This window comes from Pelecanus crispus, chromosome 2, assembly GCF_030463565.1.
Source record: "Pelecanus crispus isolate bPelCri1 chromosome 2, bPelCri1.pri, whole genome shotgun sequence".
Classification (NCBI taxonomy): domain Eukaryota; kingdom Metazoa; phylum Chordata; class Aves; order Pelecaniformes; family Pelecanidae; genus Pelecanus; species Pelecanus crispus.
The window spans coordinates 153,238,637-153,348,928 of NC_134644.1; the positions used below are offsets into that span (position 1 = coordinate 153,238,637).

The following is a 110,292-nucleotide window of genomic DNA, read 5'->3' on the forward strand; positions in this document are numbered from 1 at the left end:
ATACAGGTGAGGGAGAGTCAATAACCAAGCTACACACTGTGGACACTGGAGGGAAGGGAAGGGGAGACACCAGCTGTTTTTCCTCTGTTAGCAGCACTGAGCCTTACAGCAGCTCATCCATCCATTAGACCACTGCTGGCATTGACTGCAGCACCTCTATTGCGTGAAGACAGCTGCTGTCCTAGCAAAACAGATCTATCAGCTTAACCCAAACAGCACAACTGGTGGAGAATTATTGTCTGTAACACAGGGGTACTGGGGAATTTAATTTTTCACATCAAGCTGTTTTGGGTTTTTTTTTCTGTAAATTTGCAAGCCAAGTGTTTATGCCTTGTTTGTATTCCTGGTACTAACTGAACTTCTATGGGCCTTCATACTCATGTCTCAGTCTAGCAGTTAAACTCTATTTGATTCTCTCAGCTGAACTTTTTAAATGAGGCTCCAATCAGAAAAAGGTCCTCCATATGTGGGCTGCTACAGGTTTTCATCAAATTTAAAGATACCAAGACAAATCCTCTTCTGAGAGGCCTTATTTCAGACAAGCCTATCACAAGCTAGATGGCCTGCTGCACTTTTGTTTTCTTGAAATTTCAAAGAAGCATTAAGTAAAGTAGTTTTCACTAATCAAAAGAGACAGTTACCTGCAAGAGCCAAAACTCGGGAATGAGCCTATTATTTTGGTGTGATGGGTGTTCCTGAGACCACGTCTGTATATGGTGCTCTCTTAACAGGAACAGGCTGACAGACCTGTAATAAAGTATTTCAAATCTTTCACTATTATTTGTCTTCCCCTTGCAATTGCTAATTGTACACAATGAAAATAGCAGTCCTATGATAACCCAGCTTTGTATGTTATACATCCCAACAACTTCATCAAACCTGTCTCTTGAAAAGAGGGAGACACTGGGATTAAAATGTTGGAAAGGTGAATAGAATATAGAAAAATTGTGGACAGATTTAAATGAGAAATCTGTTTTCAAAATACAAAGCAAAGTAGAAACAGCATAGTTAGATGCTAACATAATGCAAGTACAAATATCTGTAGTTTATCTAATTTACATTGACTTGTACTGGTATGAAAAAACAAATTACGTTCCTTTATGTTTGGAAAACCCCCAAATTAAATACTCTGTTTTCCGTTCTTAGTTCCCAAGGAAAAACTGTGTGGTCATGAGGGGAATTCCCTGCCTGTTCACTGTATTGTGTGTATCAACGTGCAGACAGCCCACCAGCTCCTGTGAAAGTGTGGTCTTTGGAGGAAAGCCTCACTTAGCCACTTTTACATGCCCTTCTCAGTCCATCAAGACAAAAGCAGAAAGAAATATACAGAATTATCTTGGAGGCATTTCAATGGGCCATATATCACATGGATGCTAGTCTGATTCAACTTTTAGATCCTGCAGTGAATCCCACTGATTCAGGTTGTGATTTTCAAATACAATTAGTCTGGGTGCTTTTGAAAATCCTACCCACAATAACTAACACTAAGGACTCAAAAGCATTCTTTATAAATGCTTGCATGGTAAGTAGGCATTGAAAATTCAGCCTTCGTGTATTTTGCAATATTTATCTATCTTTAAAAAAAATACAGAACAAGAGTGTGAACAAAGCTATCCTGCTTGGTCCAGCAGTGCACTTAGCACATGTTCAGCTTTAACATATTCCTGCTGGACCAGAGCCAAGTGTTCAGTATTCTACAGGGTTTAGCTCCAAACATCTGATCCGTGAAAGAGTTAGAAAATTATTCATCTCTTCTTTAGTATAAGATTTCTTCATGCATATGATGTTAAGCCTCTCTGATTTTCAGTTAAATAAGTGATGAAATCTAGCAGTTAGTCAGATTACCCATGAGCAAAACTTTGTCCACTTTTATTGCAGGTGGGAAATGTTTATTCTAAAAAGTACCCAGGCTTAGTCTATGAGCTGTACAGACTACCCTACAAGCAGGAACTAGTTTATGATATTTTTCTGTAAGATAAAAAACAATAAAAATTGAGTCCTTAGTTCCATTTCCTCCCACCTTGGCAGATTTTGATTAGTAAGGGAAATTAGCATTAAATCCCCAAACCTCTCTTCCCAAGAGCTAGTTATCCTCATGTTGTACAAAGCATTACAGAGATTTATTAGTTTAATTAACCTGCTCCCGCTGCCTGACTCGTTTGTAGACATATGGAGGGAATGGTGGACGGGAGACATATTTGCCTTCTCCTGCTGTGACATTGAAAGCTCCTCCTTCATAAACCACTTTGCCTCTTGAAACTGTTGCAACTGGTACTCCATGGCAGATCATTCCTTCAAATATATTGAAGTTGTTGGCCTGGTGATGTGTCTTTGCAGATATTGTCCTGTGTTTACAAAACAAAACAACACCCAAAATTACTATGATCCTTGCATTTTACTTCATTATGAAATTTTGAGAAATTGATGAAGGAAGAAAATTTAGCAGCATTATTAAACTATGACATTGTACAGTACATCATGGAACAGCTGTAAAAATAGGGTAGAGCATTAACATTTCATTGAACAGTAATTGCATTTCAAAAGAATGAAGAGGGAGTCAAAAGGACAGAACTTTGCAGCCTTGAAATGCAAAATTTTCCACTAGAAAGAGATTAGGGGGACAAAAATCAGGTTGTAATATTTTATTTGGATAACATGATTTCATTCTGCCTTGTCAAGCAAATATCTATGCACGATAAGGTCAGAAAAAGCTCTGACCTTTTAGCTAGAATGACTTGCAATTTCAAGTTTCAAGAGCATGGCTGCAATGTTTCAAAGATTGAGACTCACGAATAAGACAAAGACTATTTCACTGGAAAGTCAGTAGATGGTAATGGATTTTGGTAACTCTTACTGTGAGCTGGATTGATCCAGTGACTGACAGCCCAAATATCTTGATGCTGCTAAATAACAACAACATCACACTTCTACATATCTTTCCTCTAAGGGTATTAGCAAATTATCATTTTAGACCTCAAGAGCACTAATTTGAACTATGGTATTATTGCTTTCTTTATGCATAGACCTCATTCTTTATGATCACCATTTTTCTAGCCAATTTTCCAACCCTAACTGGCTACATTAAAGGCAGAGCCAATGCTAGAGCTGACATTAGCATCTGGAAGTGCAGCTTGTGTATACTTCCTTTACTATCTAGTTTCCCTACTGAGCTACTTACTATCTACTGTATCTACTCTGGGTCACAAGATTTTGAATTTTAGTTAATTATTTATTAACTTCCTTTTTCCAAATGACAGGGTTTTTTTTTAATAATTTGGAGATTTTATAATTTTATTGTTATCTGTAATTTCTGAAAGGAAGGAAGCTTTATGCTTTTGGCTAGCAGTCAGAATCTTCCAGAATGGGTGCTCACAGAATCAAAAACTTATCATGCCTATATAGCATTAACATCATTCCAGAGACTACACCTTTTGCAAAAGAATTATCAAAGTCAAAACTAATATGAAATAGTAATAGATTAAAATATTGATCTATTTGGAGAAGAATTTTTTAAAACTTTAGTTAACATCCTTTTCAAAATGAGAAAACCACTACAAAATCTGTATCTTTCTTGAAGTATGACCATTATCAAAAGTAATCATTTATCAAATATTTCAAATGATTGCTTATATAGAGGAAAAAAGAATTTGTGTAAGGATACTTTTTTCGAGTTTTACTTTCATATCATTCTGCTGAACTGAGAGAGATTGGTTCTACTAAGGGCTATATTTAAATCTTGTTGGCAAATGATTTTTCAAAGGCTGTATATATAGAAATACACTCTATGGTGAATCTGCCCACAGGAATAGAAACTTTTCCTGATTCAGCACACCTTGGACAGAAAACTTACACATGCCTGCTCACCAGTATCAGCATCATCTTCTAGATTCACAGTGGAAAGAGCAAGCAATAGAAGTCAGACCTCTCTTGTATTCACCAGTCCTATGAATACTGTCGAACAAGTTTATCCATGGGTGTTATAATAGCCCTACAAAGAGTTTGTGAACATATTCCTCTAGCTTATTTCATTACCCTTATGGGTCCAATTGCTATAACAGTAAGTAAGAACAACTGCAATATAATTATCTTCAGCATTCTCTGGGTATACATCATATCTATTTGCACAAGAGCACTGGGACACAAAAAGAAAAATGGAAAAGGTAATTTGAGCAAACGAACAGAAAAATAAGCAAGATCCTTCAACTCAATATGTGAGCCGTTTAAATGTGCCAGAGCAGGATCACTAGAGGTAAACATGCCTCAGAGGTAAGCATGTCCTTCATAAAAAGATACAAAATGAATGGAAGTTAGCACATTTAAAAGAAATACCCATTTATACAGAAAAACCTTACAACATGACAAAACACATTTCCCAGAGCTTGTCTCAACAACAAACTTGTATAGAACTCATTTATAACTCTTCTGTTGAAACAAGCCTTAGATCACACTGCCCTTTCTGAAGGTGAAGCACATTCTCCCTGATGGAGATCACCAAAATTCGTCTGTGTTTTGATTTAACCCTTTGACATTATCAATGGCAATGAAAGTTTCAGGTAACAAGTTAGCAAGCAATTAAAACAGAACTAGACAGTATGCTTGGGTTTGAAGCTCACAACTCAGCAACTTTATGCAACAGACTTCTGCTGCTTTATCAGCCATTTCAGTAGCAGGCAGCTTGCTGGGAATCTTAGCAAAATTCCAATGTTTGCTCTGAATGTCCAAAAACTGTTGACCAGTTGGCTGATGGCAAGAATGGCTGTAACACACTTACAATCCAAGGAACCAAGACTGCCATGGTAGTGAATTATGACATAACAGCTGTCTCCAGCATTGTAAGTGATATCTGACATAAGGGGTTACTCAACATGAGAAAGCAGATTCTGACTCCAGGCTTCAAAAGCCTGAATTGGAATTTTTTTATAAAATTTGTAAAATTCTCTAATTCTGGTTATAAATTACAGTGGCTTTTGTTTCAGACAACCCTTTCTCAAATGGAGACTGAGATCAGAATTATTACTTCAACATTTAAAAGAACATTCTCCTCTACAAAGAGGATACTGCAAAGACATCAGGCCCTGTTTTGTTCCTCTTACATCACTGTTTCCATGTAGTTCACTTCAGCAGCTTTTGATACACCCGTCTTGCAAAGATGTTTTAGGCTATCAGTATGAAAATTGATATTCCTCTAGTACTAAAGAGGAACACTGCTTCTGAAAGTGTCTTTTTTTCAATCCAGTGGTTCTGCCCAACTAATGTACAATCAAATAGCAATTATTTTAGTCTAAGAGCAATTATCAGATTTTCTCTGACTGTGTGAGGATTCAGTGACTAGTAACCCTGTATTTATTTATGCCCTATGTGAGAAAGGGTTTTACTGCCACTCCTAGAATATTATATCTAAATAAACTACAAACTGAAGTTTGAAATTTAGAAAAGAACATCAGATTAGACTAATGCAGCAAGCTGCAGGGTGAAATTCAAGACTGTACAGGTGGTCAGCTCAAAAGTTATGCCCTGAAGTTTTGTTAAGGAGTTAGAGGTACCAGTTTTCATTTCAAGTCAAACACAACCCAGGAGCATGTCTACATCTCAGTCAGAGCTTGAAATACTAAATAGCGAGTTGCAGTCAGGCAGGAGGGAGAACTGGATGAATGGAAACTATTAGATAGTAATCTTCTACCCCTCATAATGCATAGGACATGAAGCTACATTAGCCCAGTGAAGGTGGATGTCAGAGTAAAATGAGCTCTAGAACATAAACTTTGACTGCTGTGAGGATTTTCACTTTAATTTTCAAGAGGGGCATAAGAAAATGAAGAATTTAATTACTTTCAATGGAAATTGGATGCATACCTCACACAGTTTTCTTAAAAAATTCCAAGCACAGGAATATGAAGGAATTCTGTAGTAGACAGCCCTTAGGCAAGAATAGCTGTTCAACATGTCAGTAAAGGGAGGACACCTATTTTATAATTAATTAATTAATTATTTTAAAACATAGTAATAAAGGCAGCTAAAATGACCTGAGTCCATTGTTGAAGTAAAAACAACTGCTTTGTTGACAGCTGCCATAGAAAAGCAACTTATGTAAGAGTGAGTATCTGGGCTGTAAGCAACTTCTCTCAGTGATTACAGTGCAGTATCTTTAAGCTTTTTGGAGCTGGGGGTGGGTGAGAAATGCCAGTTTGTTGAGGATAGTATCAGCCTTTGTGAGTTGTCTCTTCACATCACTTTCAGATGCTTTTGAACTCTCTATATTGCTAACCTACTTTTCTAAAATCTAGAAAAAAATAAAACATGGTTCACCTTTCTGTGCTGTCCTGAGCCACCACTCTTTTATAATGATAATCAAATTGAACTTTGTTAATGTTAAAGAGTCAGTTTTATTAAAAGGAAAAGCAAAGGAGGGGGAAAAAAGAAAAGAAAAAGAAGAAAGTCTTAAAATCTATGTGCAAAAATGCTAGCTATAAGCCTATAACATGGATTAAAACCCCCATGGCCTATTTGGTATTAAGGAATTGCAATAACTGCACATGCAAATATATGCAAGCAACTATTCGTAAAGTTGTATTCCTAGCCTCTTTAAAAATATCTTTAAATGAGCATTGCCTTTGAGTAGCCATATGAAGTGAGGAGATTTGTGGATAAAATAACGATGAAAGAAAAGGTAGGAAGTTATGTTTGTGAGCTCCAATCTTAAAGGTCTTTTCCAACATAAACAATTCTATGATTCTATGATTCTATGATCTGAGGGATGGGATCTTTATTTCACGCAATTATATCTCCTAAAATTTGTCATTTTCAGATGGGCACAGAATGACAACAGAATTATTTTTCTGATTATGAAAAGTAACTGATTTGTCAACAATACCATAAAAAGCGAGGAAAATACAAATGAGTCTATTCGATGACTAAAGAAGATCTGGAAGTGATTACTGGGGAGAAAAAGGTAAGGTTATATAAGGAGAAAATAAGAATGATCTTTTTTTTTTTTTTTGATAACATTTCTAAAATTCAGTTATCTAAAGAGATCAGCTGACATTTTGCAAGATAGCAAGTTACTAGGGAAACGTACATCATGCTTTCTCAGAGAGGCTTATTTTGTTACAGTTCACAGAACCACAGAGTCACTGAGGTTGGAAACCATCTCTGGAGATCATCTATTCCAAGCCCTCTACTCTGACTGGGGTAAGCCAAAGTAGGTTTCCCAGGCCTGTGTCCAGTTGGGTTTTAAGTACCTCCAAAGATGGAAGCTCCATATTCTCTTTGGGCAACCTGTGCCAGTGTCTGATCATCCTCACAGCAAAAAAAAAGTTCGTTCTTATGTTTAAATGGAATTTCCTGTATTGTAATTTGTGCCTATTGTTTCTTTTTCTGTGTCCCCTTAATTTGAGATAACAGGCCTTTGACAGGAACTCTGATTCTAGTGAATTAGTGTACATTCATGCATGCATAGGCTTGTGCTTGTGCAAAAGAATATGAGGCTATTGAAAATGCCATACTTCTCCTATGCATACATATTTGTATGCCAAGTTATTTCATTTTGCCTCATTGTGTCTAGATGCAGTTATCTATATACTCAGTATTCAAAATTATGCTCATTCATCAAAAGAGTAAGACAGTTGCAGCATTATTTATTCCAATCATTTGCTAACATCTTAGTTTCTTCCTCTTTCATGTTATGAAAAATTACAAGCAGTTGTTTGGCAAAGAGTGCTTAAACATTGTAACTTGTCCCCACTTAAGCCTCTGAGGCTGAAAACTTGACTACAAACGAGACAGACACAGGCTGCAGATTTTGGTTCTAACGGATGCAAAAGATTTATCCATGAACATATCTACACGCAAGCAAAGGCATTGAGGGAACATATGCTAGCAGACTGGGGCACTCTGACTTCTCACTGATGTCCATCCAGTGACTGTTTCCCCTAAAATGCATAAACACCACCAGAAACAGGGGCTAGAAACCACGTCTTCCCTAGTCATGTCACAGCAGGTAGATTACAGAGCAACATGCCCTTTTCCTCCCTCTCCTCCTCATCTCAGGACTCCTGCCTCCCCTGCTACTCAGGGACCCCACTCCAGCAGCTGTGCGCTTGGGGCTGCAGCCATCACTGCTGTGCTCAGGGTTGAGCCCAGCTCCACTGGCACACAGGGGGCTCACGCTGGGCCTGCCAAAGAGGGCCACTCCACTGGAGCCCAAGAAGGATGGGGTGAGAGACTACTACCTGCACAGCCAGCTCTACCTCTGCATTCAAAAGTAGCTAACTTTTAGGCTATATTTGGTGAGTGGAAAAAAACTGGCAGGTGAGGCTTCCCAGACTGCATGTTGTTATAATGAAGTGGCTGGACTTTGAAAGTTCAACTCCATTTGAGATGGGTTTTTTATCCCTACACATGTTTGATCTTGCCTTTGGGGCCTGATCCAGGGCTTATTTGCAAGGCTCCGACATGCTACAGTGAGTTTATTGAGCCCTAATATCTGCCAGGAGCTGAATGTCTCTTATGAGACCTTTAGCACCTCCTGCCCCTACTTTACAAGGGATGCTCAGTGCTTTCCATGGTCTGAATTGGGTACTGCAGCATTTAGATTCCTTGCTGAACATTTCTGAAACAAGCCCTAGAGATTTTGTATTCTTGCTTGCTTTCAAATAGCTAAAGGCATCAGCTATGGAGGACACTGACTTGCTGACAGGTGACATTCCCTCTTCCTTGCTTACTCTGCCCTCTTCTTCTGGAACAGTCTTTACAGTTGCTTTTGTTTCACAGACTTGGGGCTGTTATATTATTTGTGTGCAGCTGAAAGAAGTCAGTGAACATACTTCATCAGAGCACAGATTAAAAGAAGACAGTGTAGTGAGTACACATTTGCTGCCTACATGCTTTTTTCCAAGGAGTTCTCACAAAGCAGTCCTGTGCACAAAGGCTGTACTTGGGATGCTGAGGGTGTTGAGGTCTGCAAGATGATGTTTGATAGCACATGGCTGCAATAAAGCAACAGGTCCCTTTGGTATTTGTGTGTTCTTTAATGAATGTGCAATAAGTACAAGGAAGCTAAGAAATAGACTTAACCGGACAGAACTCACAACCCATCTTTTCTAATGCCGTTTCAAACGAATTTATACATTTAATGTGTTTCTTCCCAATACTGCTTGCTTTCATGCAGACCCACTAAAACTGTTATTGAGAAGCCTTTAAATACAGCAGCAAATCTGATAACTGTTCATATAATATTTTCTGCAGAAATTACCAGAAAATGCTTCAGAAATAGGCCAGTCAATGAAGCTGACCCATAGTAGGAAAGCCTCAGCTAAAATGGCAGAGTGCTGGAAGTGGAACCTTGAATTGCAATTGCTCCCAGCTTGCAGAGCTGTCATGTTGAATTCACTAGGTTTTTGCAACCTAGAAAGAGAAAATCCCGAATGCCCAGATAGCATGCAACATGTTGATATTGTACAATGATGTGGGAGGGGAAATGCAGCTATTTTTGTAGGGATGTAAGTTTCTGTATTTTGAAGAGCTTCACTACCTTTCAGAATTACTTCAGAATCTTCCCTATAGACTTTCTCTGACATATTGTGATAATACGTGTTCCTCACAGCAATACTTCAGCAATTGTCTAACTCTTTAGACTAGTATCAGCCCGTATTTTAAGACTACAGCAACACAGCATCAAATCAGAACTGGAAAATTGCATTTTCCTCTTACAAGATTTAGATTACAAACAAGAAAAAAAGTCATGCTCAAAAGAGGAAGGACTTTGCAAGAAAGAGGAACAAGCCTGTTGTGAAATTGAAAATCACTCCCCAGAGTCAACAAAAGCACAGGAGGCTGCACCTTGTGTAATATCTTAAATGGTTGAAGTCCATTAGCTAGATCCTTTTTTTCTACTGGGCTGTTTGTGCCCTCTTCAGGATTTGTAGTGAAATGAATAGATGAGCACTAGTGAGATTTATTTATACTTACTCATGTAGTTCTCAAAATTGTACCTGCACAGAGGCTTGTTCCCAGCAAAGCCAAAGGGATAAACAATGGGAACAGTACCAGATCAGAAAATAAGTATTGGCTGAACTTAAAATCTGCTTGCTCAGTAAGAAAATACAGTTTAATGTCTGAAAAACATATTTGAAGAAAAAATGCACCTTCACAGCTGCAGTGGGCAAAAAGGCAGTTAGAGCACTTAGGAGAGAGTGAAGGGAGTCAGAAGGAATGTTTGGGAGGCAAAAGGATAAATAGGTTCAGGAGCTGACAAAACACCTTGAGGACAATGTCAGAACTCTGCTGTCCTCCTAGATTCGTTTGTCCCCAGGCAGAGCAGAAGTTAGCTCAGAAAAGAATCCTTCCTTTTTTTCAATCAGAGTTCATAGCTCCACTGTCCTGAAATGGCTCATTGCAAGTGTCTCAAGATATGCTTGCTCAGCATGCCAGAAGGCATAATGCACATGAAAATCTCTCTGACCCAACGCTGGGCAGGCCTCTATGTTTATTGGGGTTGACACTCCTAAAACTTCTTTTGCTGGTGCTGTCAGTTTTTTGTAGGACTTCTGAATAGCAACCTCCATGCCCTCAAGCTTTGCAGCTTAAAACACAGAATGCTTTTCCTCTCACTCTCACGTTTTTTGTAATCATGAATATACTGAAATGAGTGAGAACTGCATTATCAAAAATTCAAAACCCAGAAGACTGGTCAAGCAAATTTTGTTTGTGTAAGGTAAATCTAGGATTATGGCTTTTTTTCCTCCATTTGGCTTCCAAAATCAGATTGGCCCAGTTATGTTTCAAAACTTTCCTCTACCATGAGGGGAGTCTTCAACTCTTTTTTTAATAAACAAAGGCTGGAAATCTAATGCCATCTGAGTTACAACAGTTCAGGCTTTAGGAATACCAAACACAGTGATACCTTGATGAAAGCTGGCCATACTGTCTTCATGTCCAACACGCCACAAAGCTCGTCTAGGGTTAGTGATCGCTATCTTCTATGGATTTAACGTTTGGATGGCACTGATGAAGGAGGGTCAATGTGTGCCTTCAGGGCAGCTGTATGCTCACTAGAGGGGAGCCCAAGAAGACACAAGCAACTTCCCAGCACACCTCCTGACATGCTGCTGCTGCTTATGTGCAGGGCTGGATGTGGTCAGATGCAAGGCTTGGCTGTTAAGTGCTTGCAGATTTAAGCTAAACCTGCTCAGCACTTCAACAGTGGGCATGAGCTTGCACAGCCCATAGGCAACTCAGCTAGGAAAGTCAACCCCCCAGGTGAGCTGGCTCTGTGACAGTCAGCTGCCAGACCATTTCCAGGCAGTTTAAACCAGACCAGGATGGGCACAAGAGCCAGAGCAAGACTCAAGACGTATAATTCTTGAGATGTTTATAGTGGCCTGAGTATGGAGCTGGCTGATTGTGTGAATATACCTGAAGACAGCAATCAGCTGTGATGCACAGTATGCTGTGTAAGTTGAGGCTCCCAGAGAGACACTGCATGCCCTTTCTAGCCAAAATGTAGCATGGCATCAAGTCATGCATGTTGAGACATGGGCACACCTTTTGTGCATCTGTTGTTGGTGTGACAAGCTCTATTCTAGCAGACTTACTGAGCACAAAACCAGAAAAGTCCTTAAATAAAATCATAAGCATGCACAGCTTGAGCTTCAGAACTAAGTTCACTCCTGGCTCTACCACTATATTTGATGTATCAGCCAGGGAGAAGACATTAGGAGGGCAAGACCCCACGCTTTCACCACCCATCCTGACCACCTTTGAATATGCTTGAAGTAGCTGTAAGTTCAAAACATGAGCTTGCAATGGGTTATTCTGCAGCAACACAGGCTCCTCACCCTTCTCTTTGCAGTGGGAGGAAGCTAAACATACTCTAGCACTTAACAGAGTTACTCTAAGATCCCAAAGTGGTTATTTTTACACTGAGGATACCAAGCCCTGGTAGCATAATGTACAGAGCTTGTTATTTTTGCACTTGGTCAGCAATCTAGCAGAATGTTTTTAAGTCCACCTAGAGATCAAAGATCCCTGCTTACGTACACTACTGTAGGAGAGAAATAACCTGTAAATAATCCATGTGAAGTGCTGTTGAAAAACACCAAAACCTCACCCCAAAGGCTTACTGCTGTGCAGAGGCTTTGAGATACTATTTCCTGCAGAGAGGCTGGATGGGGGGAAATAACTACCCATACTTGTAGCTACTACATACCTTGTAGCTTTGGGATCCCAAATGACAATGTCAGCATCAGAACCTACAGCGATTCTCCCCTTCTTCGGGTAAAGGTTAAAGATTTTTGCTGCATTTGTGCTGGTCACAGCTACAAATCTGTTTTCATCCATTTTTCCACTGTACTGCAGAAGAGTGTACAAAAGCAAACTCATTACTTTTTTAAACAAGGAATAAAAAAATGTTCCTGTTTAAAAGGCTATGATGAGCGACAGCTCTCTGCCAACATCACATCAATATATTTTTAATGTTATACTGAAGAGTTTAAAAGACATAAAAATAACTATTTGACTCAGATGTGCATAGTGCAATGTACATTCACTGAATACGATAACTTTATCTTACTCGATCCCACAGCAAACGGAAAAAAAAAGACAACTTTAAAGCCAAATGAAGCCAAATGCTCTGTGGATCCAGTCCCAAGTCAACTGAAATAAAATTTTTTAGCTGGCTTTGAATCTGTAGTCCTGCTCAGCAGTTTCCTCAGGAGACATAACATCTCTCAAGTATCCAGGTTTTGAGAAATGGTGAGACAGTATCAAGGAGAGCCTAGAAAATGATAAAGGAGAGGCAAGGCACAATGTATAATATAGGAAAGGTGATTTGCAAATCTCTTCAGCAATAACACAGAGGATAGTTCTGTTCAGTAAGTATTTGAGATCAAGTAGTATAAAACCCAGATTTGCTGATGTCACACATCAGCAAAACAACAAACAACAATGGGTACACATGTGTCTTGGGACTGTCCACTGCTACATGACAAATTTCATCCAGCCTCTGTGACTGTTGCTTGCTCAGAAAACCAGCTACACTGGCAGTAATATTGTGCATAGGTCAGTCTAGGAATCAGAATGTCATAAAACATGTTTGTATGGTGGCCTGTGAGCAGTCATCTGAGAAGAAAAGCATAACAAAAGTGGTGAACACTGCTCTTCTAAATAACGGTGCGTGGGAAGGGAGGGAAGCTTTCCAGACAAACTCTCACAGTTGTGTAATATTTTACAAGTAAGAAAAGGAAGAATACAACAGATTGAAGAACGTTTTGAAAACACTTTGAATGTTTGCCAAACCGGATACACTGTTCAAAAGCAGCACTGATGCACATATTCATGTTTCTCTCTCATACTAACCACAAGCTAGATTATATTCCAGTTTACACCATCAATAATCACACTAGAGCTATGCCACTGGTGAATATAGGCAGAAGTCTGCTTTGTACACACCAGGTGGAGCTGAATCCCAAATACAGATAAACAAGAGAGATTCAGAGCCACATCCTTACCAAGTGTGTAAGGTAGATAATTCTACTGTGGCGAATAAATATGCTTCACAGTGCATTATCAACAAGACTTCACTACTGCAAGAGAACTTAATATTAATTAGAAAGTTGAACTAGAGCCTCTGGAAATTAATAGTATTGTATTAGCCAGAGCAATTGTAACATCCAATAAGCAGCAGATCCCTCACCAGACTGCCTCACCTTCCCCCTCATCAGACCACCCCATATCCAAAAATCCTGGCCACTAGCTTTCGTATTTATATTTGTTCAGAGCCTGAAGGGCGTTGTCCTGAGAAGCACTGAGCATTCTTGTGATGGCACTGAGAATCTGAAGTCAGTGGGACTTGAAGGTGCTCATCTCATTGTATCACAGGACTGAGTCACACATTAGAGAAGCATTTCTTAACTCTAGCTTGTTTCCTCTGGCTGAAAACACAAATTAGAAGTTGACAGGCACACACCCCGTGTAGAAGCTCCTTTAACAGCTACATTTGAGACAGATCAAAGAGGAAAAAATACAGAACTGACAAAGTTGAAACTGTGGGCACCTCTTTCCTTTTACTTTCCTTTCATCTGTTGAAAAAAATGCTGCAAGTAAATGTACTGTGCACTACCACTGAAACAATATCAGTCCTTGTTGCTAAATGATGGAAATTATTTGCTAGTGCTATTTTTTAAGGACTAAGAATCTTCTTCTATCTCCTAGGACCATAAAGTGGGAGTTAGTAAGGACTCTGTTATGCTATTTGATCAAAGGAGTTAACCTATGATAAATACACTTGATAAAACTGGAGAGTTGATACTGCTGAGAGATTATATTTTCTTGGAGAAATCAATTACCTGCATGTTCAGACATCTTGATATACTTACAACGCCTTTTTCCCATATGACTGACATCCTGTCTTCCACACCATTCACTCCATTAGGGATTTTTGTGAAGTCATCCTTCCCCAGAGCTTTCTGGCATATGTCAAAGGTGCAGTTGTCCGTCCCTGTCACAGATAGGTCATCACTATGGAGAAACAAAGTTCATTATGAATCAGAGCATGTAGCAGACAGCGCCACATAGGAAAATCTGTTGCAAGGCTGGGTAGATCCAGACATCTCTTCTGCAAGGAAAAACTGATATGCCCTGCCAGCCTGTCTTCAGTCCCATCCTCCAAGAGTAGCTCCTCAGTAACAGCCAGTTCCCCTATGAAGCAGCTTCCTCTTCAGAAATGCCTCAGAAGAAACCAAGCACCAAAAATGACACATTTACTTTGGATATATCAAAGGTGTCCCACAAGTGGAGGACTGTCCCACTTTGCTCATAGCAAATGGCTTGGTTCTATCCTCATTTAAGAGAAATTTTAGACTGTGTCACTCTATATACCATGTGAAATTACTATGGATCTGCACAACCGTCAGTCAGTGTTAAGACATACCTTCACAGACTCTTCGGTCAAATTCAACCCTTTTGTGGAGTTAAGCTTTACTGGTAATGAAATACCAGTAAACAACACATTTTGTTAACTCCATGTATCTGAAGGATACTTCTGTTCCTACTTTCTTCTGAAGAAGATGTTATAAAGTCGACAACTTATATCTACCTTCAGAAGTCAGCAAGCTTGGTTTTTATGCAGCATCCAAATTTCAAGTGAAAAAGGCAGCTGAGAAGAAAACCCAGAACTCTTAGCTGTGACCCCACTTTTTACACATTTCCGACCAACTTACAGCTTTACTGTCCCCCTGGTCATATTTCAATTTTTGCTGCAGCATTCGTAAGGCACGGCTTATTGATTAAAATCAAATGGGGACAGAAGGCCACAAGAGTTCAGAGAAACAAAATCTGAACACTTTGTAATTTCTGTAACAAAAAATGTTTTTCATCTATGGTTTCGCCTTCTATTTCTCCTTCCTGATAATGTAACATTCTGTACTTAGAAAATCTCCAGAGCATCAACCTGTTATTATATACTCCATACAGAATTTGCTGTGTATTTGGGCATCAGCTGTCACTGTTTGCTCATCTGCTTACTTGGCCAGTAAGTTCATGAGGAAACCAGGAGTAGATGGATCTGGTCTCAGTGGAGGTCCCATGACATATGCTGCAGCATGAGCCCAGTCTTTATTCCAATAGTTGGTGCCATCGGTGCCAAGACTAGCAGCAATAGGTTCCCCATAAACCACCTTTCCTGAAAAATGTAAAGCAAAAGTATCATCATCAAACAACATAAAAATGCATATCTTGTATTTTCTCTGTTCTGGATCGTTTTGGTGGCAATGGATTTAAATTTGAATGAGTGTTTCAAATTAAACACCAACATATGGAAGGATATAATAAACTAAGCTATAACACAGCATCTCTGTTCTGAATATTCTGCTGGTGATCTCCCAATATATTTCCTCATAAGAACATTGCTTAGGCAAGTTTTTTAATTAAATTGTTGACAGATATATTATAATGGGGTTTACATATTGTTTACCAGGCATGTGATTGAGATTTCAAAGGGAACACAGTCCTCAGTTGCATTAATTATGTTCAAGATCCATATATTTCTTGGTAGCACCTGTTTGGTGCTCTGAAATTATGGAATGTGTAACAATGTAAGTTAACATATACAGCATACAGACTTTGTGAGGTTGTACTTTTAGTTGTCAGGCTGTAATTGTTCTAGGAAGAAAAATATGGCACCAGACATAAATTTAAAGATTGTAAAAACATTTCCCAAATAAAAAACTATAAATAATTTAATTGTAAAAGTTATTTACCGAATTTTAATCTTTGATTCTTTGCTGCACAGTATGCCAGATTCCTCAGAAGAGGATGTCAACCCAGACTGGCTGTTAGCCTTTGGATAGAGCTTTTAACTATTTTTCCCTCCTAGGAAACATAGGTTTGAAACATCAGAACAAAATGGGAGATGAAACAAGATGTTTCACTCCCTGAGGAGGTGGTCCAGCCACTTTAGAGTTCTGCAGGTGACAGGTGGTAATGCCCGTGACTGTGATGGTCACCAAAGAAACAGAGTGAGCTGGGACCTCACACACCCACTCAAAGGATGCTTGATGCTGGTTAAAGGCAGCCTCTGCTGGATCCCAGTGTCCTGGTTTCAGCTGGGATAGAGTTAATTTTCTTCCTAGTAGCAGGCATAGTGCTGTGTTTTGGATTTAGTAGGAGAAGAATGCTGATAACACACTGATGTTTTAGTTGTTGCTAAGTACTGCTTATGCCAGTCAAGGACTTTTCAGCTTCCCATGCTCTGCCAGGTGCACAAGAAACTGGGAGGGGGCACAGCCAGAAGAGTTGATCCAAACTGACCAAAGGGCTATTCCATACCATATAACGTCATGCTCAGTATATAAACTGGGGGGGGGAGGGGGTTGGCTGGGGAGCAGCAATCGTTGCTCGGAAACTGTCTGGGTATCAGTCGGCAGGTGGTGAGCAATTGCATTGTGCATCACTTGCTTTGTATATTATTATTATTGTCATCATCATTATTACATTGTTATTATTATCATTACAATTTTACTTTATTTCAATTATTAAACTGTTCTTATCTGAACCCAGGAGTGTTTCTCACTCTTACTCCTCCAATTCTCTCCCCCATCCCATCGGGGTAGGGGGAGTGAGTGAACGGCTGCATGGTGCTTAGTTGCTGGCTGGGGCTAAACCACGACACACCCTACAGACAGTGGGTGTATTTTTAGGGATCCCAGATTTCACTCCAGGGACAATTTTTATTAGAACTATCACTGCATTACCCCAGCAAGGGCTCAGTTGTTAATTGCTCAGTGATACAAGACAGTGACCTTTCTCTGGCTTTCTGCATCTAAGTCAGGCATTTACTGAACTGTTGGAAAACAGCAAGGCAAACCTTTGCAGATTTCTCCCTGTACATTAGATTCTGTGAGCTACTGGATTATAATGGCTACACAAGCATAGGTAGCTACTGAGGAGCTCAGTTCTTTTCAAAATATGTTTCCCACTGCAGTAGTGCCATTTCTTAAATTTTCTGTGCTAGACTTGCAAAAAAGCCTCATACCGTTTAAAACCCATAGTTCTACAGTTATTTCTACAAGGTTTCAAGACCTGCTCTGACATTACTATACTGTACCTTTATTGCAAGTACTACGTAACTTCTGCCACAACCTAAAGACTCACTATTAACATTATTAATTTGCTACAACCATCTCAGCATGCTCTGACATGCTGTACATGCTTGTCTTGTACTGACACTTTGGCTTGGAGCATTCTAAGCTCCCAGTCCCACTTCTCTACATATTTATAGGTTTATACTTGGGCTCAGAGGGAGACCACCACCATTTTTTGGACTGGAAATCATGACTTAAGCAGTTATTTGCTGTTTTTTTCATCTTATTTTCAAAATGTAAAGCACTGGATATGAAGCCATCCATGTAAGTGATATATCCACTCAGTGAATGAGGAGATTTGCATCAGATTAGTGTTTTCATAATTCAGAGCTACTGCAGGAGACCTTGGCCTTCCTTGGGCAACTCCAAACACAGTATTTGAGGGCAGGTTGCCACAAACCTAGATATATACAGAAAAAGTCCTGCATATATGACCCATCTCCTCTATTTACCTATTAGCTTTTTGACAGATTTTTCATTAACAAAGTCAGTGGAAACTGGGGGAGGAGGAAGCGTGGTGTGGTATGTGTCTTTCCTACTGCATCTAAACATGCTAAAGAAACTTCCATCTAAACCTAAACTATGAATCATTAGCACATAGCTATAAATGATAAAAGTTAAAATGGTAGGAAAGGAGTAAATGTTTAGCTTCCATAAATAATTTTCTTATCTCAGTTTCACAACATAAAAATGAAGTCTCCAAGCTCACAGTCATATATGCTGAGTTGATTGTAACTCATGTACCACAGCTGATGACAGTATTTCTGCAACCAGAATTTGACCTGAGCAGCTCCCCTCGTTCCCATGAGTGGGAAGGAGTACAAGCCATTTCCTCAAGTGATTTTGCAACTGAACACTGCAGCTTCAACGGACTACATCTGGACACCTCTGCTGACTGCAATTTCTTGTATTTCATTTGGACCATGACTAGCCAGACTGAAGGGTGCAATAATATCAAGAATCTGTTTTAATTTAAATAACAAGGAAATTCTGCACTAAGGCTCTTTTAGCTCAATTGACAACAAGGAAATTCTGCATTAAGGTTCTTTTAGCTCTATTGGCTTCTGCCTATAGGCAGAAAAGCTGGAGTAATGCAGTCATAAGTCAAGTCTTTCCATTTGTTATGTTTTCCTGCATTTGATAAAAATAGTAAGCAGAAGTGTTCTGTTGCTTGGTCTTTCTGACATCTCTGAGCTGCTGGAAAATAGTTGTGGATTTTGTGACTTCTTCATCAGATGCCCAAACAGGCTGGCAAGAGTTATTTTCACATATATTACTTTATAATAAAGAAGAATACGCAACTGCAATTTATTTTACCACTTATCAGAATTCAAAGAGAGTTATAATCTTGAGAAACACCAACTAACTTTTACAGGCTTGAAAAACTGGTCCCTGTGTGCTTATTCTAGTAAAAAAACACTTAAGATAAGGACATATGGGGCAAAGATACGCACTGACCAGCTATGATCTGAAAGAAGGCAGGCTTTATTGAATCAGGCATAGCATTGCATAATTAGGCTATCTACAGTCTGGACCTGAGCTGTCCTACATAAGCCAGCTAAAAAGTTGGCATTTTTAGTTGCACTCCTGTGCTCAGAATCAGCTTGACAGTCTGTATATCCACAGCTATGGACATGCCCTTCCCTCTCACTAAGAGCAGACCTAACCTGTGACTGGTGGTAGGAGGTACTGACTTTATAAGTCTAAGCAAGCTTCTTGTAATCTGACCAAGTACGTATTTTTGTATACATTTTTTTAAAGGGGAGAAACCTTTTAAAAACTGACTTTTTAGTAAGATGCTGCTCTCCAGTTCTAATCTGCACTAGAAAGTCTTATTTCCTTAGCTATAACAGCACAGATAAATGGGCAAAGGGACATGATCTCTAGTCTTTTGTACACTTAGAATGAAAACATTTTTAAGTGGGAGGCAGTATAAGTCATATAACCCTACATCACGTTTTATTAGCCTTGCTTCCCCATAGGTGTTACTGGCCAAAGGAATGGGTGACAGGCCCACATTAGTTTTCTCCAGTAAGTTCACATCAGTCAGTCCTAATAAGGAGAGGGAGCTGCACTGCTTGACAACAGTGCTCTACAGCCTTGTCTTCTCATTGTAGGGAAGACACACAATAGCAGAAAGAGGATCCTTTTTGACTTCTCACTCAAGGGAATGAGACTGAGCACAGAGAGATATCAGACTGCCCTTCTGTGGAAGCAGACAGTTCCTCTACCTATTCTAGCAAGATTCAAGATCATGTTCTGCCCAGAGATGAAGAAACAGCCCACTGAGACAAGCAAGAACAGTTCTCACAGAGGGGTGCTGTCTTTGACCCCCTCGAATGGAGGAATGGTGAACCATTGCTTTTCGGCAAACAGGCTGGTAGGGCCCAAAAAGAACAGAATTGGGGTATGAGTTAACCTCTCCCTCTTCAACACAGTTACAATGTGGAAATCTTGGATTTCCTGTTGAATATTCAGAAACACTGTAGCTGTTGCTGATGTACATGAAAAACGTGCTGTTACAATCTGGAGATTTCCTTCAGTAACCAGTGTTGCTGGAGGTCAGAGCAGACATAGATGGTGGACTTGGGCATGGAGGGGAGAAGGAAAGATGGTCACTCATGTGATTCCCTAAAGTTTGCTTATTCTAGTATAAGAACCTATAGTATTCCTTTACATTCTGTATGATTGATTTTAGCCTTTAAAGTCTGAGCCATAGCTCACTGAAGACAACAGAATTATGCCTATTGTCTTCAGCAAACTGGATCAGGTTTTCAGTCTCTAGCTCTAATATTATTGTTCACCTTGTATAGCTAAATGAGGGACAAAGAAGAACTGGGCTCTGACTTACATTTTTGAGTAGGAAAATCACCACCCCACAGAATTTGAGAAGCAATGCCTCAACTCTGGTATCACACTGTCACCCAGAAAATAGATTACGCTCACTGAAGATCAGCCTCTCCCCTTTTGAGGTCAGTGATGGAATAAGAAGGCTTATCAATCTTCCCCCGACATGGAAAGGGAGGAAAGGCAGGGAGAAATATGCACCCACACACTGTATTTCATGCTAAGGGACATAAAAATTTTCACAATTGTAAATAGCAGGAAGCTATCATCAAGAGATGGAGAAATAATCTTGAAAAGATGAATAAACTGCCTTAGATTGAATATTTCAAATGCTTGAGAGCCTTCCTGTATTTAAGAGTTTACACAACTTTCACATCAAAATGGTTTTAACCTGTCCAAGTTGAATATCTTTCAGCAAAATATTTGGGTTTTATTTATGTCATTCATACAATACTTGGAGGGTTTTTTTGGGTTTGTGTGGTTTGTTTTTTGGGTTTTTTTTGTTGTTTTTTTTTTTTTTTTTTTTTTTTTTGTCTGGAACTCCTTGTTTTGTATTACCACTTTTAACTGAAGAATGGAAAATAACTTTTACTGAAACTAACAACAATGAAGTTCTAATTGCCAGAATTTATACAGCTCAGTCTCATTAAAAACTATAATTGTACCTATCTTTGTGCTACGCTAGCTATCTTTTGAAATTTCTTAATCAATCCTAGATTTCCATTTCCTAAACAGTATACTTCCATGCAAATAGAAATTAATTATGAAGAGATGTTATATGTTGCTGTGCACAAAGGCAAGCATTGATGATTCTGACTGCATGAACACAGGAAGCTATAAAATCCAATTTACACCACAATAAGGATAAGTTGTATCAATTTCTTTTTACACATTGAAGAAGCATACTGTTATCAAGTCAGTTATCATACTGGTACTGCAGACTATTCTTACAACACATGCCTAACAATATTTTACAGTGTTTACTATCAGCATAGAATTCTGTACTTGAATACTGTGTTATAAAAGAACACCTCCCATCTTAGCCCTTTTATGTTCACAGCCAGTGTTTCATCTTTAATCTGGGTATTTTAACTGTTGTTACAGATTCTTGTAGTTACGGTTGACACCACACCTGTGAATGTACAAATAACTGTGCACTGACGGATATAATCCACATTACCAGCAGCACTGTCATCTAGTGGAGAAATCTAATATAGCACAGTACCAAAAGATGTGCTAGTTAAAAATATTCTGATAGATTCTTTTACAAACTTGAATTACTGATGAGTCTTACTAGAAGTCATAATCAATACATACTCCACATAAACATATCCATCTATATTAGCACAATGATATCATGCTGGTTTTGATCGCCCTTTCCTCAAGCTTTCATACTCTGCATTTTGATATTAATAATCTATGTCCCCAGTGTAAGCATTATCTAAAGTCAAGAAAGAAGGAAACTGAGGTCTGTATGCAATTCATGTTAGGTCAGATGAACGCAAGCTGAGATATAAGAAGATAACAAGGACAGATATTCCATAAAACTTTAGGCCTTCCAAATCACGGGCCTCTCTCCTGCTCCTTGCACTCATATAATGTATCCTCACAGTGCTGTGGTTCCACAGGCTGCTCTGGATGAACTTAACATATAGGAGGTAAAACATCCTAAATCCCTACAGCCTTCAGGCTGCTACTAGCCTACCCAACAGGTGGTCAAGAGAGTCAGGATCCCTTGGCTGACCAGAACTACCTATGAACCTTGCAGTGTATGACCTGAGAAACCCTTCCCTGAGGGGAATTGAGGCTTGCAGACACTGTTAACATCACCATGATTTCTAAGTGTCCAGTGAATAGGAGTCCTCATCATGCCATGGCACTGTCTGTAAAAACATGATGTGGTCTGTTGTAGAATTTCTCATCTCAATAGGTGGTAACAATAGCTTGCAGACTATAACTCAAGAGAGGGGAATAGCAGAGCATCTATTGTCTTGGACTGGTCACATAATTCTTAATGCAATAATGCTGTCCCGGCCATCACTTTGACCTTGGAGGTACAGTACGAAGGAGAAAAAGGTTTGCACTGGGGAGAAGGGAAAGTCTCAATCCCAGTCGCTGTTCTTCCATACTGCTTAGCTCCCCTTGGGCCCCACAACACACACACACACACAGTTTAGACATCCAACTCCAAGAAATTCACTCATGTTCTGAGGGCTACAGCCACACCCAACATGACAAGTTGGACACTGATGCTATGTTTGGTTTTCCATGACCCTTCCTCCAATGCCATTGCCCAAGCATAAAAGAATTAGGACTTTTACCTTCTCTTCGTGCATTACTTATCACCCTTGCTGCAGATTTACTCATTACATGGACTACAAAAAGAGGGCAGTTTACAGCATTTGCTATGGTAATTGCTCTCTGCGTAGCTTCAGCTTCTACTTCTTCAGGACGACACAGCTCATGCCCCTCAGGGCCAGTTATTCCCATTGCCAGGATCTTCTTTGCACCCTGAACACCACAGAAAAATATGTAAGAGTCAGTTAAAGTGCAACTGCGGTGTCATGAACACGCTGTCAGCCAGATGGATCCTAAACCAGCCTCTGCAGCTAGTTTCAGACAAAAAACCCAAGGCAGTTATGATATTTTTCAAGAGCACAACACAAGATTGTTGTGTTATCTGGAATCAAATATATCTCTCAATAAACACAGGTCTCAGAATACCTAGTGACTTCAGAGAATGCACTCCACTGGCTTGCAGGGATAAATCCCCACTTTTGAAAATCCTACCTCTCTCTCAATATGTACTCTTAAATGATCACAGCCAGTAACTGAGATGACAGTACTAACCCCGCATTGAAAAAAAAAAAATTGAAAGATCCTTACTAAGCACAAAGATAGACATCCAGAGCCTCTGAATGAGGCTCCAAGGTTTTGAGAGGCATAAGATTTTGCCCCCACTATATTCCAGGAATTTATGCTTTGCTGATTTGAGATTAGTTAGCAATAAATTCATTTCCATTACAGGACCTGGGGCAGAGTCAGAGCACTATTGTCTAGAATAGTTGAAGAAACTCAAAGATTTCAGTGTAGTTATACTCCCAGTGCCTCCACACAGCACTAAGATGGCAGTAGCAAGTGTGAAGTGAGGCTAGCATACATAGAGGGGCGTTGAGACTTTTGTGCCCAGTCAGTGAAGCTTTCTCTGTACTTTTTGATTTGCTCCTGTTAGATGAGCTGACTATGTTTGGAGACACCTACTGTTAGGCATCACACAGCCGACATCTAAATACTTGGCCAAGTGCTCCCCCTTTGACCTGGTTGATGGTCAGGCTCTGACTGATGCTTTCTTTGTCAGTCAAGTATACATATTATATTGCAAGTATACATATTATACTGCAAGTATAACTCTCATTATAACAAGATCATTTGTCTCCTGTCTACCCTCAACCCAGGACTCCAGGTTACAATTTCTTAGCCTAGCACGAGCATCCTTTAGGATCTTGGACAAGATGTTTGGCTTCAGTTCCATGGAAGTAAAACATGGTAGAAAAGCCTTTCCCTATGATACAATGATGGTACTAATACACCTACTGAAGTGCTTAGATAACAGGACCATTTATATTCCTGAATTTGATGGACAAAGTGTCAAATGCCTACCTGTGCAATTAGCTCCCCATTCTCTGCATGGACTTGAGCAACTGCTCCAAGTTCCTTACAGCAGGAAAAGGCCGCATATAACTCCTCATCATTGACCATGTATAGATCTTTATAGGCCATAAACATCTTGAAGGAGTTGACGCCTTTGTTTTGAACAAGACTTTTCATTTCTTCCTTCACCTGAAAGACAGTCAGCAATTTTCAAAAACCAACAATATTATATTTTACCTGTTAATAATTTTGTATAAAGAAATTGTAAGTATGAAGGGTGAGACTTTACTCATCCATCAAACACACGTTCAGTTCAAACAGCCTAAGTCACATATTTAAAGACTGACTTATACTATTCTTCTTGTATCAAATTGATTCTCAAAGCATATAAAGCAGTACCACTGCAGTGCAGATATTGGAGGCACAAGCTAATTGCAGGAAGGGAATGCCTTTTTACAAAAGATAGTGAAGCAGAATTTTATTCCAAATGAACCTTCTGATGTTGAAAATACCCAGTCCAACCTTACAATCAATGTATCCAAATTATAGAGTATGGAGATTTGTGCAAAATTTATTTTCAAAATTGGATCATAATAGGCTTCAGTTTCTGGCAAATAACAGAGTGACAGAAAAGATCTTATCTCCTAGAGCTTTGTCCTGACTCTAAACAACACACAGCCTTTTGAAATATTTTGTCATCAAACAAAATGGCTCTAAAACTACATGCAAGACTGCTTTTTTTCTTATGTGCACTCCTTGATAGGATTACCTGCTTCTGCTAGAGTCTGTGAAACCCAGAAAAACATTATGTCCCAAAGAAAGAAAGAAAGATGCAGATTTTAGCCCAAAGGTTTCTTGTGCAGCTGGTTAGCTAGAACGATCCATTACCTAACTTTGGCTTTCCCTTCCCAGTAAAATGATGGTGACAGTAATTGACATGTATCTGTGATGCTATTACAATGTCCATGGGTTGATTTATTTTCAAAAAGTAAAACATTATTTTTCATCTTCTCTCTAATAATCTGGTTAGATCTACTCACGAAAGGTGAGAGATTAATATAAAACTCAAGGAAATTTTCTGGACTTATCCAGAGGAGGGATGGGAGCATATCTTGAGTGGGAATTCTCAAACAAATAAATACCTGACATAAGGCCCTGCTCTGGCACAAATATACAGGCATGTCATTTATTTTCTTCTTCACTAATTGCTATGACTAAGAGCAGGCATTGTAAAGAATGTATGTTTTTAATAAATAATTTAAATCCTGAGGAGATGATAGCTAATTAGAAGGGCATGAATATCAAAGTCGTCTTTACCCAGGTCTTTTACAGCTACAAAACATCAGACCTTTTTATTTCTTTCCATCTTGGCCTTTAAAAACAGTTAACTTCTTAACATAAACAAGAACATTTCACTGATTTACACCTCCCTCATTTTATTGGATTTTTCAGTACAATTCCACTGTTCTCTACTAAGCCTGTTTCAAATGCATGTTCCTCAAACTTCACCAGAGAATTTATTTTACGTCTTTGCTTTGAGCTACAAGTTGGGGTCAGTCTATTTAGTGCTCAGTGCACAAAATACGAAAGATGGGGTGTTTACAGAGTGAAGGCTTTGGTTTATATATTTTAAATGTTAAAAATTAGAGGAAGTACTCATATTTAAAAATGGAATTTACTTAACATATCTATGTACTGATGCATGTTCTCTGAGGATCCAAAGTTGTCTTGTAAAAGCTGGGTCAGGTTCAGATAGATGTCAAGCACATTAACAGTTAATTTATTCAGTAAAGCTTTCAGGCTATCAGCAAACATTCACGCAACAAGGACGATTCTCACATATGTAAATTCTAAAAAGGTTTTTTAGATACTTTCAAATTCAAGTAACTATTGGCTCCAATCCTGTTTTACTTTAAGGAGATATTACTGCAGTCACTCAGGAATAGAAATCTTCCTTTACAAATAAAGTTAAGTACCATATGTTTCATGTATACCCTTATTAAAAAAAAAAAAAAAACCAACAAAACAACCCAACAACAAACCACCAAGACTCAACAGGAGCATAGATTATCAAGTGTTCAAGTAACAAAAGCCAAAATTTATGCAAACACCTCTTGCCCTCCCTGGTCTGCCTGGTCTTGTCTTGCACAACTGCTTCCTTTTCCTTTAAATTTGTGCAGTATTATCCAAAGATGTAAGCTATCTGCAGACTTTCTTTATTTTTTTCAAATACATGTACTTTTAGAAGGATGTGGACTATTTCAAATGTAGTTTTTATACACAAAAATACACTATTACACTGCCAGCAAGCTGTATTTAGCACATGAGGATTAATTCAAAGCAGGTGCAGTAGCAGTTAATGGAATTGAACATCAGCTATTGTGCCTACCTTGTCACTCCACCACGTAACTGCCACATGCAGTGAATAATCACAGCAGACTTTAGGGTCTGCCCAGCTTTTCCATGTGTCAAAGGCTTCAATAAGAGAACAACCTTTCTGAGGGATGGCAAAGTCGATGATCATAGTGGTTCCTCCTGCTATAGCAGCCTGAAAGCAAGAAAGTTAATATTTAGCAATCAGAGAGAATGCAAATTTCCTCCTACCCTCTCCAATTCCCTGTGCAACAATTAATCTTGATACATTAAAAAGCCAAAAGCCACTGAAGAGTTTCCCCAAGTAAAGTCTAAATTTGCAAAATGATTGTGGAGACTAATTTCACCTCCTTTGAGAAGGATGTTCTCAAACAGGTATTCAGGAGAATCATGGGGAAATTCTCAGACTGAAGGAGAAGTTTTCACACATGTACAAAATCTTATCAAATATTTGGAGATGCGTCTGCAGCATTCATGCATCAGTCAGCTTCCTTAAGTGGGTGGGATCACTGAGAAAGAAGAGCACCAGAAGACTATAGTCAACTCGAGAAATGCTTCCTCAGAGTCTGCATAGTTGAAAAAACAAACCTGTGTGACAGGAAACTATTAAGGGGCAGATACAGAACAAAAAAAAAAAAAACCCCAACAGTTTCAGTTTGAAAATCCAGTGTGAAAACCCTCAAACTCTTGCCTAACACTAAAAGGATTTTTAAAGTGTTTTAAAATAATTTTTTGTTACTGACAGGGTATCATTTAACAAAACTGCATAGCAGGTTTTGAAATAGAATGAGGTATTTATACCCTCCATATATGTATTTACAAGTAAATAAATAAACAAAAATTTTACTTTATGTATGTTATGAGGATCAAAAATTGCTTTTTAACCAATAATTCTCACCCTCCTTTATGGACAATTGAATTACTACTTTTTTTTTAATCCTTTGAAAGGTCTTTGTTAATCACTCCCAGAAACCAGATCCTCAACTAACAGAAACTGATCCAATATAGAAGTCCGTTTGCTGTAGTTGTTGCAATCTTCCAAATTAGCCAGAGAAATCCTCTCTATTGCTCTGAGCAACATCCCTTCGCACAACAGGTATGACCAATTCAGATCAAAATATACACAGTTCAGATTCATGCTAAATTACTCATACTATTTCCAGATCAACCAGTCGCTTCCTTCCTTCTCTCCACTTAGCAATCAGAAGCAAAATTGTAAATGTGTCAGTGTATTTTGCTAAAAAAGAAGTTTGGAGAGTGACATAAACATTTGTGAATCTGCAGTGAACTGAGCAGAACATTCTCTCCAAGAGAAGTTGTTCAAACTCTCAAAATTTTTTTTCAACAAAATAGATGGACTTCATATTTGTTAAATAGGATTTAGAATTAAAGAATATTGATAAACTTCAAGAAAAAAAGTCATTGGTTCCATAGCTCTACTCAAAGTCTCTTTTTTCCCCTAACATCTTTTTTCCCCTTTCTTTGTAAAGAGAGGTATTCTGTGCCTTTATTTATTCAGCTGAGTGGGTAAATATTAGTTAATCATTGTAGCATATTTTGCAATGGTTGGAACACAACTTTGTCTCTCTGATTCTCTTGCCAAAATATTTGTCAGATGATGACCCCGAGTAAATAGCTCTGAACAGTTTACACAATTTGACCTGGGTTAAGAAGGTCTACAGTATCTAACTTCTTGTCATCTGATCACTAGGCTGGATCTAGAGTCTTCTTTTAGGCACCAAAGTAACTAGCTGGACATTCTGTTTTGCGTACGCAGTCTGTGATTTGCAGCTTCCCCGTCCAATGCCTCAAAAAGCTATTCAAAAAACCTATATGCAAACTGAGACTAGTACTTTTTTTTTTGTAAGCTAGCACATGATTTATCTCCTTTAATTTGGGATTTACAGTGTAGGCACCTACACCTGAGTTGGTCTGTATCTTCAGTTCCCTTTGAAGTCAATGGAGGCACTTGAAGAATGAGATCACTTACACCTCAAGCAGACATCTTAAGAGAAAGCCACAGTCATTGTTGTTTCTTTTATATGTTTCCTCCTGTCAACCAAAATAATCTTCTGACTTCAAGTCACATTTGTCTGATTTCTCTTGCAACATCAAATTTCTAAAGACATTGTTGATAATTAGTTTACAAAAACGGTCTTCACAGAGAAATAAAGTATTTTTGCAGAAAATGACAAAACATCAATGTATATTTTTGTGTACTGTAAATCATGTAAATTAAGTATTCCAGATATCAATTTCTGCACTTCATTCAGCCAGGAAACGCACTTTGTGATGTGTGTAGACAAGCAGAACAGACATTGTGTACTTGATTTTTTTCTCTCTATTTATCACAAAAAGCAGTGTGAAGTCCAAAAACTGCTTGTGGAAGCCATTTTGGTAACTACAATTTAAAAAAAAAAAAAAAATTATTGTCTATGGACATCTGAAAAAGACAGCGTTGTGAGGCCCATATAATAATAGATTCCCTCATTTCTACCAGACAGCTATGGAAGAGACTTAGTTTAGGGGGAAAAAAAATCCCATGATCAAATTTATAGTCCCTTTCCAGCTAAAGGTTCTGGAGGTGGAAATTCAGTGCTGCAGCTTTCCTTTTATATCTTATCTTACATCTGACTTGGAGAGACATGTTATATTTGACATAGCAGCCATTTCAGTATGGCAGGAAAGATCTGCTGTGATGGACAAAATAATTTTTTGTCAAATTTTTGCAGAATAATTACAGTCTATTATAATGAGCCACTATAGAATCATAGAATCACAGAATATCTCAAGTTGGAAGGGACCTATAAGGATCATCAAGTCCAACTCCTTGCTCCTCACAGGACTACCTAAAACTAAACCACATGGCTAAGAGTGTCATCCAGATACTCTTTGAACTCTGACAAGCAATAACATCTGTGCTCATTGAGAAGAACAATTCTAGTGCTTAAAACTATCCAGTGCAAAATATTTACATTCCAAATAACAGCAGAAACACCAGCAAATCTATCTTGAGTTGGAATAAATATTGTTATTGAAAGAAATATGCCAGTAATTTAAGGGTAGCATACAGGTCCTTTGTAGTCCTCCTTTCAATACTCTGGGCTCAACATTAAAAAAAGCCAAATCCTTGTTAGAGTATGGAAATGTACAATTACACCACTCAATCAATCAAACTCACACTCTCATGACATGATGGGGCAAGCAAGAAATGAAATTTCCTCTTAAAGAATAGGGTTGATCTAAGCAGGACCGCAAACTTTAAAAGTTCTTAATAGTTGTGTGGTTACTGCACCACACCTTTTGTTAAAAGGAATTGAATTTAACTTATTTCAACTATTTCAAAGAGGCAAATTAGTATTTTGCACATAAGAAAAAAATGCACATCAGTGAAATCCATTTCTTTAGAAGGGATGCACTATCGCTTTCTGCTTTTTAGAAAACCCCAGTTCTGCCGTGAAAGGGACAGGATATAACAGGCTTTCTGAGGATGCTGGCTAACAGACAAGCCAAGCAGGGAAATGTGATCCCTTCTGTGGGCAAAGGATTTCAGCCTGCACAGCAAAGCTCTTAGAAAAGTAACTTGCAAATTTTAGGGAGCTCTGTATGAGTATTTTTGCTATATGGAGATGATGCATAATACTGTTAACACTAGTAATTGATACACTGCTAATGCAAGGAATGTAATGAGATCAGCTAAAAAGCTGAAAAAAAACCCACTCCAGGTGTAAATCTGTGAGAAATGAGATACTTTTAGAAAGTGTATTTGAACTGGACTTTCACTGAGAGACCCAGTAAGGACAGAAGTGAATGACAGAAGAAAAGCTTGCATTCCCCCATGCTAACGGAGGAGAAAGATCAGATTACCACAGAAGTCCTCCCAATGCACTGTTGCTTTAGTAAACCTTTTCTCGGAAAAGTATGAAGCTTGTTGCATGTACCAATGCAAGTTGTAGTCTGCATGGCGACAGCCAGGGTAAATAATGGCACTTAACACTTGCCACCCGCCAACAGAAAAGTCTCTGAAGGAACCCAAATAACATACTGCTTGAAGGTGAACCTCTGAGTACCCCAACTGCTTATTACAACATCCCAGCCAAGGGACGGTAACATTTGCCCATGCTTGATTCACACTCTGTTCTCTCTTTTAGAAGTAATATTGAATAACCAGCAGACACCCCTTTCTAAGAAAGCTCAGATGGACACACAGACACGCATATGTGTACCCACCTTTGTTCCTGTATAGAAGTCATCTTTTGACCTGCTACCCATAAAAGGGAACTGCATGTGTGTATGAGTATCGATGCCCCCAGGGATCACCAGCTTGTTGGTTGCATCCAGCACAACAAGTCCAGTGGGTGGTTCAGGGTTTAGGTTCGGTCCCACCTGCTGCACCACTCCATCTTCCACGTACACATCAGCCACCACAGAGCAATCATCATTCACGACTTTTCCCCCCTTGATCAAAAGTCTCTGCTGAGCCAGGGTTTTGGGTGCCATGGGAGCCTAGAAGGTGAAAGTCAGGTCTCAGCTCAGACAGTTGCTCTTGCCTGAGAGTATTTCACCGCCCACCCTTCTCCCAGAGCAGCAGGTTATCTCCAAATGGCCCTAACCACGCACCACACAGTGCTATTTAAGCAGACTGCCCTTGGCAGCTCCACCTACTGCCTCCAGTGGAGCCCCAGTGCCAGCGAGTGCAGCGAGCCAGCGCACAGGCTGGTGTCAGAGAGCTGGCTTCAGGCCCTTTCTGCTCGAGTTCTCTTTGCCTGGAGAAAGTGGCGCCAGGCTTTCAGGAGGGTCCGGCTGCGTTCTCATGGCGCTCACTCCAGCCTGCCCTGTACACCCCACAGTTTGAAACATGCTGGGCTGTTTTGAAAATGTGGCCATTCATCAGCTTGTTATGCCCAAAGGTGACCCAAACTCTTTGCAATAGGGTTTGAGGAAATCAAGGGTAACCCAAGCTCTCTACAGAGGTGTCTGGGGAGCCCAAGGGTGACCTGAACTTTCCACAGCAGCGGCTGGGGAGCCCAAGAGTGACATGAGGTCTCTGCAGCCATGTCTGGGGAACTTGTGGGTCCTGCCCATGCAGACGGTCCCAGAGAGTGCGGGGCAGCAGCGGTCCAAGTGTCACGCTCATCTCAGCTGAGCACCCGCAGGCTGATAAGGCAGGGGCCCCTCTGCTGCCATGGGAGTGAGCCACCACTGGAGGACACCGGCCATCAGGAACTGCTCCCGTGCCATTTCTCAGAAGATGATTTGGGACACACAACCCTCAGGGCCCAAACACAGCCCCCCCTCCCCAGCCAACGCCACTACTTGGACAACACACCGGGCCAAGGGAGGAAGCCCCTCGGGGATTTCCAGAGCCTGCCAAGGCCTCTCCTCACCCTGTCTGCAGGAGGCTCAAGCGCCAGGGGCGCATGGCCCTCGTTGAAGGACCATGTGAAAACCACCTTCCGGTAGCTGTGCCCGTGTGCCATCCGTGCCGCCCCCCGCACTGCCGCCCGCTGCCCCCCGCGTCCCCGCACTGCTGCCCGCACAACCGGCGGCGGCCGCGCCCGGCCACACCCGGCGCCGGCAGCAACCGCCGGCCCCCTCAGCGCCGGCCCCCACCGGCCCCCACCGGCCCCTCGCGCCCGAGAGAGGCCCTTCCTGAGGCCCAGGGCATCGAGGTCCACGGAAAGGGAGAGTTGGGGTTTCACACAGGGCTGGCGTGACCGCAGCTGGGAGAGGCAGCTTGTGCGTTTCAGGCTATAGACCTAGAAAAGGAGGAGGGAAAGTAAAGTTAAGATGGCTAGAAAATGAGCTAAAAGCTTGGAGCAGAACAAGAGGAAAGACCCACTCTACACCATCCCAGAGGCACCCTGCTCTATGGGCTTTTCCTGCTTCTCTCCTCCAGTGACCTGGGCTTTGCGTACTCAGCAGTGACACTGCTCGAGCCTGTCCCTGAATCTGCTGAGCACCAGCCTCTTCATCCCCTCGACCTCTTCCAGTTCAGCGACGATGGCTTCAGAAGACAGAATACTGTCTCTGAGGGCCGTGACAGGGTGCATGCATACGTTACCAAAAAGACACTTAGACAAATGACACTAGATTTGGAAAATGCTCACCTTCCCATCAGCATACCCTTTGTTCCTTCTCTCCCAGCAGGTAGGAGAGCAGTACCAGAAGTTTGCCTTTGTATCTGCTCATCCCAAATTGTCTTGTCTTATGCCTCACCTCTGTGTGGTAGGACAGAGACCCACCAGGATGCATCACACCACACAGCAACAGAAAAGGACTGTCATGGTTTAGCCCCAGCCAGCAACTAAGCACCACGCAGCCGCTCGCTCACTCCCCCTACCCCGATGGGATGGGGGAGAGAATCGGAGAAGTAAGAGTGAGAAACACTCCTGGGTTGAGATAAGAACAGTTTAATAATTGAAATAAAATAAAGTAAAATAATAATAATAACAATATAATAATAATAGTAATAATAATATACAAAGGAAGTGATGCACAATGCAATTGCTCACCACCCAACGACCGATACCCAGACAGTTCCCGAGCAGTGATCGCGGCTCCCCAGCTAGCCAACCCCCCCCCCCCCCCCCAGTTTATATACTGAGCATGACGTCATATGGTATGGAATAGCCCTTTGGTCAGTTTGGATCAACTCTTCTGGCTGTGCCCCCTCCCAGTTTCTTGTGCACCTGGCAGAGCATGGGAAGCTGAAAAGTCCTTGACTAGCAGAAGCAGTACTCAGCAACAACTAAAAACATCAGTGTGTTATCAACATTCTTCTCCTATTAAATCCAAACCACAGCACTATGCCTGCTACTAGGAAGAAAATTAACTCTATCCCAGCCGAAACCAGGACAAGGTCAAAACTCTTTTGGAAGGCAGAGCAAAGAATGAGAACAACAAAGTGAAATGCCCCAAGGCTCCTGGGGCAGCTCTGTGGTGCTGAACAGGAAGCAAAGGGCAACCTGCACCTACCACGACTGCTGCATTTAAAGCCAGTAAAAGGACAAGGGTCAAGGGAATTCAGGCAGGAACTCCAGCTCACTAATTGCAATGGTATTGATGAACTAGGAACAGTTGAGTTTCAGCAATATGATTATTCAGATGAAGAGCTGGGGAATAAAGACACTGGGGGAAAGTCAGACTACAGTGCTCTAAGACAGGAATTGTGAACACTAGACTGAGGATGGAAGAGGTCCAGGTGGGCACTGAAATGGGGTAGCAGGGCTATACTTTGAATCTCTGCTGCTGCTGAGGCGGTGAACCCACTTCTCCCACCACGCAGATGGGAACCTGAATAGCTGGACTGCCAGGAATGTGAGATGAGTGTGTGTCAGCTGCAAAATTTTCACTTTGTATAAATGAAGTGACATTTGTTAAGTGAGGAGAGGGGGTGGCAAAGACAGAGGCTCATTTGATCATGTGCAGTCAGGTGGGGTGCAGCAGTCAAGTTCATATGCCTACCCCAATGGGTATTTAATGATTTCATGTGGAACAGCATCAACAAATTATTCAGTATTTATTGACAAAGAGACTTCACCCTGAATCTCCCAGCTCAGTGCCAAAACTGCCAATTTAAAATAGTCACTTTCTTACTTTTTCTCCCTGGCCAATGAATATTTAGTTTTTCTACAAAATGAGTTTCTACATGACAGACCTAGATAATCACCTCCAAGTATGCTCTTGGGCTAGTGGCAGTGGTAAACTGTTCCTGCTCAAATCCTTCCCCCAAACTGGGCAGAGGGAGATTTGAAGGCAGGCCTGCCACATCACAGAAGACTATGGTAAGCACCAGGGTATTCAGTTCTCTTTTTTTTTGTGTTGCACAGGGAAGAGCTGACATGACTTTGACACCTAAATACCTGAAGAGTATCATGGCTCAAAATCCTATTTACCTCTGTTTCTGAATGGCATCGGGTTTGAGCTCTGTTTCTCCTTCTCTGATTTCCTCCTGGCTAATTTAGACTTTCTGGATCCTACTTTTAAGTGCCTAAACCTTCTTACTTGTAACTTCGTGCCCAACTCAAGAGCTGCAGGTCCCACAAACCATCAAGGTAATTGAGTGTCAGGTGCTGTGCCTAGGAAAACTGAATTTATCCCATAGGTGGTTTTGAACACATCAAATAGGTTATTGGTAGATAATGACATTCTGTCTAAGCAGTCCTTTTATTTAGTCCATTTGGACCAACAAGATAATCTCACATCGGCTGCATTTACGTACATTTGGTAAATATTTGATATTTCACAGCTCAGCCGCCCCTGGAAAGAATGGCCTGAAATACCACCTGTGGGACAGAAATAATCCTTATAATACTGTGAGAAGACAACTGGCCCCATATTCTTAGTGATCGCCAAATATGTGTTACTGCTGCAACAAGGCTTCTGGCTCCTAATTGGCTTTGTAACCTTCACTCACCCACAAAACATTTTACTCTCTTTATCCTTCTATTTGCACAGTCTAAAACAAATATTTGCTCCGTAATCAGTGGCTGACTCTGCAGTCTTGTACTGATTTGGGCTGGGAGACAGTTAAGTTTCTTCACAGCGACTAGTATGGGGCTGTGCTTTGGATTTGTGCTGACAACAGTGTTGATAATACAGGGATGTTTTCGTTACTGCTGAGCAGTGCTTACACAGAGTCAAGGCCTTTTCTGCTTCTCACACCACCCCACCAGCGAGCAGGCTGGGGGTGCACGAGAAGTTGGGAGGGGACACAGCTGGGACAGCTGACCCCCACTGACCAAAGGGATATACCACACCACATGACATCATGCTCAGCATATAAAGCTGGGAGAAGGAGGAGGAAGCGGGAGCCATTCAGAGTGATGACGTTTGTCTTCCCAAGTAACTGTTATGTGTGATGGAGCCCTACTTTCCTGGAGATGGCTGAACACCTGCCTGCTGATGGGAAGTAGCGAATGGATTCCTTGTTTTGCTTTGCTTGTGCATGCAGCTTTTGCTTTACCTATTAAACTGTCATCTTCTCAAACTCATGAGTTTTCATGCTTTTACCCTTCTGATTCTCTCTCCCATCCTGCTGGGGGGTTGTGGGCAAGCGGCTGTGTGGTGCTTAGTTGTCAGCTGGGCTTAAACCACAACTGTGCAGAGGAGTTTCCTGTTAAGAAACATTTACTCATCCTAAAATATTACATAGTAGTTCAATGATTTGAGAGACATTGCAGAAAGTCACCAATTGCAACCGTGAAGTTGAATCTTACGCTAATGCTTTTGTGGTCTGCAGCAAAGCAAATAGTCCTGGAAATCTAAACATTGGAATGTCTTATTTAGTGTAGCTATCACAGAAGTATGACCAAAGAGATTTCTCAGTAACCTAATGATTAACTTAACTGATTTAATTTTAAGATGAAGAACCCTGAAGAAAACCCAATCCACATCTATTATTTACCAAAATAAAATAATTCAGCAAATTAAGGAATACGTTAGCAAGGAATGGATGACTGAAGTTTGGAACAATCAGAAGACCTTGAGGATATCTTCTAAAAGCCATTATAATGAAGATACAGTTTAAAGTCTTCCAAGACACACACGATCACCCACCTCCCCCTGGAACCTTTAACTACTACCTCCCAACATAAGATGTTATTAATTTCTATCTTCTGCTGTAATTATCCCATCTTACTCTTATCCTCCCTTTGCTTCCATTTTCACATCCTTCCTACCATATCCTATTTCTGAAAAGCCCTTCTATCATCACTCCATCCTCACCTTTTTCTTAACCCAAAGATTCTTACTGGCATTAAGCTTCAAATAAAAGTTGGTGAAGCAGAGATGTATCTCAAAATGCAGGAGATAGAGACAAATAGGCTTTTGGACAAACAATAAAGGTGTTTTGTGAAGGAAATTAGAGACTAATGATGAGCGTTGGGGAGAAAGCTCAGCTAATGAAGATTCATTATTAATCATATTTTCCATTTTTGACAACTTTCCTCCAAGGAAGAAAGACTGGATCACAAACCAGATTTTCAGTGCAAGAAAATTAACAGAAAGGATACCACCAACTTTCAGTAATGCTGGATAAAGCACTTGGTTTGGGAGAATCGCTGTAAAGATGTGTCAGTTTGAGGTGAACTCTAGATTTGCAGATGGAAACAGATGGTTATCTTTTCCCATACTCAGAAGGATTTTGAATACTTAGTAGGCATTTCTCTGCAATTCCTATAAAGAATCCGTAAGGCCTGCTCACCTGGGATCTACTTTCACACCCCTCTTTTCTGCAGTGGGAATTTAATACTTATTCAATAAAATCAGATGGTCTACATGTAACTGCACCTGGAAAATCTTCATAATTGTGAGAAGTCAGGCGCCCCTTGTCAAAACTTCACAAGTTTTCTGAACAATCTGGTGCTGACTACTTTCATGAGATGGATTTGCAGACACAAGTGGTGATGTTTTAAAATCTAATCTCTAAAGGCTTCTTCAGTTGTAAATGCTTTCCAGAACTAGCAAGTACACCCTATTGGTTTCCTATAATAACACAAGGGTAAAAAAAGATTATAAAAGGAGTTGAATCCTGTAGTTCCACATCATCTGTACAATTATAAATATGCTCTCCTCAGTGTAAGTGCTGGGCCACATCCAAGCTCCTAGTGCCAGTCTTTCCCCAAACACATTGGAAGTAATGCTGCAGCCCATCAGCACCCAGCCTGGGGCCCCACATCTGAGACACAAAGGCAGGCAGCCAAAGCTGTTGCATGTGCTGAATACCATCCTACCTTTTAAAGCAACAAGAGGTAGTGACTGTTCGCTCTCATTTTCATAAGCCTAAGTGCCTCTTGCTCCTTGAACTTGCTCAACACAAATAACGGATCACAGCACAACCAAGGAAAAGACAGACCAGGAACCCAGCAGAGGAGCATCTAAGAAACCCCAATACTGTGCTCTCTTCACTATTCATTTCCCATAGTGGCTTAATAAGTGTCCAATAAAATGTCCACCTTCTAAAAATCTGTGAGACCACAATGGCAGTTCAACTCAGGCATTGAAGTTCTAGGTCTCAACACTCTCTGGGGAAAAAAAAGATTCATCAGATCTGTTGGTTGCTTCCTGGTGGATAATCTTAGCCAAAGCAAGCCAGTTCATAGGTGGGATTTTTTCCAAACTCCAAGGAACATAACCACAAAAGCACAGAGACTAGCTTCCTTTGGAAACTGTTATTTTTACTAACGCATTATCTAGAAAAACACTGCAAAATATTATGTTGTTTTGGCCAATTCTCAAACTCAGCATCCCTCTTTTGAAGGAGTGTGAAATCAGAATTATAACTGCTACCCAACACACCAGACAAGGGAATGTGAAAGTGAACACCTCTGTTCCTTGCCATATCACTGCAGAAATAAGATGCCTGTTTACAACCTTCCTCACTATCCTGTATATTGCTCCTGCCTTTGTTTCTCATCTGGCACACCAGAACCACTTCCTCTAGCTGTGGCTGTCAAATGTCTTCTTAATTGACTATAGGAAAGATGACAGGATTAAACCAATAAATTTTACCAGTTGTTCTTGCTCAGTTTTCTTCCACACCTCGAGAAGCAGCTAAAAATTATTTCTGCATTTCTGTTGGCATACTTTTAGATGCATGACTGGTTGCAAAGGTATGAATGCAATTCTACTAATTACTTTGCCTTACCTCTGTAACACCACAGGTCAATGATGCTGTGACAAAATCTGAGATTCTTGCTCTAGATTCAGATACCTGCCCCTATTAGGTAATATCTACAACATATCCTTATTTCAGGGATCTTTTCCTTATTCCTTAAAACAAGCTTATTCCTTTGTCCTTTACATTTTGCATTAGAAATCATTATTACTTGTTAGGGAGTGCACCCTGAACCATAATCCCTCCTTTCTTTCTGTCATACATTCCTGACTTGACATACCCTACTCACTCTGACTTACTTTTTTTTGGGGGGGGTGGGGTGGTGTCTCCTACCATTGTTTATGTTAAAAAAAAAAAAAAATCCTTTGTGAAATGTAATAGATTATATTCCTTTAGAGTTTCTAGTCCATTTTATTACAACTATCCCATCATTCAAATTCAAAATAGTGACTCATCTTTTCATCTTAATTTTTTTGCCTCCTGTGTTCCATCCCTCTCCTTCCTGCACAAGCAGCATACAGCATGACTGTAATGTGGAATAATCTTTCAAATTGAATGCAAGTTAAGTATTTCAAACAGTATCTTTTCTTTGGTACTTTGATAATATGATGCAACTTGGTCACAAGGAGGAACTAATGCTGAAATAGCTTTCAGCAACTCTTCTGCTAGATTTTGGGGGGGGGGGGGGGGTGGGTGTGTGGAAATATTACAAACATTAATTTGTGCCTGGATATTCATAAAAATTAGCTACCTTTTGTTAATGCTGGCTTTCCTCAAATGCCCTTTCTCCAAGTGCAATTAGGAATCACTAACCTAGATTGCTTATAGAGCTACTTCTCTCATTTCCTCCATCAGTGATGGAGGAAGTCTTGTCTATCAGAATTGTTAGATAATACTTCAATTTAGTGAATACCTCATTCTCTTCCAAGTTACTATTCTCCAGATAGACCATAGTGTGGTACTGGATGTGAATGGAAGCCTCAACTGGACAAATATATTGACATGAAAGGAATGTTGTGCTATAAAACTTCTCTTTATCAAGTCTAATCATTATGGACTTCAGTTTACTTTGACGAGGGAAACCTAACTACAGTAGTCAAATCCCAAAAGAGGATAGAAGGGAAAGAGTTTTAACTACTGAGCTGCTTACCTCTCCGTACTTTCAGTGGCTTGGCAAAGGGACACTCCCTTGTCCTTTCAGAACATACCTCATTTTGGGCAACTGAATTGTAGCTGATGTCCTGGAAGAGTTTAGTTACCAACTGCTTATTTTCAGAAACCCACAGGTGAGGAAGAAAAGAGATACAGCCAAAAGAAACCCCACAAACAACAGAACATGCCCCACAAAAAGCCTCATCACGACTACAGGAAAATTAAAGCTATCAACTTAAGACAAGATTTCCTCAGGACAACTGCAGCAGTCAAATAGCTGCAGGACAATGAAACAGGCCAGTAAACATTCACTTTTCAGAAAAGCAGCAAAAACTCATCCCAACAGGAAAAGCTGTGATTAAATATTCACTGCAGATCAAAGTTAATGTAAAGACTCACTGAAAAAGTATTTGTGTCCCAAACTTGGACTGTGTTTTCCCTAGACTGAATCCAAGCTTTGCCACAAGTTCTTGCTTTGGCATTTGGATAGGAAGTGGAACACAAGATACTGTAACTAATTCCAGCATCTGCTCTGTGAATGTGTTTTGAAAGAAGAATTATCAGCAATACTTGCTGTACTTGTACTGAAAATGGACTTTACTTTGGAAACAAAACAAGCCCTTGCAGCATCGGAAGCTCAGTCAGCCCCCTAATGTTTCAATGCAAATCAAATGACAAGAAAAGTGTGATATGTGAAAAGGTACAATGACAAACTCCTTTAGAAAGCTTTACATGAGGAGAAAACTCGCCTCACAATAACCTACATTCTTCAAAGCTTTCAGATGAAAGTGATTTATGACAGAAAATAAGATAGTTTCACAGTGAATCATTCTGACTTTTGTTCAAAATGCCCTAGTGTAGTAGCACAGCTAAATCAAGAATCATTTAAACAAAACACTAATTCAAGCTCTGCAGCATAAAAAGAAATGGAATAATATGACTTAATGGAAGTCTCAGTAAAACCAAACCAAACAAAAAACCCCACCCCAATTGCCAATACATTAATCAAAAGAAAAATTGATCACTCCCTTTAAAATCACTATGAAAAAAATCACTGCAACAAATTAGCCTCATACAAATATGAATTTTATTTACAATTTTCCAAATTCTCAATCAAATGCAACTTCTCAGTTAAATGTGTAGCATTTCTTCTTTAAAACAAATTAAACATTGTGTTCTTTTTACATCTGCAATATGGAGTCCATAGGTACATGCTATTTAGGGCATCTAATGGAACAAATTTATATCACTGTGTGTGTTTAACACCGAAGGTATTCTGTGAAGACTCTTTCTTCAAAATGTATCTGCTTCGGGGACAAACATTTCCATAACCACTTTCTAATGACAATTAGTTAGGAAGGTTTAAAAGCCCAGTATTTTATACCAGGACGTACTGTTCACATATATTTCAGGGTGTGTTACCATGTTCATATTGCAAAGTTGCCTGCTCTATAAGCAATGCCACTGAAATCAGACTGAAGATTACCCACAGATTTAGATATTATTCAATGTGAATAAAAATGGCCATTGATGACTTTTACTCAAGTATGTGTAATTATGGGCCAATCTGTACCTGGATCTGGTACCAGTGTGATGTGATCCATTCTGAAACTTGAAACCACATGGGTCATTATAATAAAATCTTTTACAACTGTATTGCACATAAGGTTCCTCAAAAGCACAAATCTACATAACCGTGTCCTGAACTCAGAATTTACCTGCTAACGCTCATGAATAAAATCAACCAGACGGTAAAATTGTTTATTTTTCTCATCCCAGTGTCTGTGAATGAAGAGAAGAGGGAGAAGATACATACACTTTGAAATCCATTCAATTATTTGTTTCTTCTGCATGTGATTTGTACTTCAGAGATGAGGATTTAAAAAAAAAAAAAAAAAAGCCAGACAGACCTTGGATTTATCTTTAAAAGTACCTCAAAAACATAGCAAAAATTCAATTTAATTTTGATACATATTAAAACATTTTAGTCAGTTCTGCCCGACAGCATAACACGACAGAAATGCACAAGACTTTAAACATGCTTTAAAATGACATTCAACAAAGTATTTAAAATTTAATAAATAGCATACAATCACACACAAATACATTTCATACTGGATCTTTAAGCCTACTGAAAACAGACTGGCAAAGAATAAATAAAACAGTAGTTGACATTTTTGTTTTTAAAAGGTGTAGATTCTTGTTGTCACGCTAGTAGCCACATATTAACCTGCTTATCACGAAATTGGAAGTTATGAGCCTTTTTTCCACTGATCTGTTTTGCTCCAACATGTAATACCATAAAAAAAACGCTAAAAGGGATTTTTTTTTTTTTTTTAACAACCAGCCTGCAACCAAGTAAACCAGTTTTTAAATACAACGAATAAATAGGGAATTAGTAAAGAAAATTCAATTGCAACAAAAATGCAACACCCCAAGAAAAGAGCCATGGAAATATATAGCCATTGCAATATTAGACAATAATAGTACTTAAAGTGATAGTGCTTGTGCACTAAGCTCATTAGAGACCTTAATATGATTTTAGTGCAAATCCCTTGAGTCCAAACAAGCTTTATACCCTACAGTATTAGGGAAAGATCTATTACCAGTTGGAACTTATTCTGTAGTGTATTTGTACATATCAGATATTTAAAGAACTAACACATACTGTAATATCTTCGGCCCTTTTTTACTTCAAATCAAAAAGACTAATGACTGGGGATTTTACATACTATTTGGCTGTACCATATTAGAATGCAGTTTAGGAAAGTCAGTGCTATCAAAGCTTTTGCCATCAGTTTATCTACTGTATCTAAATTTCACAAATCATTGCATTTTGTACTTTGAAAGAAAATGAATGGTCCTGGAGAAAGTTTCTCCTCCCTTTAAGTAAGTTCACATTATGATGAAATTCAAGAATATTTAGACAAAGTCTTGTATAAACTCAAAGAAAAGTATATATTTTACATTAACAATCCTTACCAGTATTTAGTATAGTAAGTTACAAGTATGTTGGCAATAATACAACAGAGTCAATTCCTAAAGGAAAATAATTCTGTACAAATTCACCTGTTAATATGGGGTTAAACAGGCAGCCAAGTAAGTCTTGAGCAGCCATGTTTCTGGTTTGAACTACAGTACCAGGATGAACTAAATTTGAAACTAACTGGGATAACTTCAGTTTAAAGAGTAATCAGATTATACTGGATACACACATCGTGTATTCAGAGCCATTAAAATGTTCACTCTAATAGTTCCATAACGTCATCCAGTATAAGAAATGTTTAATCAACCACACAGGCTAAAATAGTTTTAACATAACGTTGTCCTGGATTTTTTAAAACTAAAAACTAGTTTTAACTGTGAAGTACAAAACAATGACAGATACTGCTCCAACTTGTACACAATCTTTCCTAAACAATCCGTACCTAGCAGAGTAATAACGCCTCATCGTCACTAGTTTCATTTTTCACTGTTGCTTCTAAGCAAGTGTCAGGTATCTGGGCAGTGTGTACGATGCCACAGCTCTCACAGGGGCCATCTCGACTGCACGACCTTACACCGTGATGTGTTGCACTGTAAGGCTGTCTAAGCCCTGGTCCTTGATCTGAGCTGAGATCAAGTAGAGGTCTTGAACAGTCATTCATGTCAAAGTCTGATGCTACATCAGAGACTGGAATTAACATTTCAACATCATCATCCTCTTCTCTTCCACTTACCCCATTATCAAGCTGTCTCAAAGGACTTTGGTTCTGATTCACTGAGCTTGATCTCCCTAAAGTAAAGCGTACCCAGCGTAAGCCTTGAGTCATACGACTTAGCGCGCTGGTGAGCTGGTGACGTGCGGGACTTGTGCTTGGGGGCTCTACACTCGTCACTTCTCTTCCACTATCCGTGTTACTGCTACTGCCGCTCTGAGCAGAGGAACTCCCACATGCTCCCACTGTTGCTTCTATTGCTGTTGCAGGTGGGACTTTCTGAGGCAAGGTGGCAGCAACACCACCAACTGCTCCTGCTGTGTCTCTTCTTTCATTTTCTGTGTCTGTATCATCAGATTCAACTGAAAACAGACTTCTGTGAGTATTATTTCTTTCAGCTTCTCTACTAGTACTTTGGCTGGCAACATCATCTCCATCCGCTGAGACCAATGCCAATGATCCGGAATGACGTGACCTTGCAAAATTAAAGATTCGATTCCAAATGTTACTTGATCTGCCAGCAATAGGAAGTCTGATTGAGGTAAATCCAAGCTGAGATCGTACTGCCAGTCTCAGGTTTTCCAGAACTGAGGCCTAAATGAGAAGACAAGCAACAGTCAAGTGTTGACAGTATGCTGACACTGTTCTAACAAAAGAATGACAACTATTGCGCAAAACAGCATATGACCACAAAGCTAAATGTAGGATCTTAAATATTAAAAAATGTCGTATCTTTAATATTAAGGATCTGGTGTATGTAGCAATAGGCTATTTTAAAAACAAAGTAGGCATGAAAAAAGTCTAGATTCTCTTGAGGAAAAAAACATTATGAACAGGGAAATTAAGCAGAAATACATATGGAATAAAAAGGGGAATAGAAGAGCAATGATGTATATAAGGTACGTTTCTGCCCAAATCAAGGACTTCTGAATAAAGGTGAAGTAAAAACCAAGGCACTATAAGCTCGATATGGAACACTGATTACAGAAAAATACATGTACAGACCCAGTGAAGACCTAGTACAGCAGGTATGCAAGATCTTACCAAGAAGATAAAGTAGTCACTGTGGATTTTAGAGTACATGTATGTATACAGAAACATGCCTCAAAAAGTTTAGGATTTAAAAATGAAATCTTCCAGAAAGATTTAACAGAGGTGACCTTTCCTTATCCACTACCATGGGGCTGCCTAGAATAGAGACTAAATTAAATAACCTCTCTAGCAGAGGCTTGTAGTTTGATTTTTTCCCCTCATTCTGGCATAATCAGTGAATTCCAGTTTCAAAATGCTTTAATGCTTCTGTTTAATTAAAATTATCTTATACATTCTAAACCACACATTTCCCAAATTCAGTATACATTTTCTAGTCATTCAGCTATAGAACAATGTATGCCTGAAATTTTCTGCTTAAAACCTTGTATAACTTTTAAATTGTAAGGTAACACAAACATGTTAACACCATTGACTTGTGGTTCCCTTACTCAAACTTACAGAAAACAGTGCCTCGGCTAAGTAGCTCAGTTCTCAAATACTAGGGTAGAAGATGTGCCAGATGCCCATGATTCTGAAAATATTCACTGATGTGTTTAATTACAGGATAAAGTCCATATTCACATCTTTTAATGAAGATTATGACAAAAATATAGACTATTCTTCAGAACAGCCTCCCTCCCCCCCAATTAAACACTTAACATGTATGCATGTTTTTCACTTTATTTACAAACACTGAACTTCAGTGTTCTCATGCTGTCACCTTCAGCTCCCTTTCACAATCCTGCAGATGCCACAGGGCATACGCAGCATAGCATCTGAACAATACTTCATGCACAACCTACCTCTTCCCTTCCAATAGTTCACACAATGATATTTGAATTCAAGCATGTAAATATGTGTGTTCAGTAGCCTTACTTTCAAAACCTTCTGGAGAGACTGCTACCCATCCTTGAAAATCCAGCTCTGAAGGCACGTACCAGTTTTAGGTGGAAAGCATTACATACAAATCAGAACAACCAAAATTCCTCTAGCTTGAGACTACTAACTTCGAGGAAACCTCGACTAGGTATCTTCAGCCCTGCACAGATTTGCAATCTTAAGAGATATATATTGCTTGAAACAACGCAAGCGGAACACATCCTGACATAATACTGACTCCCCCCACCCAACACTTAACCATATCAAAAATTTGAGCATTATAATTTATAGAATTCAATTTAGATTGCCTCTTCAGCTTTTACTCTTACTGATGTTCTCTCCTCTGAAAATCAAGTTTTTTAAACAATGCAACTTCATTGATTAAATAAGAATAAAATTTTAATCATAGAAGCATCAATGCTCTAGAATCACTTTTTCATTATTTTTGAAGGTGACAGCCTGCTCCCTACTATTCCTTATTTTTATGCTAGTTAATTTCCCAGTACAGCTACTTCAGTTTTCAAGGCCACAAGTCTTATCTGAAACACTGCTCTTCATAATGTGAATTCACTAACACTCTTTCATTGTTCGAAACTATTGTACATGCATCAGTATTTTTATGGACTGTGAAATCATGGTTACATAGAAAGACTATGAAGCAACGACATTTTGTTATGTGTCATTACAAAAGATTGCCACTTTCAGTAATTCTTTCAAATTCCATTATATTTTAGTTCTGAAAAATAATGTAAAATATATCCAAAGCAACAGTGTTTAATTCAATTTAAGCCAAACTAAAGATAAAAGAAAGTGTCAGTAATTGCACAGCTTTTTAAAAGCTCCAGTACCAACCTCTGACTGCAGCTACTACATGTCTGGGTTTTCCAGAATTGTCCTCTCTATCAGGAGATTTCATTTTAGTAAAACCCAAGATCTTCAGGCCACCTTTGTGGGGTTTCATGACGAAAAACAGGTCTGAGCAAGCTAAGTTTGTCTGAAAATCGTAATCGTTCCTAAACATGTTCATGTGCACCAAACCTGAAGCATCCCATACATGGTAAGGATGTGCAGGAAACATTGGTTTGTTCCAAGTTACCTGTACTAGAGGACTTACACATCTGGGCATGACAACTGCACTGTCTTAACAGACTTTCTTGAGCTAACCCTATCCCAAGAGACTTGTGAGCATAGCTGCATCACAAACAGGTGAAGCTTAGTTTTGGAAGAGGACAGCAAGCCAAATTTATAAGAGTACAGAATTGTTTTTAAACAGAAACATACTGATCTTTATTATAACCACCATAAGCCACCCAACAAGAACAAGGGATTCTACAGTGTTCATTATAGGCATTCATTAATAAGCTCATTAATGAAGTTCAGTGCTACTTTAGCTACTGAAAAATCTTCACAATGTCTTCTTTCTGATATGTTTTCAAAGTCTCTCATACAAATTGCAACTTATTTTCCCCTTTTACTCTGCAAAATCCTTTGTGATGGATCACAGCTGCTACTTGTGAACACGTATGCATGAAAGAACAACTGAAATCTATGGCAGAGTAATGAAAATCAGTAATGAAATCAGTTCTGTTCAAAATAAAAAAAACAAATTCCCCTTCTTATGGTCATGTAACTTTTTCTTACAGGGTCAGCAACATTAGCTAACAGTAAACTTTGCTGTATTAAGTGCAACACATAATACAAGCTAATGCCAACTCTAATACAACACCACAGCAGGATTCTTTGACTGAGACTTTTCTTGTTTCACAGAAGAGCATTATAACTGAAAACCGATTTTTTTTTTTTTAAATGAAAAAGTTGTTTTGATAGAAATTCATTCATCAACCAAATAAGAATTGGGTTAATGATCCAGCTGAGAATCAAGATGGCTAGACACTATTAACTGCCATTTACTACCTTTCACTTCGTTACTCACTCCTATTAATTTTACCTGACATTACAGCCTTAGCTTTGTCATCATCTTTTCTATGCATAGTGGGCATGATCACACCTAAACACATATGCACAGTGGATCTGAACTACCTCTTTGCATTAGAAGTCTCAATTCTTCTTTCGCAAATTTCAAAGTGCTATCTTGCAATCTTAACTTACACAACATCAATACAGAACATACAACTTGATTTACCAATCTATTACTTTTCATGCAAGAGGGATTCTATAGTGTGCACTACTGGCATTCATTAACAAGAAAAAAAGCCTGCAAAGAAAACTGTGTGGTGCTACCGTGTCATAATTTTGTCCAATGGCTAATCCTTAGTAAAACAGTATTGGCCTGAAAGGAAGAAAAGGAAATGCTATTGAACAAAAAAAAAATGCGGATGAAAATTAAAATATCTTTATTTCAGTCTCCTTAAAATTTAAGTGGTCTGCCTAGTACTGTGGAATCTTACCTGATTTGGTGAACAAACAGGAAAATCTTCAACTGGTGGAATTAAGCCCTGGGCAATTAACTGTCCATAGGATGGAGGAGCTTCTCTTCTTAACAGTTCAGCCTCAACCCTTGACAAATGAGTTTCAAATGATCTTTGAAAGAGAAAAGAAATTTCACAGTACATAAGACTTTGATATGTATATATGTAAAATTACATGACACTATTATAATCTGAAGTAACAAATTTCAGCAGATGAAATTTTATTAATTGAATTGAAATTTAATTGACAAAGAATATACAGTAAGTCCTTCCAATCATTCCTATGGGTCTGTCCAGCTGAGACAAGAACAAAACCAACCCAACAATAAATTCCTAAAAAAAAAAAAAAAAAAAAAGAGGCTAAAACAGTTAAAGGCACCATGAGAGATGCTTATATTATTCTATAAAAATTGAAGAAAATTTAATCCTGATATGAGATAGTCTACAATATAAGAAACATGCTGTTAAATACAGAATTGAGGTATTTAATTGCAGAAACGCAGCTTATCATAGGATCATAGAATGCTTTGGGTTGGAAGGGACCTTTAGAGGTCATCTAGCCCAACCCCCCCTGCAGTGAGCAGGGACATCTCTAACTACATCAGGTTGCTCAGAGCCCCGTCCAACCTGACCTGGAATGTTTCTATGGATGGGGCCTCCACTACCTCTCTGGGCAACCTGTTCCAGTGCTTCACCACCCTCATTGTAAAAAATTTCTTCCAGTGTAAATCTATTCTTCTTTAGTTTAAAACCATTACTCCTTGTCCTGTCACAACAGGCCTTGCTAAAAAGATTCTCCCCATCCTTCCTAAAGGCCCCCTTTAAGTACTGGAAGGCTGCAATAAGGTCTCCTCACAGCCTTCTCTTCTCTAGGCTGAACAACCCCAACTCTCTCAGCCTGCCTTGTAGGAGGACACACTTTCTCTTTGGTAACAACATCTGAAAGCTTAACTCTCAATACTTAAGTGATCGGAATACTTCTATCCCCTTTTCTTCACTGAAAGGGTGGTCGGTCACTGGAACAGGCTCCCCAGGGAAGTGGTCCCAGCACCAAGCCTGTCAAAGTTCAAGGAGCATCTGGATGACACTCTTAGCCATGTGGTTTAGTTTTAGGTAGTCCTGCATGGAGCAGGGAGTTGGATTTGATGATGCATATGGGCCCCTTTCAACTTGAGATATTCTATGATTCTGTGATTAACTAACCTCTTTTTACTGTCGAAGAAGAAGGAACAATGCCTTTAGAAATCACATGCAACAATAATTGTATGTCAATAAAAATGTTTCAAGTATAACAATAACGTATATGAAAATATTTTAAAAATTTAGGTTCTTGAGGCCATCTGTTCTACTTACCTTCGCTCAAACATCCTGAGTGAGTACAATTTACAAGTACATCCCAGTGCAATGACAAGCAGCAATCCACAAATAAGACTCCCAATGACAGCTGCAGTTATTACTCTAGTGGGCACAATGACTGGGCAATTCTCTTCATCACTGCCATCACCACAGTCATCTTGAGAATCACAAACCCAGCTCTCAAACACACAGCGGTTATTTTTACAATGAAAATTTCCTGGCTGACAGAAGAAACAATTTTTTTCATCTGAACCATTAGGGCAATGGTTCTGGTAGTTGCAGCGATCTGAACGAGGGTAGCAAACACCATTTCGAGAGCAGGGAAACTCGTCTCTTTGGCACATGGTACAGTTGGTTTCATCCCTTCCATTTGGACAGTGCCAGTAGCCATCACAGCGTTGCTGCTCTGTGTAGCAACCCCAATTTCCACCACATGGAATCTCCCATGGCAAACAGAAGCCGTCTACTTGATAGGTGGCATTGAATCCTCTTGCAGCATTCACTTTGTCAGCACAAAAATGCACTCTTATCTGTCCTGAGGATGAAACAACCGTGAGGGGAGCATGAGAGTCAAATGCTGTTAGCACACGCAACAGCCTCCGTGGATTCTCCTCTAATCCGTCATATATTTTGACATAGTCTCCATAACCTGTACCATCAAGTTTAAAATCAGTGAATCTCAAAATTACTTTGCGATGGTCACCAGTGTCTATCAGCCAGGTGCAGTTGCTTCCAGGTGGATAGAAGTCAGGATAGTTGGGAGAACTGAAAGTACCATAAAAGTATCTCAACCACTGCCCACATGTTGGCACATCACAGTCTATTTCGTCTCCTAGGTCAAGACAATCAATGTTACCATCACATTTCAAAGACTCTGGAAGGCAAGTGTAAAGCTTGGTGAAGCGAGAAAGACATTGGAACTGATTGCAGGCACAAGGCTGAAAGGAAGAAGCTGTCGGAGGATTAGCTTTGGCACAGATTTCTTCATCCGAATTGTCTCCACACTCATCCATATTATTACATTTCCAACTTTCTGGAATACACTTCCCATTTGCGCAATGAAACTGGTCACAATCACAATTTGGCTCATCAGATTTCCCTGAAAGAAAAACAAACGCCAAATTATAAAAATACTATCTTTTTAGAATTTAGCACGTTATGGCTTGTGTCACATATTTATTTGCTGCTTTCAGTCAAATAACTTTAACCCAAGCAAGAAAACAGTGCTCATTTATAGTGACTGAAAAATCTGGCTTCTAAGGTGCTAAAAATAAGTCAGAAAAATACTGTTTCTCTCCTCCTGTATCACTTGAAATACAGAAATATCTTGTCCTGCAGTACTGGTTGCCTCAAATTCTTTCTTGTAAAAGCAGGCAGACTTCTCTCCTGTTTTTGTAGGTTCCTACTTTGTACCAAAGGATCTATGGCAAGAGAGAAGCTGAGAGTTGAAGATTACCTATTACCAACCAAAGAGAGAAACCTCTCTCACCTCTCCCCACTGTTTGCTCCTGCGTCTTCTCCAGAACTAAGAGGAGAGTGCAGCAAATGCAGAAACACATACAAAAACATAGAAAATTATGCTTTAAAAGTTAAGGATCCAAGCAGTGGTCCAGAAAACATCGAAGTGTGGGTATTTTTGGTTGGGTTGTTTTCTTTATTTTTTTTAATTCTGAAAAAAGTCAAGACACACCTTCATTTAAGACAATGTGGTCTACTGGCTACTACCACACTTGTAACATCAAGAATATTTTTTTCAGGGATTCATTTATTAAAGTTCCAACCATGTTAAACACTGAAACGTACCTGGGAAGCAAGCTATTTCAGCTCTGCAACAACTTAGCTGAGTCAAATACCACTGTATCATTTAAAATCAGTGCAATTTCTAAAACCCACAGTACAGACTATAAAGTTGGCTATAAAACAAACTGCTGTGGTCAATCCTTAAAAAAAATTTCGGAAATATTTGCAATGCAGATGGTCCTACACAGCAGTAATTCAGGAGGTAAATTAGACAAATATACAGTGAATCTAAATAACACCATACTTCGGGTTTTAAAAAAGAAACAGGAAAGACAGTATGATGAACTTACTGAAATACAGACTTTCCCAGAAGAAGCAGGTTCTAGCTTGCCTTACAACAGAACAATTCAGATTAGAAGGGAGCTCTGGAGGTCACCTAATCAAATCATCTGCTCAAAGCAAGGCTACCTGAAATTTGACTGGGTTGTTTGGGGCCTTGTCCAATCAAGTATTTTCAAAGTTCTACCTTTACCACAAAGTGGTAGAAATGCTCATATCTAGCCTGAATTTCCCTTGCTGCAACTAATCTGCTGTGATAGGTCAAGTCATATCACACCTCTGTTCTCCTTTTTGCTATTTTATTATCTTGGAAAGCGTTAAAAAGAAATACTCTACCTTGAAATAATAGTTTTTCTAAAAAAAAGTGCAACATCAGCATTTTAAGAATTTCACAAATGCTAAGGTTTTTAAAAAAATGAATTCAGGAAAAAATGAAACCAACAAAAGTGATAAATGTTATAAGGACTCCTTAAGAGTGTTTAAGCCAACAAATTTGCTGACAGGTAGTGACAGGAGAGCAAAATGTATGTGCTGCCAGTGATTAAATTTCACTAAAAACAAAGAACAGATCTAGTTTAAACGATATGATCTCCTTGTTGTGTTACATATATATATTTTTATATGTATATTATACACTCATACACATACACATCGTTCATAATATTAGTATGGCAAATACTTAGTATGAACCTTGGCCTTGAATTTGAAACTTGTAGAAGTGAACTACTAGACTTGTTCTGCCTAAATTGAATGACTGTGCCCCACAGATGGCAGGCAATATAGTAGAATATGTATAAGAAGAGTCAGTGAACTTGCTCAAGTACTGATTGTACTCTAGCTCAATGCTTCTACCTTGCAGAACCTGGAAAAAGGTTGAGTAGAAAGCTATAACATGGAGCTGTAAATATTAATGGCAATACTGCAGTAGCAAAATAGGATACGATTTCAAGCTAAGCTCTTCCTCCTGCAGGCTTTTAAACATCCCAGAAAAGAGCTGCCTACTCGATCCTGATTTAGCACCTTTAATCACAGATCCTGAAGTAATTACATCAGGGAAGTTTACATATGAATCAAAAATCAGAGTTGTAAAATAGCAAGACACATACAAAATAAGACTATCCTTGGAAGCTGTACCACAAAAGACTTCAGGATAGTACAAGATAACTAGCAGAACCCATGTGCAGTTGTAGCCAAAGGACTAACACAATCCTTCCATGCATTTACAGTGAACATAAACCTCTGCACTTTTATTAACTCCATTCTCCACTCTACATCACCATTAGTAAACTCCATCCCATTCCGATACCCATAGTTAAAGAGCCTGGTAAGTTAAAAGGGGTGGGAAGAAGACAGGGGAAAGAAAAACAATGACAAAAATTACCTTCACGTACCCTTCCTAACTGTAATACTTCTTGTTGTTGTTTTTTGGTGGTTTGTTTAAAATGAAATAGGAATATTTACCTGGAAGATATTACTTACTTTAAACAAGAATTCATTCAAACAACTCACATGGCCTATCTTCCAGATCAGATTTTAAACATGACCCTCCCTAATGGTGCCTTTTACACCTGTAATCTATGTTGTTTCTAACATTCTAGCACAAGTAGGCCTAACCTGCATCTACATAACTGAAGTACACTGTTTTTTCCCCTTTTTCTAAGATCACGTGCCACCTTTGAGAGTAGCCTGGATTAAATAGTCTATTGGGGAGTTACACTGAGCACTACTGCATTATTCTAATGAGAAGAAATCAAACAACATAATGGCACAGTTGAATGTACAGCAAAAATATTAGTATTGCAGGAGTCTCCTATTCACACTGGAAAGCAGAAATGATCAGATGATTATTAAAGCAGATCTGTCAACTCTTCTCATATACACAGGTCAGTTTACAATATTAGAAGACCACACTGATCACTGAAATACTACACTTTCACCTCAGTCATGAAATACTTCCTAAGTATTGTATCAAGCATAGAGACCAAACTCAATCCAAAGTTTCACCAAGGCTCATTTAAAAAAAAAAAAAAAAACAAAACACCACACAAAAAAACCCCAAAACCAATTTTGTTTTTTTAAAGACATGTAAAAATATTGGATTAAAGTCTTAAGTCTCTAAACTGAATACCACTGCATGATGCTAACAAGAAGAAACCATGTAACAGTAAAAACTGCTTATTGTTGAGAATGTTAGAGCTTCTTCCAAAAGGGGTTACATACTGAAATTGTTTGGAAAAGAGAGGAAACGATTTTCAGAAAAACTCTGTTAAGCCTGTGGCTTGCCTCCTCTGCCCATTCCACACCCTTATCCAAAATGTCCTTCCTTCTCAAAGCCCCTCAGGCAGGAATGCTGCCTTCCCTCTGTGCCTAGCAGGAGAGGGAGATAAGCAGGGCAGAAGCCAATGCCTCACCCAGGATAATAGCATATGCATGGGAAGCAAGCAGAAACAGTAGTAGAGAATGACTAATCAGACAGTGGCTATTCCCTGCCCCCCCCCCCCCCCCCCCTTTTTTTTTTGTCGAGACAATAAGCAAAACCCAGGTAGAACATTGCCCTGAAAGCTGAGCCAGCATCAAATGCAAGGCTGCGTTACTTCTCCCAAGGCTTGCTAAGCTGCAAGAAGCTGAAGTGTACAGGGAACTTTTTTGTAGGCTTGAAAACAGGCAATAGAAAGGGATAAGTCTGCCTGGAAACTTCAGGTTTGTGAAGGACTGACAGGGTGGAAGAAGCCGTTAGGTAGAATGCACAACACAGAACAGGGGCAAACATGACTTAGGCTAGAGGAGATCAGGGCTCATTTTACCGAATCTTGGTGGAGTTCTGAAGATGGATGGCAGTGGATAGGTGTAAGAGTATGACTTGTTTTATGGAGGAGAGGAGTTAAAAGTTAGTGCACAGAGATCTGGAGCAGGTCAGAGAGTGGAGTTATAGGCATACACTGAGGAAGCAAGAGAGTGCGAAACCATTATGAAAACAAAGAGGAATCTAATCAAGTATTTTTGATGATCAGGAAATAGAAAACCATGATCATGCTATTTATATAAAATCCTAATATTGCTTAAGGCCAGAAAAAAGTTTGGAGCTAGTCTTTACCCATGACTGTCTTCCTCCTCTCTCTTGGGAACACCTACCAGAGCAAGAACTGCCCACAAAACAGTCTCAAACTATTACTACTGGTAAATAGCTTATATTTGCATACTTGAATTATCCAAGAAAAATTTTGCATGTACAAAACCATGTCTATACTTGACTAGAGTAATTTATCTCATTAATAGGTTTTTAAATTGTGGGTTTTTTTAAGAAGAGAGTATACCTTCTGGAGATGGGAAAAAATGATGCAAATGTAAAAAAAAAATCCCACCATTTCTTCCTTCTCTTGCCCTATTTATGCTAGTCAGAAGTCTAGCCAACTCTTCTTAACAACTAATTTTATTCTGAAAAAAAAATTCAAATCTTAAGCTATGTTAAAAAACCTCCCAATTTGCCTAGTATTAATAGTGAACTTCCCCCCATCCCCAAATCATTCACTCTGCTTATTATTGTGAATGCTAATTCCTGCTTTGAATAGACAAGTTGTGCATGGGATCAAAATAATCTACACAACACATCCTTTCAGTAAGCCTGGAATTGACTACAGGAAATGCATATACTGCACTCTGTTACAAGGAAGTAGCTCTTGAAACAGAAAACAAAAAATGAAACCATAAAACTGAACTAGGTATCATTTGAAACATACCAGCAAAGTAGGCTAATCTGAAGCCTTTTCTGGAGATACTATCATCTGAATGAAATCTGATCCAAACATGATCCTGTGAAGAGATGTATGGTGAGGGAATGGAGGAGCCACATGCTCTATAGCCTTCAATATTCTTGTAGCTTCCAATGGCTAACCAATCTGAGCTGCATCGTCGTGATCCCTGAACATCAAAATCTTGAAAGCTGGGAAGAAAAAAAAAAAATGAAAGGTCAAAATTGCTACTGAGCTGGGTATTATACAACCAAGCTGATAAATTGCTACACATAAAAATGGAAATTAGCTGTAAGTTCTTTTCTGGTCTGAAATAAAAGAGCAGCTTCTTTACCCATGTAAGAATAGGATTTAACCTTGTGGTGATGATACTTTTATTAGGACAACAAGAATCCATTCTGTTAACCAAAATATTGCATCCACTACTTAAAGAAGCTCAGTTTTGCTATAAAAAAACACATTAAGCCTTCATCTAAAACCAAAAATAAATTCTGTTAATGAAATTGTCTTGATGAGTCTCATTTAATGACTTTCATATACTACTAAGTGGTTTTATTTAACCCAAATTTCACCAGAACTTTAGCTAATGCTACACTTAGCCTATTATATGACCTGACATTATAAATACAGCTAAATTGTTCAAAACTGTGATTTCAGATAAGATTTGTTCCCAGTTGCACTACTCGGTTACCCAATGGGTATGTCATGGAATGTCATGGTATAGCTACAGCTGTATCAAGACATGCTGCCATGGTAATGAAGTGTGAAGGGGAGACAGTCTGAGCAAAAACAGGTCAGTACAGACAACACAGCAGTAAACCAGGTATGAAATGTGAAACATATGCTAGGTAGGTAAGTGGGAGGAAACAATGTGAGAGAAAAGAAATTAGTTTTATGAAAAATAAACTGTATGAAAAAGTTTAGAAACCATTCTAATAGATGTACAGCTCTACCTACTTTACGTTGCATTTATGCCAGTCCAATATTTAGTCGAAAGACTGTTCCAATTAAAAAGCAGTACTTCAAAAGAGTAACTGATGTCAAAGCAAATACTTCATAATGAAGAGCTGCTTCTTAGGTCAAAAGGTCTGTACTGGAAACTGAAGTAAATCTGCAGCTAATGCAGTTTCATGATCAGCCTGCAAAGCAGCACTCATTTTTATCTTGATGCTAAAACAAGCCTAGATTTCCCTTGTGGCAGTAATGGGGAATGAACTCATGAGAACTTGAACCCGTGATACAACTTTTTTGCATTACTACTTTAGAAGAGTTATAAGGTATGTGAAACTAGGAGGAGCTCCTTGCCCCACAAGCCAGCATTTCCAAAACTACACTCATATCTATCGATTTACTATTTATACCCTCCCACTTTTAAGCACACCATGAGACTTCATAGCAATGAAGCATTACAGAGTTTCCCCTACACATTTTTTAATGCAAAATTCTTATATATTTCAGAGACATTAAAAAGAAATCAAATAAATGAGCACATAGAAACTTTTTCTAGTCACCAACTCTCCAGCTGAAAACAAATACTACATGGCTGTGTAACAGCAAATCAGATAAAAGCAAAGGCAGAAAACAAGCAAAACAGAAATCCCACATTTACAGGAAGGAAGAAGAAATTGGTACATACACAACTGGCAGTTAAAAACGTCTAGTCAGTACTTCTTCAATCCCTGTAGTTAATACAGAAGCACTGTTACCTTATCGTAATGATCTCCCCTGGGTTTGCATGGATGTACCAGCTACAGTTGATTCGGGTAGGATACTCAGAGGGCCACCCTGGACTTGTGATTGTCCCGCTCGGTGATCGAATTTGTTCTGGAATATCTCCACAAGCTAAAAAATACATATACATTGAAAGCAACTTGATTAATGCTGTTTTTTAAAAGTCAGTAGGACAAAAGTCAATGAACACGTATCAGGGAAAATATCCCACTGAGTTAGATGAGGTAACAATAAAAACAATGTCTAAAGGAGTTCATAACAGACACAGGTCACAACACGTCAGCCAAAAGATGTTTTCCAATGTTGCCAGTGCAGAATTTTATACTAATGTCAATTAATACTACAGATTAAAAAAAGATTACTCTATACAGACTTTGACAACTTTATTAGTAATGTGAAAGATTTTGCATTTCCTAATTTTATTTTCAGCCTTCACAAAGACTCAGTTCAATTTAACTATGCATTTACACCTTATACTGAAAAATTCATTAGAAGTTGAAAAATAAATCAAAGCAAAATAACCAAGTAGTTGAAATTTCCTGTCTTCGGAAGATCCAGTGCCTGGCCATCATTTAAATACTCCCTTCCAGCCCTTAGCATGGAAATGATCTTCATACAGATGATTACAATGCTTGGAATGCAAAGAACACTTACTGCAGCACACTTCATTTATAGATACTAAAAGTTGGGTTTACAAGAGATTACTCTTAAGAGGGACTTGCATAACTACATTTCTGATAATGGACTAGAAAGCTTGTATTTATAGGGCTAATTCTATGCAACTGAAGTAACTCAGCCATTTGTATTCTTACTTTATTTTAGGTGTAGCTTTCTGTATTGGCCTTAACTCAGTTGCTTGTTCCTTTCACTGGAGCGTTCTCAGCTATGATGATTTTATTTCAAGTAATGTACTAATTAGTTTTGTGGTTTTGCTTGCTGGTTTTTTTCCCCCTTACCAGCCTTACATCCAACACCTGTCATACAGCATATTCACAACCTTCACATAAATAGGAAGGCCAGAATACTCTCGCTACAGAGCCTGAAATTATAAGGAAGTTTCAGAGGTCGGAAAACACATTAAAAATAATTGCCCTCCCTGTTTTTATTTTACAATTTCCTCACTGCTAGTCCAAAACTTGTGGGCTCTTGAAGTTTACTGGTAGCACAATCAGTTACACACAGCAATTTAAACACAGGAACTATTACAAATGAGGAGGTATTTTCATTATTGTCTGATATAAAAAGCTTTTAGAATTTTTTAGATTTTGAATATTTATTTGGTTAAAATAACAGATCAGAACTGATGCAGTGAACAAACACGATGAAGAATGAACTGCATCTGTAATAGTGCAAAAGTTGTAATAATGTAATTTGTAAACAGGTTATTAATTTTTTTCTATTTTTACCCACAATCAAGCTTTTAAGATCATTTTTCAAGACTACAGGGACCTGAAATTATTGACTAGCTCTGATAAAATAAAAAAGTTACATTCTTAAATGATTATTACTACTTACAAATGCTTCTATATGGCATAACAAATACATTTCTAAAAATACATTTAAAAGGATTAAAAGACAAAAATGCTGGCATATGGCTGCATTTTCTGTATTAGCTTAAATATAGAACTCTAGAAACAAAAATAAGGCCTCAGTCAATTTACTGTTTTCACATACAGCTGTAAGAAAATATTGCTTTAAATAGTTTTTCACATGTTTCTTATTAGAGTTTCATTCATGCTGCACAGTTAAGTATTAACATACTTTGGCTACAGCACATAGGACCTGTCCTAATATCTAGGGACAAAAAAGTCTCAAAATATTATTTTATTTGAATAGTCAATCAACTATTCCCTGGAAACTTTGTTGTTTTAATTTTGAGCAAACCCTATAGGTGGTGCTGTAACACCATGATATTTTGGAACACTGCTCCTGTGTGAATGATCCGGATATACTTTACATCTGTTCAGACAAGAAATGGAAGGACTGGAAAGAAACACTGGTTATTCACAATTAAAAGTTGAAGTAAATTAGCAGTTTTAGCAGGTTTGAAACAAAAATGTGCAAAAAAGTAGAAGAATGTGTAAAACATTTTGTACCAAGCTTGCAGATGTTGGCAAGCAATTCTACAAACTGCTTGCTTGCTACTGAAATAGTGCTCAGCTTAAAATGAGTTGCCTTCAGGTGAAATTTATACTATTACAACATTCACCTGTTTTTTGGTATTTACAAACTGACACACAAGATTTTGTCACTGAGAACCTCTAAGGAAGCTTTTAAATTTGCCTGACAAAGAAAAACCTTACACTAGAAGATGAAAATAATCCATTCAACATATATTCATTCAGTTTTACAAAGTTCACCTCCAAAAACTTAAGCATGCTATAAATACATGTACAGCATGTGTCTGTTGAATAGGAACCTCCAAACACTGCTAGCAACTGTAAATCACTATGCAATTAGCTTTGCAACTGCCTGTGCTGGCACAGCGCACCCTGACAACTATAATCTACTCAATCCAATCCCTGCAGTAGTACAAGTAGTAATTTTTTACTTGTTATATGAGTTTGAATGGAAGAAATTCCACACAGGAAGCCTGTATAACCAAGGTAGTATTTTCAGAGCACCATGAAAACTTCCAGTTTTACTCAAATTCATTTTTTTTAGCCTTTGTTTGCAATACCAGCCATATCCCTATATTTTCTGTATTCTTTTACTTAAGATGGCTTTTTCTCTGTTTCCACTAAAGCTAACACTAAAGACCTGAGGGCAAAACACAACCATTTCCAGCACCATCCGATATGGGAAGAGAGAAGCAGACTAAGGCGGGCATGAGGAAGGAAGAATGATCAGAGGCACTAAAATACAGGGTGGAGTGAACAATACTGTACTTCTGCTGTAGAAGAGATAGAAATCAAACTGAGGAAAGTATGCATATGACAAAGTGGAGGTTCAAAAAATAAAAGGGAATGGACTTGAAAAGGGAATTACAGCTTCCTTAACTGAAGGTTAGCTAGATAAACTAAATATGCTTGGTATACATTCATGCACTGAAATCTCTTACTTATAACTCAGGAGACAACAGAAGTCTCCCATTTGCTTAAAAAGTGTATAAAGGTCAAGATCAACTGTGTAGAAGCTGCACTTCAGATGTGCTGTCATTTTGAGAGAGAATAATTTCTCAGAAAGATTTTTAAAATCAAGGATAACCTTCTGAAATAGAACAGTTTTAAAGCCAGTCTACTTTATAAAGATAATAGCAAGCCTTTTAAAATCCACCCCTGATCCTCTGCTTAACTAGGATGTTTCTTCTAAAGCTTTTGAGAATACAATGTAACATACATTTTATTCATGTGTTTGTAAACATGGAGAATGTAAGCAACATCAAGAAGAGCATGGGAATCAAAAAACCCAATTCAACTGACAGCACGTAAACCAGACATGTATGAATAGAGGCAAACATCTTTTCACTACGTTGTGGAGAATTTGAACTTCTAATTTCAATTGCGAGTGGCCCTGCAGGCATTTGTCATACAGGTCAGTTATGTCTATAGGAACTTAAAATTACAGGAAAACTGACTAGGTTTGGAATAATTTATTAAAAATATTTTTAAAAGTAAGAAAAAAGCACAATGAGAATTAGAAGAGTGAGGAAAAAAAAAAAGGAGATGAGTTTGTAACAGAGGTAGAAGCACAAATTGAGAAGGTTGCATCGGGGGAAGCAAAGGTACATAGCGATGCATTCCCAAGATGTTTTCAAATCTCATGCTGGTGATAAGATTTCTGGTGGGAACAACTCCCTCCTGCACAACCATTTCTACGTGGGTGTTGTCTCTGCCTACATTCCTCTTGATTCCCCTATATTATTTGGTACAATTCTGCTCATCCATCTCCTACCTGTTTTAAACCCTTTCCTTTGTGAGCCTTTAGTTTAATAACAATCTATTTGCAATTCTGTTTATTACTTTGCCATAACTCTCTTCAGTAGATTGCAATACTGTAATTCAGATTGAAGATGTTTCACAGACTAAAGTGCAAAATAATGGTCAAAAAACTACTGAGAGGATAAGCTGTGCACATGGTTTTCTGGTGTATATGGATTTTCTTGTAGACTTTTTAGACATATGTACAACAGTTTCCTTATTCTCTTCTTGCTGAAATTTGTTCACCGCCCCACATTACAGAATATGACTGTAAACTACCTACAGGATGTTGACTGGTAAACAGAAGAGAGCCAATGAAAACTTTACAGTACAAAATTCAACTTGCAAGTCATAACAAGAAAATAACTGAGAAGCCTATGCAAAAATTCTGTAGCAAGATCTAGAGAAGTAAAGTACCTGTAGTAACAGTGAACAACATGTCAAGGAAAAAAGTCACTTCAGAAAAGCAGGGAGAGGGAGATTAGGGATTTATCTTCACAGTAATGCCAGGAGATTAGTTGAAAAGATAAAAGAATTAGCTTTCAATGTGAACCACAAGATGATAAGGTATGCATTATATTGGACATGGTAAGGACATGAATGCAGCTGGATAAATGATCTGAAGGTGTTTAAAACAGCTTAGAGTAAAAAGAGAATAATGTTGTGATAAAGTCTAAACCATGAATAGGGAGGATAATTATTGCATTTGTAACTCTCAGGAGCCACTGAAAGTCTTATTTGGAGAACTACAGGGGAAGAAGGCATAAGGAATCTTTGCCTCCAGGTCAAGCTGTAAAGCTTTAATTTAAAATGCCCTTTGCTCTGCAACACAGAGACACACTCAGTAAAAAGGAATCACTGTAATTTTTTTTTTCTTTTTAATTGTTGTGACCAAGTGTTTTCACCAGGGTAGAAGTTCTTTAAAATGGGAAAGGGTGGGAGGGTAGAACTGGTTTTGCAGTTGTGACAATTACTGTGCTACATATCCGAAGGACAGACCTGAAAGTGTTTCTCAATTTTTCAGATTTTTAAAGGCATAAACACTTGTTCTCTAGTGATAGTTTATACGTAAGAGACAACATTCCGATATTGCTGTTGGTAGAAAAAACAAGCTCATATATTAGAGGTGTACCTGCAACTTGGCAGATATAATATACAGTAGAAGCATAAATACCAAAGACCACAGAGGTCTGTGCTATTAAAACATAATTTAGTAAGGTAGGTCATGTAGCCTTACAGCAGCAGCATGACAGGAAATCTACCATCAAGACAATCATTTCATTTTAAATCCCTTCTCAGTAGCAACTGTCCAAAAAAATCACTTGCTTGGTTTCAACATCAAGTTAAAGTTGGATTTAGAAAGATTAAAGGCCAGCTGTCTTTGGTTCTATTTTACAGAAACTCTACTTAAAATTTTTCTGATAAATATAAAGCTGTCCAGGTATGCTTGATGAAATAAATATATAATCTTCAAGTTTAAAAACATGTTTGGGAGACCCAGATTGTTTCAAAGGAACACAAAAATCATCTAAATGCATCCTCATCTTCTATATTTGGGCCACACACCTAACATTTAAGACGTACATACAAAGAACTGTAAGGAAAATGCCACTGGGTCTGCCTACACACTTTCTTCAGGTTTTCATTAACAGATCATCCCCATCATCTCAAAATTCTCCAGTGAAGAATCTTCACTTTATACTAAGAAACTTTAAGAGTACGATATTTATTTTTCCCTGGCTGGAAAGCTATTTTAGAACAAAGGACTGCCAGAACTACTATTTTATTTATTTATTTATTTTTAAATGGAAGTCCTCACTGGGTCTTTCTTCTCAGTAGTTAAAGGTCTGTCTACCAGCTGCTGTTATCTTGCATAGAAAGTACATTGTGTTCTCCTCTTCTTGGCACCGTCTATTCAAGCATGCTGGCCAAAGTACTGAAAGCAGAGTCAAAAATTCCATTCACCTCTTGCCCAGCAGATGCTTTTCTGCCTGTATTGAAACCTGTGACATAACTGTTGCAGTAAACAAAGGGGTGAAGGGGTTGTTAAAACATGCCTTGAAAGCTGCATAGCTAGATTTTAGGCTGTGTATCTCAAACAATCCAATTCCAGCAACAAATGTTCCAACAGTGGCAAGTACGTGTGCTGTTATTCATTATTTAGTGTGCCATAAATGTACTATACATAATACTTGCTGCATTACTACTGTTGAAAAGCAACATTCTTCATGATGCAGCACAAGAATGGATAGCAAAGATCTTCTGTAATTAGACTTTTGACAGTCTTTGAGTGGCAAACAATGGAAAGGAAAAAGAATATAGTATGGTGTAACAGAGACCATCCACTGACCATACAACTGTATGCACAGGTAGCAATGTAACATTTGAATCGACCCTGCAAGGGTAACTACAGCAAGATGTGCAAGCTGTTGTCAAAAAGGATGAGTTTTGCATTTTGACTCGTTTTAGGAGAAGGGTATGAAAATCAGTTTGATTACCAGGGATTAGTGGCAGCTTCACTATGGAAAGAATCAGGCTTGTATTCTTCTACCCAATGAAAAGAGTGCTTGTCTCCCCATTTGCACATGTTCTGAGTATCTGTATCACAAAACAGGACCAGCAGCTTAGCGGCACTGCTTAACATCTGAAGAACAAAGACTATGCACTGGCATCGCCTAATGCCTTAACGGACACACAGCCACATCACTGACACAGAACAGTCCCAACCGCGGCTGCTGCCTAGAAGAGGCCTAAGACCGACTTACTGGAAGAGAACGTAGGAACCTTTGAGGAACGTGTGCTGCTTTTATACCCCATATTCTCCCAGCATCTCATCAGTTTCTCAGTTTCACGAGTTCTAAATTTTTTTTTCTTGTATTAAGGAAACTGTGCAGTCAAGTGTACAATAGTTTCAGTTACTGCTTCAATCTAATCAGGTGAAACGCATAACTCCTGGATTAATATTATTTGATAGTAGCAGTGTCCAAAATTACATTTCAATAAATTTCATTTCACAAAAACTTTACTGTGGAAAGAAAATATCAATTCAACTTAAACCAACTTTTCTCTTAGTTCAATGTTTGTATGGAAAAATAATTAAGCAGTCCACTTAGAAAGGCATAATCTGTTCATGAGCATGCAGGTATCAATTTTATCTTATGAGAATTTTTCCATGTTCCAGTTGCTTCATTCCTTATTACATGCTGCAAAAGGCAGTAATAATTTTTATAGCCAAATATCTCTTCATAAGATACCAGGTGGCTTTCAATATTTACTATTTAAGTCATGCATGAAATTTAAACATTACAAAAAATGACTTACCCGTTGACACTCCTGAAATATGCACATTTTCAGAATGTTCTGCAAGAGCACCATTTCCTAAAATTAAACATAATGAATAAGCTAATTTCCAAGATAAAATTTGTAAAAATTCTTCAGATACCCTTTTACAGAACAGAAAGAACAAAACTGAAGTTATTTTAATTAATATTAAACATTAAAGGTCCTACATCCATTTTAGGATAAAACAGAGAAAAACTAGATAAGAAGTTACTATACAAGGAAAATAAAAACCAAGCATTGTTAGCGTACTAGGAACTATTAAATACACTAGAACGTTAAGGAATGAGAGACTTATAGTAGCAAAGAGTTTTGAGAAGCTTCAGGCATTTTAGATAGTAGATTTTGAGTAACTTTGCATCAAATGTTATTTTCTTTTCCAGAAAGGTTTATTTCAGTGCATCTTCCCCATCTCCTCCTGGATCAAGATTTGTAAGTAAATGCTATGCAAATAAAGACATCCGGGGAAGACATCCATCTATTTCATAATGAACTGCAGCCTATACCCTTTATCCACATATAGCCAGGAACGAGTGACCTTCAGAGTAACTCCCCATCAGTGTTCATTAAAACTACGTATACTTGCAAAGATGAACGACGAGACCCAAGCGGTCATCAAGAGACAAAACAGTTATTCCTCCACATCTCACACTACACCTTCTACTCCTCCAAAGTAAAAGAAGTCTGCTAAAGCAAATACATTTGCTGATGGCTGGTAGCCCTGCCACATGATGTGACAGATCAAGTTGTATTTGTGCACATTTCCCCCACTGAACAGCTCTCATTCTCCTCTCCTTTATTCAACATCTTTTCTTTTAACCTTTACAACAAATTTTTAATAAAATCTTCCATGCATTTTGGAGGACAGAGCTACTTTCATAAATGAGCTGCTTTGAACATAGGCAGCGAATCTAAAATTTAAAATACATCACTAAGCAAATTTTAAAACCACGACTCTTAATCCCTCAAAGTTTTGCAATATTGAAGATTTGCCATGTCACACAGATTTTCATACATGTGAAGTCTGTTGTTCTACCAACACTGCAATGTAAGTGTGGTATGTTCGGGTAACAAGAACCTTAAATGCATGAAGAAAACTCAAATTCCTTTTATACCAAGCTTAAAGACTATTGGAGTTGACCTAGAACATGTACACCTAAGCAAGCATCTCAGTGCTCCTCTCCATTGCAGTGATTACAAATAAAATGTTTCAGAAATTGCTCCCAGGGTTGACACCAAATGCACAAAGACATTTTTTTTAAAATTCCACACTGTAACAATTCCCCTCAACATTCAAAAGACAGAAGTATTTTAAAACAAAAGATATAAAGATATTTCAAATACTGCATTAGTGAGCAACTACTTTCCAATTGAACTATTTTCAAAAATAAAATACCTGTAAGTTTTAAAAAGCTATTCTCCAAATAATTTCTGTTTTGCATATAAACTGACATGCTAAGGAACGTTTGCACTCCGATTTCATGTCTTCAGTAACACTTAGCTCTAAATTTACAAAATAAACACCATCTTTGCTGTAAAGTGATTTTACCTGTAACTGATTCCACAGAAGTACATTTCTGATTATCTTGTTTTCTAATATTTCCATCAACATAAGGAAAACGTTAACACATTTCAACGCCTCTTGTTTTAAGCTAAAAATCACTTACTGGTATTTCATCTTTCAAACTGCAGTATGGATTATTCACCGGTTTTGCATTTTCAAAAAGGGGTTATTAGCACATACAACTGTATCTGTAGTTGTTACTGAACACTGAAAATGAGCAGCATGACAAGAGAGAAGGAATTCACAAACATTTAGAAATATGACCCCCTGTGAAACAATTATGTTGAAGACAGTCAATATCTGGGCACTCCATTGATAGCCCCAGAATCTGAATTACAGACAAGCTGCCTATACATAAAGACCAGGAAAACAAAAACCCCAGAATTTTAACTATATGAGTTCTGATAAAAATACAACAACAAAACATTAAAATACTTAAGTGATGGAAAGAAAAGCAATGTGTATAGAAACAAGTGACAAAAACTATATATCAGTAATAATGAGAAGCAAACTAAAATGGGAACTCACATCCAAATCCTACGCACATTGACTTAGAATTAATGGTTTAAATTAAGAAGAAAACTTAAGTCAATATCCAAAAGGGAACACATTAATATTTTCCATTTAAATATGCTTTATGATCTCACAATTAATCTCTTGACATAAAGTGATGTCACATTTATTGTCAAACTAACTGCAGTGATTAGTCAGAAGAAGCAATAATGTGTGATGATGAAGCCTCAACTGAGATCCAAGTACTATAATATCAAAATAAGGTGGGTGTTTTTTTTTAAATTATTTCCTTCCCAATAATCCTTCATTACATGAAAAATGAACCTTAGAAACCTCTCATTTTATTACTTCCTTTTGTATTGGAAACTGTCACTGAAACAGAGTATGTTCAGATGCCATTTAAGCATTACTGACTGCTGACACCTTTATGAAATTTTTAGGCAATGATCCTTATATGATCTCAACAATTATGTCACATGGTTCCATGTAAACTGAGCCCACTAGAATATCAATATATCAGATAACAGATCAGTAATTTCCATTAAGATACAGGAACATAATTATCTTTGAAATTCCTGTTAGTCTGTCTATTTAATAGAGCAGAGAAAAAAATTTTCTTAAGGTCACCAGTAAGCTTTCTTATTTCTTGCTGTTTTAAAGAAATACTTAACTATTCATTCCCATTTGAACCTGAAGTTTAAAACTGAAACAGGTGCCACCTAACAAAACTTGACACAAAGTTTGCCCACATCAGTTACAGGAGCCGGTTAAGTACGTGTGACAGCACAGCGCTGGAAGACACACACCAAGAAGCTCCTGCACAAACCTATTCTGCCTGTGAGAAACCAAGTTTCTTTTTAAAAAACTGACATCTTCCATCACTTTTTTTTTTTTTTGGTGACTTCTTAAAAAAGAAAAAAATCACTGTGTAACCATCTCCTTCACATCCTTTTATAAATACTTATGACAAAACGGACCACTTATTTTAAGTGGTATTAAACAGAAATGTATGTCAACTTTACTCCTGCAGCTTAAGATATGGTCAGCAACTGCATTTAAATTAAAAAATTCAAATGGACAAGGCTCATGATAAAAACAAACATACCACAGTGTCTGTCTTTAAAAAAAAAAAAAAACCCAACCAAAATAGAAAATGGATGCCTACAAAGAGAGAGCTTTTTCTAAACTACCTTGAGTTAAAAGGTACTGTGGTACATAATGAATGCTACATAAGCAGACTGGACAAAATTCCTGTCCACTCTGTACCTTACAAAGAGTGTGCTTAACTTGTTTACACTGCCTCTTGTCAGCTGAAGTCACCTTGCATTAATCTTCACCAAATTTTGCTTCTAACTGACCAAGTATGGACGATGCCAGCAAACTAAGAATCTTATTATACACTTCCATGAACAAACTGGTGCTGCCTTACATATCACCCCACTAAAAAGCCACTTAGCAATGGTCCTCTGATGCCCTAGTCCAAAAATAGCAATATCCTTCTTGATCTAGAGATATGGGAGCTGGAAACATCCATAACTCCTCTAATATTCCAGCATGCTTCCCAGAAATGACCCCTTTTGCTAGCACATTTTATGACAATCCCAGCCAGTGGCCATCCCACCCCTCACCTTCCTGCAAATATCTAAGCACAGCTGTGCAGAAACAAACTCCACCTGAAGACGCCATGTGTCAGGCTGAACTTCAGTCACACTTGCCTGCTGAGTCTGTGGGGAAAAAGTGCAAAGGCTAACTGCCTACCTGTCATACCTACAGTTAATCTAAGGTTAAGACGTTACAGCTCAGAGTGGAGCATGCAGGAGACCAACAGAAAAACAAGTACAACCACCCTCCTCCAGATAAACTAGATGATCTTTAAAAGTCCCTTCCAACTCAAACCATTCTATGATAAAAACATGTATTCAGTATGTAATGCAAAATACTATACTGAATTATTTATATGTGGGTCATATGCAGTTAATGAGCCAAAAAAATTAGGTAGGATCCTCCTCAGTCTTTTGGCTCATCATTTACAACCTCCTCATCTCCTGAACACTTTGCACCTATATTCGTTAAACTACTGTGCATTTAGAATTAAATGCACTAGCTGCAGGGATTTAATGCTGTCACAACAGCAAAGACTACATATCCATAGGTATATGGCCATACTGCTGCCAAACTCTCCTGTACTGTAGAAGGTGTAGTACACAGTAAATTGAGATTATGCAACTGAGGAAAGTGGGGAAAAAAAAAAACCAAACCAAACACTTTCTACAATCTTACATGAACATGAGGGTATGAAATGGACTAGACTTGTTTTTTCATCCTTTATAACCCAAAAAAGTCTCTGAGAATATGGTTTCACCTGTACTTTCTCTTCTATTTGTGCAAAACATGTTCTCCTACCACTGCTAAACTGTATTACAGAAATTCAGACTTTGCCTTCCTCAGAAGACAGGAACAGACCTACACGTGCAACTTCAACATTACAAGAGACAAGGAACTGAAAGTGGAGCAAATAGGAGGGGGAAAAAAAAAAAAAAAGCAGTCTAAGCATTTGAAACTTACCCTCCCAGAACAGTTCATGAAATAAACAGTATTATTGCTACAGGGAATTCTTTAAATTAAGGTGCGGCAGAGCTCAGAGTACACAGTCCACTGAAGCCAGGCAACATTTGTTACATCTCTATATTCAGTAACAAAGCAAAGCAGCAGTGTCATTCTCGGATTCCTACAGAAACCAGTCACAGCCTTTACAGGTGACACCATTTCATTATTTCCTGCCTTCTGATGGCATAGTTTGCAATCACTGCATCCTTCTGATTAGAGATAAGCATGAAATCAAATTAACACGTTTGTGCACCAATATTTACTTGGATTAACTACTCAATATAAGATTCATGATCCACAGTCATCTCATATTTTCATGTCTTTATTGTTCTTTTTTTAAATAGTGCGTTGCATCTTCAACCAGAAGTTTTTGTCCTACACCAAACTGCTGCTTACCTCCCTGATGAAGGGCAACGCATGCTTTGGCATAACTTCATATATTTCCTGACAAAAGGCAATTAAAAAAGCATCATGTGAAGTGACAGTACTGACTTTTAGCCATTAACTGATCAATAATCTCCAGTTTAGCTGAAGAATCTTTGCAAGACTTATGACAAATTTTGTATTATTTATTTTTAAATCAACATTTTGGTGTTAACTAGTTATGTGCAGGTTTTTTTTCCATATTTCCTTAGGGTTAAGTACTGGAGTCATAGGAGTTTCAGGCAGTCATTTGTAAAAGAAAATTAAGCTGTGCAGCAAGATGTAAATTATTCTTCAGGTAAGGGAAGGATTAAATAACCATTTCTTTTACTATAAAATTATACATGCAATAGACAGAAACATTGCGAGAAAGCCTTAGTGCTGTACAGACATCAGTCAGAATTCTCTACTAGAGGCAAGCTGAGCAACAGAGTGACAAGATTTATTCCAAATCCCTATAAACAGAAGAACATCTGCTACAAAGAAGATACAGTAAATGTATCTAAAGTTTCAAACAGTGAAAGCGAATGTTCATGTGAAATGAGAAAGTGTTGTATACTCGAATACTACAATGGCATAATTAATTTCTTTAATTAAGGAAAGAATAAAAATGACTAACAGATGAAACTATACTGAAATAGTGGCTTATTTAAATGTGTTTATGATACAAAAGCAGGAAATAAGCACATAAAATTTCACTGTAAAAACAGATAAAGCACAGAATTTGTTTACAATACTCAATGCTGTTCTTTTATGTAGTACCATTTTTATTTTAGACCAACTGTGATGTAGTTTTATTTAGAAAACTAAGACAAGAGCTAGAGAATCAATTCTGCGATGGAATTTTTATGCAGGTTTAGATTTTTATTCTTACTTTTTACAACAGCCAATATCTACCATTTTGTGCTTAGTAAAATATTTCTTGGGTATAAAACAATGCGTATGGTGCTACTGAAAGTCTGCACTGTATACTTAACTATTGTCCAACACTGCATTTTTGTATCACCCCCTCATTCTTACACTGTCCTTCCCTCCTCACAGAGGGACTTTAAATGACATGTAGCTGCATAATACTTTTGAAAACCTGGTCTTTATTCATCTCTTGGTGAATAAAACACAGCCACAAAGTTTCCAAATCTACATTCACTGTACAGAGCTCAAAGTTAATCAGAACTTGAGTGAACAACAGTGCATACCTTTACTCCTATAATCTCAATAACACTGACTTAAAAATCTCCAAAGAAAAATGTTCTACTTCTTTCACATTCTTTAGCATGGTAACATTATTCCCCCCACCAAAAAAGCCTGTGTCAGTTCTTCAAAAATTGGCTATTAAAACAGATACTCTAAAAATCAAAGTTTACTACATAAATAAATGCTTTGAAGAATGTAAATAGATGTCTTATGACCTGATCATTAAGCTTCTCTGTCAAAACGTAAAATATCCTTTATTCCTGATAATTTTATGGTGCTAACTTGGGATTTGTCTACATTACTATTTTATTTTACTCTACCCTTAATTGGTTTAGTGGTAGACTTGGTAGCATTAGGCTAATGGTTGGACTTGACGATCTTAAAGGTCTTTTCCAACCTAAATGATTCTATGATTCTATGATTTCAGATAAGAAGCATGCTTCTGAATCTTCTGATCTGTTCCACTTCATGTGCTTTGGTTCACATTATGCTGTGGCCTTGGAACCATCAAACTGGACTCCTTTCAGATGACACTAATCTGGAAGACGTGCTCCAGAATGGGTACTCAGTCCTCTGGACCACGTTAGAGCTAGTCCAAAGAAAAACCTTCAGAAATACATACGGTGCAAACATTACATCTTCAGCCTGACTTGTTTTACTCCACAAATCCACTCCTGCCAGGCTGTGGGATGTGCCAACGCAGAGACACCAAGACACCCGCAGCTACCCAACACCAGAAGTGTGCTCTCTGCTCACCACAGCTCCAGTGCTGCCAGGGAGGCTCCACCTCAACCCCAGGTGTAATCTTCAGAGTCACCACAGCAATTCAGTGTGAGCAACACAAGTTCTCTTTCTGCATTCATTAAGGACTGCATACATTATTCACTAATACTACACCAATTGTGAATGCTGTTGCAACACACAAAAGAAAATTTACAAAATTCCATATAAACCATAACGAGATGCCAGCATAACACAGATTCGACATAGATACTGCCAGCCAGATGATGCTGGAGTATCCAAACACAGCCCTCGGCACCACTGCAATATATCAAGTAAACATCTGGAAGATGCTGCAGTCTACAATGTGAGCTCTCGCATTCCCACTCTGTAGGCATGGCTTCTCAGTCACTTTCTACTCTTCCTTCTCCCTTCCACAGGAAGGGACAGCTCTTCCTTACTGCCAAACACACAAAGCAACCAGCAGTTCTGTACTTGGCTGTGTTTAATGCAGCACAAACCTTTTCTTTGGGTGTACAGACTGGAGAGACTCTCACAAGAGAGAAAACAGGAAACACTTTTGAAATAGATCTTTGCACACCAAATTTGCAAGAAAACCTGAGGTTCCTTTATTCTAGGTTGCAAAAGAGAAGCTAGAGTAGTAACTATAGCAACTCTGATTCAATGCTGCAGGTGGAAAAAAACCCCATTTGGTCACACCTGTAAATCCCACAAGACAATTTTTAATTGAGTCTCTTGTCATTAAAATGCAAAATTTTAAATTAATAACTAAACTAACTTAAGAGAAGGATTTTTGTGTGAAAGTTTCAGCAAAAAAACAGTTAAAGCTTCTCAGTTGTTGTTTGAAAAGGTGGGGACAGAAAAGAACCTGACTTCTTTTTATTCTCACTCAAAAATTCCACAAACTATTTATAGACAGCTCTAATATACTTGGCAGCAAGCAGTGGAAATTGGAAATCTAGCAGAGGCACTGGCTCAGCTTCAACAAGATTCCTGATTTTAAGCACATAGTAGTTCTATTCATGTCAAACCCTATACTTCTGCCCGGCCAGGTATAAAGGAAGTTACTTGACTGACCATTGCCTGCAAGTTGTACATGTACTCAGGTAGTAATCTAGTGCAGCATTTTGGATTAGACAGAGAGTAGAAAAAAACAATTACTAAAACCAATTAAACAGTTCAAACAGTGAATACAGTCTTCTAAATTACAGCTAAATCTCAACTAACTTAAAAAAAAAAAAGGTAATCAGAAGAAAAGGGAGTAGAACAGAAACTGTGGGGGGGGGGGGGGGGGGAGGGGGGGGGGGGGCAAGAAAGACTCTACTGCCTACCCAGTGCTAAATGAACTATCTCCTTTATAAGGCTTAGGTGCCTGTTCTTAACATATTAGACCCTATCATGAATGCAAACCTAACAATTTGCCCTCCTACTTGAAAACATTCTACTGACATATTACTTACAAACCTAGAAAAAGGCAAAATTTCTAGTTATTTTCAACAGCTATGTTTAAAATAATAAAACTCTATTATTTTAACAAAGGACTGTTCTGAGCCTTTATACATGTTCAACTGCCATAATTGTTTTTTTCTTCCGAAATTCCATTTCAGATACTAAAAGTATTTCACATTTGAGAAGTGCCAGACTAGGGGAAAATTTCGATGTGTGGGCCGCACAGTGCTTACACAGTAGGAGGAAGAGCATTTCAGATTTGATTCATACTCTTCACATGCTTCGTACTTTTATCTACTACAGTTTCTTTAAATCTTTTTTGCAATAAAAAACCTGGTTTTGCTCCATGCAGGCTTAGATTGATTTCCTACCTTAATTCCTTATAACTACAGGAACAAATAGCAGTAGGCAACCGTCTACACAGAGGTGATATACTATATTTAAAAAAAAACCCAAACAATGAACAACAAACAAAACCCCAAAATTTACTGATAGAGGCCTGAAATCTTCTGGCTGACTGAAGTTAGATGGTAAAAGCATGTCTTCAGGTCATATATTCTTAAGATACAAGACTGCTGGTTACCCCATTTTCTTCAAATTATTTGATTCCATTCCATCTTGAAAAAGTGCTAACAGAAGAAACGAAATCAGTATTCATAAACTAATAGCTGCAGCCATCATAAACCTATTATAAGCTTGCAGAAATGAAAATGTTATCTGCTATTACTCCATGAATCCCTACCAGGAACCCTCAAAACATCCAAGCTTCTGGTTCCAGATGACAGCATGACTCGGACTTACAACTGATTTTTTTGTCCAAAAAAGACTTAAGTAGTGTGGGAGTACTTGAGATTAGGTAGTGGGGGAGAATCACGAGGATTTTTGAAAAGAAGGAAAACACTGCTCCACCGCTGCATCTTTATTATGGAGCCTACATCTCATGTGACCAACAATTCAAAACAGAAGAGAAAAAGAAAAACACTAGTCATGTTATAAAGGAAAAGAAAAAAAAAAAGAAAAAATAATCATCGCCTAAGATACATCCAGATAATAATGGTTTCAAAATCCAGAAAGCTCGTTTGATTCATAAAATAAAATTATAGAATCTTTGTTTTTTAAGTCTTTATTCAACAGAAGGGCTAAGATGTTACAATTCAGGCAGAAATCCAGGACAATATTTCATACTTCTGACAGCAGCAAAAGCAGGCAATTGAAAAATCTAATCATAATTTCCAGATTTGCTAGATTCTTTCTGGAACATTGGCATGAGCAAACCAGGGAATACTGGAGTCAAAAGTATATATCCCCTGAGCTTCAACTCTGCCTTCATGAAGGTAACAACAATAAATAAGAATTAACTGCAAAGCATCCCAGCTGCGTTTACGGTAATGATATAACTGAATTGAATGCAAGCCGTTTACTGGAAAGGGTGGTGAAGCAGCAGTATATTTACATACACATTTTACACATACATCAAATATAAAAATCATAAAACCACAGCATGTTTATTGCATCTAGGAAAAATACCCTCATTTGAAAGATAAAACTGTTTCCTTCCCTTCTCACTACTTACTACTAGAAATAAAACTTTGATTTTGACAACCTTTTATACACTTTAATGTGTTTTGGTTTCTTTCTGATAGAATTAAAAAGCACTGCAGAGTTCCCAAGAAAACTTGTTTTCTTTAATTTACAAAAAGAGTTCACAGAAACCACAGACCTTGCAAATACTTGTGCAGACTTGTTTATGCAAAGTCTGGCGACCGGAGTTTTTAGACCCCTAGCACCCACTCAGACTGAAACTGAACTTACACAAAATGTCATGCACTCTGCCCAGCTATCTTCCAGTAATACAGGACAGAGTCTCCATCCCTTATTAATGCTTCACTGAACTAATTAAAGTGTAGAAGTAACCTTGCACAATGTAACTCAGCATGCTACCATTCATACGGACTGCAACACCACAGTAAAAAGCACAGCCAAAGGAGGGAAGAACTCCTAAGGCAACACACTTCTTGCCTGTGCCTTCAACATCTGTAAAACAAAGCTTTTTGTTAATCTCAAGCAAACACCCACATGCAAAATTAATTTCATTATTTACTATGAATAATTTGATCTGCTCTAGTTATAGCAGATAGAAGTAGAGATGTCACTGAGTTTTGAGGGAACCACAACATGTAGGTGCTTCCATTCTCACTATCAAAAAGATATTCAATCCACATAGCTCTTTCTCTACTGTTATTTGTTAGCTTCAAAATCTCCATCACCAAGATAGCAAAGGCTATTAATTAACTACACTAATTTTCTAGACTTGCCTAAACTATGCTGTTTATTAAATATCCTCAGGACTTAGGAAGAATAAGAGATGAACCTGCTATAACTTGCCAGTCATAACATACTGCATTCCTCAAAATGCACCATGAATTGCTTCTATTCAAAAAAGACAGACATTAATAGAAGACAGATTGCCTGCAAGATGAAATTGATTTTGCTCAGATTAATAACTTCTTTAATTAAGAATCAGATCTTAAAATAACCAAGGCATACTCCTGGTATGAACATGTGTGCACACATGCTTGCATGAGTATGCTCAGCACCCATGTAAGAATTGTGTGCGTGGCAGCCTTGCTACTTTTACATTCTTTTGTTCAAATTAGTTTCATCAAAGCAAACAAATGATAAGAGAAATATCCAGTAAAATTTATAATCCAGTAAAACTTACTTTCTCTCCAGTGTTTTATGCAAGACCTGCGTACACTTCAAGAAAACTCTGCTACAGCTACTGCATCGATTCAAGTCATTGATTCTAAAATAGGAAACTTCAGGAAGCTCCATGGATATTTTAAAAAGTCTAGAAGTAGTCTATATGCATTTATATAATTAAGAAACAATAGAGAAACAGGTGCGAATCTCTAAGACCCAAATTAGTATTCCTTTCCCTTTCTTTGGAAAGCAGATTTTTTTTTTCCCCCCCTTTCCATGTTATCTGCTATTAATCCTGTGATTCTTGTCCTGCAAGAATGATGCTGGTGCAGTACCTTGCACGTTAGCATTACACCTGTAAGAGTTTTACACCTTATGTTTCAGACACTATGCAGTGTCTTAAATATAAATTTGCAAAAAGTTTAGTCTTCTTTACTTGGCTCATGATACCTGTAAAACACAGTAACATACTACTGCATTTTTGCATAACAGCACAAATAAGCATTTATCATGATTATAGGTTTATTGTGTCAGTAACTGTACAAACAAGAAAAACAACTCTTGCTCCACAGAGCTCACTGCTTTGTGAAATCTGTATATGTTACACTTTTTCAGGTAAAGGAAAGGACAATAAAAAAGCACAATATATAAAACAATTTGAAATCCCAGCCCACCAGGTCCCAAAACATAATCGGATGGCAGTGCTTTACAGGAACCACAGCAAAGTCAAGAGGGTTTGAAGAAAGCAAATATGATGGTTTTGTGTTTCCCATGGACAGATCTACCCAGGCGGTGGGAAGCACAAAGGAAAGAATGGATAAACTTGAGAAATGTTAATAAGTGATAAAGCTACCAGTACTAAAGCACTATTGCAGATCAACAGGATAGTAAATCCAAATGAAACAGACCTTTGACTTAACAGCTATCCTGTGCTAACGTTCTTCATTGTGCAGCACCTTCCATCTCTCCCCCAAATCACTCAGAACAAAGTTCAAAATTCTGAATGCCAAAGGTAAAGGCTTGTCCGTCTCCCAAAGTGGAAACTTCAGGAAGCATTTGGGAAAGTCTGAATTACATTAATTGTGCCAGAGATAGCTAGAGAGACAGGAGAGCTTATGTGAAAACAGTTGCAAAACAGTCATTGCAACGTAGGATCATAGAATGCTTTGGGTTGGAAGGGACCTTTAGAGGTCACCTAGCCCAACCCCCCTGCAGTGAGCAGGGACAGCTTTAACCAGATCAGGGTGCTCAGAGCCCCGTCCAACCTGACCTTGAATGTTGCCAGGGATGGGGCCTCCACCACCTCTCTGGGCAACCTGTTCCAGTGCTTCACCACCCGCAGTGTAAAAAATCTCTCCCTTATATCCAGTCTAAATCTACCCTCTCATAGTTTAAATCCATTACTCCTTGTTCTGTCACAACAGGCCTTGCTAAAAAGATTACCCCTATCCTTCCTGTAGGCCCCCTTTAAGTACTGAACAGCTGCAATAAGGTCTCCCCACAGCCTTCTCTTCTCTAGGCTAAACAACCCCAACTCTCTCAGCCTGGCCTCATAGGAGAGGTGCTCCATCCCTTGGATCATTTTGGTGGCCCCCCTCTGGACCCGCTCCAGCAGGTCCATGTCCTTCTTGTGCTGAGGGCCCCAGAGCTGGACGCAGTGCTCCAGGTGGGGTCTCACCAGAGCAGAGCAGAGGGGCAGAATCACCTCCCTCGACCTGCTGGCCATGCTGCTTTTGATGCAGCCCAAGATACGGTTGGCTTTCTGGGCTGCAAGCGCACACTGCCGGCTCATGTCCAGCTTTTCATCCACCAGTACCCCCAAGTGCTTCTCCGCAGGGCTGCTCTCAATCTCTTCATCCCCCAGCCTGTATTGGTATTGGGGGTTGCCCCGTCCCAGGTGCAGGACCTTGCAGTTGGCCTTGTTGAACCTCATGAGGTTCACACAGGCCCACCTCTCCAGCCTGTCCAGGTCCCTTTGGATGACATCTCGTCTTTCTTGTGTGTCAACCGCACCACTCAGCTTGGTGTCGTCTGCAAACTTGCCGAGGGTGCACTCAATCCCACTGCCTGTGTCACTGATGAAGATGTTAAACAGCACTGGTCCCAGTACAGACCTCTGAGGGACTCCACTTGTCACCGGTCTCCATGTGGACATCGAGCCATTGACCACTACCCTCTGGATGTGACCATCCAGCCAATTCCTTATCCAAATATATAAAGACAGTTAACACTGCCACCTTTACATACGATGAAAAGAAGTGCATATCTGACAGCCAAAATACTTCTTTTCACATTGCACAGTACTGCAGGGTACCAGAGCCTCTTGCTGTGAGGATTCCCAGTAGATTCCCAGAAAAGATAAACACAATCTTCTACTATCAGGAACTAGAAGCAAGAGTGTTGGATAGTACTATGGGTCCACAATTGCAAAATGAAGCGAAGAAATCTGTAGAGTTGAATAAGCATGACTTGACAGTCAATTTAGGCAGCTGCAGTTCCGCAGAGTACAGCACACTTTCAAGACAGCCATAGTGTATGTAACACTAGTCAACGAGGGCAGAACAAAGTTAGTTTCAAAACACTTAAGTATATCATTTCCCTCCTGTCAAACTACGTCCCTGAAACACCCAATTACCACTGGAAAACTTTAAATGTGTTATAGTGGACACACAGCTAATTTACTATATCGATTTTGGTTTTGGCTTTTTGCAAGGGGGGGTATTTGTTACAGAAATTAAAAGATCACAATGACTTGTAGATGCCATAGTGTACAATAAAGGCTGTTTATATGACCCTAATTGCACTTTCTGTGCCTACTCTCAATAGAGCCAGTAAGAAAGTCTCACATTGTACAGGTCACAATATCCCAAGTTTTATTACATTACAGTAGCTCTAAGCATGCAATAGAAGTCCTGCATCCTTCAGCTTTATCTCCCTCTTTTTTGTAAGATGGAATTTGAACTACATCCTGCTTTTCTTCTCAAACATGCACAGATACTCCCACGCTGACTCTGTCCACCACATACATGTACCCCAGTGCAGCAGAACCATCACTTCAATCACAGCACTTTGCAGGAAATTGAAACTGTCTATAAAGTTCATGATACATGCTTTATTTGTTTATCTCAGGGTCAAATAACCCCAAATTTGGTGTCTCACTGCACTCTAAACCTTCATGGTTTAGATGTAAGTTCACAGCAATTCAAAAGAGCAAATAGATTTCCAAGGAGTTAGACAGTTGAAACAGACACATTTACAGAGGTGTGAACTGGCCCATTCGCTTCCACCTAATGTTACCATCTTAATGAAAAAGCCATATGGAGGTGAGTAACAAATAAATAAGCTGCCTCCTTTCACTGAAACACGTCTATACTAGGGACTGTACCATCCCTCTCAGCATCAATACGGCTGGCGTCAGGCTGCCGATTTCCAATTCCCCTGTCCTCAGGCTTACCCAAGTCCCACCTGCAGAATGAGGAAAGGGCGTTCACACACAGATGCACTCCCCAGCCCCTCCAGGTCCTGGGACATTCACCAAGAAAACACAAGAGAGCCACACACTGCGGTATGCTGAAAAACCTTACCAAACCACCAGCTCCTCCCTGGAGGGAAAAGCAGGTAGCCATGAGTGAGTGTGCACACACAGACACACATAGATGCTCTCTCTAGGGCAGAGTTCCTGTGACAAAAGCAGAAATAGGAAGAGAGGCTTAAACGTAACGAGAGGAATGAACGCCTTAGAGAAGAGAATGTGATCTAACAGGTATTTCCAAAATCCTTATCACCATTTACCCTGACTCATATTTATAATTACCTTCCAGTATGCTATCCCTCCACCTAGTACACCTTATCTCCACTTTTGCCTTGACACAAGCTCTTCTTCTCACTACACATTTACATGAATTGTCAACTTCCTTCCTGAGAACAGTTTTAACAACTTACCTTTTTTTTTCCTGCACTCCAGTTTCCTAAAAAAATCTTATTAGATATATGGGATACCTTACCAAAACATGTTCCGACTCTTCCTCTGAGGAAATCCCTGCTGGGAATCATTCAGATAAACACCAGATGACTGAAGGTCAAGTTACACAATTATTGCCCAGCCCTTTGTCCACCCAGTTCACCACCCAATACTCCAAAAGCCACTTCAGCTGTTTAGTTTGCGCATCTGGTGATCTGAGTATCAACTTGAGCATAGTTTCCTGTGGATCTCACAGCATAAGAGCAGTTGTGCACATCTGTACATTCCCCACAACTTCCAAATACTTTGGACTATTTCTACCACATTTGGCAGAAGAGTAACAGTCCCAAAAATCCAGTTAATAGGAATTTCATGAAAAAATGATACATTTCTACTTGTGTTCCAACATAAAGGCTTCATTGTAAAATTTCTTGTTACTAAATGTAAGAGATTCCACACAGAATACAATAATCCATGAGAAAAAATGTCCTACCTGTCTACTTCCAATAAAAGATAGCTGGTCTGAAGGAGCTCTCTAAGTGGCAGGAGCAGATCATCGCTAAACCTTTTAAAGCAGTCTGCATCCATTCACTTAAGAAATAATAGCTGAAATACATACAGTGCACTGTGTTTCTTATGAGCAGAAGAGGACTGGCATTTTGGGGATGAGAGAAATTAGTTGGCAGTCACATTTGTAAAAACAGACAAGGACAGGAGTTGGAGTTTTCAATAAAGTATGCTGCTCTCAAAGTAGCCAATTTCCAGTTCCACAACAAAAACTCAGCAACCATATCTTTCCCAAAAGGGTGCTGTTTGCATTTAAATGCTTTGGGATCACTCTTCATCCTTTATCTTCTCTCTGAGGGACAGTTAGTCTGTCTACACTGAGAATTGAGACTTCTCCAAAGAACAGTTCAGATCAGTAAGTCACATTCCTGTTGCCTCTCATCCCTTTCACAAGTCTGCCTTTTCCCACACTGACTCTGCCTTAAGTTAAGGCAAACCAATACTCCCCACTTCACACTCACACACAAAATCAGCATAGGATCAGAAGTGTGCAGTAACAAACTCTATCAGGCACAACCATGGAACAGCTATTTATTTTCTGTGCTTCAGCCCTGCAAACAACAATATTTTACAGGAATTCTGTCAGTGTGAGGGATTATTAGTCTATCTTAATAGTCAAACCTCAGATAATAAAGAGCTTTTAGGAAACTATACAAATAATATTTTAAAAGAAAAATGTTAATTGAAGGTTTGTTTCCAAGCATGTCACATCAGTAGAGCACAGTAAATTTAGATGCGAGTTAGGTTTATAGTATCCATTTGGTGTAAGCCTATTTTTAAGAAGAAAGCTCAGTACCAGCAAGTCACCACTTGATAAACAAGTGGTCTTTTACAAAGAGATGCCACATGAAGTAACAGCCAACTAGGGAAAGAAACTCAAACAGCAGGTATTTGTTGGGACACTCAAATTCAACCAGTGTATGAATGAAACAAAATGATTTTTTGAAGAAAGGGATGAAGAATGTTTTGGAAAAATAGCTATGTGAAAAAGATACTAGTATTTTATGTTAATACCATTTACCAAACTTGACAGGCAGTTGTATTCTTTTGGATGTAGCTTCTTTTCAATTTGCATGAAAAGCATTGTTACACTTGTACATTGATGAAAGCAGATTACATCCTTTACAATTCCTTACTGGCAACTCTGCCTAATGAATAATAATAAGCCACAGTTTAGGGACATTGGTTTCGCTGTGTGTTTGTTATTCAAAGAAGGAAGAGGGTATCGCTACAAGAGGTACAGTTCTGGGAAAGAAGTATAAAGGAAGTCTGGAGTATTTCATGATATCTGAGTTTTCCATTCTTCATCTTTTATTCATAGTATACACATATACTACTTTCTAAAATTAGGAAGTACTTTCAAGTTGATATAGATTGCAAAACTGAAGAGCAAGGCTTATTTGTGATAAAGTAGATACTATGGAGACAGGATACTTGCAAAATCTTACACTGTTTATACTTTACCACTGATTGTTATCCATTTGACTATTTACTTGAAAGTATTTTCCTTTCTGGATCGTCTGCAGAAGTACTCAGAGGCTCAACATTGACATTACAAGACAACTTTCACATGGATTCAGTCATTACCAGTGTTGGGGCACCAAGACAACGTGATTTCAAGAGATCTGTGTATTCATTCTTGAAGTATTTCAGCTAGTTCAGTCCCCAGAAGGTAACTGTTGGCTTGCTGTGACTAACAGTGATGGTACTGACGGCACTCCTTTTGGCCTTGGTACTCTCAAAGCAAAACAAACCATACAGGTTTCTAATGTGGACCACCTACAATCATAAATGGCCTACAATAATCCTGGGTGGGTAAAACTTTCAAATGTAGCTTTTTATGAAGATAATTTTGAATTAATAAACATGCCACTGAAAATTCCTAAGGTCTAAAGTTAATTTCATTGCTTATAATTATCAAAGTGCAGGTAACAATTTTACTACATTTTTAAAAGCAGTTCATTTTGATTTGATTTTGATCTTACTGATGCTAGCAGTAAAATTTAAATTGATCACAAAGCAGCACAGCAAAGTCAAGGCTGAGTGTGGATTAAAATTCCACACTCTCCCCCTTCCAAATATGTACATACATACTCAAAGAAACCACAGGACTTAGCAGCACTTACACAAAATCATACACACACTGAAAACCCAAAGATTTACCTTGATTTTTTTCAACTTCCACTGACACAGAATTACAGATGAAGTCAATGACTAACTTCACTAAGGAAGGGCTAAGGCAACGGTCAGCAAAACTAAGAGGAGATGGCCTTAAGCACAGAGCAGGTTAGTCTTGGCTTAGGAAACAAAGTTGTGGATTAATGACAGAAGTTGTTAGCCTGCCCTATACAAATATGCAAATCCTATCTCTTGAGAAGTTTAACTGAAGAATACAGTACTTGGTAATATTTTTTTCTTTTTAATAATCATGACCATGCTGCAACAGGGGATGCTTCACTCTATACTGCTACATAAAGGTTCTAAGGCTCAAATAGCTATAGGTTTCCTTTTTAAGGAATGTAGCTTGAAGAGGAAAATGACTAAATTAGTCTTCAATGCACTAATTCAGCTGTAAAATAAAGGTTAAAAAATTACATATACAGGCAGACATGCCACTCTATTAAAAGCTAACCTGTTAACAAAATTTAGCACTTGCTCCTACACCCTTTTTAAAGGGAGGCACTGAATTTTAAAATAGAAAAAAATGTGACATAGCATGGTGACAAGTACAAGATCAATGTCAGACATAATGCCTATGTTTGAACTTCTATTTATCTGCTTTCATACAATGAAGTATATTGCTCATTTAAGTACACATCCTTCCAGTTTAATAGCAGATTTCCAGACACAGGGAGAAAAGTAGACCCAGAACAATGGAACCCCATTAACTGCAAAACACAAACTCTGATTACATGTCTAAATAAATTAAAATATTTTCAGACACTTCAAAAATACATCAAAGTACACAGCATTTCAGTACAGGCATGAAGGAGTTGCTTAATAAGAACCTGATGCCATGATCCTTACGTTCATAGCAATAATTTATTAACTATGTCTCACAAGTTTAAAGCTAGTTCAGACCTCCTTCCCATCAGAGTAACTCATCTCTCTTGAAAAAACATAACGTTTCATGCGATCATTTTACTTGAATAACACACGTGCCTGAGAAACTGTGCATGTTTATTTCAAATTAGGTGCTTTAAGCACTTTCTTGGCTCCCAAATGTGCAGTATGGTCAGCAAGCAGGATCTCAGATTAAAAATTTAAATTCAGCTTTATTTTGGTCATTAATCATTTCTGAAAGCTATTGCATTTTATGCCAATTCCTTCAAATCCAATGCTCTAAATGGCTATCCAGAGTTCAGATCCACCTCCTTTGTAAAGCCACAAACTAGGTACAGTTGCAGAAAACCAGTGAAAGAGATTCAAACATAGACTTACTTGATTCTCGCATACGTTTTCCTGGCCTCCATGCTTTTAATTAACATTTTAAGACAGGTGTACAGCTGAATATTTCATGCTACTCATTCCAAGAATTCACTATCAAGTACTACTAGAACTTTCTGTTAGTTAGGAGTACGGAAGGGGGTCTCTCAACTCCCCAGCCATGACCTTAACTTTTTACTCTGGGCAGATTTGAGTTGCAAGAGAGTCATCCCCAGAAGATGTCACTGCATAGGACAGTTTGCTGCACTGCTGCTCCTCCTAATCTGCACACTCAGAACACAGGTTTCTCTTACTCCAGGAAAACTCCTCATGGACCCCAAAGGCACCACACGCAAACTGTGTGGTTCCAAGTGATTGTGGGGAAAGCAGACTGTGTTCCTCACTAAGGCAAGAGGATAAATAAAGGTATAGTCCTTTTCCCAAGCCTTATTCATCTACAGTGTAAAGGCGAAAGTGTTGTACAGGCAGTACTGCCCCAGATTTCCACAATGGATGAAGAAAAACAGAAAGGTGGTATTGTGGACATGACAAGAGAGTAGTAACATCATCACTTAGCTTTGGTATATCGGATTGCCATTTACATTAGAACTGTGATACGACTGAAGCTTTGTTACAGTGTGCACAGATGACAGACACAACAGATAACCTGAAATCACAGATTGGTGTGAGACAAGCTAGGCAACAGGCACTGGAAACAATGTTAGCTGGATCAGCAGCAACAGGGGAGGTCAGTAGTAACTGGACTCTAGAAACATAGAGCTGCCAGGCACATCCAGCAGTAAAGCTGCTGAAGAGCGTACAATTGCCAAATGCCAGTATCAGCCAGAAAGAGGAACACACAGCAGGGTCACAAAAAAGGATGTTTCAAAACATTGACAGAAGCCATACGCTGAGTTACAAAATGCTCAAAAAAAATCTGTTTGTTCGTCCACTTATTTTCTAAAGCACAGGTAAAATGCAAGAATCTAACGTTTCCGTAACATCCCCTTGCCTGAGAGTACTTGGAAGGCCTGAGAGCGAGACCTCATGCAATTCCTGAGCTCCTCCTGCACTCAAACCCCTTTTCTTGCTTGCTGATAACTTGTAAGAGTAACCTTTTAGACTGATTAAATGCTCACTCAGCCACCGTAACACCCCTTAAAAATAAAAGGGCTGGTTCCCTTCCTCCCTTCCACTCGTGCAGCCTCTTAGACAACAGCTGTTCTCCCAGACAGCTTGGCTTCCTCTTCCACACCGAAGAACGGTTCTGCCACCTTTAGCCATGAACGTACCTTCCCAAGACATCCCAATCATTCCCTCCCTTGCCATCCCAGCTCTCCAGTCTTCATGAATATCTCTAACCACAGACACTAGCTGAACTTTAGCCATGGAACTGATTGCTCTTTCAGTACCTTTAGATAGGAAACATGAAGAGTGGAAGGTGCTCTGATGAGGGATGCCACTTCTACTAGCTACAAAAGTACCCAAATCCACCCCAGACAGTACTTCCAGCTGCACGTTGCTGTGATCAAGAGACATGTCACTGATGATTTTATCATTCATTTTTCTGACAGACACCAATAGGCATTGCTTTCAGAATATTTAAACTGATATTTACATCTTGGAAAGGAGAAATGTTCTGTCTCCATACTTTTAAAAAGTTTTCAATTGTGGGGAAAAAAATGAGATCATGTACTCTCCCAAGTCCAGTTACAAATATTTCCATACAGTTTAGACACACATTTTGAGTTAAATCCCTGTTCACTCTCTCTGAGCACTACTTTAGAAGAGAGCAAATGGAAAAATGTAATTACTTAGTAGTATGAAGAGAAGGCTGAAGTAAATACAAGAATATAATGAATAAAACAGCATGTTAACTAGGACTCTGGAATCATTCTTTCTTTGGAAAGGACTCCGTTTAGCTCTATGTGCAGGAAAAAAGGAGGGGAGGGTTAAAGCCTCCACTTAAAATTATGTGATAAGAGGAACACATATATATGGATTTGTTTACTGCATGTGACCTATTCATTATCTGCCTCAGTCCCAGTTACGACATTTTCCCTCATTGAAGCTTCTACTTTCTTTTACTTGAGACACTCAAAATACAATTTCATAGTAGGAAAACACCCTATCAGGGTATACTAATTCATTGGATTCTTTGTAAAGCATAGCAAAAAAAAGGCACTAACCAAAGTCTTCAGAAAAATTCATATACAGCTAAATCTAGAAGCCAGTGCACATGAATGTAAGTGCATGCCTTCCCTCTACAAGACGCATCAACGAGACTCCCATTTTCTGTTCTAAAATGCTCACCTTCAGTTACTAAAAAGTTATTTCTAAAGGAGCACTTCCTTAAATAAGATCACTAAATTTTTAAGAGACATCATTGACTAGAACAAACTTATTACTAGTATACATTATTAGGGTTTTTGTTTACATATTATTACACTGTATAAATTAGAGGAAAAACAAAACTCTCTTATTTTTTCATGAAAGTACTATTCTCACAACCTGTACTTTCAGAGGGACCCATCTATGTTGCCTAATAGGTTCATACAAAACTGGAGTAATAAAACCAAGTTACAGAAGCCTCTAGCTGAGGCATTTTTTCCTAACTTTTAAACACAAGCAACTTCACTGCAGACTTCCACCACATGCCAAAGTGTGCTTACACTGCTTGTTAGAGGATCACTCTACTGTTTTCTGGCTGCAGCCAATTTAAAAAGTCCGCTCTGGTTACCCAGAGTCAGTCCCGGGGGGTTCCACTTAGCGAAGGAAACATCTCAGAGGTTAAGGGAAGGGTAGTCATGAATTACAGACACACCATCAGATGGATGAAAACATGCAGTTCACATCCTAATACATAGTTCACGTGTACTTTCCATTTACAAAGAAACACAATTAGTTCACTTTCACTGCTTTGCTGGAAGTTTATAGTTCACTATATGAGTAAGCAAGTTCAGCTTTCTTGCACATCAAAAAATTCCACAACCAACCAAAGGTACCTGGGAAAGTACTGACAAGTCACAAGACGCTTCAACGAAAAGACAGACCACTTTATGACAACTCAAGCTACTAAACCAGATGTTTTCATGTGGCCTTTTTTTCCCCCCTTCAAAATATGCTCTACTTGTAAGCTTTCTTGCTTATTTTGGGGGGCTCTTATTTTTGCTTGCTATTTACTTTTAAACCAGTAACAAGTAAGTCAGGGAGAAAAAAAGACACCAAACTTTTTGTTTTCCTGACCAGTTCCAGAAAGTTGTTCCTCACAAAACAGATGAGAAAGTTATACAGCCATTCCCTCATAACCTAAAATTCAGTGTGTCAAACAGAACATCAGGAAAAAAAATTCTAGCAGATAGCTAGCAAATATGCTTGCCTGCTAAAAAGACATCAACACCTTAACAATGTAGCAAAAGTTATAGTATATCCAAATTTAAAACATCTGTTTAGAAAAAGTCAGAACCACAATTTAGAATAATGCTTTTGACAGATCAGTGCAAGTACTTTCAATTATGCTGAATTTAGTAGTTTAAACTTAGATACTCACAAGCAATACTATATACTTCAATGCAACTGTAAACCTTCATGCAATAAAGCATGAGTAAAGTAACAACTGCAGTAAAAAATCAAGTGTAGAAGAAAAAACAAAAGGTAGTCAAAACAACACAGTTCTTCAGAGCATGGTATCATACAGCATGCTATAAACCACTTGGAGCATTTATTTCTACTGAGGGGATAAACATGAACTCAGATCTACAACCAACTTCCATAGTATCAAATGCACTGGTACCCAGTGTTTTCTTACAACCATGTAAACTAAGTAGGCTGAATCTTGCCGACCAACTGACACCTCAGTAATAGTCAGTACTGCAAAATGTTACAGCTAGTAATTCTGAAATGCATAGAAACAAAAAAAAAAAAAATCTGAGGTTGTTGACAAATCACACTCTTTCAATTAATGCCTAGCTAGATATCTCAGCTGTTCCAGTATTTAATATCATCACTAACTATCTGGGACAATATAAATGGGAACACTAGAATGGGAAAATGCAGAGACATCTAGGAAGGCAAAACCAGACTATTTATACAGTACAAACAGTATTCATGAATTTTTAAAAAATTGTAAGAAAATTATTGAATTGTACTTAACAAGTATGAAAATAATGTCTACAGCTTGGGAAACTGAGGCATATCGTAAATAGATAAATGATGTGTGGAGGGATGTACCTAACATAGCAAAGACACTAAGTTTAAAAATTTGAGATCTGTTAACGAATGAAAACACTGGTCATAATTGCAAGTTTTAGCTGGGATTAACATAAAGCAATATATTTAAGACTTAGCTGAAAATAATACCCATACAGTTTACATCTATTTGATACTACAATAGGAGTGACTAAAGCAAAGGAGTCAAACAGATTCACCTGTAGGGCCCTTCCAACACTAACCCAGCAGAGCTCTTCCTCTCCTAGCAATGACAGAAACAGCCAAAAAAGCCACATTAATTATATGCTTTGCTCTGATGACAGGAATGGAGTCAGGTGGCTTCTGTCCTGATTCCGGTTGCAAGTTCCTCTCGGCTCTTCCTCTGGTTGATGATGTTCTCATTTAGTGCATAATAACAGTCACAACAGCTACCTTAGATTAAATTTGCAAATTCCTTTTGCTTCGAGGTTGCCTAGGATGTGGGTTTCTTCTTCTCCCCTCGAATGAACACTGCTTTAAATATTGTCCACATGACCTCATAGATACTTTGATTACAGACCTAACTGTGGCTCTGAACAGCCGGCTGAGTATGTACATACTTGCACAACTTGACATATGATCAACTTATTAGACAATGTAAGTTTCTATGCCATTAAAACTAGGACATTTTCACATCAAGGACTACAAAACCATTCTCATAAATTAAAATGCAGCAGTTTTGCCTATAACACGATCTACAGTTTAGCCAAATACATGTTGAGTATATCACAAAAGTATCACTAAAGAGTGACATTCAAGAGTTTAAGGTACAATAATTTATTAAGCCAAGCCATTCCTTTAGGACAGTCTGTTCTGGCTTTATAGTTCAACTTCTTTAGAAAATTAAATAAACTGGCTGGCAGACTTTATTTGCTTACATAATTCAGGCTATTCTTTCAAACAAGGTGAACGAACCTGAAGATTTATTTATTCTTCCTCATACCATCATTAGCAAACTGACATGTAAGTAAAATTTGGGTCCTGACCAGTGAACTTCTATGACAATTTTACCTGCCTTATCTTAAAAACAAATGAACAATGAATTATATATACAGTCTCCTTGTAACCTCAAGCAACATTTGTACCACAGAAACCTGGAATGGTTCTAATGCAAAACTAAGTGTTTTAAAGCTTATATAAGTGTACTATGTCTTTCTTCAATGGGCCAGAATAATGTCAATAGCATTGCAGTCTCAGTAGTAACATACAACGTTGTTTCAACTACCATTTTTGGGAATAATCATTTTCTGACCTCTGCTAATGTTTCTCAGTCATTGGTGCTCCAAGAAGCACTCACTAAAGCCAAACCCATCCTGGAGATAAGGAGAATTAAAACTGATCACTATCTGCCCCCACTTCTACATTTGAACTGTTTTCTCTTGCTGTTCTACTACTGTAAATATTTTTCTTTGATACTCATTACATCTGGTGAAGCCAAAAGCAGGGAAATTTACCTACTCTACTACTGCATTGACTACTACCAACTGTACAGAACACTGTAAAAGCTCCCTGTAGTCTTCTGTTCAGCAGGACAGAAGTTCAAATTAATATATCGGGATAACAAGTATAGTTAAGACTATAAAAAAATTCAACTTTCCAGAAACCTGAAGAAGCAAACTACCCATAGTTACAGACTCTGTTCCAAAGGAAAGCATGTCCTAGCTTTTGCACTGTGCCACCTCAGAGGCTTTTCATAACTCAGCCTCTGCTCTGGAACACCAATCCCTCCCAGACTGGTTCTGAAAATGCTACATCACAGTACCAGTAAGATATAAACCATCATCCTGCCAAGGGTTAAATAAAAATCAAACAAAATAGTAACATTAGGAATTCTATTCTCTAATCTAAGCTTGCGTTTTAACAAGAAAACAAGATTAATTTGATTTCCAGTTGATCAATCATCAAACTTTGGTTTGAAAAACACTGCCCTCAAGAACAGGACCAATTTCTCAAATGACATTTTTCCACTAAAGAAATGACTTTGTGCCACATACGGTTCTGTTTTGAACTCTGATAACTGTTTGGGCCTTTGAGATACGCAGAAATGTCTTCATATTTGTCCCAGTAAAAGCCATGCCAGGGTTATATAGAGACACATACAATCAATTATTTCTTGGGGTATAAAACTCTCAAGCCAACAGGAAGGCCAGAGATATTAAAAAAAAATACCATTGCCCAACACCCCACCAAGCTATAATTCTCGTTAGTCTGTGCTATTGCAATATTTCACTCATCAGTATTCCTCCTTCTCAAATTTTTATAATTATAGTCATCATCAGAAGGAAGGTTTGAAAAATTCACTAACTACAGGAAAACAGAGAAACATTCTCTGGAGAGCTCAATGCCCACATATCAACCTTGGTGAATTTAGTATTTTAATTAGTGGAAAATTCTAGATATTATAGCTGTGCAACCACATAGTGGAAGGCAACCAAAGTGATGCACTACTGCTTTTCCAAGCATTTACTGCCTACTGTATTCAAAGCCTTAACCCGCAGTAACATAATGATATCTACAAGGCTCTGCTCAGGATCAACATCACAGTCCAGAGCTCTGCTGTCAGCAGTGCCTTGATCAAATTTGTGCCGATATTAAATGAGTTTAGTTTGGAAGAGCGAAAAGCAGTTGTACAGGAAGGTAAAATGCTTTAATAGGGAATAGTTCCCACTCCTACTTCCTTCTCCCAAAAAAAAAAACCAGGAGAAATTAAAATGACAGCTCGATAGTGCTACGCTACCCAGCGAATGATTGCTTTTGTTCTGGATGCTCTTGCCTGAGAAGGAGGAAGTTCTTTCCTTAGAGCAGTGAAACTGGTCAGAACTTCAGACATAGAATCGTTTAGGTTGGAAAAGACCTTTAAGATCATCCAGTCCAACCATTAACCTACACTACCAAGTCTACTCTAAACCAATCAAGGCTAGACTAGACTGACATCTGTAACAAAAACTGTTAGGAGAAACTAATCCCTCATGAGGATGAGGCAGGACACTGATCGAAATCGGAAGCAGCTTCTCCGTCCTGGCAGTGGTGATAACAGATGGCAATGTGTTTCTCAGCAAGGCAAAAGAAACTTACGGAGCCGTCATTCTTGGTTGAACTTTGGAAAGCCTTGATTAAAGGTCTATAAAAAATGTTATTCAGCAAGAATTTTATTTGGTTGTTTTTTCCCTAACTAAAGATTGTGCTTGTGGTTTAAATTTTTATAGTGGAAACGCTGACAATACTGCTGAAGTTACAGCATCACAGTCCAAATCTATCTACTGAAGTCAGGCTGATGAGGTGTATCACGACAATCATAATTTTTTACTTTTTATTTCAACTCTGTCATGAGTATAATAAACAAATACAGAGTTCATTACAAACCTTTGCACAGAAGTTAAATCTCTCAAGTATGTTAAGTACACAAACTAAGGACAGCTTAGTATGTCCAGACTTGAGATTTTCCCTGCCAGTTCCTGCTCTACCATAAACCAACTGCTTTCCGGTTGTGTTTTCACTTTGGCTTTCGACATACTAAATTTTTAACAGGCTATATAGATATCAAAACTTTTTTCCTTTACTTTGTGTGCATTTAAAAGATCTGTCAGCACCTCGCTTAGTTCATGCAAGTAGGCCCCCCTCAAAAATTAACTTATACCAGTGTAACTGTTCGGTTACAGGTACCGGCGTAACTGTAGTTCTGTTTGAAGAAGCCCACCTTACTTCTATTCACGTAAATATGAAGTGTTCTTACAAATTTTCGTTGCACATCTACACTTAAGAGTTTGCACTGGGTCTTTGCAGCACAGGCATGGGCTGGACAAAGCCCTCTGCAGAAACAAACCTGAAATATTTCATACGCTCAATCACATCTTTGAAGCAAAGGCACCTTCTTCAGAAACTGCTAAATCAGGGCCCCTGTTGCTGTCCTCCTCAGAACAAGGCACATGCCCAGCTCCGTGCCAAAGGCTGCTTCCCACGTCGGGGGCCCACAGACACAACCTACGCTCGAGTTCGTAAAACAAACGCAACTCCGTGAGAAAACATGCGACGACTCTTGATTGTCAAGTATCTGCGTTTTGATCTATCATATATTACTGGGTCACTTACATACTGTAAAAAACAGCGTAAGTAGATCCCCTAACGCATTTATACAACTGTTTTTCATTAGTAGCTCTGTTTAAAGAAGGGTTTATAACCATAAATGAAACGCCGCTCGGGTATGAACTGAAGGCAGGCTGAGCAGAAGCAAAGGTCCCTGGAAGAGCTGCAAGGCCTGTGCTGATGTGTCACAAACTCAGCGCACAGCGCCAGCCCCCCGGCCCTCTCCGGGGCTCGTCCTGCCCCCCGGCACCAGGCCCCGGCCGTCCCAGCCTGGCCGGACGTGGAACATCTCCCAGGCATCCCCATTATCCCCAGACAGCGACTATTCGTGACTCAGAGGATTTGGGGTTGGTTTGTTTGCGCGGCCCCACGCCAACTCCGGAGTTCCCGGCGACGCACATCTGCGAGAGAGAAAGCCGAGGGCAGCTGGGCCAAATCCCAGCCTCAGTTTTAAGGACTTCCCTGGGGAGATTTCCGCCCACCCTCACAGATACGAAAAAGCCCGGGGCGAGTCCTGGAGCAGCCGAGCTCGGAGGGGAGGACGGGGCGGGGGAGTACGGGGACCCCAGCAGGCCGGGAGGCCGCCAGGGCCCGGGCCGGGCCGAAGGACCCCGCCGCCGGCTGGGGCCGCCGCGCCGCCGGAGGCCGGCCGGGAGAAAGGCCGCTTTGTTCCCCCTCCCCCGCGGCAGGCGGCCGCCTCCCGGCCCCGGAGACGGAGGCGGACGGGTGGCGTCGCTCCCCCGGTACCTACCGCAGCAGGAGACGACGAGGAGCAGGAGCTGCGCTGACCTCCAAGCCGGGGAGCCTTCTGCGCTCCCCCAAGGGGCCATAACCCCAGCCGGCAGGGAGGCGACGAGGAGCCGGACCTGCCGCCGCCGCGCCCCCGACACGGAGCCGGAGCCGCCGCCGCAAGAGGGGCCGGCCGCGCCTCGCCCCCTCGCCCACCGGAGCTGCCGCCTCGGGGAGCGCTAGCGGCCCGCACACCCACGCCTCATCCGCCCGCCCGCCGCGGAGCCATGAGCCGCCGCCGCCACCTCCGCCGGCCTCGGCCTCCTTCCCCTTGCTCCGCGCCGCTTCCTCCCTCCCTCCCTCCCTCCCCGGCTGGGCTCCGCCGCGGCTGCGCACTGGCGGCCCGAGCGCATGGAGTCGCTCCCGGCAGCCGCGGGCCGGGCGGGCGGGTGGGGCGGAGCGGCGGCCCCCAGACGGCGGGGGCGGGCCCGGGCCCGGGCCGCCCCGCTCCGGCGCGGCACCGCCCCGCCGCCGCCTCCCTCTCCTCCTCCCTCTGCTCCTCCTCCGTCGCCGGCGCCGGGTTTCGGCCCGCCCTCGGCAGCGCTCGGTCCGCCCCGTCCCGGACCCGCCGCCGCCCCGCCCAGCTCAGCCGAGGCCGCGTCCCCCGCGGCTGGGCCCGGTGGGGCGGCCTGTCCGCCCGGGCCGCGGCGCCGAGCCGAGGAGGCGTCCTCACGGAAGAAGGGTTCGGGCGGGGGAGGGACGGTGAATCCGCCCGTCGCTACGGCGGCAGAGCAGCCTGGATCCCCGGCTTACGCGGAAAACAACCGGCTGGGTGTTTGGGTGTCCTGGCTCTCTGCCCCGAAGAAAACTCTGTGTGTGAAATCAAACCCAATCTATAAAGCACAGAGACACCCCGGCAGCTGGCGGCCGCTGTGTTTCTGACCTCCAAATCTGCATTTCACCGGTGAGTTGGAAAAGCTACCCTGGGAGCAAAAAGCATACTGCTGTAGGTGCATAGCATCCAAAATTATGGACCCCATAGAAATTCCTTGTGACACTTTCAGTTCAGTTAACGATTGCCCATCTTTCACCCTTTAATGACACCGTTTTCCTGTTGCACAGTTATCTATCGCGCTCAATTGTTTAACAGTGTCAAAAGCAAGTGGGATTCACAGCACAACTTCTATATTTAGCTTGAATTTTGCAGTGCCTGTTGCAGACTGGGAGAAATGTTTCTTGCCTTGTTCTGCTAGATCAACTGTTCTACTTGGAAAAACAAAATATTGCCATTCCTGAGAAAAACAAAAGTTAACTTACATTGGTAGGGCTTTGTAGCTATGCCATGAGAACAGGTGTGTTGGATCAGACCACAGTTCTTGCTCCACGAATGGCGATTGCTATGGGGAGTGCTCTATGCTATTTCTCCTTATTCCTCTCTTTTTTTCATAGAATCATAGGATCATTTGGGTTAGAAAAGACCCTTAAGATCATCAAGTCCAACCATAAGCCTAACACTGCCAAGTCCACCACTAAACCATGTCCCTAAGCGCCACATCTACACATCTTTTAAATACCTCCAGGGCTGGAGACTCAACCACTTCCCTGGGCAGCCTGTTCCAGTGCTTGACAACCCTTTCGGTGAAGAAATTTTTCCTAATATCCAATGTAAACCTCCCCTGGCACAACTTGAGGCCATTTCCTTTCATTTGTTGTTTTCTGATTTCTCCCACATTTTTTCCCAATCCCCATCTGTTTGGGAAAGAAGAGAAGTATGTTGGGGGGATGTCCTTTTTGGGAGGGAAGAGAGGTTTATTTAAGGGTGAGCATCTGGATGAAGTGCAGCATTAATAATAGGCACCAAAGAAGGAAGGTAAACCAGACAAGCATGAATGCTCTCCAACTCTCCGAGGAGCTGTGGCTCAGGAACACCCTGTGCTAGAGATGGTATCATTAAGTGTAATAATCCCCAATGGATTAGTCTTCAGTAAATTTTTCCTGTCACAGTTTGAACCTATGAGGGATGTGACTCTTCACCTCTCAGAAGCCATGAGTATGCGTACAAAATTAACACTTTAAGGGAGAAGAAAATACAACCTTTATTTATAGGTTTATACAAATAAGTAAAGCATTCACAACTCCTTAGCCAACATCCTTTCTGGTTTCTTTCTACTTGCAAGTCTAACCAACTTCTTCAGTGAAACCTCAGATGTCCTATTTTCCACCCAGTGTATACTATTCCTCTTTTTGTTTTTAATTATTATCAACGGGGCACTGGAAGGATGCTCAGGAAGTCTGGTCTGGTGCCACTGAGAGAGCCATTACAGCTTTTGTGAACAGACACCACACAGAGCCTATGAACACACAGGGACTTCTAACCCTCCCACAGTAATTACAGCTGTACGTGCTGGGTGCAAGTCTTTAATGGAACCTGTTAAACTCTCTGCTGTAGAGATAGGTCAACGTTAAACAAATCAGCACATGATCCATAGCCTTCCTCCACTCCTCCCAAAGTTATTTTTGTCTGTCTAGTTCAACCCAGTTTCTACCACCCAGTTGTATGCTACTGAGATGTGATATGGTTCTCTTTCCATAGATTTTAGTTGCGTAACAAAGAAGACAACAGTAATTATCTTTTCTGATTAAATGCTATTCCAAACAACCCAAATACTTCTGTTGACAAAACTGCTTTCAATCACTTGTACAAACAAGTGGCAACCCTTTACCATGTACCCAGGTTGATTGTTCATGGCAGCAGAGAGCAAAGCATCAACCCCTGGCATCATGTGCTTAACTTCAGCATTGCTCTCAAAGATGCAGAGTGAAGGATGATATGCAAAAGAGTCCTGCCTCAGTACTAAATGAGCTTGGCAAGCAAAAGGTGAGATACTGAGGTAATGATCTAGAGAAAAAATCTCTGCAGGAGCAGTTTGCCTGCATATGAGATGAGCTGGATCATGTAAGTCCAGGGAAGAGAATGTGCTAGTAGTCCAGATAAGACACTCAGGATGTCAAGCAACATATTCCCATGTTGCATCCTTAGCAAGTTCATCAAATCTATGAATTTTAAAGTATTTCAAAAGACTTCTCTCCTAGCAAAGTTATCTGAGTAACAAGTCTTACTCCTCTTTTTTTTGCTGCTCCTTCTGTTGGCCTCTTCCAAGAGCTCTCTGTCTTAATCTCTTTGATGTTTGGGGAGAAGAATATAATTTCTCCCATGCCTTAAAAGTATGTATGTATATGACATAACTTTATATACATGCAATTCTAATCATGACTGCATTTTTTTTGTTTGGTTTTTTTTAATGCTTATCTGAAGATGACTAATAAAAGTTTATCAACAGGAATCACTTTAAGCTGGCACAGAAGTTGACACCATCTTTCTTTTCTATTTGAAGGCAGGTGAAGATAAAACATGCACACATGGTTCACCTTGAACCAAAGATTGTTGTAACAGGCAGTCATCCTTCTGTCTGAACCTCAAGGCTGGCACATGAAGCTACTGAAGCAGCTTCAGCAAGAATTATCAGGCACCCACTAATGATATCAGCATATGATTACCGCCCCGCCCCCCCCCCCCCCCCCCCAGTTTTGCTTTCAACATTGTTTTCTTTTTAATGATTGTTGTTTACAGTCACTTCAGATTCACTTCACTGCCTGCCACATGTTCTTCCTTCTCACCATCTTCTCTTTTTCTCTTCCTACCGCTTCCTCATCAGTTCTCCCTTTCTTTTGTCCCTTCAGACTATGCTGTTAGAAAATGCCACCCACAGATTTAACAGCAGTCTTATGACCCATTGTAAAAGTCCTCCCCAGTTCATTCTTTTCTCTCTATTCCTGCTCTGACTGTCTGTAAAATGGTAGGAGACAATCTTACAGTATGTCTCTCTAATGCCAAGTCCTGGTTGGGACCTCTCAGCACCATTTTAATACACAATAAGAATGGGGACAATTTAAGATGTTGACTAGATCTCAGCTGAATGAAGTAACAGTAGTTTTCCTTTACCAATCTCATTACTTTCTGTGCCATATCCTCCCTTCAAGTGAGGTCATAAGTAATGTTGGTATGGTCAGTACCAGTGTTTAATTTTTGGTGAGACCTCTACCACATCTGAATTTTTCTTCACCTGCAGAACTCCTCAAGTACTTTATCATAAAAAGGACATCAATGGAATTCTAAGTATTCTTATTTTGTGATATTAATTTGTCCAAAACAATTATTTAAAAACTTAAAGTATGAAAAAGTAGCCAGCAGAGGAAATGGATTTCTCTTCCAGACTTGCATTTGTTTTGCAGTACAGCATATGAAGACTGGGACAAAAATTATTTGTTCCATCTATCCGGTGATTTTTATTTTTTTTAACAAACAGTTGTTTGCACAGCAGTTGTCTAAAGAGTGCTAATAAACTAGATTTTTATTCTACATTATTTTTAATACTAGATACCAGCTACCTCAAATCTAGAGTACCCTACATAACTTCACTGCACAATGATGAAAGGCAGTAGAAGATGGTGCCAGAAATGTCTGGATCAAGGCCATTGTGTTAAGAATATATAGCATACATCAGAATCTGCTTGTGTTGTGCTGGTGTACGTATTAGTATTGCTGTTGCATGCTGGAGAAAATATATCAAATGCATTAAGTGATCATTTATTTCCCTGGTATTTATTATTAGTATCACTTTTCAGTCTAGAGGCCAGTCAAGAGTAGGGTCCCATTATGTTAAGGACTGTACAAACAGAGGACATACTGTACATTGTGCAGTGGAAAACAGTCCAAATATAGCTCTGTTAACTGCAAATGAAGTAAGTCTGGAGCCAGTGACAGTGCACCTGCATCCTTGTAGCTTGCACCCAAACTAATTTTGTAGGGCATATTAGTTTAAGCAGCGTGGTCCACTAACTGCTTCTGGGATTCACATTGGTTTCTTCAAACCACTGCAGAGCACTTGGAGTAAGTCCGTGCTCTTTTTCCATGCTTTATCACCTGAGGACTGTAGATTTGTAGACAGTTTGTAAGCTCTTTACCTAGAATCTAAAGTAGCTGGATTCCCCACAGAAGAAAGGGATTTGTGTACAAGCAAGTTTTAAAAACTGCCTACAAAATATGTTACCTCAGTTAAAAGTAATTCATGTCCCTAATGTAATAGTAATTATTTTTTCTTATTAGTCATGCAAATCCGACTGTCTCTCTTACATGTATTGGTTATTACACTTTAAATATTATTAGAACTGGTTTGTGTTCAACTGCCTGTTCAGATTAAATCATGAGTTGTAGTCACAGGATCTGTAGTTTCCCTGACAATAATACCACTTCTGTCATATGCTGCATGAATTGCTATTGACTAATTTTGTAGTTTTAGACATTTCTGTAAATGTTGCCCAAGCTTGTTCTTTTATTAAAGTACATTTCTGCTGCTGCAAGGACAATCAAACAGAAGGAACTTCAATTTGGAATAAGCCATGTGACAAAGTGTGACCTAATTCAACCCGCAATTACTCTATATAACATAATGCTTAGGTGAATACCTACAACATGGTAACACCACCAGTGTTAAAACTGCTTTTGTTCTTTCCTTACTGTTAACTAAAGCAACTTAACTCTTACTGTGGCAATGTGGACATAGATGGCAGGCAAAGATCAACAAGTATGGTGATACCTTCGTTCCTCTGCCTGAATCCTTAATAACAGCCCCAGAAGAGGCTTAAGAACCACTATATTAGCATTATTTTACTATAGGACTTCCAGTGCACTAGAGAAGCATTAATGGTTATCTAAAGTGGTTGAATAGCATCAGAAGATAGGAGAGAATCTGAGTCCATAGTCACATGGCATCTCAGAAGAAAATCTAGTCTTTCAGTCATGAGAGACTTAAGACTGCTCTTCACAGCCATTTTCTTACCTTTGGATTTAGCTTCTCAGGATCTGCTAGCTGATACCTGGAAGAAACTTCTGTCACTACAATCTCTTCTTAAATCTATATGCTTTTTACACATGTATACACATTACTCTATAAAACATTATAATAAACCCACAAGAAAAGCCTGAGTTTAAAGTCTAGTCAAAACAATTAATTTATAGGCAAAGATATTTGTATAAAACTTTCAAATAATTTTGAATAATTATCCAGTCACAGAAAGAGCACAACTGTTTAGCTGGTTCATGGACAGAATAAAGAACTGAACTATTAATACTATTTTAACTTTAGAGCAGACAAACCCAAAGGCCAAGGGGAAAAGAAAGGCAAAAAACCTGTGCCAAAGGAAAGAAAAAGCCAAGACAAAAGACTTCATGATTGCAAAGGAAACAAAAAAATCTCTTCAAGACTAACAGAACATTTCATGAGCAATTTTCAAAACCTAAGAGGCTAATTAGCTAGTGTGGAAGGAGCTATTAAAAAGCCTACATTTTTTTTTGTGCAATTTTTCGTTTTCTGAATTAAATTTATTTTTTCTTACACACAATTTTTGAAGCAATTATCTTTTCAAGCTCCGTACTGACACTGGTAATATTCTTGATTTTTAATTAGGTTAAATTAGAACCTCCTTCATCTGGCCTGCACATCCACATCATGTCCCCAGTGGTCATTAAGGCAGAAACATCATGAAGTCTGAAGTAGTGAACTACTTCTAAAGTATAGCCCAATGTTCAAACAAGCAGAATGAACTCTAGTTTTATAGCAGTAATCATTTTCTGCATGGTGACAGAGCTGGAAGAAAACGCAACCAATGTGATGTGTTAATATTTTGCCTAAATAGATTTTTTTATCTTGTTGAGTGCAGCTAATCTTTAGCCACAGTTCCAGATCATCTGTTTATCATGTGCACCTATAACCTAGAAGTTACTACAACTTTGAGTTGGAGGGCAGCATCTCAGCCAGAGGAATTCTGCAGCCCTTTAGCGCATTCAGGAACTTAAGCCAGTCTCCTTCCCTAATACATGCTAAAACTGATTTCTACAATTCTCCAGGACCAAGATTGAAGTGCTTTGGTTTTCTTACACAATAGCAGTTGGGATGTTGCTGTTTTAAAATTCTTAACAGATTTGGTTTGGCCTAGCCATACCTAATGCCATTTCGTAGATGTAAGTTGCAATTTGAAAACCATGGGGTGTAAACTTGTAGAGGTGGGCATAAGCACTCTAGGATGGCTGCTAGCTTCAAAGGGAGGAACGTCTACAGGAGCTAAATGTTCAGAGAGGGATTACATTACTTCAGTGCTACTCTTCCTTTCTCTTGTCCCAGGACAGTGCAAACTATCCTTCAAAGTCATAATTTGGCTCTTAATGCTTGACTGAACTGGTTTTGGCAAGAGGAACTCCAGTCTTAAATCTGAAAGCAATGACATCTCTTAGGTTCATGAGAACTGTGAGTCAGATCATCTAACTAACTGTAGTAAGACCTTAACATAACCCACAGGTTAGCCAAGGTTAGAGGAGAGGGCTTCTAAGAGCTTCTCTCAGGCTGTGAAATACAGACATAGTAACTGACAGCTACTGGCTTGAGCAAAAGCGCTCCACGAAGTACTGTACTTCTCCACCTAAACTTCTGAACACAACAGTTACTCTGTCAAAAGTCCAAAATGGTAGTAGACACACACACATACACACACACGTGTGTGTATATATATGTATGTATTATATTCATATATACTGTTACACCTTCCACTTTTATCTAGGTACCGTAATCCTAATAGTAACTATTCCAAACAGTCTAGGAGTTATTCTGGGTCTTGCCTTTCCTTGCCCCAAATCACATGGTTATTAAAAAATTGTAAGACTCTAAATAAGACTTTGCGTATGACTTGCCTCCTAAAACCTGGCAATACCACCATATGCTCACCCTTTAAAGCTAAGTCAAAAAAACGTGGTAATATTTTGAGAGTGCCAGGGATTTGCAAAGCTCTGCAAGTCTCCAAGATAAAATGAACTTTTTAGTTGTGAAGTGTGTGCAAAGTACACATGTATATTAGAACTCAAAGTGGTTCATTTATTTTTTTAATTTGTTTCCATTTACAAAGGTATTTTATAGACCATTCTAGTCTACTCTGACAAAACTACCTTTATTTGAAATCTTGTATATAAACTTACCTTATTTGTAAAATCAAACCTATATTAAACTGCACAGAAGACAAAGTAAGTGCACATTCCTAAAGATGTTGGATATTAGGAAAAATTTCTTCACAGAAAGGGTAGTCAAACATTGGAACAGGCTGCCCAGAGAGGTGGTGGAGTCACCATCCCCGGAAGTGTTCAAAAAACAGGTAGACGTGGCACTTTGGGACATGGTTTAGTGGACATGGTGGTGTTGGGTTGATGGTTGGACTGATGATCTTAGAGGTCCTTTCCAACCTTAATGATTCCTAGTTTTTACTTTCATTAAAAAATAATCCAGCCACCAAGCCAGGAAACATGAAATTTCTACTGTACCCTTAACTGGTTTAGTGGTGGACTTGGTAATGTTAGGTTAATGGTTGAATGTGATGATCTTAAAGGTCTTTTCCAACCTAAACGATTCTATGATTCTATGAACATTAGTATTTTCAAAAACAATGTTCAGCAATATAAATTAAAATAAAATGTCTTGAGTTTAATAATTCAATATTTTAATTGGACCTCATGGAAGGGTGATATCTTGTAGTGAAGAAAGATATCCTACTTTTTTTTTAGCATTTCTCCATTTTTAATTAAAACACAAGAAAATGTGAAAGGAAGATTAAGATTATGACATTCACATTCTGTCACCTATTCTTCAGAGAACATACCAACAGTACATTTTATATCTAGTCATTAGAGCTACAAGAGTAAATTAAGTCCTGGGTGTCTCAATCCCATTTGCATCTTTCAGTGCATCTGCTATGAGTGAGAGTGGGAGATCCACAGCAGAAGAGACTGCCTTATATTCCCTGTTCTCCTGTAGTCACAGAGATCAGTGGGTTAGAATTAGCATGATCATTTGGAGAAGCCTTTCAATATACTAAAAAATGCCTTTAGGACTAGACTCAGTTGTTTTACATTTTAGTTTTCCACTGTGCCAGACAGTTTTGCACGTCATTTTTCTCTTTCAATCTTTAGTCCTACTATGTTATGTTGCTTATTTATTGAAATGATGTTTTCAATATATTCCTGTCAGGCTTGTAGAAGCCTTTGACACACTCCAAGTGAGCAGAAATATTTTCATGGCAATATTCAGAGATTTTAGAGCTACAGGCTGTATTGTGAACTGCAGGAATTAACATTGTTCCCTGAAGTAAATGAAGCTCCACTAATATCAGGTTTCCCTGAAATCACTCTTGGATCAAGCTCCAGATTTTCCATTTGTAAAAAGTTCAACCATTTGATGAAGTTTCGCTTGTCTGCAAACAGACAGCTGGCTTTTTTTTTCCCCACTGGAAAAAAGTGATAACGGCTAATAGACAAAGGCTTTTGTTTGTTTGCTACAAAGCAGCTGCTTCTAATCTACCTTGGACTCGCACTGGTATTGCAGTATCAAGGAGGATGTAAGCAAACAAACAGGAGGACAATGAGATCCTGAAGGGCAGATTTCCAGCACCAGCAAACCCACTAGTAGTGGATTCAGATGCAATCTGATGCAATAGCAATGTAGTTCACTGCAGTCATTTATTATATTGTCCTTTAGCTCCAAATGTGCAGAATAGTTTTCTACTGAGCCTGCATAATTGCATTGCAGGAGATATCTGGGACTCCTGGAAATGCTGGCAGCTGGGATCATTTTCTTCTGAACTAGCACGTGAGTCTCTTGAAATTCAGAAAGGCATTTTGTTAGTTTTCACAGTGTTCAGATTATACTTGTTTATTCACGACTGTCCAGGGCAAAAGGCTAAAGACAGAGGCTCTGTCAGTAATAAACCCTCCATCGCTATCTGCAATCCTGTCCCTGATGACTGGTCTGTGTCACAGAAACCCAGCTAGCTGACACTGCAGCACCCTCTCTCATTTCACTCCCCTGTGCACTCCGCGTCGTCCCCCCCCCGCCTCCTTATTCATCACAGATCTAGAGCTGGAAGGATAAAATTTGGGGGGAAGCCAATATTTCCTCACACTTAATCTGTGTGTCCAGAGACAGTCTATACTCTGGCCATGCTGTTAATCTCTAAATCCCCTAAACAGATAAAGCTTTCTAGAGAAGCTGTTGTAGACACCGAGGAGAAGATAAAACTCACTTGGTTGCTTCCTTGGAAGACTTCAACTTCCTAGCCTGAATGTGGACATAAAGTGCAGGAACAAATCCCTGCCTTGGTCTGGCAATTTCTTCCTGTAGGAGGAGATAAAACCTGCTGAAAATGGGGGCAGAACTATAAAACTTCATTCCAACAATCTGGGGCATCAAGAAACCTATCAAGACAACCTCCAACTCGGCTGCAGTTTGTAGTGAACGTGCTGGCTTCTGGCCAGGCTCGGTACAGACATGGCGCTTGTTGCTCTAAGGATTAAAATGTCCTTGACAAAGGAAAGGTCACAGAACGCTCCACATATTGCTGCAACTTTTCTGTGGACTGTAAAGCTCTGCTCATTAGTTACTCATTTCTTGCTCTTCCAACCAGTAGCATGGAGAAGTGGAATGTATCACATATTTCAGTTTGCTGCCTACTTCAACTACCTATTAAACAGACTCAGACTAAAGTCTCACTTTCAGTACAGACAGTTCTGCATAGGATAGTCTAGCCTAGCTGTAAGACCTACTTAGCTCTGCGACAATTTATGACATTTAGGCTTTGCTAGAAAAGAAAAAAAGGAGGGTCAAGAATAATACAAGATTGGAGTGCTGCTGACAGAACTTCCATGGGAGCTGGCATAAACTGGCACTAAATCAAGAGATAACTTTGACTCTGCCACAGTTATCCTCAGTGACCCTGAGGACACAGAAACAAAGTCTTTCTGAGTCTCAGTTTCCAAGGTAAAGAATGAGATAATGCCCCTTTGCCTGCCTTTTCCATTTAAACTGGGATGATTTTGATGGTGGATGTCTCATTGCATGAATGCACAGTGCCCATAGCTCAAGGATTCTGATTTCAAGTATGCTATAATGTGTATAGTAAACTGAATTAAAGAACTGCCTTTATAAAAGACAAGTACATTCATGAAATGTATGTCTGGAAATTCAGCAGGCTCTTAGTGTAACTCATTAGTAGAAAGCCTATTCATCTGCTTTCTTTTCAAAAAAACAAGGACAGTGCAAAAGCAGAAGAGGCATCCATGAAGTAAAAATTCACAGAGAGTAGGGTTGAAAATATCCTGCTTCAAGATAAGGCCTCTGAATCATTTTACTGCAGCCATTAAGTTTCATTTCTTGGGAAATGCTCCCCATGTATAGATGTGCACCAAACACGTGGAAATCTCTTGAGTGAAATTTATAGCTGCTAGTGCAAATTGCTTGCAAATTAGATTTCATTGGAATTTCAAGCTCCTTCCCCTCCCCTGCCTTTATTTTCCTCCCTCCAAGAAATGCCCCAACCCACATAAGGAACATACAAACATTTTTGTGGTTTTTTTATATATATATATGTATGTGTAATTTATATGTTAAGAGAAAAAGTACTTTAAACTGCAGTGCATTCAAAAGTGAATAAATTTTAGCAATGGATGCACATACAGCCTTCATTCTGTCTTTGTGCTTGTTCATTACATAGCACTCTCCAGATAATAAATGGGTATTTATTTTCCTATTTGTCCTGGTTTCGGCTGGGATAGAGTTAATTTTCTTCCTAGTAGCAGATATAGTGCTATGTTTTGGATTTAGTAGGAGAAGAATGTTGATAACACACTGATGTTTTGAGTTGTTGCTAAGTACTCCTTATGCTAGTCAAGGACTTTTCAGCTTCCCATGCTCTGCCAGGTGCACAAGGAGTTGGGAGTGGGCACAGCCAAAATAGTTAATCCAAACTAACCAAAGGGCTATTCCATACCATATGATGTCATGCTCAGTATATAAACTGGGGGGGGTGGGGTGGGTTGGCCAGGGAGCAGTGATCGCTGCTCGGGAACTGTCTGGGTATCTGTCAGTGGGTGGTGAGCAATTGCATTGTGCATCACTTGCTTTGTATATTATTATTATTATCATCATTATTATAGTGTTATTATTATCATTACTATTTTACTTTATTTCAATTATTAAACTGTTCTTATCTCAACCCAGGAGTGTTTCTCACTCTTACTCCTCCGATTCTCTCCCCCATGCCATCGGGGTAGGGGGATTGAGCAAGCGGCTGCGTGGTGCTTAGTTGCTGGCTGGGGCTAAACCACGACGCTATTGTTCTTCTTACGTGACTAGCAGATAATATTCCCAGTGTCAAATGGTATATTTTTTAAACCTGTTGCTAATCTGTTCAACAGACTGCTCGGAAGCTATATGTCTGGGGTAGAAACCCCTTGACTAATAATTATAATTAAGTAATGAAGATTATGTCACTGTATCTGGTGATCTGGCAGGTAAGGGAATACATGAAGAAACAGAATATATAAAGATGAGCCAGTCTAGAAGATATGCATCCTGTAGTCTTCAGGGTATTCACTAATAAAATTACCGAATGACTTGTAATTATATTTTGTAAGCTAAGGGAGAGCCATAATCATATCTAAAGAATTGCAAATGTAAAGATGGACTGATTAATTTTTTTTGTTATATATAAAGAAATACTAGTAATTACAATTTGATAAACATATTTTGAACCATAGTAAACTTAATTAAGGTAATAAGTAAGAAAATCTATATGTATCTACACCAGTGAGGACTAATAACAACAAGTCAAAGGATGCAGATGCAAAAGCATATGATACCTTCCTATCTTAGTTCAGAATTTGATCACAGAGCTATTAGATACAGCTATAAAATCTCATAGGACTTTAGGAGTCATGGAGAGAGAAGCAATTCCATAGTCAACAACAACATGAGTTTGAGATCCCTCTCCAGCGACACAGTACAATGACAAACAGTAAAATCCAAACTTGCCTAGTGAAATTACGAAGAAAGCCCTCAGTAAGGGGAAAAAAAAAATGAGAAGAAAAAAAAATTATTCCAAATTTGATAGAAATTTTCAAGAAAACTTTCCAATTAGCTGGAAATAGTATGGGTGGAATTCTACATGAATGTGAAGTCAACTACAAAATACCCATGAGCTCCTGTGGGAGCAGACAATGTTTCATGCTATTTTATTCAACATACATTTTTATACTGCATTTATTGCTGTGGTCTCTGAGTATCTTGTAGGGGATTAGGGAGACAACTACCATCTGTCACATGTGGTCACTCAGCTTCTCCCCGGGGGCAGAAGTGAATGTGTGCCAGGTGGTGTGCTTTGCCCTGGAGGTGAAATGGAAATATCCTGCTAGGTAACTCCAGTGCTTCTTTACCAAGAAACTGCAATGCATGTGGATGCAGGAGGTAAAGTATATCTGGAATTAGGCACATATGCCATGTGGCTAGCATCCCGATTTGGCCACTGTAAGGAGCTCTACAATGATGCCAAGGCTGCCAAGAAAAAGTTTTGAGCCCATACCCGTACTTCTCACCAGCTTGACTGTAGATGTGCTTATACTACGGTCTGAACAGTGCTAGCAATGAGCAGCTGCAAGGAGAAGGGAGTTCACAATTACATTTCCCTTTCATAGCATTACACTGCCAGTCTTTCATCTGCCGGGTTATCTGACCTGTATTTCATCCTCTCCAAAGTAGCTTAACTTGTAAGAATCTTCCTCTTTTTACATTTTTAATTCAGAAAAGTAGCTTGTACTGATTATACTACAGGACCTCTGAGTTTTACCACAGATGGAATGACTACCTACATTTATTTAACTTGCTCAGCAAACAGTCCTTTAAGAGTAATTACTGACAAATTAAAAAAGTCAAGTTAACCGTTACAGAAATACAAAGGGATCACACAATGTCTTCATCAGAAAAATACTGTTCAAAACAAGACATCATCAAAGACTGGTAAATTGAAAAATGTAAAACATCTGTTAGATAACCAATTTACCATTTAATCTACTGCCATAATTCTTAAAAAAAACCCCCAAACCCAAAATGCTGCTGTAGCTGCTTATTGGTGGAATACAGAAGATAGAATTTCAGCAATCAGGTGATACAAAATGATAGAAATTAAAAAAAATAAAATGCCCTTTTCTTAATTTCAGTAGACTCTAAAGATATCCAAATGAAATACTCTGAAACTATGGCTTTCTAGTAAATATTCAGTTTAAATGGTGTACTTAGAGATTATATTGCCAGCTCCGCAGAGCACCAAAATATCAGATCAGTCATATTTTATAAATTTGAAGAGTACTGATAGTAGATCTGACATAGCATGTCCTCAAATGCTGTTCTTCATTGATCTGAATACAAAGAAAGCAGGCGTGATTTTTTCCAGTGTAGCAGGCAACATTTATAAAAGAATTCAAGACTAAACAGTCAACAAAGTCTCATTACAAATGCAAGAAAATTAAACACCATCATATTTAGTTGTTGCAATTACTAAAACATTCAGCTTGTTTGTCATGCACTCCCTGCAGGAAAAAACAAGTTCAGCATTACATAAACAACAATAATGTCCTTAGCAGTGGGAAACCTAGGGAAAGTCACACCATGAAAATTTTCAGCATAAATGAACTAACACAGTAGTCTCCTCCACTCCGTTCATACGTTGTATTTTAAAAGTCAGTATTTTTCATACTGCAGCTACATTGAAATCTTAGTTATTAAATTAGAATAATAAATAGCTACAGTATCACAGATATAACTCAGTCTGTTTACTACTAAATATTGGTATTTTAGTAGTGAAATAAAAAGTCTGGTTTTCTTTGGATAGCTCTTCCAATTACAAAAATTTCTATTCATTCTAAATACATGATGGCAACAGTCTCGAAAGTAAAATACCATCAAAATGACACTACAGCTAGGATTTTAATTTAAATTCCTTAGCTTAAATTCTTTAACTTCCTTCTATAAACAGTAACAGGTTAAATGCTACCAGCTTAAAAATAATAAAACCAAATATTTGTAAGTATAGGTCATTGATATTATTACCAAGTAAGACATCTACTTCATTTCTCCTCTTGAAGTTTTCCCATATCCTGATCAACAGAAGTCTCTTTCCTTCCCTAAGGAACCTTCACATTCACACTTGCTTTAACCTTTGCAGTATTTTCTCTTAAGTGATCCAATAGTGCTTTTTAAAAATCTGGATCTGTAAGTCTTTCGCATAAAATTAAATAGCCCCCACTCCTATTTTTTGTATCTTTGGGAGTTCAGACCTGTTAGCAGTGGTGGTCCACACCAAAACTGTGGCTCTGACTTTGGGACACGGACATTTCTTCCCAAACTTGGTGTTCATATTCCTTTCTTAATTCACATGTGCAAAGGGTCTCCCTTTTCATTTTGAGGGCATACCTTGTGTAATGTGAACGTAAATATATATTAAGAAATTCAACAAACACATCAACTGGAACAGGCAGTATCATACTTTTCTTATGCTCTCTGCAGGTGCTAGCCATGACATAACATACACAACATTAAACAAATGTTCTCAGTATTGTAGTTATGGAATGTTAGGAGGAAGCATTTGCACGGGTGTGCTGGGAGAAGTCAGTATTTGTCATGACCAGAACACCTGGCCAGAGTCCATGGGCAGGCAGGGCGGCCTTTGCTCCTGCTAAATCTTGACCTCTGCAGGTCGAGGGAGGTGATTCTGCCCCTCTGCTCTGCTCTGGTGAGGCCTCACCTGGAGCACTGCGTCCAGCTCTGGGGCCCTCAGCACAAGAAGGACATGGACCTGCTGGAGCGGGTCCAGAGGAGGGCCACCAAAATGATCCGAGGGCTGGAGCACCTCTCCTGTGAGGCCAGGCTGAGAGAGTTGGGGTTGTTCAGCCTGGAGAAGAGAAGGCTGCGAGGAGACCTTATTGCGGCCTTTCAGTACTTAAAGGGGGCCTACAGGAAGGATGGGGAGAATCTTTTAAATAAGGCCTGTTGTGACAGGACAAGGAATAATGGATTTAAACTAAAGGAGGGTAGATTTAGACTGGATATAAGGAAGAAATTGTTTACAATGAGGGTGGTGAAGCACTGGAACAGGTTGCCCAGAGAGGTGGTGGAGGCCCCATCCCTGGCAACATTCAAGGTCAGGTTGGACGGGGCTCTGAGCACCCTGATCTGGTTAAAGCTGTCCCTGCTCACTGCAGGGGGGTTGGGCTAGATGGCCTCTAAAGGTCCCTTCCAACCCAAAGCATTCTATGATTCTATATGATAAATGAAGGAGCGATTGAACCTGAAGCTAAAGGCCAGAAGGTAGGACGGCAGGGCCAGAGCATGGCTAAACCACCCGGACCAGCAGACAGACTGACAGCAGATATGTGCATCTGTCGATCCAAGGCAAAAGGGAGCAAGGAGGGGAGGGCAGAGTCATCACCCTGCGGAGCCATGTTTGCGGCTGTGTGGGGAAGGAGCAAACTGAGCTCACAAGGTGAAACTCACTGGAAAGGACAGCTTGGAAAATGTGAGGAAGTGAACTGCCTGCTGCTATTCGGTCTTAGTGTGTCCACACAAGCGGGACACTGTGTAGATTTCTTTGTAAGTAAACTGAATTTCGCTAAAGAAAGACCTTATTGTAAAAATCGATTTCCCCTACCAGCAGAGTAATTGGGCGCAGCTCTGAATACTGGCTAAGCACTGGAGTAGAAAAGCAACAAGATAAAGCTTTGAGCTTCATAAAATGGTTACTAAAAGAATCTTTTCAAGCCTATTCTGGAACATTACAAAACTTATTTCTTCTCCAGCCTTATCCCCAATGCTCACTGCCACTGTTCTCAGAGGTTCCTTTCTTACTGCCAGTATGTGAAAAGCATAAACACTAGAGATAGCCTGCCTTCGCACAGCAGATTTCTTTCATGCCTGTTCAGGTTTCAAACCAAAGTCTAAATACAGATGATGTGGGAAAATCACCCCTAACGAATGGGAAATTAATGGCAAATAAATGGGTGGAGGCATAAAATGAATGCTTATCTCTTAGCAAGGTTTATTTATCCTTGCATCAGTGTGGAAGGCATATACCGGTCCTGACTGTTTTTGAAGGGGAGGTATTCAAAGGCCTGTGTTGGCACAGAAGGGTGAAGAATCAGGAGAGATTCCAGCTAAGCAATGGCTGGACTCACTATTAGCTTGCTTCCTCCAGCTCACAAACCACCCAAATTGTCCTTCCATACCTACTGTCATTATGCAAAAGGATAACACTTGTCTTCTGTAATACCCCAATACACAATTAGCCTGGGGAACTTAGAAGATGCTATGTACATATATATATATATATGCCTTTTTGATAAAGCCCTATACTCAGAACACATCACTAAAGAAATATTATTATTCAATAAGCTGGTGTTTCCTTGTGCTTTATTCTGAGATTAAGCAGGCTATCATGCAACAGCCAAAAGGGTACAGTATCACCTGTATGCATGAGAATTTAACAGGAACAGAAGATCTCCCTCATACAGATGTGAACGCTAAGCAACTTCACCAACTGTAGTGAAATTACTCCCTGTAACTTAGGGCAGTTTATATTCTTAAGTATTTAAATCTATGGATGTGTCTTCAGTCTTGAGATAATTGGTCAGAAGTACAAAACTTTATTTGTACTGTGTGTTGTTCATTTGTTTACATGAAAGTACTTTTCTTTAATGAAAGGGTTCCTTTTCTTTAGAAACACTTATATTTTGAGTTTGGGGCACTAGGTAAATAATAGATAGTATATGCAAACTAAATAAAAGTAACATTTGCACTGTGAATTATTTTCTTTTCCGTCTTGTTGGAAACATTCCCTCCCTCCCTGCTAGTAACCATAAATCTTTTTCTGTAATGCTCTGTTAGCTTTAATAAGTACAGCACAGTAGCCAGTGCTGGCTTTCACTTACTGTAGCTGAATGTTAAGCAGCATTGCAAAATGTTAAATTGCAAGATAACTGACTAGTTTTCTTAAGACTTTTTAGGGAGATTGAGAATTAACAATGCTTCTCACCTCCCTCTTCACACTCCAATAGGAAAATGCTAATTTACTATTAACCTCGTCACAGCTGTCTCACATTCCATTTTCTCCATTTCACAATTCAGACAGGAACATATGCGCTGGCACCATGCATCGTTGACGGAAAAGCAGTTGGAATTCCTTTCAGCAAAGATTCTGCTCACAAAACTTCATCCAAGAGAGGGAGAAAACTTGCAATATTTAGGGCATAAAACCCATATATCAGAATTGCAGTGCTTTCTCATATGATCTTGTTGATAACGTCCTGATGCTTTGTGGCTAAGTTCCTAACTACAGATATCTATCACCTGACTCCTGAAAACCAAAACATGGCTTTACTTCTCTTAACACTGGCAATATGTACTGAGAGGGTGTGTTTATGCTGTTGGGTTGAATTTCTCACAGGAGTCCTAGTCCACAGTCATCCAGACTGCCTACATGTTGATATGTCTGCAAGGAAAAGTTTGGAGGCAGGCATAGTTTCACAGCATCTGGAGATGGTCACAGCACATCGCTGGATTCCAGTTTGCCCACCCGCTGCCCCCCCAGGTATCCTGCCCCCTCCTCAATCTGTG

The 110,292-nt window shown here is 39.2% G+C and overlaps 2 protein-coding genes across 3 annotated transcripts; both read right to left on the bottom strand.

Annotated features, from left to right (window-relative positions):
* Positions 1 to 672: 672 nt before the first annotated feature.
* On the bottom strand, positions 673 to 31,987 carry DPYS (dihydropyrimidinase). Of its 2 annotated transcripts, none has more exons than XM_075704692.1 (10): positions 31,895 to 31,987; positions 30,738 to 30,983; positions 26,524 to 26,682; positions 24,144 to 24,323; positions 22,805 to 22,994; positions 15,520 to 15,676; positions 14,373 to 14,514; positions 12,206 to 12,348; positions 2,138 to 2,345; positions 673 to 747 (listed from the first exon to the last, which is right to left on the bottom strand). In XM_075704692.1, exons 1-10 carry the CDS (start codon positions 31,985 to 31,987, stop codon positions 673 to 675), a joined length of 1,593 nt encoding a protein of 530 aa, XP_075560807.1. The 2 variants fall into 2 exon arrangements, with proteins under 2 accessions (XP_075560807.1, XP_075560806.1); XM_075704691.1 differs by having other exon boundaries at positions 30,738 to 31,013.
* A 10,703-nt stretch (positions 31,988 to 42,690) lies between these two features.
* LRP12 (LDL receptor related protein 12) lies at positions 42,691 to 91,800 on the bottom strand. Its single transcript, XM_075705502.1, has 7 exons — positions 91,722 to 91,800; positions 63,474 to 63,530; positions 56,208 to 56,343; positions 54,490 to 54,692; positions 48,671 to 49,772; positions 47,297 to 47,429; positions 42,691 to 43,571 (listed from the first exon to the last, which is right to left on the bottom strand). Exons 1-7 carry the CDS (start codon positions 91,798 to 91,800, stop codon positions 42,708 to 42,710), a joined length of 2,574 nt encoding a protein of 857 aa, XP_075561617.1. The 3' UTR covers positions 42,691 to 42,707.
* Positions 91,801 to 110,292: the final 18,492 nt, after the last annotated feature.

What these genes read in the sequence shown, in the direction of transcription:
- DPYS (XM_075704691.1), bottom strand. Translation starts at nt 31,987, where the DNA reads ATGGCACACGGGCACAGCTACCGGAAGGTGGTTTTCACATGGTCCTTC. An exon ending in TTGAGCCTCCTGCAGACAGG is followed by an intron (nt 31,014 to 31,894) that starts GTGAGGAGAGGC and finishes TTCACCTTCTAG; the next exon opens with GCTCCCATGGCACCCAAAAC. An exon ending in AAGTAATGCACGAAGAGAAG is followed by an intron (nt 15,677 to 22,804) that starts GTAAAAGTCCTA and finishes TACATTTTTCAG; the next exon opens with GAAAGGTGGTTTATGGGGAA.
- LRP12 (XM_075705502.1), bottom strand. Translation starts at nt 91,800, where the DNA reads ATGGCCCCTTGGGGGAGCGCAGAAGGCTCCCCGGCTTGGAGGTCAGCG. An exon ending in CAGATTAGCCTACTTTGCTG is followed by an intron (nt 49,773 to 54,489) that starts GTATGTTTCAAA and finishes TTTTTCTTTCAG; the next exon opens with GGAAATCTGATGAGCCAAAT. An exon ending in CTGTTTGTTCACCAAATCAG is followed by an intron (nt 43,572 to 47,296) that starts GTAAGATTCCAC and finishes CTTCTCATTTAG; the next exon opens with GCCTCAGTTCTGGAAAACCT.